We start from the raw sequence: 143,078 nt of genomic DNA, 5'->3' as shown, positions 1-143,078 counted from the left end.
ATGTTGGCCTTCATAGCTAGGGGATTTGAGTATAGGAGCAGGGAGGTCTTACTGCAGTTGTACAGGGCCTTGGTGAGGCCTCACCTGCAATAGTGTGTTCAGTTTTGGTCTCCTAATCTAAGGAAGGAGGTTCTTGCTATTGAGGGAGTGCAGCGAAGGTTCACCAGACTGATTCCAGGGATGGCAGGACTGACATATGAGGAGAGACTGGATCAACTGAGTCTTTATACATTGGAGTTTGGAAGGATGAGAGGAGATCTCATAGAAACATATAAGATTCTGACGGGACGGGACAGGTTAGATGTGGGAAGAATGTTCCCGATGTTGGGGAAGTCCAGAACCAGGGCTTACAGTCTTAGGATAAGGGGTAGGCCATTTAGGACTGACATGAGGAGAAACTTCGTCACTTAGAGAGTTGTTAACCTGTGGAATTCCCTGCCGCAGAGTTGTTGATGCCAGTTCATTGGATATATTCAAGAGGGAGTTAGATATGGCCCTTACGGCTAAGGGGATCAAGGGGTATGGAGAGAAAGCAGGAAAGGGATACTGAGGGAATGATCAGCCATGATCTTATTGAATGGCGGTGCAGGCTCGAAGGGCCGAATGGCCTACTCCTGCACCTATTTTCTATGTTTCTTTGAATTTTTTGAGAAGGGAACAAGGAGGTTGATGAGGGTAGTGTGTTTGATGTAGTGTATATGGATTTTAGCAAGGCCTTTGATTAGGTCTTTGATAATGATGACGACATAGCAGACTGGTCACAAAAGTAAAAGCCCATGGGATCCAGGGCAAGTTGGATCCAAAATTGGCTCAGAGGCAGGAAGCAAAGGGTAATGGTTGATGGATGTTTTCGTGAGGTTCCGCAGAGCTCAGTGCTGGGTCCCTTGCTTTTTGTGGTACCTGTATATATCAATGATTTAGACTTGAATGTAGGGGGTACGATTAAGAAGTTTACAGATGATACTAAAATCGGCTGTGTGGTTGATAATGAAGAAGAAAGCTGCGGACTGCAGGAATATAATCAATGAACTGGTCAGGTGAGCTGAACAGTGGGAAATGGAATTCAATCCGGAGAAGTATGAGATAATGCATTTGGGGAGGGCTAACAAGGCAAGGGAATGCATATTAAATGGTACAACACTGAGAAGTGTAGAGGATCAGAGGGACCTTGGATGCAGGTCCACAGATCCCTGAAGGTAGCAGGCCAGGTAGATAAGGTGGTTAAGGCGGCATACGAAATACTTGTCTTTATTAGTCGAGGCATAGAATACAAGAGCAGGGAGGTTATGCTTGAACAATATAAGACACTAGTTAGACCACAGCTAGAGTACTGCGTGCAGTTCTGGTCACCACATTACAGGAACAATGTGATTACACTAGTGAGGGTACAGAGGAGACTTACGAGGATGTTGCCTGGACTGGAGAATTTTAGCTAGGAGGAAAGATTGGATAGGCTGGGTTTGTTTTCTTTGGAACAGAGGGGGCTGAGAGGAGACCTTATTGAGGTGTATAAAATTATGAGGGGCAGAGTGACCCCTCTGCTAAGGGAAATAGTTCCTTATAAAGTGGATAGGAAGGAACTATTTCCCTTAGCAGAGGGGTCAACAAACAGGCGGCATAGATTTAAAGTAATTGGTAGGTTTAGAGGGGATTTGAGGGGAAATTTCTTCACCCAGAGGGTGATGGAGGTCTGGAACTCACTGCCTGAAAAGGTAGTAGAGGAAAAAACCCTCACCACATTTAAAAAGTATTTGGATGTGCACTTGAAGTGCCATAATGTACAGGGCTACGGACCAAGAGCTGGAAAGTGGGATTAGGCTGGGTAGCTCTTGGTCGGCCGGTGCAGAAACGATGGGCCGAAATGGCCTCCTTCCGTGCTGTAAATTTCTATGATTGAGTGGGATTTGGAGCACATAACTCCAACCTGATGGGCTGCTTGGCTCGCTCTGTGCTGTAACATCAAGCATTCGGTGATTCTAGGTCTGTCAGCATCAGGTACAGAAGATAAGTGAATGTGTCAGCTGTAAACCCTTCATCAAAAACAGAATAAACCCCCCCCACACCAATCACATATTCTGCATTCCCCCCCCCCAGCCCCGGCAAACAGGCTTTATAAAAAAAAAAAATTTGTTCATGGAATGTGGGAGTCACCGGCAAAGCCGGCATTTATTGTCCATCCCTAATTGCCTTCGGGAAGGTGGTGGTGAGCCGCCTTCTCGACAACTGAGTGACTCAACTGTCCTTTGAAATGGCCTAGTAAGAGTCAACGACGTTGCTGTGGGTCTGGAGTCATAAATAGGCCAGACTGGGCAAGACCGGCAGATTCCCTTCCCTAAAAGGACATTAGCGAACCAGATGGGTTTTTACGACAATCCGGTAGTTTCACGGTCACCATCACTGATACTAGCTTTTTATTACAGATTTTAATTTAATTAACCGAATTTAAATACCCCAGCTGCCGCGGTGGGAGTATTAACCCAGATATCTGGATTACGAGTCCAGTAACATATCGTATCCAGTAGCATTGTGGTTATGTTGCTGGACTTGTAATCCAGATGTAGCACCATTTAGACAGCAGGGCTTTAAGTTTAAACGAATGTTTGCAGCTTAGGAAACATGGGTGTAAGTAAAAAGTTTTAAAAGGTAAAGAATCTGATGGGGTCCCGTTAGTGTACGGGGCAGTCCGAGCACCTCTTACCTGTACACTACACCTTGGCACCAGACCACTTTCACCAGCTCTGAATTCAGACACGTTTCCAAGTCCAGCTTTCCCTGACCCAGCACGTCCCTGTATCGCCACCTGGGTGCAGAAAGCACGGTCAGTGTTGGGTAACTCCTCACCATCGGCACTCTAGGTCCGACGCGAGCAAAGGTGTGGCTCATCAATGAGTTGTATCAATACAATGGGCACGGAGAGCCAACCTGGGCAAATGCTGAGAAATGCCAGGACCATTGTACAGCAAACGTTTTGCCTAACTAATGAAGCTTTTATTTAATTGTGCAGTTTTGGTCTCCTTGTCTGAGGAATAATATACTTGCCTTTGAGGCGATGCAACGAAGGTTCAATAGATTGATTCCTGGGATGAGAGGGCTGGCCTATGAGATTGTGCAGAATGAGCCTCTACTCTTTGGAGTGTAGAAGAATGAGAGGTGATCTCATTGAAACATACAAGATTCTGAGGAGGATTGACAGGGTAGATGCTGAGAGGTTGTTCTCCCTGGCTGGAGAGTCTAGAACTAGGGGGCAGTCTCAGGATAAGGAGTAGGCCATTTAAGACCGAGACAAGGAGGAATTTCTTCAGTCAGAGGGTTGTGAATCTTCGTAATTCTCTAACCCAAAGGGTTGTAGATGCTGAATCGTTGAATATATTGAAGGCTGAGATCGATAGATTTTTGGACTCTCGGGGAATCGAGGGATGTGGGGATCGAGCAGGAAAGTGGAGTTGAGGTTGATGATCAGTCATGATCTTATTGAATGGCGGAGCAGGTTTGAGGGGTCATAGGGCCTACTCCTGCTCCTAATTCTTACGTAACTGTAGTCAGACTATATGCTGGTGCAGAGCGTGTGTGATACAGCACATCCCGCTGTTATAAAAGAATGCCAGTGCCTACCTGTGAAGGTGCGGGGCTGGGCAGTTAAGGGGCAGCGCCCTGGGAAGAGCAGTGGCCGTTCCTGGCATTGCAGCAAGCCCCGGTGCTGCAGGCTTGACGGCACTCCGTGGCCCGTTATCCATCCCATCGGGCCCCGGCGATGTCTCTTGCTCGCGGTTACGCTGAAGAGCCAGTCTCAGAGGACGACGCCACTCCGGTGGACATGAGGACACGGTGTGGTGCTGAACCACCCAGGTGTACTGGTACACGTACTTGGAACAGATGTCGGCCGAGCCACCGCCCCTCGGCTCCGGCACGCGGGGCTCCGCGGCCCCTCGCGCTTCGCTCTGCCGACTCCGGGCTCTTCCCCCAAAACCGTTCTGGCCAGCGCCAAATCCTGCAGGCTTAACCTTGTCCCGGCTCGGGAAGAGCGGCTGGTGGGGTCCGCCGCTCGGCACCCGGCCCGGCTTAAGGAGCGGCTTGCCGACGGCGGGCTGGCTGAGCCGTGCCTGGAACTCCGCGGTGAACTCCAGCCGAGACGGAGACAGGTAGAGGAAGGCGTGACCTTCCGAGGACGAGACCGTGACCCGTCCGTTGTCGGCGACCGTCGCTGCACCTTCCCCGTCAGCTTCAGGCCATGTCACTTCGGAGACGTCGAGGAACAGGTTCTGGAGGGGCGGGGGAAACAGGCACAGATTTAAACAGACATACTGCACAATTCTGAAAAAGGAAATGGCGTGCATTTATACAGCGCCTTTCACAACTACAGGACGTCCCAAAGCGCCTTACAGCCAATGAAGTACTTTTGAAGTGCAGTTAATGTTGTAATGTAGGAAACTCAGCAACCAATTTGCACACAGCAAGCTCCCACAAACAGTAATGTGATAATGACCAGACCATCTGTTTTTAGTGATGTGGGTTGAGGGATAAAAATTGTCCAGGACACCATGGAGAACTCCTCTGTTCTTCTTCGAAAATAGTGGCCGTGGGATCTTGCACATCCACCTGAGAGCAAACGGGGCCTCGGTTTAACGTCTCATCCAAAAGATGGCACCTCTGACAGTGCAGCACTCCCTCAGTACCTCACTGGAAATGTCAGCCTGGATTATGGTGGTCAAGCCTCACTCTCTTGAACCCACGACCTTCTGACTCCAAGGCGGGAAAAGCACGGGAAGAAGTGATTTAATGGTGAATACCACAAGCGACGCAGGCTTGATGTTCTCCACTCTGCCTTGCCAAGTTCCCAATTTCGGGAGAGGAAGCAGCTTTACAGGCAACAATAGGGAAAGGGCACACAGCAGAGGGGGAATCATTGCTGTGTCACTATCACGGGTATCGGATAAAGAGCAGCATTAGCAGAGGTACAGGAAAGGGATTGCCAACCTGCCCTAAAGGTCACACAGCTGGAAGACCCACGGGACAGATGAGTCAGCCTGCCTCACAGTGTAAGGGGAGGTCCCGCAGGTTTAACGTGCGCATGTTAATTCAGCTCCCTTGCAGCCAACGTTCTGTCAAAGCTGCGTGACTGCCTGCCGGTCCCACATAGCCCGGGACCGGCTTTTGTGTGAAATCTTGCGGCACTTGTGAAACTTTGAATGGGACTTTTAAAGGGACTGCACACCCAAATTTAAAATGAGGGGGAACATTGCTTGCAGCCAACTCAAAGCAACAGGAGTAGGTCATTCAGCCCCACGAGCCTGTTCCGCCATTCAATTAGATCATGGCTGATCTGTACCGTAACTCCATCTAGCCGTCTCGATTCCGTCACTTTTAATATCCTTGTCTAACAAAAAATCTTGCCCGAATTAATTTCCCTCACTCAGTGGGAGGGACAGGGCGGAGGGAAATCAATGTTTAACATACATATATACGTCCACAGTTTTAAAGTTAAAAGACAGAGATAACTCAGACTGACGTTGATTTAATGAGAATCGCTCATTCGAGATCGTTCATTCGTAACTTGGCCAATTTGTGTTGGATGTGGCAATATGATACCTGGGTCGGGCGAGTCTGCGGTGGGTAAATATGGCTCACTGATGGGACCGGGAAGGTTAGACCAGTCACCAAGGGAGCTGCTTTGCTGCAGGACTGGGTTAGGACTCACCGTCAGCTTGTCCGCGCCGATCAAATCTGCTGGGAGGTAGGGCCGAGAGGCAAACCGGTTCCTGAACCCCAGTGCACGCAGTAACTGCTCCTGCAAGAGAAATACAGTCAGTACAGAACACTCACACAGTAACTATAATGGGCTTTCACCGTCAGACATCTCAATGCACCTTATACTAGAATCATACAGCACAGAAAGAGGGCATTCGGCCCACTCTGTGAAAGAGCGATCCCATTCGTCCCACCCCCCCCTGCTGTTTTCCCATAGCCCCGCAAATGTTTCCTTTTCAAGTATTTATCCAATTCCCTTTTGCAAGTCATTATTGAATCTGCTTTCACTGCCCAATCAGGCAGCGCATTCCAGATCATAACCCGCTGCGTAAAAAAACCGAGTACACTAATTCTATGATTCTCTGATACACGGGCGCACATTCTTTCTCAGTCTTGATGCTGATGGTGAGACATTGAAACCAGGAAAATAATTTACAGCAGATTTGTGATCAGGTAGCGTAGTGGTTATGTTACTGCACTAATAATAGAGAGAACGCGAGTTGCAATGCCCACTGTGGCAGTTTGAGAATTTGAAATCAGTATTTTTTTTAAATCTGGAAATAAAAATAGCTGTCATCAGTAAAAGTGACCATAAAGCTAACAAATTGTCGTTAAAAAAAAACAACTGGTTTTATATTTTAGGGAAGGAAACCTGCCACCCTTACCCAGTCAGGGTTTTTTAAAAAATTCGTTCCGGGATGTGGGCGAGGCTGGCAAGGCCAGCATTTAATGCCCATCCCTAATTGCTCTCGAGAAGGTGGTGGTGAGCCGCCTTCTTGAACTGCTGCAGTCCTTGTTGTGAAGGTACTCGACCAGCTCTGCTGGGCGGGCCACATCGTCCGCATGCCCGACACGAGACTCCCAAAGCAAGAGCTCTACGCGGAGCTTCGACACGGCAAGCGAGCCCCAGGTGGGCAGAGCAAACGTTTCAAGGACACCCTCAAGGCCTCCTTGATAAAGTGTAACATCCCCACTGGCACCTGGGAGTCCCTGGCCCAAGACCGCCCAAAATATAGGAAGAGCTTCCGGGAGGGCGCTGAGCACCTCAAGTCTGGTCGCCCAGAGCATGCTGAAACCAAGCGCACAAAGCAGGAGTGTGCGGCAAACCAGGCTCCCCACCCACCCTTTCCTTCAACCACTGTCTGTCCCACCTGTGACAGAGACTGTAATTCGCACATTGGACTGTACAGCCACCTGAGAACACACTTCTCGAGTGGAAGCAAGTCGAGGGACTGCCTATGATGATGATGAAAGCACTCCCACAATGCTGTTAAGGAGGGAGTGCCAGGATTTTGAGCCAGCGATGATGAAGGAACGGTCGATATATTTCCAAGTATGATTGTGTGTGGCTTGGAAGGGAACATGCAGGTGGTGGTGTTCCCATGCACCTGCTGCCCTTGTCCTTCTAGGTGGTAGAGATCGTGGGTTTGGGAGGTGCTGCCGAAGAAGCCTTGGCGAGTTGCTGCAGTGCATCTTGTAGATGGTACACACTGCAGCCACGGTGCGCCGGTGGTGGAGGGAGTGAATGTTGAAGGTGGTGGATGGGGGGCCAATCAAGCGGCTGCTTTGTCCTGGATGGTGTCGAGCTTCTTGGTGTTGCTGGAGCTGCACTCATCCAGGCAAGTGGCGAGTGTTCCATCACACTCCTGACTTGTGCCTTGTAGATGGTGGAAAGGCTTTGGGGAGTCAGGAGGTGAGACACTTGCCACAGAATACCCAGCCTCTGACCCGCTCTTGTTGCCACGGTGTTTATGTGGCTGGTCCAGTAAAGTTTCTGATCAATGGTGACCTCCCCCAGGATAGTGGGGACTCCAGTCCACTCCAACGTGGTTGACTCAAACCCTCCTCTGAAGCGGCCCAGCGAGGTCATATCAAAACCGTAGGCAACTGGGATGGGCAATAAATGCTGGCCCTGCCATCGGCACCAAATTCCTGAAAGATGGGGAGGAAAGGGAAAGCTATTCTAAACCATGAGCATTTTAATGAGGTGGGAGGGTACAGTACATGGCAGTTCCTGCAATGCCAGGACCTTCCAGCACCTCATCACAAATACTGCTTTTTGCAATTAAATCAATATTTTGTATTCACAGGGAAAAATTCTGAACTACATTGATTAAAGTGAGGGAGTACTTTTCATTCGAAGTGCTCCTTACTACAATGAAAAAAAGCTTTACACCATCATTCGTATTAATATGGAGATGCTCCCCCCCCCCCCCCCCCCCCCCGCAGGTGGCTCTGGTGAGATCAACTAAAAGGCGGTGTCCTTGGACATTAACAGTGTGGCTCCATGTTAATCAGCGGGAACGCAACTACACACCCACCCAGGGGTCACTCTGGAGCCGCGAGAGTTCAGGAAAGTGTGCTACCAACAACATCTCGCTTTACGTAGCGCCTTTAACGCAGATAAACATCCCAAGGTGATTCATAGGAGCGTAATCAGACAAAAATCGACACCGAGCCACGTGGAGGGATATTCGGTGTGGCTAGAAGCTTGGTCAAAGAGGTGGGTTTTAAGGACGGTCTTCAAGGTGGAGAGGTTTAGGGAGGGAATTCCAGAGCGTGAGGCTTAAAACAGTCTAGGACTTCAGCACATTAAACTCGGCTGGCTGCAGTGCTGAGGGAGTAGTGCATTGTTAGAGGTGCGGTCTCTCACTGGGACATCAAACCGAAGCCCTGTCCACCGATTTCTGGTGAATGTTGATAGAGAGAAACTATTGGGGATTCTAGGACTAGGGGCATAATCTAAAAATTAGAGCCAGACCGTTCAGGAGTGAAGTTACTCTACACACAGAGGGCGCTAGAAGTTTGGAACTCTCTTCCTCAAACAGCAATTGATGCGAGATCAATTGTTAATTTTAAATCTGAGATTGATCGCTTTTTGTTAACCAAATGTCTTGAGGGATATGAACCAAGGACTTAGGTCACAGATCAGCCACGATCTCATTGAATGGTGGAACAGGCTCAAGGGGCTCAATGTCCTACTCCTGTTCCTATGTTGTAAAGAACATAAGAAATAGGAGCAGGAGTAGGCCATACGGCCCCTTGAGTCTGCTCCACCATTTAATACGATCATGGCTGATCTGATCATGTACACAGGTCCACTTCCCTGCCCACTCCCCATAACCCCTTATTCCCTTATCGTTTAAGAAACTGTCTATTTCTGTCTTAAATTTATTCAATGTCCCAGCTTCCACAGCTCTCTGAGGCAGCGGATTCCACAGATTTACAACCCTCCGAGAAGAAATTTCTCATCTCAGTTTTAAATGGGCGGCCCCTTATTCTAAGATTATACCCTCTAGTTCTAGTCTCCCCCATCAGTGGAAACATCCTCTCTGCATCCATCTTGTCAAACCCCCTCATAATCTTATACGTTTTGATAAGATCACTTCTCATTCTTCTGAATTCCAATGAGTAGCGGCCCAACCTACTCAACTTTTCCTCATAAGTCATCCCTCTCATCCCCGGAATCAACCTAGAGAACCTTCTCTGAGCTGCCTCCAAAGCAAGTATATCATTTCATAAATACGGAAACCAAAACTGCACGCAGTATTCCAGGTGTGGCCTCATCAATACCCTGTATAACTGTAGCAAGACTTCCCTGCTTTTATACTCCATCCCCTTCCATTGGCCTTCCTGAAGAATGGTAGGGAGTTCTTTCAGTGTCTCAGCCAATATCCCACCTTCAACTGCTATCACCACCAAAATCAGATTAACCAGTCATCTGTGTAATTGCTGTTTGTGGGCAAAATGGCTGCTGCAGTTTCCGATGCAACAACAATTCAAAAAGTAGTACATGAAGCATCTGTAGATGTTTCAGAGACTTAATAAGGAGACGTATAAATAGAAATATAGAAAAATAGGTGCAGGAGTAGGCCATTCTAGCCTGCACTGCCATTCAATGAGTTCATGGCTGAACATGCAACTTCAGTACCCCATTCCTGCTTTCTCGCCATACCCCTTGATCCCCCGAGTAGTAAGGACTTCATCTAACTCCTTTTTGAATATATTTAGTGAATTGGCCTCAACAACTTTCTGCGGGAGAGAATTCCACAGGTTCACCACTCTCTGGGTGAAGAGGTTTGTCCTCATCTCGGTCCTAAATGGCTTACCCCTTATCCTTAGACTGTGACCCCTGGTTCTGGACTTTCCCAACATTGGGAACATTCTTCCTGCATCTAATCTGTCTGAACCCATCAGAATTTTAAACGTTTCTATGAGGTCCCCTCTCATTCTTCTGAACTCCAGTGAATACAAGCCCAGTTGATCCAGTCTTTCTTGATATGTCAGTCCCGCCATCCCGGGAATCATTCTGGTGAACCTTCGCTGCACTCCCTCAATAGCAAGAATGTCCTTCCTCAAGTTAGGAGACCAAAACTGTACACAATACTCCAGGTGTGGCCTCACCAAGGCCCTGTACAACTGTAGCAATACCTCCCTGCCCCTGTACTCAAATCCCCTTGCTATGAAGGCCAACATGCCATTTGCTTTCTTAACCACCCTCTGTACCTGCATGCCAACCTTCAATGACTGATGTACTATGACACCCAGGTCTCGTTGCGCCTCCCCTTTCCCTAGTCTGTCACCATTCAGATAATAGTCTGTCTCTCTGTTTTTACCACCAAAGTGGATAACCTCACATTTATCCACATTATACTTTATCTGCCATGCATTTGCCCACTCACCTAACCTATCCAAGTCACTCTGCAGCCTCATAGCATCCTCCTCGCAGCTCACACTGCCACCCAACTTAGTGTCATCCGTAAATTTGGAGATACTACATTTAATCCCCTCGTCTAAATCATTAATGTACAATGTAAACAGCTGGGGCCCCAGCACAGAACCTTGCGGTACCCCACTAGTCACTGCCTGCCATTCTGAAAAGTACCCATTTACTCCTACTCTTTGCTTCCTGTCTGACAACCAGTTCTCAATCCATGTCAGCACACTACCCCCAATCCCATGTGCTTTAACTTTGCACATTAACCTCTTGTGTGGGACCTTGTCGAAAGCCTTCTGAAAGTCCAAATACACCACATCAACTGGTTCTCCCTTGTCCACTCTACTGGAAACATCCTCAAAAAATTCCAGAAGATTTGTCAAGCATGATTTTCCTTTCACAAATCCATGCTGACTTGGACCTATCATGTCACCATTTTCCAAATGCGCTGCTATGACATCCTTAATAATTGATTCCATCATTTTACCCACGACTGAGGTCAGGCTGACTGGTCTATAATTCCCTGTTTTCTCTCTCCCTTCTTTTTTAAAAATGCCAGTCTTTCTTTCTATACTAGGGCACACACTTTAAAAAAAAAAGTAGTAAATGGTTCGGAATAAGAAGAGGAAATCATGCAAAAATGTTTTCACCCAAATATGGAACATCTTTCTGGGCAAGACCATCGACACCCATCTGCAATAGAAATGAAGCAGCACGTGTGCCTTCAGAAACTGGTGCCCTTCCTCTGGAGGCCCGTGCTGTAGACATCAACTCCACCTCTTACACTGGCAACGAGTCAGGCCAACAGCGTGTCTTTCACCATGGCCAAGGCCAGGAGGGGGGGGGAGAAAGGCAACTCATATTCATGACTTTAGAGCAAATGTACCGCGCCCAATCAGCTATTCCCTGGCCCCACCCACCCACCGGGGATCTGGATGACACTGGCAAGGCCACATTCATTGCCAATTCCAAGTTGCCTTGACAACTGAGTGGCTTGCACGGCCACATCAGAGGGCATTAAGAATCAACCAATCAACCGGAAGCTCACTGGGCTTTAATGACTGCCAGTAGCATCAGCCCACCAATGACCAGATTTATTGAATTCAACTTGCCGTGGAGAGATTTGAACTCACAACCTCTGGGGTGCTAATCTAGTACTATAATCACTACAGTACAGCATCTCATGTGTCTGAATATAAAAACATAAGAATTAGGAAGAGGAATAAGGCCATCGAGTCCAAAAATCTATCGATCTCAGCCTTGAATATACTCAATGACTGAGCAACCACAGCCCTCTGGGGTAGAAAATTCCAAAGATTTACCACCCTGAGTGAAGAAATTCCTCCTCATTTCAGTCCTAAATGGCCCTCCCCTAATCCTGAGACTGTGACCCTGAGTTCTTGACTCTCCAACCAGGGGAAACACCCTCTCAGTATCTACCCTGTCAAGCCCGCTAAGAATGTTATATGTTTCAATGAGATCACCTCTCATGCTTCCAAACTCCAGAGAGTATAGGCCCAATCTCTCCTCATAGGACAACCCGGCACAGGCTCGACGGGCTGTATGGCCTCCGTCTGTGCTGTAACCATTCTATGATTCTATGAACCTTCTCATCCCAGGAATCAATCGAGTGAGCCTTTGTTGCACCACCTGAAAAGCAAGTCTGCAACTGTTCCAGTCTGGCTGTCGGTTTCTGAATCTTCCCTGGCAACATGAATGTGATAAAAGTGGAATACAGGGAGTCACATTGCGTTGAAGAACCGTTGCCAGTGGAAACACTAATAAATGGGATATAGAATGAAAAGATTTAAGGAGCAGTTCAATACATGTCTAGAGGAAAGATGTAAAGGGAGATTAACAGAGGGTGTTAAAAAAACAAGCCTAAAGGCTTTGTGTCTTAATGCAAGGAGTATCCGCAATAAGGTGGATGAATTAACTGTGCAAATAGATGTTAACAAATATGATGTGATTGGGATTACGGAGACGTGGCTCCAGGATGAGCAGGGCTGGGAACTCAACATCCAGGGGTATTCAACATTCAGGAAGGATAGAATAAAAGGAAAAGGAGGTGGGGTAGCATTGCTGGTTAAGGAGGAGATTAAGGCAATAGTTAGGAAGGACATTAGCTTGGATGATGTGGAATCTATATGGGTAGAGCTGCAGAACACCAAAGGGCAAAAAACGTTAGTGGGAATTGTGTACAGACCTCCAAACAGTAGTAGTGATGTTGGGGAGGGCATCAAACAGGAAATTAGTGGTGCGTGCAATAAAGGTGCAGCAGTTATAATGGGTGACTTTAATATGCACATAGATTGGGCTAACCAAACTGGAAGCAATACGGTGGAGGAGGATTTTCTGGAGTGCATAAGGGATGGTTTTTTAGACCAATATGTCGAGGAACCAACTAGGGGGGAGGCCATCTTAGACTGGGTGTTATGTAATGAGAAAGGATTAATTAGCAATCTCGTTGTGCGAGGCCCCTTGGGGAAGAGTGACCATAATATGGTGGAATTCTGCATTAGGATGGAGAATGAAACAGTTAATTCAGAGACCATGGTCCAGAACTTAAAGAAGGCTAACTTTGAAGGTATGAGGCGTGAATTGGCTGAGATGGATTGGCGAATGATACTTAAGGGGTTGACTGTGGATGGGCAATGGCAGACATTTAGAGACCGCATGGATGAACTACAACAATTGTACATTCCTGTCTGGCATAGAAATAAAAAAGGGAAGGTGGCTCAACCGTGGCTATCAAGGGAAATCAGGGATAGTATTAAAGCCAAGGAAGTGGCATACAAATTGGCCAGAAATAGCAGCGAACCTGGGGACTGGGAGAAATTTAGAACTCAGCAGAGGAGGACAAAGGGTTTGATTAGGGCAGGGAAAATGGAGTATGAGAAGAAGCTTGCAGGGAACATTAAGACGGATTGCAAAAGTTTCTATAGATATGTAAAGAGAAAAAGGTTAGTAAAGACAAACGTAGGTCCCCTGCAGTCAGAATCAGGGGAAGTCATAACGGGGAACAAAGAAATGGCGGACCAATTGAACAAGTACTTTGGTTCGGTATTCACGAAGGAGGACACGAACAACCTTCCGGTTATAAAAGGGGTCGGGGGGTCTAGTAAGGAGGAGGAACTGAGGGAAATCCTTATTAGCCGGGAAATTGTGTTGGGGAAATTGATGGGATTGAAGGCCGATAAATCCCCAGGGCATGATGGACTGCATCCCAGAGTACTTAAGGAGGTGGCCTTGGAAATAGTGGATGCGTTGACAGTCATTTTCCAACATTCCATTGACTCTGGATCAGTTCCTATGGAGTGGAGGGTAGCCAATGTAACCCCACTTTTTAAAAAAGGAGGGAGAGAGAAAACAGGGAATTATAGACCGGTCAGCCTGACATCGGTAGTGGGTAAAATTATGGAATCAATTATTAAGGATGTCATAGCAGTGCATTTGGAAAGAGGTGACATGATAGGTCCAAGTCAGCATGGATTTGTGAAAGGGAAATCATGCTTGACAAATCTTCTGGAATTTTTTGAGGATGTTTCCAGTAGAGTGGATAAGGGAGAACCAGTTGATGTGGTATATTTGGACTTTCAGAAGGCGTTCGACAAGGTCCCACACAAGAGATTGATGTGCAAAGTTAGAGCACATGGGATTGGGGGTAGTGTACTGACATGGATTGAGAACTGGTTGTCAGACAGGAAGCAAAGAGTAGGAGTAAATGGGTACTTTTCAGAATGGCAGGCAGTGACTAGTGGGGTACCGCAAGGTTCTGTGCTGGGGCCCCAGCTGTTTACACTGTACATTAATGATTTAGATGAGGGGATTAAATGTAGTATCTCCAAATTTGCGGATGACACTAAGTTGGGTGGCAGTGTGAGCTGCGAGGAGGATGCTGTGAGGCTGCAGAGCGACTTGGATAGGTTAGGTGAGTGGGCAAATGCATGGCAGATGAAGTATAATGTGGATAAATGTGAGGTTATCCACTTTGGTGGTAAAAACAGAGAGACAGACTATTATCTGAATGGTGACAGATTAGGAAAAGGGGAGGTGCAAAGAGACCTGGGTGTCATGGTACATCAGTCATTGAAGGTTGGCATGCAGGTGCAGCAGGCGGTTAAGAAAGCAAATGGCATGTTGGCCTTCATAGCAAGGGGATTTGAGTACAGGGGCAGGGAGGTGTTGCTACAGTTGTACAGGGCATTGGTGAGGCCACACCTGGAGTATTGTGTACAGTTTTGGTCTCCTAACCTGAGGAAGGACATTCTTGCTATTGAGGGAGTGCAGCGAAGGTTCACCAGACTGATTCCCGGGATGGCGGGACTGACCTATCAAGAAAGACTGGATCAACTGGGCTTGTATTCACTGGAGTTCAGAAGAATGAGAGGGGACCTCATAGAAACATATAAAATTCTGACGGGGTTAGACAGGTTAGATGCAGGAAGAATGTTCCCAATGTTGGGGAAGTCCAGAACCAGGGGTCACAGTCTAAGGATAAGGGGTAAGCCATTTAGGACCGAGATGCGGAGGAACTTCTTCACCCAGAGAGTGGTGAACCTGTGGAATTCTCTACCACAGAAAGTTGTTGAGGCCAATTCACTAAATATATTCAAAAAGGAGTTAGATGAGGTCCTTACTGCTAGGGGGATCTAGGGGTATGGCGAGAAAGCAGGAATGGGGTACTGAAGTTGAATGTTCAGCCATGAACTCATTGAATGGCGGTGCAGGCTAGAAGGGCCGAATGGCCTACTCCTGCACCTATTTTCTATGTTTCTATGTTTCTATAACAGGTGTCAGCTGTGGCTCAGTGGGTAGCACCCTTGTCTCCATAAAGAAAGTTGAAGTCCCACTCCACAAACTGGAGCACAAATTCAGGCTGACGCTCCAGTGCAGTACTCAGGGAGCTCTGCACTGTTGGAGGTGCCGCCTTTCGGATTAGGCCGAGGCCCTGTCTGCCCTCTCAGCTGGATGAAAAAGATCCCATGGCACTATTCGAAGAGCAGCAGGGGAGCTTTCCCCAGTGTCCTGATCAATATTTAAAACAACAGATTATGGGTCATTATTACATTTTTGTTTGTAGGAGCCTGCTGTGCGCAAATTAGCTGCTGCGTTTCCTGCATTACAACACTTCAAAAGTATTTCACTGGCTGTGAAGCACTTTGGGATGTCCTGAGGTTGTGAAAGGTGCTATAGAAATGCAGGTCTTTGGAAAAAATAATAAGCTGGTTTCTACAAGCTGTAGGCTCTAAGTCGGGCTTGCCCACCTTATAGCTGCTGACGACAAATGGGGTTCGCTGGCGGACCCGGCAGGAGCCCTGCAAGGGGTGCAGAGATGGTGCAGGGGCCTTCTCGAACAGGAACTCCGATCCGCAGGGGGAGAGCTGGAGACTGGAGCTATCCATAAAGTGCACTTCCACAGAATCATCCTCGTAGAGGACCATCAGGCTCACCAAGGCCATGGTAGCCAACTCCGTCAAGCGCACTGCGCCAGTGAAGTCTGTTGAAGAATCAAACACAAGATACAAACACGAAGAATCAAACAGACTGAACAACCTGGGTCCCCGGAGTAAAAGTAAACAGAGTGTTTCAAATTAGGGCTATTCACATGGTTTAAGAGAAAAGAAAACATTCTTTGCATTTATATAGCGCCTTTCACAACTTCAGGCCATTCTAAAGTGCTTCACAGCCACTGAAATACTTTTGAAGTGTAGTCACTGTGGTAATGCATGATACGTACATACAATTTGCGCACAGCAAGATGCCACAAACAGCAATGAGGTAATGATCAGATTATCGGTTTAAGTGACATTGGTTAAGGGTTAATGGATAGAACACAGGGGAGAACTCCCATGCTCTTCTTTCACATCTGACAGATGGCATCTCCGACAGTGCAGCACGCTCTCAGTACTGCATTGCACCTCGCCAGAGGAATAATTGTCGCACTCTGAACCCTGACCTCTTTTGTAACCAACTCGAACAAACACTGTACTGGAAAAAAAACGTCAATTGATATATCGGAGTTAACATAAGAATTTAAGAAATAGGAAATGGAGTAGGCCATACGGCCCCTCGAGCCTCTCCGCTATTTAATACGATCATGGCTGATCCGATCATGGACTCAGGTCCACTTTCCTGCCCCTTATTGGTTAAGAAACTGTCTTAAATTTATTCAATGTCCCAGCTTCCACAGCTCTGAGGCAGCGAATTCCACAGATTTACAACCCTCAGAGAAACTCCTCCTCATCTCAATTTTAAATGGGCGGCTCCTTATTCTAAGATTATGCCCCCTAGCTCTCCCCCATCAGTGGAAACATACTCTCTGTATCCGCCTTGTCAAGCCCCCTCATAATCTTATACGATTCGATAAGATCACCTCTCATTCTTCCGAATTCCAATGAGTAGAGGCCCAACCTACTCAACCTTTCCTCACAAGTCAACCCCCCTCATCTACAGAATCAACCTGGTGAACCTTCTCTGAACTGCCTCCAAAGTATATACTTTCGTAAATATGGAAACCAAAACTGTATGCAGTATTCCAGATGTGGCCTCACCAATACCCTATATGACTGTAGCAAGACGTCCCTGCTTTTATACTCCATCCCCTTTGCAATAAAGGCCAAGATTCCATCGGCCTTCCTGATCACTTGCTGTACCTGAATACTAACCTTTTGTGCTTCATGCACAAGTACCCCCAGGTCCCGCTGTACTGCAGCACTTTGCAATTTTTCTTCATTTAAATAATAACTTGCTCTTCCATTTTTTCTGCTAAAGTGCATAACCTCACACTTACCAACATTATACTTCATCTGCCAAATTTTTGCCACTCACTTATTTCTACATCCTTTTCCAGGTTTTTTGTGTCCTCCTCACACACTGATAAATCTACTGGCATCATTAAGAGAATTCACCTATCGAACCTTGCATATTTACATCACAGAAAGCCATCTGGTCCATTGTGTCTGTGCTCGACCAATCCAAAACTAGTCACACTGCCCTTCACTCTAACTATAGCACCTGTATCGCCCCGTTTCAAATATTAATCCAGCATTCCCTTCAAAGATGCAGTGATCTCTATCTCAACCACTACCTGTGGCAAATCATTCCTTGTTCCAACAACCCTCGGTGTGAAGACATTTCTCACTCCAGAGACTGAGCACAAAAATCTAGGCTGACCCTCCAGTGCAGTGCTGAGGGAGTGCTGCACTGTCGGAGGGTCAGTACTGAGGGAGTGTTGCACTGTCGGAGGTGCTGTCTTTCGGATGAGACGCTGAACCGAAGCCCCGTCTGCTCTCTCAGGTGCATGTAAAAGATCCTTCGGCCACTATTTCGGAGAAGAGCAGGTGAGCTATCACCGGTGTCCTGGACAATATTTATCCCTCAATCAACATCACTAAAAAAAGATTATCTGGTCATTATCATATTGCAGTTTGTGGGAGCTTACTGCCGCACTTCCAATATTACAACAGTGACGACACTTGGAAAAGTACTTCATTGGCTGTGAAGTGTTTGGAAGGTCCGGTGGTCATGAAAGGCGCTATAGAAAGGCAAGTCTTTCTTTCTAGTGACAATTTTAAATTGTTGACCCTTCATCACTGACTCCCCAACCAGAAGAAATAAACTTTCCCAACTCACTATCAAAACTCATGATCACAGCCCATACCCTCTCTATATATTTAGATAGTGTCCATATTATCATAGAAATTTATGATACAGAAGCAGGCCAATCGTGTCATGGCCGAAAAAGAGCTATACCGCCGAATCCCACTTTCCAGCTCTTGGTTGGTAGCCCTGTAGAATACGGCACTTCAAGTGCATATCCAAGTACTTTTTAAATGCAATGAGTATTTCAGCCTCTACTACCCTTTCAGGCAGTGACTTCCAGAACCCCACCACCCTCTGGGTGAAAAAAGCTCTCAACTGCCCTATAATCCTACCACCAATTAATTTAAATCTATGCCCCCTGGTTATTGACCTCTCTGCCAGGGGAAATAGGTCCTTCCTATCCACTCTATAGTGCAGACACAATCCATGCCCTGTCTATATATATTTATAGTGTCCACATTATAGTGCAGATACAAAAGATGAGGTGCTGTTCCACGAGCTTGCTTTAAGTTTCATTGGAACAATGTAAAAGGCTAAGGACGGAGAGATCAGAGTGGAGTGGAGAATTAAAGTGACTGGAAGTTCGGGGTCACACTTATGGACTGAACAGAGTTGTTCAGCAAAGCGGTCACCTAATCTGCGTTTGGTCTCCCCAATGTAATCCCCTCTTACACTGTTCCAATGAAGCTCAACGCAAGCTCGAAAAACAGCAGTCATCTTTTGCTTAGGCAATTTACAACCTTCTGGACTCAACATCGAGTTCAACTATTTCAAACCGTAACCTCTGCCCCTATTTTTTTTTCTCTTTCCCACGGCAGCTACTGATGATCCTGCCATCTCCGTTTACACCCTATCTTGACCCATCTTTTGCTTCTTAACTTGTCCCATTACCATCTCCTTTTGCCTTGCACCATCATCCCTTTTGTCTCTTACTCCCTCCTGCCTTCCACCCAATCACATACCTTCCCTTTTGTTCTTTCCTCCATCCCGCCCCTTTCCTTACCCCTACACTTGCTTAAAAACCTGTTACATCACTAACTTATTCCAGTTCTGACGGAGGGTTACCGACCCGAAACGTTAACTCTGTTTCTCTCGCCACAGATGCTGCCTGACCCGCTGAGTGTTTCCAGCATTTTCTGTTTTTAGTAAAACCTGTACCCTGCCTATATATTTATATCATCATTATAGGCAGTCCCTCAAAGCGAGGATGACTTGCTTCCACGCCATAAAAGGAATGAGTTCACAGGTGTTTCAATGAAGGACTTAATATTCCAGATCCCAAACTAAATCCTGAAGGGTGGAAGATACCTGTGCGTGGATTTTTTAATGTACGGTGGCCATTGCACACCAGCCACCACACGGGCTTGACAGAGCTAGGTCTTGGTCCAGTGGCAAGGATTACCCAAGACGACTGGAGACCTGCTCTGCTGCACGGACCTGGCGCGCACACATCGCAGTGTGGGCTGGGCCGTGTCGCCCAGGGCCCTCGCCTCTTCTGGGCCCCAAACTCACACTTCTTCTGGGCCCTGGTCACTTAACAGCCCATAGTACAGTGCAGACACACCCTGTATATTTATATACTGTGCACATATTGTACCCAGTGTACACCCAACCCTTCCTTCTCTCTACATTCGGTACACACAGAGCCTGCAGCCCTCCCTGCCCTTGTATACAATGCACACCGCGCACCCTGTCTCTCTGTGTCCACCTCAGACCCCTGCCCCGCTCTGCCGCTCCCCAGGGCCCGGGTATCCCCGGTGTTGTGCGAGGCCGGGGTACCGCTCCACAGGGCTCGGGGCGGGCGTGTGGGCCCGGGTATCCCCGGTGGTGTCCGAGGCCGGGGTACCGCTCCACAGGGCTCGGGGCGGGTGTGTGGGCCCGGGTATCCCCGGTGGTATCCGAGGCCGGGGTACCGCTCCACAGGGCTCGGGGCGGGTGTGTAGGCCCGGGTATCCCCGGTGGTGTCCGGCGCCGACTCCGAACCGAAATCAAATTACCCGCCGCTCCCCTCGCTGCACCTGGCCGTAAGCTGGCGCGCCATTGGTCCCGGATTAAAGCCGCCTGCCATTGGCTGCGGGGGGAGGCCGGTTGCTGGGGCGACGGCCTGAGGCCTGGTCCTGAGCGCCCCTCCCTCCCCTTCCCCTTCCCCTCCATGGCCATTGTGCCCCTTAGTGGGTGGAATGCGCATTGCGATTCTGGGAGATCTTCAGCCACTGGGAGAAGGCGATTGAGGAGTTGTGAGAACGAAATTGTGATGTAAATAATTCTGTATTTACATTATTGTATTGGAACTTGAGACGCTAGGGTCTCTTCAGACTAGTATTAGAGTAACTGGATAGATACTTAGAATTTGCACTATGACAATCATATATGACCTTGTTTCCAGGCTAGCTAGCTGCTGTTTTTGTGCTAGGAAGGCTGCTAACTATCTTTAATTTGACCAACTAAGACCCAACGCCTGTATTTCTTCTATTACTGCTAATAACCATATTTAAATGCTAAGTTAGGATTTTGACTTTGTTTAACAAAACTGCTTTAAAATGCTAAGTTAACCAGTTTATGAGAATAGAATAGAAGGTATCTTTGGAAATTTTATGATTCATTCCATGGTGCAATGGAAGCCCAGGAATGCCTTGCTTCGGTTTGCAGTAGAAGTGCCTGGTATGCCTAGGGCCACTCCCTGTACCTGACTCAACCAGACCAAACTAGCATTAAGGGTGACTGACTCATAAAAATTGACCCTCACCTTGGCAGTAAAATGTGATGCTTTTTAAAATGCTTTAAAGAAATTTACGGTGAGTCTAGACTAGAATTTACTTCCTATTCGGTTTAATTTCAGACTTGACACAAGATACCACTCCTGACAGCAAGCGCTAGGAAGCACGTGAAAGTTTTCTGGTGCAGATTTACACCCATCCAGCAATTTCTAAAATGTAATCTAGATGCCAAAAGTTTATAAATACAGAGCAACGATGTTGAATTAGCCAAGGGTAAAGTTGAGAGAGAGCAAGACCCCTTAGTATACTCAATCCAGAGCAGAAATCAACATTATCAATGGAATGAACTACATGGCCAAAACAGAAGGACATCAGTTAGAGAAGGCATTGCTCAAACTGAAGTGTTCTGCTCAGACCACATCTCGAGCATTGCGTCTGGTTCTGATTGATGAGACACAAGGGAGACTGGTAGCAGACGGTGCAATACTGAGTTGCATAGACCAGGGAAGGTCATATCCAATCCTATCTCCCATCGTGTTTTCACCTCTTCCAATTCTACTACTTAGCATCCTTTGGATGTTAACGGGGCCTTTAGTCACAAGATACCTGTGAATGAGGAAGGCTATTCAGCCCATCTTGATTCACCCATCTAAACAGATCCTGCACGTCCCACCCAATTAATGCATCCAAATTGTATTATAAATGATTCCAGGGTTTCTGTCACTCCAGAGCAGGAATCAACATTGTCATCAACAGTCTTGTGTCGGGCATGCGGACGATGTGGCTCGCCCAGCCTGCAAATCCATTCTATGCATTGATCACTCGTTGTGCGATGAGCAATCCGCCCTAAATTTGCTATTAAATATTATGATCCGCAATTTCCTCCAGTTAAACATCAGGAAGATAGGATGTTGCACTGGTCTTCGGACCCTGCCACACTCTGTACCCTCGCCGCCAATTCTATCCCCCTCCTCAGCCAGTGTCAGGTTGACGCTAACGGTTGACATCGGCGTGCTATTTGACCCAGAGCTAAGCTTCCAATTCCATATCCAACTCATCGCAAAGGCTGCCTACCTCCACTTCCGTATCATCCATCGCCCTCACCCTCCCTGTCTCAGCCCATCTGCGGCTGAAACCCTCTGGGTCACCAAAGGACTTGGCGATTCCATCATAGGCAGTCCCTCAAAATTGAGGAAGACTTGCTTCCACTCTAAAAGTGAGTTCTCAGGTGACTGAACAGTCCAATAAGGGAATTAGTCTCTGGGTGGGACAGTTGTTGGAAGAAAAGATGGGTGGGGAGTCTTGTTTGCCACACACTCCTTCCACTTGTTTTCTGCATGCTCTCAGCGCCGAGACTCGAGGTGCTCAGCGCCCTCCCTGATGCTCTTCCTCCACTTAGGGCGTCTTTAGCCAGGTGTCAGTGAGGATGTTGCACTTTATCAAGGAGGCTTTGAGGGGGTCCTTGAAATGTTTCCTCTGCCCACCTGGGGCTTGCTTGCTGTGAAGGAGTTCCGAGTAGAGTGCTTTCTTTGGGAGTCTTGCGTTGGGCATGCGGACAATGTGGCCTGCCCAGCGGAGCTGGTTGAGTGTGGTCAGTGCTTTGATACTGGGGATGTTGGCCTGATCGAGAACACTAACGTTGGTACGTCTATCCTCCCAGGAGATTTGCAGGATCTTGCGGAGACATAGTTGGTGGTATCCCATCGTTGACTATTCCATTGCTTTCCTGGCTGGCCTCCCATCCTCCACAAACTTCAGCTCATCCATAACGTGCACGTTGGAGCCACAGATATGCAAATGCGACATTTCCAATCCATTTGAACTGCAGTTCCTTGCAGCCAGCTGGCCCATTAAATATAAATATACTTTAAATATCTCTCCACACAACATGAAAACACAAACCAAGGATTACAAACACATCAAAATTTATTTGCCAGGAATAGGGGGAAGGAAAAAAAAGACCACAAGGTTGTCTCATGCATTGTTATATACAATTTAACAGTGTAAACATCTACAATTCAAGTAAATAAGACTGAAAAACGAAGGCACTGCTCAGATGCTGGGACTGGTGAACAAAGGTGCTGTTTGGTGGCTACGCTTTTATTGTAGTGAAGGATGCAACCCGGCCTGGAACTTGTGCCCAGCGCAGGTGCGGTTTGGGCGCTGGATTTTGACTAACAAGCAGGGACAACTCTTCGGAGGCGAGCCTCCAGTTGTAGCGAAGCTGCCCATTCTCCCCCAGGCAGGGACGGTTTACCGGTGGAAGGTGCTGTCCAGAGACTAGGTATTGCTCCTCGCTGTGAGGGAGCCGGAAATACTTTTGGTCTGAGATATGGGGGGTAATTTATATGGGGTACGCAAGTCAGTGGAGCAGTTCATTCGCCACTGGCTTTGACCATGGGGTGAAAAGGAGCTTTGCTGCTCTTCACGCTCAAGGTGCCGATTTGAGACAAATTAAAACATTTAATCTTTATTTACAAGCAGGTTTTGTTCTAATTAAAACAGAAAGTACACACATACACAAGCCAGATACCGCATAAGCAAATTCCTGAGAAACAGAGAAAGAGGGACGACTGAGGCAGAGTGTGAATTGAAAATTCCTGCGCTTCCAACCAGAATTTAAGAGCTGATATACACGAGTCCTGAAATAATAAGGAACCCTCGCCGAATCTGAAACAACCCGGTTACTCTATATAATACACACATGCTTCTTTCCTTCTTCCTTCCTCCACCCCCACCCACCACTTCTCAAATCAAGCACTCATGAAAATTAGCAGCACTACATTCTGGTGAGGTGTTTACTTGGGTAAGGATTTGAAAGTCCTGCCCTGACCGCTATTTTCCTATGGGCTCACCTTGAAGCAACAGGTGCCTGGCAGTGCCAGGCTGTGGCAAGTAATCTGCAGGTTTTGGAGCGGTGGGATTTTCAGGCAAGTGGCAGCTAAAATACAATTTTTTCCGTGAATATCTCATGCATATTAAGCATTTACTTACTGGTTCCCAATTTGTTAACAATTTTGCATGGGGTCATTAAAGTGCACGTTTAATTGTTGGCAAATCTCCAGCCAATCTGTATACATGTCCTTTGACAACTGACGTGTGTATGTGTATATACGTATTTCCCCCCTCCCCATCCCAAATTATCGTACTTGTATGCTGCAATTCTCATTTCCACTCTCGACCTGTAACTATTAGCATGTGCGCGCGCTTGCATACATCTCCCTCCCTCTTGCCGTCCGAATTGTGTGTGTGGGGCATACATCTCTCTTTCTCTCTCTCTCGCCCTGTTGACGTATATAACTTCTCGGTCTGTGTGCCTCTCATTTTTTTAAGTTACATATTGGTTAGGCGAGTAGAAATCTTTAGTAGTGCTTCACGAAGCAATGCAGCCCATTACAAAGAATCCTTTTATTTTAGTTTTGAACTTGAAACTTTTACATAAAAATAAAACTATAACAAACTATATTACAAAAGAGTCTCATTAAAAGTACAGCACGTATTAATCGGCAGATTCTGCGTGGGCATTTTTGTGGTGCATTCGCCATCAACAGTTTTAGGTGGACTCCAACAGAATTTTTCCTGCAATGCTTTCAATGGCACAAGAAAATGAAAATGTTTCTTCGTTTGTCTTTAAATTACTTGCACGTCTTTTGAAATTCAAAAGTTTTTTTTTGTCCTTTTTTTTCAAATAAACACTCAAAACGCAAAAAAAATTTTTTTTTTGTCTTTTTTGATTTCAAACGAATCTCTCACTCGCCCCTCTGCACTATTTCCTCTTTTTCTCTGTTTCGGCGCAGAACTTTTCAAAAGCTTCCTCCATCTCTGGATCCATCTCGTTTTCTGAGTCATCCAGGTAGCTGTTGGGAGAATCGTATGGGAGGATGTTATGTAACTGTACAAAATGCACTTTTTCTCCTCCTTTTCCCTGCCCCCCACCCTCGCCCCCAAAATCTTCTCATGCACAAGAAGATGGTTTCTGTTATCTGGGGCCTCTCATCATAGCCCCAGGACACGGCTGCAGGAATTGCTCATGTTAGCCTCCTTGGCTAAACCATCTTTAGCTGCTGTGTTTCGTACGTCACAATGTCAAGAGTGGGGCTGTTCACTGAGGAGACCACAATGTTCTGGTCCATTCACCACTCCTCCGATAATGCACCAGTCTACAGCAGGACCTGGACAATATCCGGCCTTGGGCTGACAAGCGGCCGGTAACATTCGCAGTACAAGTGCCAGGTGACGAGCATCCTCCAACAGGAAAAGACTCAACCGCCCCTTCCAACAGCTTTCCACAGCATCACCATTAAAGTCTCCCACCAACTACTCAGAACTCTTACACGGCAAGCGAGCCCCCAGGCGGGCAGAGCAAACGTTTCAAGGGCACCCTCAAAGCATCCTTGATAAAGTGCAACATCCCCACCGACACCTGGGAATCCCTGGCCAAAGACCACACACTAAGTGGAGGGGAAGAACATCCGGGAGGGCGCTGAGCACGTCAAGTCCCGTCGCCGAGAGCATGCAGAAAGAAATCGCAGGCAGCGGAAGGAGCATGCGGCAAACCAGACTCCCCCCACCCACCCTTTCCTTCAACCACTGTGCCCCACCTGTGACAGAAACTGTAATTCCTGTATTGGACTGTTCAGTCACCTGAGAACTCACTTTTAGAGTGGAAGCAAGTCTTCCTCGATTGAGGGACTGCCTAGGATGATGGAGAGGTCGCCCAACGATTGAGCAGCTCAACTGCACACTAGTCATAGCAATACCGTGGCTGCAAGGGCTGTGACAAGACTGGGTACTCTGCAATGAGTGGCTCACTGACCTCCCTCAAAGTCCTGCCTACATCGCCAAGGCTCAAAGTCAGCAGTGCGATGGAATAGTCACCACTCATTCTGGGTAGGTCCAGCTGAAATAACTCGCAGGAAACTCAGTATCACCCAGGACAAAACAGTCTGCTTGATTGGTACCAAACTCCATATTCAATCATGAGAGATGTAATAGGTACCATCTACAGGAAGCACTGCAGCAACTTCACTAGATTACTTACCAGACAGTGCTTCCCAGCTCTACAACTAATGAGCACAAGAGCTGCAATGTATTTGAACACCATCCCTTCCAAGTCATTCACCATCCTGACTTTCCATAGGATTACATAGAACATACAGCACAAACAGGCCATTCGGCCCAGTATGTGCTGGGGTTTATACTCCACACGAGTCTCCTCCCATTCCACCTGCCTCATCTCAGCCTTTCAGCCCATCTTTCTCTTCCCTTCTCTCTTATGTACTCCTCCAGTTTCCTTTTGAAAGCATCCAAGCTATTTACCTCAATCACTTCCTGTGATACTGAGTTCCACATTCTAACCACTGAGTAAAGTAATTTCTCTTTATTTCCCTACTGGATTTATTAGCGACTATCTTGAATTTATGGTCCCTAGTTTTGGATTCTCCCACAAATGGAAACATTTCTCCACATCTATCCTGCCCAACCCATTCATAGTTTTAAACACTTCCATCAGCTCACCACTAAGTCATTTTTATAGCAGAGACCAGAACTGTGCACAAGTGCAACCCGACCAGGGTCCTATAAAAGTTTATCACTTAAATTCTATTGAATTCTATACCCCTAGAAATAAATCCAAGTGTGCTGTTAGCATTTTTAATTGCTATTCTGACCTGCGATGCTGCTCCTAACGATTTGTTCACCTGTATCCCTAGATCCCTTTGCTCTTCTACCCGCTTCAGATTCTTATTTTCTAAGATGTAGGTGATGTTTCTGTGGACCTTTGTTCCTTCAACGTCACTGGATCAATATCCTACCTGACACCATCACTAGGACTGCAGCAGTTTTAAGGCGGCCCACCACTACCACATTAGGGATGGGCAATAAATGCACCCTAGATGGAAAAAGACCACGGTCCATCTCGTTCACTTACTATCCTGATGGGACATCCAAGAACAAAAAAAATATATATTTTTTTTTTTTTAAACTTGTTGAATTTCTTCTAAATCACTGAAGATAAAGAGCTGCAACAGAAATAGTTTAAAAAGAAATACATGCCCATTAAAAATTATTCTGCAGTTTCATCACAAACTACAGACTGAATATTGCATCCAGTTGGAAACTTAAAAATAGATACAAGTGATTGAATTAATAAACATCTTTAGGCATCTGTCCACTAAGACCATCCTATCTGGATGGAGTGGACAGCTTTTGTATTGTAAAAGGAAGCCAAGCTCAAATCTTACCTTCTCAACTAGCACAATAACTTGCAATTATATAGCACCTTTAATGTAGGCCACTTCACAGGAGCGTTATTAAAACATCGAGCTACACAAGGAGATATTAGGACAGGGTCACAGAGGTAGGTTTTAAGGAGGAATGAGATATAGACAGAGGTTTAGGGAGAGAATTCCAGAGCTTAAGGTCTTAGCAGCTGAAGGCACTGCCGCCAATGGCGGAGCGATGGAAATCAGGGATGTGCAAGAAGCTAGAAATTGGAGATCCCGGAGAGATGTGGGAGTTTATAGAGATAGAGAGAGGCAAGGCCTTGGAGGGATTTGAAAACAAGGATGAGATTTTCAAAATCGAAGCACTGCCAGACCAGGCAGTGGCGAGCTCAGAAAATGCTGAGGCGTGTTTACGTTCAGTACATTGCAGCAACAGTTACAGAATTCCTCGTGACAATGAGAGAATGTGTAAGCTGCACGTCCCGTAGCAAGTGGATCCTTCCTTGTGCGATTGAAAGGAACTGGAGTAGGGGAGGGAGTGAAGGATGTAGAGTTGCTGGGGAATGGAATGACAAGACACCAAATGTCAGCATCAAGTACTCCCAGGGCAGGAATAGCACAGATGAAGCTTAAAACTCCCTCTACACTGCATCAATCCCCAACAGTGTGTATTTTCCATTTCCCGTACAGTCATCCTTGTGGCCCGAAAGGGACTGCTGGTTTAGGGGAGTACTGAGGTACCGCATCTCTAGTACCATTCTAGTAAATCTCCTCTGCACCCTCTCCACGGCCTTGATATCCTTCCTAAAGAGCAGTACCCAGATTTGAATATAATACTCCAGCTGAGGCCCAACCAGTGATTCCACCAGAGGTAGAACAGAGCATTTTAACAAAACAAAAATAATTAAAAACCCAGGCAGAATGAAAGAAAGCAGCAACATAAAGGCGATTGGGCAGAGATGAACCAAACTCAATGCAGCCAGCAGAGTGGAGCGATTGGTTCCATCAGTGCTAGCGGGATTCAAATTCAGATTGCAAAATTAGATAACATAACAAATTGGAGGAGTAGGCCATACGGCCCCTCGAGCCTGCTCCGCCATTTAATAAGATGGCTGATCTGATCTTGGCCTCAACTCCACTTTCCTGCCTGTTCCCCATAACGCTCAACTCCCCTGTAGTTCAAAAATCTATCTATCTCAGCCTTGAATATATTCAATGACCCAGCCTCCACAGCTCTCTGTGATAGAGAATTCCAAAAATTCATGCCCGTCTGAAGAAATTCCTTATCTCAGTCTTAAATGGGCGACCCCTTATTCTGAAACTATGCCCCCTAGTTCTAGAGTCCCCACCAGGGGAAACATCCTCTCAGCATCTACCCTCTCAAGACCCCTCAAAATCTTATATATTTCAATAAGATCACCTCTCATTATACTAAGTACAGGCCCAATCTTTCCTTATAAGACAACCCTTCATCCCAGGAATCAATCTAGTGAACCTTCTCTGAACTGCCTCCAATGCAACTATATCCCTCCTTAAATAAGGAGGCCAAAACTGTATGTTAGGTGTGGTCTCACCCTGTACAGTTGTAGCAAGACTTTCCTACTTGTATACTCCATCCCCCTTGCAATAAAGGCCAACATTCCATTTGCCTTCCTAATTACTTGCTGTACCTGCATACTAACTTTGTGTTTCATGTACGAGGTCACCCAGATCCCTCTGTACCGCAGCATTCTGCAGTCTCTCTCCATTTAAATAATATTTTGCTTTTCTATTCTTCCTACCAAAGTGGATAACCTCACATTTTCCCACATTATACTCCATTTGTCAAATTTCTGCCAACTCACTTAGCCTGTCTATATCGTTTTTCAGACTGTGTCCTCCTCACAACTTGCTTTCCCACCTATCTTTGTATAATCAGCAAATTTGGCTACAATACACTCGGTCCTTTCATCCAAGTCATTAATATAGATTGTAAATCGTTGAAGCCCCAGCACTGATCCCCTGTGGCACCCCACTAGTTAGTTTGCCAACCTGAAAATGACCCATTTATCCCAACACTGTTTTCTGTTAGTTAGCCAATCCTCTACCCATACTGATATTACTCCCAAGACCGAGCTTTTATCTTGTGTAGTAACCTTTTATGTGGTACCTTATTGAATTCCTTTAGAAAATCCAAATACACATCTACTGGTTCCCCTTTATCCATCCTGCTCATTACATCCTCAAAGAACTCCAGCAAATTTGTCAAACACGTCATACATAGACCACAGATCGAAAACAAACTTGCTCTTCCAATTCCTTTGTCACTTTTTTGCTTATTTGTTCACTGCCTCCATTTGTCCATTTTTGGGTTTCTTTTGGTCCCATTTTTCCTTTCCCTCGCTTCTCCCAGATCCACCCATGGCTGCTTCCAGGACTCTGCCCAAAACAATCAGCCATGGGGAGAACAGCGCCAAATTGGCTCACCAACTCACCATTCAGTACCCACCTGCCCCAGAGATATACTGGACCGCTGCTCAGAGCTGCCCACCTCTCTCCTTCCCCCATCCAATGACACCACACAGAAGAAAGAGAAAACCCCAAGGGAGAAACTCCAAGCACCAACCCCATGCTCCACCCATCAGTGGACATCACATTGACTCACCAACAGGCTGCACTGCCGACACATCCTTTAATGTTTCACTATTCCAATGATAACTTGCTTCCCCATTCATTTTATTTCTTTTTAACTCTCCAAGTTTTTTTCCACAATTTTCTGTTCCATTAAACAAGGTACCTGTTCCTTTAGGTCACTCCTTCTCTCATTCTGCCTGTCTCTTTAATGACTTTTGTTCTGCCACCTCTGGTGGAATCACTGATTAGGTTCCAGCCCGAACACCGTATCCAATTCTGGGCACCACACCTTAGGGAGGATGTCAAGATCTTGGACCAGGTGCAGAGGAGATTTACAAAAATGTTACAAGAGACGCGAGACTTCAGTTATGTGGCGGTGACTGGAGAAGCCAGGGTTGTTCTCCTTAAAGCAGAGAAGGTTAGGAGATTTAAGAGAGGTTTTCAAAATGATGAAGGATTTTGATACAGTAAATAAAGAGAAATAAAGAGAAACAAAGAGAAACAGTTTCCAGTTGAAGGAGGGTCATTATCCAGAGGACACAGATAATTGGCACCAAAAGATGCAGAGAGGAGATATGGAAATTTTTTTTTTTTAACCGTAGCAAGTTGTTCCTACATTATAACAGTGACCACACTTCAAAAAATACTTCATTGGTTGTAAAGCGCTTTGGGACGTCCGGTGGTTGTAAAAGGCGCTATATAAATGCAAGCTTTCGTTTCTTTATCTGGAGTGCAGTGCCTGAAAGGGCAGTGGAAGCAGATTCAATGGTAACTTTCAAAAGGAAATTGGATAAAAACTTGAAGGGGCAAAATTTGCAAGGGAAAGATAGTTCTTTCAAAAAGCTGGCACAGGCACGATGGGCCGAATGGCTTCGTTCTGTGCTGTATCATTCTCCGATTCCATGGCCCTTTCATTTCCTCCCTGCCCCAGGCACTGGTTCACTTCACTCCTTCCTCTTTACTCCCCCGGCCTCTAGATTTCTCAATGTCTCCAGCTCCATTGCAGCAGTCAGGGGCAACGAGACACTATGGGAACTGCAGCTTATCCATTCTCGGTGTCACAGACACAGTTCTGTCACAGATGCAACAATGATTGTAACGAGAGTTAAATATCTTCTGCACGTACGAACCTCACCGTTAAATGAAAATTTCAGCACAGGTGGTGGGCATTCAGCCCATCGGGTCAGTGCCGGTGCAAATTCCATATCAGAGCTGTCTACTCTAAACCTATTTTGCACACCCCTTTCCCGTACCCTCTTTAAAAAAAAATGTATTCAAGTTTTCATCCAATTCTCTATTTCTACAAATAACAAAGACTTGAACCCTACTCGCTATCCTGTCGCCAGAAACTACCTGGGGGATTCACAATATGAATCGGAGCCTCACGGCTTTGTTTTTAATAATGCATAATCCTCAACACAAGGTCACAATCACGAAGTTTGGATGAAAAGGCCTTTCAGCCCATTCTCCAGATCCTCCCCCGTCCTCCTATTACAGCGCCCAGCCTTTCCTCAAGACACCAGTGGCCTGGCCTGAGCCACTGTTCCTGTGAAACTGTTCCAGCTGCTGATCATCCTTTGTACAATGAAATACTTTGGTGTCTCTATTCAACTTACAACCCTGAGCACACTGTCCTCAACAGTGAAATACCCATAAAAGCCAGTTAGTCAAACCAAGTCAAAGCCAAGAGTAACTCAACCTACTTTACAAGCTTAACTCCCACCAAAAATAAGGACTTGGAGTTCATGCGATTGTAATTTACTCCAAATTCAGAACTGAACTCCCGTAACAGAAGATTTGATAGAGGTGTTCAAAATCACTCAGCCCCTCAAGCCTGCTCTGCCCTTCAATTAGATCATGGCTGATCTGTATCTCAACGCCAATTTCCCACCTTTGTTCTATATCCCTCGATACCCTTACTCAAGAAAAATCCATCTATCCCAGTCTCAAAAGCTCAGAGAACAGCAAAGAGAATAGACGGAGAAAAAAAAAATCAAACTTACGCATCTCCATCTTCATCAGAATAACCCTGAAACAGCTCCTCTCGATCAATCATCTCCTGGTACTTTTCCAGGTAATCTGAAACCCAAGCAGAGAACCTAACTGTGAAACTGTTCCAAAGGGAGCGTGTCGTGCACACTCCTACAGGAAACTTCCAGTGTGCATTCTCTGCCTTGTGTTCAATAGTTTTGTAATAATCGGTGAGGCCAGGCCCCTGTGAAAAGTGTAAAAGTCTGTTTACTGTGAAGGTACAGTATCAATAACTTTTTGGGATGCAGTATCAGAGTAATTTGAGACGCAACATGCGAGGAGTGTAGCGAGCTCGGGAGGAAGTGGTGACTTTGGATCTGTGGTTCCCCAAGCTCTCCCCCACTGGGGGTTTTCCTCACCTCATGTCTGGCTCCGTTGTAGACTCACTGATAGAGAATAATCGCTGTGATTAGTCAACAACTCCATTATCGTTGTATCATGTGACTCCCAGGATGGTAGGTGAACTAGATGGATTTTACCATCTAGCAATTCCTATATTCCGCACATATGTGCAACAGCAGCAAGCATTCTAGCGTCTACATTTTCATAAAACATGTTCGCTAGCACCTACCCTTTCAAATTCACCACACTAAAATTCACATCTTTTTAGCATCGCTAAATTAATCGGTCAAATATGATGCCTAAACTACCAATGGTTTACAAAACATGAATACAAAATTATTTTGAGTTATTTAGTATTAACAGACAGATTTTTGAACGATAAGGGAGTCAAAGAGGAGTGGGCAGCAAAGTGGATTGAGGCCAAGATCAGATCAGCCATGATCTTATTGAATGGTGGAGCAAGCTCGTGGGGCCAAATGGCCTGCTCCTGCTTCTGTTTCTTATGTTCTATACTTTGACAGGATCACTGGCCAATTTTCCTCCTCTCAAGGTCTAAGATGGTGTAGTGCATTTCTCCACTCCCAACCACCGTTAAGGCACCTTCAAGTCGGTGAAGCTAAAGAGTGGTTGAACCAAACGTCGAGAATTAAGTGATCAAACTTTTCAGGGAGCAGATTACATATATGCTTCTGTGTGGCCTTTCAGTTAGAGATAATGCAGGCAAACAGGACAAATGAAAGCCACAGGCAAGCGAAGGAGTTGCGTGAGATACCAGAGAAGAGATGAAGCAGTAGCTTCTAACCCTGTAAATAATCAGATCGATAATTCTGTTCGTGTCTGTGAGATGTTTATAGCAGTACAGGGTACCTTTACACTAAGTCGTTGCAATATATTTATCTTCCTTTTAGCAGCGTCACAAAATAATGTTCAACTTACAACTCTTAGCACATTTAACGACTGCCATCATCCATCACCATCACACGCACCTCCGTGTGGCCTTTCAATTTAGAGAGAACAGTTAAATAGAGCAAGTAAAAAGCACTTTACTGATTTGCGAGCATTTCTCATCTTCCCCTGGCCTTCCTCTCCAGATAACAATGACTGGTGTTGATGTTCATTCGCACAGGCGTTGGCAGCTCTCTTGTTTCTCATGAATGTGTGCCTGGCATCACAGCCAAGCCAAATCTCACTGAATGGCCACACAAATGTTCTAGCACCAAGGACCACCAGGCAGTGATCAGGACTGGGGACCCTGGACAATTCCTGCCTCTCCTTCCTGGCTCAATTGTCCAACTCCCACTGCCATCCCAGCTGGGACTGGCCAACAGCACAAGACCAAGCATCAAACAGGGTCCATTCCTGACCCAGACAATTATCATTCAACTTATATTTGTACAAGTGGCTCTGTCGGAAATTCAAGCACTTTTACTAAATTGAAAAACACAGCCTGCACGATGTTTTCATTGACTTCATATATTAAGATCTGACCAGCTTCCTAAAAAGGCTTCAGGCTTTAAGTAAAGTGTATAGATTTTATTTATAACACCTTTTTAGACTTAAAGTATTTTAATTACTATTTTTTAATTTTTAAATGACTTCTAAATTTCAAAAGCAAAATACTGCGGATGCTGGAAATCTGAAATAGAAACAGGAAATGCTGGAAATACTCAGCGGGTCAGGCAGCATCTGTGGAGAGAGAAACAGAGTTAACGTTTCAGCTCGATGACCTTTCATCAGAACTGGAAAACGGAGAGTTGAAACAGGTTTTAAGCAAGTGCAAGGAAAGGGCAGAAAAGTCATCGACCTGAAATGTTACCGGTTTCTCTCTTCACAGATGCTGCCTGACCTGAGTATTTCCAGCATTTTGTTTTTGTTCTAAATGTCAAAATGCTGAATACGAAGTTCCCTCCAAACAATAATATATTATCTATCTTCTGCAAAGTTTAATTATGAATTTTTGGATTTCTATTTTAAATGACTAACCAGGGCCGAGGGCACACGTTTGTTTGTTTTCCTGAAGCAGACTTTGAGGCCTTTGCAATGGAAAGAGCAGAATGGAAGGGGCAGGTTAGAATTTAAACCTCAAAACTCCGAGGAACAGGAGCTGGCCGTTCAACCCATCAGGCTTGCTCCATTTGTTAACCGCAGAACCTTAATATATAGATAGGGTAGAGAGAAACTCCTTCCGCTGTAACACGATGGGGGGGGGGTGGTCGAGGACAAGGGGACATGACCTTAAAATGAGACACTATAATTTGAAGAGAAAATTTTAATCAGGCCATTCAGCAGAGAAGTTATGAAACACCCCTTCACACAAAGGGTGGTAAGAAGTGTGGAACTCTACAACAAAAAGCAGTAGATACTAGCTCAATTAATAATTTTAAATCTCAGAGCAATAGATTTTTGCCAGACAAGGGTATAAAGGATAGGGAGCCAAGGCAGGTGGATGGTGTTAAGGTACCGATCAGCAATGATCTCAGTGAATGGTGGAACAGGCTCGAGGGGCTAAATGGGCTACTCCTGTTCCTACGTTAATTCCAATTCCCCTTTCCCCAAATGTCTTAAAATCCTTACTTCCACAGAATTAATCAGCTCTTTTTTAAACAGCTCGGTTAACTTTACAGTGCATAACTTTACAATCCTTTCTGCAAAGCGGTTTATGTATATTTGCTTTTAACCAGCACTATTATCGCCCCATGCTCCAGATTCCCCTACTAGAGGGAAGAGCTAATCTTATTCTTTCCACCAATTCCTTTCATTGCTTTAAACTCCTGTCACCTTTTCTGTTCAAATCAAAGAACCTTCACAGTGTTCGGTCGGACCCAGCAAAATTCAGCAATAGCCGTCTGGTGCCCTGTAGCATTGTCTCAACTATTTACAATCTATATTAATGCCTTGGATGACGAGACCAAGTTTGCTGATGACACAAAAATGGGTGGGAAAGTAAATTGTGAGGAGGACACAAAAGATCTGCAAAGGGATAAAGACAGGCTAAGTGAGTGGGCAAAAATTTGGGAGATGGAGTATAAGGTGGGAAAATGTGAGGTTATCCACTTTGGCAGAAAAAAATAGAAAAACAGATTTTAAATTTAAATGGAGAAAAATTGCAAAGTGCTGCAGTACATAGAAAATAGGTGCAGGAGTAGGCCATTCGGCCCTTCGAGCCTGCACCGCCATTCAATGAGTTCATGGCTGAACATGCAACTTCAGTACCTCATTCCTGCTTTCTCACCATACCCCTTGATCCCCCTAGTAGTAAGGACTATATCTAACTCCTTTTTGAATATATTTCGTGAATCGGCCTCAACAACTTTCTGTGGTAGAGAATTCCACAGGTTCACCACTCTCTGGGTGAAGAAGTTTCTCCTCATCTCGGTCCTAAATGGCTACCCCTTATCCTTAGATTGTTACCTCTGGTTCTGGACTTGCCCAACATTGGGAACATTCTTCCTGCATCTAACCTGTCTAAACCCGTCAGAATTTTAAAAGTTTCTATGAGATCCCCTCTCATTCTTCTGAACTCCAGTGAATACAAGCCCAGTTGATCCAGTTTTTATTGATATGTCAGTCCCGCCATCCCGGGAATCAGTCTGGTCAACCTTCGCTACACTCCCTCAATAGCAAGAATGTCCTTCCTCAAGTTAGGAGACCAAAACTGTACACAATACTCCAGGTGTGGCCTCACCAAGGTCCTGTACAACTGTAGTAACACCTCCCTGCCCCTCTACTCAAACCCCCTCGTTATGAAGGCCAAAATGCAATTTGCTTTCGTAACCGTCTGCTGTATCTGCATGCCAACCTTCAATGACTGATGTACCATGACACCCAGGTCTCGTTGCACCTCCCCTTTTCCTAATCTGTCACCATTCAGATAATAGCCTGTCTCTCTGTTTTTACCACCAAAGTGGATAACCTCACATTTATCCACCTTATACTTCATCTGCCATGCATTTGCCCACTCACCTAACCTATCCAAGTCACTCTGCAGCCTCATAGCATCCTCCTCGCAGCTCACACTGCCACCCAACTTAGTGTCCGCAAATTTGGAGATACTACATTTAATCCCCTCGTCTAAATCATTAATGTACAATGTAAACAGCTGGGGCCCCAGCACAGAACCTTGCGGTACCCCACTAGTCACTGCCTGCCATTCTGAAAAGTAACCAGTTCTCAATCCATGTCAGCACACTACCCCCAATCTCATGTGCTTTAACTTTGCACATCAATCTCTTGTGTGGGACCTTGTCGAAAGCCTGCTGAAAGTCCAAATACACCACATCAACTGGTTCTCCCTTGTCCACTCTACTGGAAACATCCTCAAAAAATTCCAGAAGATTTATCAAGCATGATTTCCCTTTCACAAATCCATGCTGACTTGGACCTATCATGTCACCTCTTTCCAAATGCGCTGCTATGACATCCTTAATAATTGATTCCATCATTTTACCCACTATCGATGTCAGGCTGACCGGTCTGTAATTCCCTGTTTTCTCTCTCCCTCCTTTTTTAAAAAGTGGGGTTACATTGGCTACCCTCCACTCCATAGGAACTGATCTCGAGTCAATGGAATGTTGGAAAATGACTGTCAATGCATCCGCTATTTCCAAGGCCACCTCCTTAAGTACTCTGGGATGCAGACCATCAGGCCCTGGGGATTTATCGGCCTTCAATACCATCAATCTCCCCAACACAATTTCCCGACTAATAAGGATTTCCCTCAGTTCCTCCTTCTTACTAGACCCTCTGACCCCTTTTATATCCGGACGGTTGTTTGTGTCTTCCTTAGTGAATACCGAACCAAAGTACTTGTTCAATTGGTCTGCCATTTCTTTGTTCCCAGTTATGACTTCCCCTGACTGCAGGGGACCTACGTTTGTCTTTACGAACCTTTTTCTCTTTACATATCTATAGAAGCTTTTGCAGTCCATTTTAATGTTCCCTGCAAGCTTCCTCTCGTACTTTATTTTCCCTGCCCTAATCAAACCCTTTGTCCTCCTCTGCCGAGTTCTAAATTTCTCCCAATCCCCGGGTTCGCTGCTATTTCTGGCCAATTTGTATGCCACTTCCTTGGCTTTAATACTATCCCTGATTTCCCTTGATAGCCATGGTTGAGCCACCTTCCCTTTTTTATTTTTACGTACAGAGGGACCTGGGGGCCCTTGTGCAAGAAACACAAAAAGTTAGTATGCAGGTACAGCAAGTAATCAGAAAAGGCAAATAGAATGTTGGCCTTTATTGCAAGGGGGATGGAGTATAAAAGCAGAGAAGTCCTGCTACAACTGTACAGAGTAATGGTGAGGCCACACCTGGAGTTGTGTGTGCAGTTTTGGTCTCCGTATTTGAGAAACAATATACTTGCATTGGAGGCTGTTCAGAGAAGGTTCACTAGGTTGATTCTGGAGATGAGGGGGTTGACTTATGAAGATAAGGTTGTCTATACTCATTGGAGTTCAGAAGAATGAGTGGTGATCTTATCGAAACATAGCATGGTTGAATTTCAAATGGAGGGCGAGAAAGTTGGATCTCTAACTAGCGTACTCAGCTTAAATAAAGGAGACTATGAAAGTATGAGGGCAGAGTTGGCTAAAGTGGACTGGGAAAATAGATTAAAGTGTAGCACGGTTGATGAACAATGGCGTACATTTAAGGAGATATTTCACAACTCTCAAGAAAAATATATTCTATTGAGGAGAAAAGGGTGTAAAAGAAGAGAGCCATCTGTGGCTAACTAAAGAAATAAAGGACGGTATCCAATTAAAAACAAAGCCATACAAAGTGGTCAAAACTAGTGGGAGGACAGAAGATTGGGAAACTTTTAAAAGCCAGCAAAGAATGACTAAAAAAATGATTAAGAAAGGGAAGATAAGACTATGAAAGTAACTAGCACAAAATATAAAAACAGTTGCAAAGTTTCTATAGGTATATAAAAAGGAAAAGAGTGGCTAAAGTAAATGTTGGTCCCTTGGAGGATGAGACCGGGGAATTAGTAATGGGGAACATGGAGATGGCAGAAACTCTGAACAAATATTTTGTATCAGTCTTTACGGTAGAGGATACAAACAATATCCCAACAGTGGATAGTCAAGGGTCTATGGGGGGGGGGGGGGGAGGAACTTAACACAATCACAATCACTAAGGAGGTGGTACTCAGTAAGATAATGGGACTAATGGCAGATAAATCCCCTGGACCTGACGGCTTGCATCCTAGGGTCTTAAGAGAAGTAGCAGCACGGATAGCGGATGCATTGGTTGTAATTTACCAAAATTCCATGGATTCCGGGGAGGTCCCAGCAGATTGGAAAACTGCAAATGTAACAGCTCTATTTAAAAAGGAGGCAGACAAAAAGCAGGAAACTATAGACCTATAGCCTAACATCTGTGGTTGGGAAAATGTTGGAGTCCATTATTAAAGCAGTAGCAGGACATTTGGAAAAGCATAATTCGGTCAGGCAGAGTCAGCATGGATTTATGAAGGGGAAGTCATGTTTGACAAATTTTCTGGAATTCTTCGAGGATGTAACAAACAGGGTGGATAAAGGGGAACCAGTGGATGTGGTGTATTCGGACTTCCAGAAGGCATTTGACAAGGTGCCACATAAAAGGTTACTGCACAAGATAAAAGTTCACTGGGTTGGGGTGATATATTAAGCATGGATAGAGGGTTGGCTAACGAACAGAAAACAGAGATAAATGGGTCATTCTCTGGTTGGCAATCAGTAACTAGTGGGATGCCGCAGGGATCAGTGCAGGGACCCCAACTATTTGCAATCTATATTAACGACTTGGAAGAAAGGACTGAGTGTAACGTAGCCAAGTTTTCTGATGATACAAAGATGGGAGTAAAAGCAATGTGTGAGGACACAAAAAATCTGAAAAAAGGACAGACAGGCTAAGTGAATGGGCAAAAATTTGGCAGCTGGAGTATAATGTTGAAAAGTGTGAGGTCATGTACTTCAGCAGAAAAAAAAATCAAAGAGCAAGTTATTATTTAACTGGAGAAAAATTGCAAAGTGCTGCAGTACAGCAGGTCCTGGTGCATGAAACACAAAAGGTTAGTATCCAGGTACAGCAAGTGATAAGGAAGGCCAATGGAATCTTGGCCTTTAGTGCAAAGGGGATGGAGTATAAAAGCAGGGACATCTTGCTACAGTCATATAGGGTATTGGTGAGGCCACATCTGGAATACTGCATACAGTTTTGGTTTCATATTTCCGAAAGGATATACTTGCTTTGGAGGCAGTTCAGAAAAGGTTCACTAGGTTGATTCTGGAGATGAGGGGGTTGACTTATGAGGAAAGGTTGAGTAAGTTGGGCCTCTACTCATTGGAATTCAGAAGAATGAGAAATTATCTTATCGAAACGTACAAGATTGAGGGGGCAGAGAGGATGTTTCCATTGATAGGGGAGACTGGAACTAGGGGGCATAATTTTAGAATAAGGGGCTGCCCATTTAAAACTGAGATGAAGAGAAATTTCTTCTCTCAGAGGGTTGTAAATCTGTGGAATTCGCTGCCTCAGAGAACTGTGGAAGCCGGGACATTGAATAAATTTGAGATCGACAGTTCTTAACCGATAAGGGTGTAAAGGGTTATGGGGAGAGGGCAGGGAAGTGGAGCTGAATCCATGATCAGATCAGCCATGATCTTATTAAATGGTGGAGCAGGCTCGAGGGGTCAAATGGCCGACTCCTCCTCCTATTTCTTGTGTTCTTGTGTCTGGTCTGGCCAGAGAGTGCGGGAAAGCGTTGCTCAAGCCCTATTCCATTTGGGTCATTTGAAGAAGAGGGAACGGATCAGGTGGTGAGAAATAACACTCACTTTTGCACTAAAGGACTAACCTGGGTCTGCTGGGGTGAGAGGGATACCCTCTGCTGAATAAAATACAGGCTCATTCTGAAAATTAAAACAAAGTAAATGTTACACATTGCTCCTGTAGTACACATGATTTACACTAATTCAGCAATAGCTCCTTTAGCAGTTAACCAAGTGGAATATATTTGTTCTTGTGGTTGAAAGCAAATACGTGATTGTGCTGGATTATCAATATACGACACCGCCCTCGTTTATTCCAGCAATCCCTCAATCAGCAAATGATAGCTACGTCTGCACTTAAACTTCTGTATACAATGGGGTAGAAATCTAGGGGGCTACACCCTCCAAGAAGAAACTTTTATATTAGTGCGGGGTGCAGTCGGCAGGAGTCATGCTGAATAGTAACCGTCCCCTCCCCAAAACCGCACTGTCCTAGGAGCATTAAGGGGGAAGAAAGTCAACTGTTGATACTGCTCCGAGCTCATGCCACTAAGAGCCAGTGAGAGAAGACTTGCATCCATTCCATCAGTGAAATGATGATGTTTTTAACCTATTTAACTGCCATGCTATCAAAATTGGTTTACAAAGATGGTTCTGCAATTCTTTCATTTTCGAAGTTTGCCGAGTATGAAATCCTTCTTCAATTAGAAAAAAATAGACAGACTTACACTTATATATAGCGCCTTTCATAACCACTGGACATCCCAAATAGCTTTATAACCAATGAAGTACTTTTGAATATAGCCATTGTTGTAATGTAGGAAGCGTGGCCACCAATTTGCACACAGCAAGCTTCCACAAACAGCAATGTGGTAATGACCAGATAATCTGCTTTTTAAAAAAAAAAGAAGTGATGTTGATTGAGGGATAAATACTGGCCAGGACACCGGGGATAAATTCCCCTGCTCTTCAAAATAATGCTGCGAGATCTTTTATGTCTACCTGGCTGCTGCGTTTCCTACATTACAGCAACGACTGCGCTTCCAAAGTACTTCATTGGCTGTGAAGTGCATAGCTACGTCCCGAGGTCATGAAAGGCACGATATAAATGCAAGTCTTTCTTACTTTGGACTCCCAGAATAACAGGTGACTTGTTTGAGGAGAGATGCTCCAGAGACCTTCACTGTAGACAATACGCAGCGCGCACATACACACATCCTTACCATATAATAGTTGGGATCATTTTCAGGCGTAGCTTCGTTATACGTTGCCGCTGTGTGAACGCGACCCCAGTTACTGGACCGTAGCTCGACCAGCTTCAACAACATCTGCTTTACATCCCTGAGAACAGTTCAGATCAGAAAGCAATCAGTGGCCCAAGGCTCGTGAAATGGGCTTCACTGGTTCCTGGAGACAGAAGGCCTCTTAGATCTGCTCAGAAGCGACTGTTTGATTGCACTTCAACTTAAATATAAAATATTATACCTGTACACTCACATTTGTAAAACAGATGAATCACTGAGCCAGTGTGAAATTAATGAGTTTCATTTACTCCAAAATTTACTCGGGGCTGGGGGCCAACCTGCGACGGGGTTCAGAAGAATTCACATGGTCCATTTCTGTCTGTGTGCTGAATTACTAGAGTACTGCATACAGTTCTGGTCAACATACTACCGAAAAGATGTGATTGCATCAGAGAGGGAACCGAGGATGTAGCTATGAGGAAAGATTGGATAGGTCGGGGTTGTTTTCATTGGAACAGAGGAGGCTGAGGGGAGATTTAATTGAGGTGTATAGATTTATGAGGGGCCTAGTTAGAGTGGATAGGAAGGACATATTTCCCTTAGCAGAGGGGTCAATAACCAGGGCATAGATTTAAAGTCATTGGTAGAAGGATGAGGGGGGATTTGAGGGGAAATTTTTTCACCCAGAGGGTGGTGGAGGTCTGGAAGTTCAAGGTCTACAGGGCTGTAGTGATACCTGCTCTCCTGTATGGTTCAGAGACGTGGACCATATACAGTGGACACCTCAAATCGCTGGAGAAATACCACCAACGATGTCTCCGCAAGATCCTGCAAATCCCCTGGGAGGTCAGACGCACCAACATTTGCGTCCTCGATCAGGCCAACATCCCCAGCATTGAAGCACTGACCAAACTCGACCAGCTCTGCTGGGCGAGCCACATTTGATTCAGGCATGCGAACAGACTCCCAAAGCAAGCGTACTACTCGGAACTCCTACACGGCAAGCGAGCCCAAGGTGAGCAGAGGAAACGTTCCAAGGACACCGTCAAAGCCTCCTTGATAAAATGCAACATCCCCACCGACACGTGGGAGTCTCTGGCCAAAAACTGCCCAACGTGGAGGAAGTGCATCCCGGGAGGGCGCTGAGCACCTTGAGTCTCATCACCGAGAGCATGCAGAAAGCAAGCGCAGGCAGCAGAAGTAGTGTGCGGCAAAACAGTCCCACCTACCCTTTCCTCCAAAGACTATCTGTCCCATCTGTAATTCCCGTATTGGACTGTTCAGTCACCTAAGAACTCATTTTTAAGAGTGGAAGCAAGTCTTCCTCGATTTCGAGGGACTGCCTATGATGATGGTGGGGGTCTGGAACTCACTGACTGAAAGGGTGGTAGAGGCAGAAACCCTCATCGCATTTTAAAAAGTACTTGGATATGCACTTAAAGTGTCGTAATCTACAAGGCTACGGACCTAGAGGTGGAACATGGGATTAGGCTGGAGAGCTCTTCGTCAGCCGGCATGGACACAATAAGTCGAATGGCCTCCTTCTGTGCCGTAAATTTCTATAACTTACCAGTGTGTTCTTTCTCTTGTTGTGTGGGGAACTGATTGTAGGCCAGGAAGGGTCCAGGTTCAATTCCCTGCCTGTGCTGAGCTAACGGGTCTCGGGCAATTGGCCCTTGGGACCATGGGTGAGGCAGGGGTGAAAATCTGTCTCAGGCACTATTCCAGTGACCACTGCTGTAGCACGAGCGAGTGGGGACATAAACTGGGGTAGGATCGGTGATTGTCACCCACTGCCGGTAAGCTCACTGTGAAGGTTCACACGTAAAGGATGACCACTTAGGTGGGGACAGGGAGGCTGCAAGCATCAGTGGATGCTTGTCCCAACAGAAATCAGTGCTTTCGGAAGAGAGGATAAAAGAGCAGGGTTTGGAGAAGAAAAGAAATAAAAAGCCTCATCAAGTGGGATCAGTCTTCCTGAGTGCTACCTTCTGCTAAACAGTGGAACGAGTCATCCTGCACTCGGGTTGGGCTTAAACTTGGGTCAGGGGCCAGGACAATAAGACAGTCACTAATAAATCTAATGAGGATTTTAGGAGAAAGTTCTTTTAGAGAGTGATTAGAATGTGGAACCCACTATGGTATGGAGTGGTTGAGACATAGATGCATTTAAGGGGATTCTAGATAAATACATAAAGAAATAGGAGGATATGTTGATAGCGTGAGATGAAGTAGGATGGGAGGAGGCCCGTGTGGAGCATAAACACCGGCACGAACCTGTTGGTCCGAATGGCCTGTTTGTGCTGTAAATTCTATGTAATTCAGCAACATCCATTCTCCTGCAGATCATCGAAGCATCGACATGTCAGTATAGGCAGTCCTTCGAAATCGAGGAAGACTTGCTTCCACTCTAAAAGTAAGTTCAGGTGACTGTACAGTCCAATATGGGAAATTACAGTCTCTGTCACAGGTGGGACAGACAGTGGTTGAAGGAAAGGGTGGGTGGGGAGTCTGGTTTGCCGCACGCTCCTTCCGCTGCCTGCAACCAGAGGAAGAATGCTGTCTCCATGGAGTTGGTTTTGCCATCAAGAACGAGCTGGTTGACCGCCTGAGAGACTCCCCCTGCGGGATTAGCGAACGTCTCATGACTCTCCAGCTCACCCTCTCCCCGGAACCAGTGCGTCAGTTATCGGTGCGTACGCCCCAACACTCGACGTAACAGATGAGGCCAAAGTGGTATTCTACTCCAGCCTCGAACAATCCCTGTCCCGCGTCCCGATGGACAACAAACTGCTCCTCCTCGGCGACTTCAACGCCAGAGTCGGTAAGGACATGGACCTCTGGGGAGGCGTGATCGGCAGAGAGGGGGTAGGGAAAACTAACTCCAGCGGTACCCTGCTCCTGACAAAATGCCTAGAACACGACCAAGTCATCACCAACACCTTGTTCCGCCAGAGGGACAAGTACAAGGCATCGTGGCAATGCCCTCGCTCCAAACACAGGCACCTGAGGCTATAACCATGCAACCTTCCACTGCAGAGTGGGAGGAGGGGGAAACTTGGCCTGGAGCATTCACTACTCGAGCTCAGCTCCTGCATTGCAGCCACACAGACAGGAATCTTTAGAGCAATCTCACCTGCATTATCCTGTCAATAACTTTTTGGCAATGTCACGGCCCAGCAATCTGCTAAAAACAACGCTCTAGATTACAGACCCCACAAACACTCACCTGCTACAGTTAGAATCTAGAACAACATTCTGAATTCGCTGAATGATTTCTTGCATGTCTGACTTCCCTTGTGTCTTCCAGGCATCTTCTAATATTGATCCCGTCAGCTAAGAATAAAGAAGGGAGAGTTGAGAGAGCATGAGCGTGGGAGAGCAAGAATGAGACCGACCTCTGAACATAAACTGTTGGGTGCACCAGCCAATACTGTAGGTGGGGCAGAAGCTTGTTCACATGCAAATGTCAGCACATGCACACCCAACAGTTCTGGACACTGATGCAGAGCACCCTCAATTCTCAATGCAGAGCACGCGGGATAAGGATAGTGTACACGAGACAGGGAGGAAACACAAAGGTTCACTCGATTGATCCCTGGGATGAGTGTGTTATCCTATGAGGGATTGAGCAGACTGGGCCTATACCCTCTGGAGTTTAGAAGAATGAGGGGTGATTTCATTGAAACATGTAAGATGCTGAGGCGGATTGACAGGGTAGATGCTGAGAGATTGTTTCCTCTGGCTGGAGTGTCTAGAACTCAGGGTCACAATCTCAGGATAAAGGGTTGGCCATTTAAGGCTGAGGTGAAGAGAAATTTCTTGACTCAGGGGGTTGTGAATCTTTGGAATTCTCTGCCCGAGGGCTGCGGATGCTGAGATCAATAGATTTTGAGACTCCAGGGGGAAATCGAGGGACATGGGGATCAGGCAGGTAAGTGGAGTCGAGGTCGAAGATCAGCCATGATCTTACTGAATGGCGGAACAGGCTCGATGGCCGTATTGCCTACTCCTGTTTCTAATTCTTATGTTATGTTCTTAAGCATGCAAGGCAAAAGAGGAAAGCTTGAAAGCATGACTGAGACCATACCTTAAGTAATTTTACAGCACAGGTGAGATTATCATCTACGGGTTGAGAAAACAGTGCATTCAGTAATTCACAAAGTCCGGTCTGCAAAATCTCAGCTCGTGTTACTGCTCCATTTCCACCTTTGACCTGCCAATCCACAGCAAAAAAAAAATCAAAGAAAAATCCTGGATTAATTTCGCCTGCCACAATTAAATATGCTCTTAATGTCATCATCATCACAGGCAGTCGCTCTAAACGAGGATGACTTGCTTCCACGCCAAAAAAGGATGAATTCACAGGTGTTTCAATGAAGGACCTAATATTCCAGATCCCGAACTACATCCTGAAGGGTGGAAGATGCCCGTCGTGGATTTTTTAAAAAAAACGTGTGGTGGCTGTTGCACACAGGCTTGACAGAGCTAGGTCTTAGTCAAGTGGCAAGGAATAAGCAAGATGACTGGAGACCAGCTCTGCTGCACGGACCTAGTGCGCACACATATCACAGTGTGGGCTGGCCCGTGCTGCCCCAAGGCCCCTATCACGTCCCTCTACAATCTCTCGCCCCTCCTTCGCCCCAATCTCGCCGCTCCAGCTGTACCTGCCCATGCTGCAATCGCCAACCTAGACCTTGATGACATCACTCTTCGCTGCCGTCACCCTCCTGCACCAGTCCACACCAGCAATTGTGTCTTTGTTTGAGGTCCCTCGATTGCCCAGCTCCAACTTTCCCGCCGGTCAGCCTTTTGCAGGTTATGGGGGATTTTTGCCATTTGCCGACTTGCCCTCCCGCTCCAGAACTGTCGGCTTGTCAGGCTGAGCCAGAGCTTTCTTCTTGTTTGAAGTCTCTCTCTGTCTGACGCAACCTGCTCCTTATCTTTGCTCTTCAAACCTCTCTCACTCACAGCTGACCTCTTTGCCAGTGCCTTGGGTTCCTGCGGAGCTTCCTCCGGGTTGGGTCCTTTGGCACTCTCTCATCAGGGGCAGTCTCTATCGGTTTGCTGGCTTCACACTGCCGCTTGGCCCACAGCCAGCAGCTTTCCCAGCATTTAACGCAGCAGTCGCTGCCGCGATCTTTCCTTCGTCTTCATCAGTCTCGTAGTCCTCCTTCTCCCACTTGGATCGAGGGACTTGAACAATGACAATCTCATCTTCAGCCGGGGGTCTGCTATCACTGTTGTATCCTCCATGGTCTTCATCACCGTCTTCTTTGCGTCCAATTTCTCTTCAACTTTCCTAATGGGGCTCCTTCCAGCACAACTGGTACTGTAATCTACCTAATGTAGCCTTAGTGTGACACAACCCAAATTAATGTATGGTCTTGCTCTTAACGAGCTGGTTACTTTGTTTCTGGTTACTCAGCACTCTCGCCAGTTTGGCTCAGTTGGGATCACTCTCGCCTCGGAGTCAGGAGGTTGTGGGTTCAAGGCCCACTCCAGAGACTGGAGCACATAATCCAAGCTAACACGAGGGAGCGAGCGCTGCATTGTTGTAGGTGCTGTCGTTTAGATTATAAATTCATAGAATCTTGCAGCACAGAAGCCGCCATTGAGCCTGTCGGCTCTCCCTGGTCTTTCCCCATGCAAATGTTAACCCTTCAAGTATTTATCCAATTCCCTTTTGAAAGTTACTATTGAAACTGAGACATTAAACTGAGGCCTTGTCCACCTGTTTCGAAATTCCTCCATGGCCTTGCACTTCCTCATCACTAATCTCCTCCAGCCCTATAATCCCCCTAAACCTCTGCACACCACCTTTTGAAGTGCTCGATTTTAATCGCTCCACCATTGGCGGCCGTGCCTTCAGCTGCCATGGTCCTCAGCTCTGGAATTCCCTTCCTAAACCTCTCTGCCTCTCGTTCCTCTAAGATGCTGCTTGAAACCTACCTCTTCGACCAGTCTTTTGGTCATCTAACCTAACATTTCCTTATATGGCTCAGTGTCAATTTCTTTTTAAGGTAACACACCTGTGAAGCGTCTTGGGACGTTTTGTTACATTATCTATATAAATACAAGTTGTTGTTGCTAGGGTCCTGAACTTAAGGAAAGGTAACTTCGATGGTTTGAGGCATGAATTGGCTAGAATAGACTGGCAAACTATACTTAAAGGGTTGATGGTGGATCAGCAATGGCAAACATTTAAAGATCACATGGATGAACTTCAGCAATTGTACATCCCTGTCTGGAGTAAAAATAAAACGGGGAAGGTGGCTCAACCGTGGCTAACAAGGGAAATTAAGGATAGTGTTAAATCCAAGGAAGAGGCATATAAATTGGCCAGAAAAAGCAATAAATCTGAGGACTGGGAGAAATTTAGAATTCAGCAGAGGAGGCCAAAGGGTTTAATTAAGAGGGGGAAAATAGAGTACGAGAAGAAGCTTGCCGGGAACATAAAAACTGACTGCAAAAGCTTCTATAGATATGTGAAGAGAAAAAGATTAGTGAAGACAAACGTAGGATTCAGGTGAATTTATAATGGGGAACAAAGAAATGGCAGACCAACTGAACAAATACTTTGGTTCTGTCTCCACGAAGGAAGACACAAATAACCTTCCAGAAATACTAGGGGACCGAGGGTCTAGTGAGAAGGAGGAGTTGAAGGATATCCTTATTAGGTGGGAAATTGTGTTAGGGAAATTGATGGGATTGAAGGCCGATAAATCCCCGGGGCCTGATAGTCTGCATCCCAGAGTATTTAAGGAAGTGGCCCTAGAAATAGTGGATGCATTGGTGATCATTTTCCAACAGTCTATCGACTCTGGATCAGTTCCTATGGACTGGAGGGTAGCTAATGTAACACCACTTTTTAAAAAGGGAGGGAGAGAGAAAGCAGGTAATTATAGACCGGTTAGCCTGACATCAGTGGTGGGGAAAATGTTGGAATCAATCATTAAGGATGAAAAAGCAGCACATTTGGAAAGCAGCGACAGGATCGGTCCAAGTCAGCATAGATTTGTGAAGGGGAAATCATGCTTGACAAATCTTCTGGAATTTTTTGAGGATGTAACTAGTAGAGTAGACAAGGGAGAACCAGTGGATGTGGTGTATTTGGACTTTCAAAAGGATTTTGACAAGGTCCCACACAAGAGATTGGTGTGCAAAATCAAAGCGCATGATATTGGGGATAATATACTGACATGGATAGAGAACTGGTTGGATAGGAAGCAGAGTCGGGATAAACGGGTCCTTATCAGAATGGCAGGCAGTGACTAGTGGAGTGCCGCAGGGCTCAGTGCTGGGACCCCAGCTCTTTACAATATACATCAATGATTTGGATTAAGAAATTGAGTGTAATATCTCCAAGTTTGCAGATGACACTAAACTGGGTGGCGGTGAGAGCTGTGAGGGGGACGCTAAGAGTATGCAGGGTGATTTGGACAGGTTATGTGAGTGGGCAAATGCATGGCAGATGCAGTATAATGTGGATAAATGTGAGGTTATCCACTTTGAGGGCAAAAACACGAAGGCAGAATATTATCTGAATGGCGGCAGATTAGGAAAAGGGGAGGTGCAACGAGACCTGGGTGTCATGGTTCATCAGTCATTGAAAGTTGGCATACAGGTACAGCAGGCGGTGAAGGCGGCAAATGGTATGTTGGCCTTCATAGCTAGGGGATTTGAGTATAGGAGCAGGGAGGTCTTACGGCAGTTGTACAGGGCCTCGGTGAGACCTCACCTGGAATATTATGTTCAGTTTTGGTCTCCTAATCTGAGGAAGGACGTTCTTGTATTGAGGGAGTGCAGCGAAGGTTCACCAGACTGATTCCCGGGATGGCAGGACTGACATATGAGGAGAGACTCGATCAACTGGGCCCTTTATACATTGTAGTTTAGAAGGATGAGAGGGGATCTCAAAGAAACATATAAGATTCTCACGGGACGGGACAAGTTAGATGTGGGTAGAATGTTCCCGATGTTGGGGAAGTCCAGAATCAGGGGACACAGTCTTAGGATAAGGGGTAGGCCATTTAGGACTGAGATGAGGAGAAACTTCTTACCTCGGAGAGAGTTGTTGATGCTAGTTCATTGGATATATTCAAGAGGGAGTTAGATATGGCCCTTACGACTAAGGGGATCAAGGGGTATGGAGAGAAAGCAGGAAAGGGGTACTGAGGGAATGATTAGCCATGATGTTATTGAATGGTGGTGCAGGCTCAAAGGGCCGACTAGCCTACTCCTGCACCTATTTTCTATGGGCCCAAGTTTTGGGCCGCGCTGACCTGGACGCCCGTTTTTCGCGCCACAAAGTGCGCCTAAAAAAAACTTAGATTCTCCGGCTCCCTGCTGGTCCTCTGGAGTCGGGCGCGGCGCAGCACGAGCTGTAGGGGGCAGAGCCAGGTCCCTGCGCTGAAAACAGTGCCGGAACCCGAGTCGGGCGCGGCGCAGCACGAGCTGTAGGGGGCGGAGCCAGGTCCCTGCGCTGAAAACAGTGCCGGGACCCGAGTCGGGCGCGGCGCAGCACGAGCTGTAGGGGGTGGAGCCAGGTCCCTGCGCTGAAAACAGTGCCGGGACCTCAGCACATGCGCGCTACAGTGGGCACGCATGTGCAGTAGTTCCAGGAGCCCAAAACTGTGGGGGAGGGGCCCGAAGCACGCAGCGCCAACCCTGGCCGAATGGACTCACTGGGGCTGCGTGCATAAGGCTGCCTCCCACCCCCCGGACCCGACCCGACTCCCGCTCCGCTCCCCCCCCCCCCACCCACCCCGTCGGACCAGACCCGCGCTCCCCCTCACCCGACCCTCCCCCCCCGCCCCGACCCTCCATCCCGCCCCACACCCCCCCGACCCTCCCTCCCTCTTCCCCCCCCCCCCCTCCCGACACGAACCGACCTCCCTCTGCTCTGCCCCGCCACCCCCCCCCCCCGCTACCCGACCTCCCGCCTCCCCCCCCCCCCCCCCCCCAACCGACCTTCCTCCGCCCCCCCCAACCCAACACCACCTACCTGTAAATCTGGTGCTGGGGTCGGGCCCTGCCCGAAGTCTTGGGGACGGGCCCGGCCCATTCAGCCTCCTTCCCCCTTCTCCTTCCCCCCCCCACTTCTCCTTTCCTTTCCCCCCTTCTCCTCCCCCCCCCTCGCTTTTCTCTTCTCCTCCCCCCTGCCTGCCTGCCTCCCTCCCTCCCCTCCCCCTGCCCCCCCTCCTCGCTGTCAGAAACACAGACACTAACAGACAGAGATAGAGACACTGACAGAGATACACTGGGGGGCATCCCAGCACGCTGTTGGAGGGCTCCCGGTGCTGCAGTCGGTAAGTAGAAAATGTTTTATTTATTGATTAAAAAAAAAAAATTATTTATTATTTTTTTTTGGATTGATTTATTGATGTTTTTATCATTTATTATTGATGATGGCTCTTTGCGCCCAAGTTTCCACACGCGCCTCGAACGGCGCAGTCCCGACCTGGACGCCCGTTTCTCGCGCCACAAAGTGCGCCTAAAAAAATCCTCGGTATTCTCCACCTACTTGCAGGTCCTCTGGCCCTCGGCGCAGCCAGCACGAGCTGTGGGGGGCGGAGCCAGGTCCCTGCGCTGAAAACAGTGCCGGGACCTCTGCACATGCGTGCTACAGTGGGCACGCAAGTGCAGTAGCTCCAGGCGCTGAACTGTGTGGGAGGGGCCTGAAGCACGCAGCACCTAGCCCTGGCTGAATGGCCTCACTGGGGCTGCGTGAATAAGGCTCCTCCCACGGCCAGCTCCTGCTCCCCCCACCCCCCTGCCTCCGGACCAGACCCTACACTCGCTCCCCGCCTCCCCCTGCCTCCGGACCAGACCCGACACCCGCTCCCCGCCCCCGGACCGGACCCGACACCCGCACCAGACCCGACACCCGCTCCCCGCACCCCCCTGCCTTCGGACCGGACCCGACACCCGGACCAGACCCGACACCCCGACACGCGCTCCTGTTCACGCTCCCCACCTGGACCCGACCCGACCCGCGCTCCTGTTCCCGCTCCCCGCCTCCGCAACTCGACCCGCGCTCCTGTTCCCGCTCCCCGCCCCCCTCGACTGGACCCAACCTGACTCCCGCTCCCGGACTGGATCCGACCTCCCCTCCCTCTCTCTCCCTTCCCCCCCCCTCTCTCCCTTCTCCCTCCCCCTTCTCCTCCTCCTCCCTGCCCCCTCCCCCTCCCCCCTTCTACCCCTCCTCCCTCCCTTTCCCCTCCCCCTTCCCCCCTCCCTCCCTTTCCCCTCCCCCACCTACCTGTAAATCTGGTGCTGGGGACGGGCCCGGCAGCCTTCGGTCCCGAAAGGTCTGCCTGAAGCACTTTCACACAGGTCGGAAGATGGTTTATTTAATCTTTTCTTTACTTATAAATGTTTATTCAGGTTGGATTTATTTGTATAATATTTGTATAAGTATAAATAAGGATTTATTATAGAATTTAATGACTTCCCTTCCCCCCCCCCACCTCGTTCTGGACGCCTAATTTGTAACCTGCGCCTGATTTTTTAATGTGTAGAACAGGTTTTTTCAGTTCTACAAAAATCTTCACTTGCTCCATTCTACTTTAGTTTGGAGTACGTTTTCACTGTGGAAACTTTCAAATCAGCCGTCAGTAGCCGGACACGCCCCCTTTTGAAGAAAAAATTCTGTTCCAAAGTAGAACTGTTCTACCTGACTAGAACTGCAGAAAAAAAATGTGGAGAATTGCGATTTCTAAGATAGTCCGTTCTCCACCAGTTGCTCCTAAAAATCAGGCGCAAATCATGTGGAAACGTGGGCCCTTTATTTGTAAAACTGAAGTGTTTAATGTTTGTAAACTTCCCTTTAAATCCCCCCCCCTCATTCCCTACGCCTGATTTGTAACCTACACCTGATTTTCTTAAGTGTAGACAAGGTTTTTCCAGCGTACAAAAATCTTCACTTACTCCATTCTAAGTTAGTTTGGAGTAAGTTTTCACTGCCGAAACTTTGAAAACAGGCGTAAGTGGCCGGACACGACCCCTTTTGAAAAAAAAATTCTGTTCCGAAGTGAAACTGTTCTAACTGACTAGAATTGGAGCAAACTAAATGCCGAGAATTTGAATTTCTAAGATACTCCGTTCTACACCAGTTACTCCAAAAAATCAGGAGCAACTGAGGCCGAAACTGTCGTCGGGTGACTGAAGAGCCGGGGAGTTCCCCTTGTGTCCCTGGCTAATATTCATCCCTCAGCCAACGCCACCACGAATACATGTTTACTGGCCATTTATCATTGAGATATCTTGCTCTAAAAATTGTCTGCTACATTTTGCTGCAGAACATTGTTGACCGCACTTCATTGGCTGTGAAACGCTTTGGGATGCCGCGAGGATGTAAAAGGTGCTGAGAGTTATTTCTTTCTTCATGACTCCACTGATCAGCAGCCTGTGATTTTCTTCCTCTTTAGGCCACTTGACCAGGTGCCATCCTCCCTGGTCATGCTGACGGACTTATCTAATCAGACAGGAGCTTGCAGGGCCGGAAAAGACTCACCCGACCAGTCCAAAAGCTGAGAGAAATACCTTTCACCAACAAAAAAACACGTTGCGGCTGAATTTACTGTCGCGACCCATAGATATTAAGTGGCGGCTGATTCCCCTCGCAAAATACAAGAAATGAATAGGAATAATGCTCTTTTGCACCAAATTACTTTCCATTCAGCTTCACAAAGTATCTAGCAAATAACGGTGGGGAAAACGACAGGTTAAAGCATTTCACCGCGTCGGTCCTCGACCCCTCACCTCCAGGTTGAGATACAGCTCGCCTAGGAACAGCACAAATGAGTGGAACTTCTTTCTGGCCTTCTCGTCGCCTTTCACCGCCTCGTCTCTCTTCACGTATTCCGTCTGACACCTGCGGAAAAAGGACGGAGCCGCGACAGTCAGCGACGGATAGTTGCAGACGTCGTGCTGCTGCCCGCTTTCTGGAGCCGGGGTGCGAACCCGCGGGTGTCGGCCGAGGCTCAGTGGGTAGCGCTCTCGCCTCTGAGTCAGGTGGCCATGGGTTCAAGTCCCACTCCAGGGGCTGGAGCGCACAATCCAGGCCGACACTCCAGTGCAGTGCTGAGGAGGTGCTGCACTGTCGGAGGTGGTGTCTTTCGGATGAGATGCAATCGAGGCCCCATCTTCCCTCTCACGTGGATGTAAAAGATCCCACGGCACTATTTCGAAGAAAAGCAGAGGAATTCTCCCTGGTATCCTGGGCCAATATTTATCCCTGAACCAGCATCACTAAAAACAGATTAGCAGCTCACAGGAAGTCAAGGGTTAGGGGGAGTGGGCAGGGAAGTGGAGTTGAGGCCTAGATCAGATAGGCCATGATCTTATTGAATGGCAGAGCAGGAGCAGGCTCAAGGGGCCAAATGGCCTACTCTTGCTCCTATTTCTTATGTTATCACCTTGCTGTTTGTGGGAGGTTGCCGTGCGCAAATTGGCTGCCACGTTTCCTACGTTACAACAGTGACTACACTTTAAAAGGACTTCATTGGCTGTAAAGCGCTTTGGGACGTCCCGAGGTTGTGAAAGGTGCTGGATAAATGCAAGTCAGTCTTTCTTTTAACCTTGCTGCTCTGTTGTACAAATAGTGGAACACATTTTTAATCAGAGGAGTAGGGGGAAAGAGAATCAGACAATATTGCCAACGGTAAAATAGCTTACAACTTCATGGGAGTGAATGATCCAGCGCCTACCTTTGTAACAGGAGTTGCCGAAAGTTGCTGTTTCTGGGGTTGCTGGTTAGGTTCTGCGACAGGTAGTTACACAGTCGAGCTCCCGTGTACGTGAAGTTGGGCACCGTAGTCGCCTAAGGGAAGGGAAAGAAAGCGGACTGAAGCAGTATTCTCGCAGAAGAGGTAGCACTGAAAAATGCAGCAAGCAAGAGCAATGTAGCTTTATCTATGATGGCGCTCAGATGGGGCAAATACAAGTATCAAAAAAAGTTGTGTCTTTCGTCAATAAACTGTGGCCAGATCACATGTACTGTTTGGTTAGAATGTGGAACTCACTACCACGAGGAGTGGTTAAGGCGAATAGTATAGATGCAATTAAAGGGAGGCTAGATAAGCATAGGGGAACAAGAAATAGAAGGATATGCTGATAGGGCTGAGATGAAAAGGGGTGGGAGGAGATTCGTGCGGAGCATAGATGCCGGCATGGACGAGTTGAGCCAATTGGCCCGTATCTGTTGATTCACTGTAATTCACAACAGAAGTGGGATCCGGAGGATACACGCAGTGGGAATGAAGCACAAAATCAAAGTTTAACATTAGCAGGAGCTGACGGGTAACATTCGTCGCATTTCCTCCCTCGCGATAATTTGCACGAACTGCCCATGTGCGATGCAAGCGATGGAAAAAAACCCTTACGCCGACGCAGTCACGGGGAGAAGACAGCGTGCTCCTTACTCTTAACTGGGGGGGGAGGGGGGGCGGTGGCGCAATTTGCGGTCGGCTGGCACAGACAGTTCAGGGACTCGGCGTGTTTAATAATGCAATCGGTCACTTATTTATCACGGGAGTAAACGCAGCGTCCCGGGAGACAATCCGGCTCGGGTCTGGCACTGTTTTCACCATCACTGAGCGATGGGAGCTCGCTTGGCCACCTTTGGGAGTCAGGGAATTTTCCTTCCGAAATGTTATTATTTTTTCACCTTTCCCAGCAATTAGCATTCGTAGAGGGTGGAAGGAGCCAAGGGAGGTGGCCAAGGTTCAACAATCGAGCGGACGGGTCGTGCAGCGATGAGCCCGTATTTTCTCACCTTTCTTGCGTCTGAATTACTACTGCTCTGTAATTCTACTTTAGAAGGCTACTTATGAATCAAACTAAATGCCTTGCCTATTGTTAACTTGGTACACTTTCAGAGAGATCGAGTACATGGCCATGAGACAGAGATCCATCCACACCAGAAGGGAGTTCCAGCAAGGAGGTTCTGTGACCCGATACAGGCCAATGGGTTCGCAAAAAGCACTCAACTCGACCGATTTTTAAAATGTATTCACAAGATGCAGGCCAGCATTTATTGCCCATCCCCAATTGCTCTAGAGAATTTGGTGGTGAGCCACCTTCTTGAATATGACTAAGTGGCACAGGGTAGTTAAGAGTCAACCACATTGCTGTGGATCTGGAGTCACATATACGGACGGCAGCTTTTCTTCCCTAAAGGACATTTGTGAACCAGATGGATTTTTTTGACACCCATTCTCCTGGTCACCATTAATACGTTATGAGTGGCGCTTTTGGAATTGACTAGTTAAGAAAGCGTACGGGATCCTTTATTAAGAGAGGAAGAGAGCATAAAAGCAAGGAAGTTATGCTAAACCTTCAAACAACACTGCTTAGGCCTCAGCTGGAGTACTGTGTCCAATTCTGGGCACCGCGCTGTAGGAAGGATGTCAAGGCCCTGGAGAGGGTGCGGAGATGTACTAGAATGGTGCCAGGGATGCAGGACTTCAGTTATGTGGAGACTGGAGAAGCTGGGGTTGTTCACCTTAGGGCCGAGAAGGTTAAGAGGAGATTTGATAGAGGTGTTCAAAATCATGAAAGGTTTAGATAGAGTAAATAAGGAGAAAGTGTTTCCAGTGGTAGAAGGGTCGGGAACCGGAGGACACCGATTTAAGGTGATTGGCAAAAGAACCAGAGGTGTCATGAGGAAACATTTTTGTACGCAGCGATGTGTGATCTGGAATACACTGCCTGAAAGGATGGTGAAAGCAGATTCAAAGGCAAAAAATTGCATGGCTATGGGGATAGAGCAGAGGAGTGGGATTATCTAGAGAAATCTTTGAAACTGGCAGAATGGGCCGAATGGCCTTCTGTGCTGTATCATTCTACGATTCAATGACTCCTGTGGCAATGGCAAACAGTTAGTGCTATTTACTCGATATAGGTGGCTGCACGGATGGTATAAGTGGTGGGGACTGTATCTGGACCAACACCAGTTTGTTCTTATTCCTTCTCAGGGTGTGCGTCAGGTAGGAGTTGTGAATGGAGCTGAACACTGGAAGCATCAGCGAGCAATGACCACTGAATGAGAGAAGAACATTCAGTGAAGCAGCAGCTGAAGGTGGTTACGGTGAGGACAATACCCTGAGGAAGACCTGCAGTGATGTCCTGGGACTGTGATGATTGGCCTCCAACAACCACAACCATCTTAACCGAGGCCGATTACTACTTCTAAAAAGGAATTTAAATATGATGCATTCTCACCCATGATCCTCCACATGCCTATTCGCAATTTCACTCATGACAGAAGAGAAAGAGAAACTGGGCTGAAAATTCCGGCCTTGCCGGGTCGGTACAAAGTGCGCACGGACTTGGCGAGGCCTCGCAAAAGCCGGTTTTTGGGACGAGATGCGCACGCACCGAAAACCAGCTTTTCCGATCTGTCAAGATTTCTCAACAGATCCTCTGCATCCCCGTATTTGCCTAACTTGTGCCCAGCAACTGTCCTTCAAACTTTTATGCCTGGTAAAAAGCAGGCGCATAGCTTACTTAAGAATTTTAAAACATATACAAATGAAATGTAATCATTCATTTTTATGTTAAAAACCCTGTCCATTAAGGCAAGTTTATTTTTAACCCTATTAAAACAAAAAAGTTTAACTTTTTTTTTTCTGAAACATTTAATTTCAATTAATTTTAAATATGCGAGGTGTTTTTTTTTTATTTATTATGCTGTGTTTCTTGTTTTAGGGGGGTTTTCTCATTGATAGTCATGGGAACTCGTAAAAACTGAGCTCCCATTATCAATGAGAATACTACATAGTGATTGGTGGTCCAGGCCCACATGACTCCAGCGTGTCCCTACGTACAGGTAAGTCATCTCCCCGTATGCTGCGCATCGGATGAAGGCCTCCGACCGGAATCAAAGGTGACCACTAGGTATTTTCATACAATTTTTTTCGGGTCGAAGGCGTTCATCCGAACGAAGCCTCCGACCGCAATTCCCCCCCCCCCCCATAGTGCTTATATAGCATCATGTCAGAAATGCCTCACTTGCAACAAATTACTTTGAATCATAGAATCACACACACATCTCACCTGCTGGTAGATTATTTCCACCACTTCTTGTAGTGCTTCGTCAGTGTTGACCCAGCTGTTCATCATCTCCGTGAACTGCACAATCTCCAGCTCAAAGCTACCAGGGTGAGAGGTCAGGAGACTCAGAAAATCCTGGAGATAGTCGGCAAGCGTGAGGTCAGGGGGTATTTCGAAATCCACATAGGCCTCATCCGGCACCACTTTCTGTGGAGAGACCAAGGGCGGGGACACATCAGACAATGCAAGGCGAGGGGAAGTTAAACGACAAGCTGAGGCACTTTGGATGCTGCTTTCTGAGGAAACGATGAGTGTAAGGATTTACAGTATTTTTTTCTAAACAGTCGGTAAAAGCAATCGGGCTTGAGGGTTCTCCCCAAGTGTAAACAGGGAGCTGATCGCCTGGCAAAACCCAGATGTGGGGCTCTGTGCGCCTGTTATTCAATGAATCCTTGCCACTCCGTCCAGCAAAGCAAATATGGAGGGGGTGCAAGGGTGGAGGCTCTCTGGGTCTCCGGACTGCATAGCGTGCCTTGGGAGGTCAGGGTCGGAAAGGAGCAAAACAGAGCACAGGGGTCAATCTATCAAAACAGGAACAAGGTGTCAGCCGTGGCTCAGTAAGTAGCATCCTCACCCTCGAGCCAGAAGGTCATGGGTTCAAGCCCCACTCCAGAGACTTGAGCAAATAATTCTGGCTGATATGCCCTCAGCACTGCACTGTCGGAAGTGCCGTCTTTCGGATGAGACGTTAAACCGAGGCCCCGTCTGCTCCCTCAGGGGGACGTAAAAGATCCCATGTCGCTATTCCGAAGATGAGCCGGAGAGTTCTCTCCAGTGCCCTGGCCAATATTTATCCCTCAATCAACATCACCAAAACAGATTATGTGGGAGCTTGCTGTGCACAAATTGGCTGTCACGTTTCCTACATTACAACAGTGACTACACTCCAAAAGTTCTTCATTGGCTGTAAAGTGCTTTGGGACATCCTGAGGTCACAAAAGGTGCTGTATAAATCCCAAGTTTTTTTTCTTTCACGAAGCACACAGCAATGAGGAATAAAAGGGGCTGGGAGCACAAAATGAAAACAGACAGCAACAGATTAATCAACCTGCGCCATTCTATAAGATAATAATTATAGAACATTCCTGCGGCCCTTTAAAATGTAGAACTGCCAAGTTAAATTGTTGTAGGTGGCATTCAGGGATTGATGATTTTTGTCGAGGCCTGAAGTATTAATGCTTGAATGGCGGAGCAGGCTCGAGGGGTCAAATGGACTACTCCTGTTCCTATTTCTTATGTTCTTATTAAAAGGACCAGCAGTCCGGTTCCAGGCTTGCTCTGCAACCACCGATGGTTCACATCGAATGCCAGTGTGGCTCAGTTGTTAGCACACTCGCCTCTGGGTCAGGTCGAGGACTCAATCCCCACTGTGGCACTTGCGCTCAATGTCTCTGTGAGGGAGCGCTGCACAGGGCTTCTCTATCCACTAAAGATCCCAATGATACTATTTCATGGCCAATGTCCCACCTTCAACCAACAGCCCCGAAGCTGGTTAAGAACATAAACAGGAACAGGTGTGGGCCACATGGCCCCTCGAGCCCGCTCTGCTATTTAACACGATCATGGCTGATCCGATCATGGACTCGAGTCCACTTCCCTGCTCACTACCCACAACACCTTAAGCGGCCCTTTTTCACACTGCTGCCTGTGCGACGATGCAGCTGCAGAGTAGCTGCTGCTTTTACCTGCACTACGGTCGTTCCAAAAAACTGGGAAGCTCTCAGACACAGGAACAGGAGGAAGCCATTCAGCCCCTCGAGCCTGTTGTGTCAGTTAATAAGAGTATGGCTGGTCTGTATCGCAACTTCATTTACCCAGCTTGGTTCCATAACCCCCGATATAACCTTACCGAACAAAAAGCTATCAATCTCAGTTTTGACATTTTCAATTGAACCGCAGTCTCAACAGCTTTCTGGGGGGGGGGGGGGGGGAGGGGAAAGAGTGTGTTTTCCAGATTTCCACTATCCTTTGTGTGAAGAAGTGCTTCCTGATATCACCCCAAAACTGCCTGGCTCTAATTTTAGTTATTCCCCTTGTTCTGGACTCTCCCCACCAGAGGAAATAAGTTTCTCTCTCTCTACCCTATCAAATCCTTTAATCATTGTAAACACCTCAATTAGATCACCCCTTAATTTTCTATACTCAAGGGAATACAAGCCTAGTCTGTGTGACCTGTCCAAATAATTTAACCCTTTTTAGCCTCTTATCAATCTGGTGAATCTGCGCTGCACTTCCTCCAGGGCCAATATATCCTTCCTGAGGTGCAGTGCCCAAACTGAATGCACTACTCCAGATGGGGTCAGGCCAGAGTTTTATACGTGTAACATTCTGATAATAGATGCAAAAGAGCCTTTTTATCCTTTCAAAAATATAATTAACAAGCTGAGTCTCTCAGCATCAGATCAGCCAGCAGCAGGGCACGAACTCCAGAAGCCATGCAAAGCAGGGTAAGGAGAAGCTAATTCACCCCACGGCAAAACCACTCCAGCAACACCAACATCGAATTAGAAATGTCTGCATTTCCTCAAGAACCGAGCAATGCTGAGGAGATCTGACTGGGGGGGGTTACTGAGAGACAGTGAGGGAAATGAATTATCAGTAGAGATACAGTCAGTAACACAGGGCGCTAAGGGATTACTGAGTGACAGTGAGGGAGAGCTGGATTATCAGTAGAGATGCAGTCAGTAACACAGGGTGTTGGAAGAGAGGGGTTACTGAGTGACAGCGTGAGGGAGCTGGATTAACATCAGTAGAGATACAGTCAGTGACACTGGGGGAGAGGGGTTACTGAGTGGCAGTGTGAGGGAGCTGGATTATCAGTACAGAGACAGTCAGTAACAGGGCGCTGGGGGAGAGGGGTTACTGAGTGACAGTGTGAGGGAGCTGGATTAACATCAGTAGAGATAGAGTCAGTAACACAAGGTGCTGTGGAGTGGTTGCAGAGCAACAGTGTGAGGGAGCTGGATTATCATGAGCTTTGCGACTAACTTAGGGTGCTTCAACAATCATGCAATTTCTACTGTGTACTACTTAAAGGATCCTCATTAGTTTTAGGCCAGCTCAGTAATCACACCAGTTTATACCTCTGATTTTTTTTATACTCGACGAAGTGAAAGACTTTAGTACTCCAAACACCCAGTGTCAGTATGAAACACTCCCAGGACAGGTAAAGCACGGGGTTAGATACAGAGTAAAGCTCCCTCTACACTGTCCCATCAATCACTCCCAGGGCAGGTATAGCATGGGGTTAGATACAGAGTAAAGTTCCTCTACACTGTCCCATCAAACACTCGCAGGGCAGGTACAGCACGGGTTAGATACAGGATAAGGTTCAGAGCTTATTTCACAGCGGACCTTCACAGCCATCAGACTAGACTCAATTCAAACATGGGTCCTCAGGAGATCCAAGGCCTGGGCAAATCGTTCACCTCTCCACACCATCACTTTTGACATTTCAATAAAATAAAACCCAAATAATGTTAAAATGAATGCTAATTCTTCATAACGAAGGCGAGATAACATGGTCAGGCCAGGCTGACCCCATTAGATGCTGCAAACTTGGGCAACCCCTCCCTGATTCCCAACAAAATAACGACCGGGGTGACAAAAAGAACCATGTGGCCAATTGCAGTAAACACTCTGGAAACTGCTCCGCATCCTGAGAAGGTGGGTATCTGTCCAAGGTTCAAATTCTTTGTCAGCTAAGGAAGTACATACCATGGAGCCTCAGGAGCCTTGTACATAACATTTAAGAACGTGCATTTCTAAAGCACCTTCAACAACCGCAGCACATCCCAAGGCACCTTTCTGCCAATGAAGTGTAGTCACTGTTGTAATGTTGGAAACGCGGCAACTAATTTGCACACAGCAAACTCCCACCGAACAGCAATGTGATAATTTACCAGTCAATTTTTTTTTTAGTGATGTTGGTTGAGGGATAAATATTAACCAGGACACCGGGTAGAACTCTTCTGTTTTTCTTCAAAATGGTGCCGTGGGATCTTTAAAGTCCACCCGAGAGAGCAGATGGGGCCACGGTTTAACATCTCATGTAAAAACGGCACCTCAGACGGTGCAACGCTCCCTCTCTATTGCACTGCAGTGTCAGCTTGCATTTTTGTGCTTAGGTCTCTGGTGTGGGACTTGAACACACAACCTTCCCACTCAAAGGCGGGAGTGCTGCCCACTGAGCCAAGGCTGTCACGCTCCCATTAATCTGCACATATTGAAAGTCGATGATACCAACAGATCCTGTGTGCTGATTCAGTCACCAATGCAGCTTCCGTGCGAAGAACAGCTCTTTCCAAACCTTCAAGCCCACAGAATTCAAACAGGACAAACCATGAATAAGAACATAAGAATTAGGAGCAGGAGTAGGATTAGGCCATTCGGCCCTTTGAGTCTGCTCCGCCATTCAATGAGATCATGGCTGATCTTCGACCTCAACTTCACTTTCCTGCACTGTCCCCATATCCTTTGATTGCCTTAATATCCAAAAATCTATCGATCTCAGCCTTGAATATACTCAACGACTGAGCATCCACAGCCCTCTGGGGTAGAGAATTCCAAAGATTCACCACCCCCAGTGAAAAAGTTTCTCCTCATCTCAGTCCTTATTCTGAGACTGTGACCCCTGGTTCTAGATTCCCCAGCCAGGGGAAACATCCTCCCTGCATCTACCCTGTCAAGCTCTAAGAATGTTGTATGTTTCAATGAGATCACACTTCATTCTTCTAAACTCTCGAGAATATAGGCCTAGTCTACTCAATCTCTCCTCATAGGACAATCCCCCCATCCCAACAATCAGTCTGGTGAACCTTCATTGCACTCCCTCTATGGCAAGTATATCCTTCCTTAGGTTAGGAGACCAAAACTGTACACAATACTCCAGATGCCGTCTCACCAAGGACCAATATAATTGCATAATTGAAGAAGAAAAGTAATAGCCTCCTTCTGTGCGGAATAATTCTATGACCCTGGGGTCTGGATTGAGGGCTTGGAAAGAGCACCTAAGCTATCCCTGCCTCAGGACAACAGACCTTGGCTGTCCATGCCACGTCACTAGGTGAATTTAACTAACCAACACTCCAGCCTAGAACCAACCAGCAACGCCAAATAAAATAAGTTAGAAACGTCAGGGGACTATTTAATCTTGTACTGTACAGCAGTGATCGGTACCTTCCCGCCATACTCACCGACGGTATCGCCATGAAGCCTGGTGGGTAGAACTCCGGCGCGCTGGCCGATAGTTTCGACTGGATGGTGAATGCTTCTACCCTCTGTGGTTTAACCATGGCGGTGTTTGCGCTGTGACACATAAACTGGTCATGAGATCCCAATGTCGTTTGCCCTCGGATGCTGCTATCTGGAAAAAAAACAAGAAAAATTGTCTTGACATTTTTCTGCACCTTCCTTCTTCCCCACTCCACCTCCAGTGCCCCTAAAATAATTAATTCCTCATGGAAGCTTATCGTTTCCACTCCAAGCAAGGGTCCAGTTCATGTCCGTCTGATCTTTTTGCCTTCGTGGGCACAATGGAGACTCGGGGGACATCTCAAAAGTTTGAATCTATGTACCTGTTGGCCTGCAAATATCTCAACTTGCTGATACGAACAGATCCCAGTGTTCTGATTCAGGATTTCTGGTGTTCTGAGAAGGATCCTTCTGAAACCCGCAAAATTCGAACTGGACAGAGCAGTCAATGATAAAAGAAAGCGCAAATAGGCTTTGCGGGACTGATTGCCTGCCGAAGCCAGAAATAGTCCACAAGCACTCCAGGCACGCTTGCGTAACTCCGCCTAGTGACATCAGCGATAACTGAACCCCTCACATCTGGAAGGTTTTAAATGACATGACAGCCCCAGGGTGACGGAACGTACAAGCATCTGACTGCCCTTTAGCCAGGTTTCACAGCCGGAGTGGGTAACCATTTCGTGTTACAAGGGTTGTCGACATGATCCTAGCCGAGTATAGGAAGGAAGCTAGGAATTGCTGGACAGAAAGAGACCACGGTCTATCCAGTTCACCTCCTACCATCCCGGTAGTCACACGACGCAACGATAATCGAGTTGTTGACTGATCACAGCAATCAATCGCTATTGATGAGCCTACAACAGACCCAGACATGAGGTGAGGGAAACCCCCAGTGGTGGAGAGCTTGAGACCGTATGTCCATTTAATGAAAATGGTCAGATATGGTCACAGACAGCTAAACTTTAACCCCCGGTAGGAAGGTATGTAAATTACTCCAGATTAATTCACCTATTCTGGGACAGTTATCCCCTCGCTAATAAACCTGGCATACTTCCGGAGGAAATGTTTGTTGTTTTCCCCCCCCGCTCTTGTTCTGATCTTGGACCACGTACCTTCGGAGGCTGAAGAGTTGAGCTGCCCTCATCTCTCTGCCAATGCAACCCTCCTGTCAAGTTACTTTGGTGGGTGGGGTTGGGGGGAGGTTGGTGAAGGGAGTTAGCAGCTGGTGGCAACGTTCCCCCCAACCCGAGGGAATCTGCCTGGCTTCCAACTCAGTACCTCCTTAACCTGTGAATGCAGAGCGACAAGGACAGAGCAGGTCCCACCCGCATTCTTCCCCAAGAGGAAGCCCCCACATTGCTGCCCTCTTTCTGTCTGCCCGGTGGATATTAAACATCACACCACAGCCCTCTTGTATGGCTGAGACACGGACCATGTACCACTGAGTTGACACCTTGTCATTGGAGAAATACCACCAACGATGTCTCCGCAAGATCCTGCAAATCCCCTGGGAGGACAGACGCACCAACATTAGCGTCCTCGATCAGGCCACCATCTCCAGCATTGAAGCACTGACCACACTTGATCAGCTCCGCTGGGTGGGCCTCACTGTTCGCATGCCAGACACGAGACTCTCAAAGCAAGCGCTCTACTCAGAACTCCTTCACGGCAAACGAGCCAAAGGTGGGAGAGGAAACGTTACAAGGACACCCTCAAAGCCTCCCTGATAAAATGCAACATCCCCACCGACACCTGGGAGTCCCTGGCCAAAGACCGCCCTAAGTGAAGGAAGTGCATCCGGGAGGGCGTTGAGCACCTCGAGTCTCATCGCTGAGAGCATGCAGAAAGCAAGCAAAGGCAGTGGAAAGAGCGTACAACAAACCAGTCCCACCCACTCTTTCCCACACGACTATCTGTCCCTCCTGTGACAGGGACTGCGGCTCTCGTATTGGACTGTTCAGCCACCTAAGAACTCATTTTGAGAGTGGAAGCAAGTCTTCCTCGATTCCAAGGGACTGCCTATGATGATAATGATCTCGGGTTGGCAATCAGTAACTAGTGGTATGCTGCAGGGATCAGTACTGGGACCCCAACTATTAATCTATATTAACGACTTGGAAGAAGGAACCGAATGTAACGTAGCTAAGTTTGCTGACGATACAAAGATGGAAGAAAAAGCAATGTATGGGGAGGACACAAAAAATCTGCAAAAGGACACAGACAGGCTAAGTGGGCAAAAATTTGGCAGATGGAGTATAATGTTAGAAAGTGTGAGGTCATGCACTTTGGCAGAGAAATCAAAGAGCAAGTTATTATTTAAATGGAGAGATTGCAAAGTACTGCAGTACAGCAGGACCTGGTGGTACTTGTGCATGAAACACAAAAGGATGGTATACAGGTATAGCAAGTGATCAGGAGGGCCAATAGAATCTTGGCCTTTATCGCAAAGGGGATGGAGTATAAAAGCAGGGAGTCTTGCTACAGCTATACAGGGTATTGGTGAGGCCACACCTGGAATAGCGTGTGCAGTTTTGGTTTCCATATTTACAAAAGGATATACTTTGCTTTGGAGGCTGTTCAGAGAAGGTTCACTAGGTTGATTCCAGAGATGAGGGGGCTGTCTTATGAGGAAAGGTTGAGTAGGTTGGGCCTCTAGTCATTGGAATTCAGAAGAATGAGGTGTAATCTTATCGAAACATATAAGATTATGAGGGGGCTTGACAAGGTGGATGCAGAGAGGATGTTTCCACTGATGGGGGAAGACTAGAACTAGAGGGCAAAATCTTAGAATAAGGGGCCGCCCATTTAAAACTGCGATGAGGAGAAATTTCTTTTCTGAGGGTTGTGGATCTGTGGAACTCACTGCCTCAGAGAGCTGTGGAAGCTGGGACATTGAATAAATTTAAGACAGAAATAGACAGTTTCTTAAATGATAAGGGAATAAGGGGTTATGGGGAGCGGGCGGGGAAGTGCACCTGAGTCCATGATTGGATCAGCCATGATTGTATTGAATGGCCTGCTCCTGCTCCTAGTTCTTATGTTCTTATGATGATGATAGTCGAAGAGCAGGGAATTCGATGAATGCCCAAGCCAGCATTCCTCACTCAGCCAACACCAGCAAAGCAACAGATTGACTATCCGTTCGAGTCATTGGCATATGTTGAACGCTGCTCACACAGAATGGCTGCCTACCCTTCCTACACATCAGCTGGACTCCAAACACCCAATTCTTTGCATAAGAAGTGCTTCAACATGCGTTAAGGAGCTGTCGAAACACGAGCATTTCTCCATTTTGTATTTATTCCCGGTCGTGTTTGAGGCCAGACAAGAACAGTGTTGCATTCTGTCGCTCAAATCTCGGTTCCGGGTGCCTTCCTTACCCGTTCCGTTCCATTTTGCAGAACAATGGGGTAGTCTGGGGGAGCGAGGGTTAGCAGTGTAAACGGGAGTTATGCCGCACTTCCAGTGAAGCGGCGGTAGAGGAGCCCCATTCCGTTTGTGGAGAGAGAGCAGGATGGACAGGCTGCTGAGGGGGTAGACAAAGCAAAGTAATGGTGTCTCATTAGTTGGCCTTTAAATTAAAAGCAGTAAATACTGCAGCCCTCACCCACCAGGTGGGGCAGCAATCTCCGCACTCGGCTGGCAATCATTTTTTAAACGTTCATTTCGGGGCGTGAGTCGTCGCTGGCAAGACCAGCATTTAGTGTCCATCCCAAACAACCAAGTGGCTTCCTCTGCAAAAGGACATTAAGTCAACCAGTTGGATTTTTACGACAATCTTGATAACTATTTTTTTCTACTGATAACAGGTTTTACAAACAGAATGTAAATTCCCAAACGGCCATGGCGGGATGTGAACTCGCGTGCTCGCTGGATTACTAATCCAGTACCATAACCAGTACGCTATGTGCTGCACTGGGCTGTTCCTGCAGCTGAACAATGAATGGTCGTGCATTACCCTGCAGCATTCTGTGACCTCAGCGGTGCCCGTCTCTGTTCGACAGGATGTTCCTTTAACACCACACTGACCATTCCATTGCTATTCACTGCAATTCCCTCTACCATCCGTCTTTAACACCCTAGTGTGCGTACTGTCCACAAATATACTTCTTCCCACCTCACAGGTTGCCAGGGATGATTGCAGATTACAAATATTTCCACTCCATCACCCACCCCCACAGGGTGTCATTAATTTAAAGGCACATGGGGAAGGAGGGTAGGGGTTGCAGATACCCCACTGAACCCTATTTTCAGTGTCCATTTCCCACTCCTGCTGTGGGTGACTGCTCAATTACCAATAACCTTTTGCTGTGTACTTTAAATATTACAGTCGCCGTGACTTACTTCGCCTGCTCTCATGTCAGCAGCTGATTATATCGGGCAACTGGGACGTATTGATGACCATGGGCATCAATAACAATGACGCCACTTAACCCGCAATAAGCTCGCCTATTATTCTGTGTTATTCAACTAGCTGTTCGCACTTCTAAGTGCGATTTCTCTCATCATCATCATCACCATCAGAGGCAGTCCCTTGAACGAGGATGACTTGCTTCCACAAGAGTTCACAGATGTTTCAATGAAGGACCCAATGTTCCGGTTCTGAACTCCAATTGAGAGGGTGGAAGATGCCTGCGCGTGGATTTTTTTTAACGTGGGGTGACCGTTGCACACCAGCCACCACACGGGCTTGACAGGGCTAGGTCTTTGTGCAGTGGCAAGGGTTAACCAGGACCTGCTCTGCTGCACGGACCTAGCGCACACACATATCAGTGTGGGCTGGCCCACGCTCCCCTGGGACCTCGTCTCTTCTGAGCCCCGTACCCTTATTCGCCCACGATGTTCCAGGGCCCGGCACTCCAGCTCTAGTTATAGCCCCGACCTGCAATGGTGTTCTCGCACAGGTCGGGGTGGCCCTCGATGTCATGCTTTGCCGGTGACAACATTCTCTGCACGCAAACACACAATATTTCTTCAGACTGAGAAAGGAATGAAAATTCGACCCTTTTTATGATGCAGCGCAGCTCCAACCCGAAAAACAACGTTGTTCGTAATAGACCTTTAAGTGAAATATATCCATTTATCTGGGGGCCGAAAGGAAAGTTTGTTACAACCCCAGTTATTCCCCATCACAAATTCCAGGCTCAATCAGGTTGACAACAAATAAGGGTCACTTAAGTTGTGCAAGTCCCAACCTTCCGGGTCCCGGCGCAGACATTAGAATTGTGTAATTCCCTTCATAGCGCAGCACTGGCTTCAAAGAAAAAAACGGTCTCACACTGTCCGTGTGATGGGACACGGACCGAGATGAGTCAAGGTTACTGTCTCTCTGGTTCAGGCACACTCCACAGGGTAGATACAGAGATATGGTTGACTTTGGGCAATCACTAATTTATCTTCTGCGTATTGCAAGCCGTCTCCTCGCTAAGCTGAAGAGAGACAAGTGCCCTGACCACAACTGTAAATGTGGACCCAGGCAGTTGTATACTGCAGTATCATCAGATTGCACTGATCACTGCGTATCACGGGCAAATTGTGTCGACACCTCTATAAGCAGTGGGGACTGCACTGGTTACAATCAGCAGCAAGTGAGCTCTTCCAGGAACATTGATCAGCTCTTTTTGAGGCTCTGTGCCCAACATTAGAGGTTATGGGGATCTTTGTTCTGGGGGAGCTGAGGTTCGCAGACTTGTGGAGGAAGGGGCCTAAGGAAATGGGAATCCGAGCTGCCCATTGTCCCCTCCCTTAAACCACGACCCTCCCTTCCCAACCCTCGATGGGGTTTCTGCCCATCAGCCACCTCCCCAAACCCGTCCTGAAACCCTTCAGTCAGGTTCCCACCCTACTGCTTGCACCATTAGTCAACCAGTTCTGGTCTGGCAGGGTATTCCAACACATAACCCTGACCCGTACCACGAGCACAATCCGTAGCAGCAGGGAGGTGGAAAATGGAACCTTTTAGTGCACGGTTAGAGAGTCTATCAACTTGTGTAATTGTTAACATATATTTACATTTACAAAAATTCTCAAATTACCTAGAATATCATTTGCAAAGTTTCCACATTTTGATATAAAACTTCCTTAAGCCCCCTCCCAAATGGTACAAAATAGATTGTAAAATAGTAATAAATAGGCAAGACCAAAATGAACCACTCAACAGGCAACCGTTTGAGCCGGGAATTTCCTTGGAGCTGTTCCAGTTATATTGGCATATAACATAAGAAATAGGAGCTGGCCATTCGGCCCCTCGAGCCTGCTCCGCCATGCAATGAGATCACAGCCGATCTTCTATCTCAACACCACCTTCCTGCACTATCCCTTGATTCCATTATCTAAAAATTGATCTATCTCTCTCCAATATATTCAACGACTCAGCATCCACAACCTCCTGGGGTAGAGAATTCCAAAGATTCACAATGCTTTGAGTGATGAAGTTTCTCCTCATCTCAGTCCTAGCTTTGTCAGAATTGCAGCAGAGCTCCAACACATGATGGTTTCTGTCTTCCCAGTGTTTAGAAGAACATAAGAGCATAAGAAATAGGAGCAGGGGCATGCCAATTGGCCCCTCGAGCCTACTCCACCATTCAATCAGATCATAGCTGATCTAATCGTGGGCTGAGCTCCACTTCCCTGCCAGCTCCCCATAACCCTTTACTCCCTTATCGCTCAAAAATCTGTATCTCCACCTAAAATTTATTCAATGACCCAGCCTCCATAGCTCTCTGGGGCAGTGAATTCCATAGATTTACAACCCTCCAAGAAGAACTTTCGCCTCATCTCAGTTTTAAATGGGCGGCCCCTTATTCTGAGACTGGACTCAATTTTGGCCAGGAGTTGCTCCGTTTTTTTTTGGAGTAACCTGCTTTTTCTGGCATAACTTTTTCTGGTTCGTTTTTTTTCTCAAAAGGGGGCATTACCAGCCACCTACGCCAGTTTTGCCCATTTAGGCAACTTCAACCAGCTAATAATTATTCCATTTCGACTTAGGCCAGCATATGTGGCCACTTCAGAAAACCCTTGTGAAGAGTTAAAGAAATCGGCGCAGATAGGTATAATCGGAGGCCATTCGGCCTGGGATAGGGGTGGGAAGCGGAGAGGACATGCACCTAAACCAACCAAGCCTTACCCTGAGCAATGTTTGCAAACCAAACCTAACAATTCTATGAGAAATAAAAAATTAAAGTCCAACCTTCATCTTCAAACTTGGTCTTGGAAGGTAGCGGGCCGGTGCGGGAGGCCACTCGGCCTGGGCTGGGGCGGGAGCAATTGAACTGGCCGGCATCAGGATTCAACGGAGAGGCTGCAGCAAGCAAATCAACGGAGAGGCTGGGGCGCGGGCCCAGAGGAGAGGAAGAGGCTGTAATTCAACAGAGAAGCTGGGTCGGGGGGGGGTGGGGGGAAGAGGAGGAGAGAGGTTACAAGATTCGGGGGGGAAAGAGAAGGAGGAGAGGACAAAAGACCTTTGGGTGTGGTCCATCCATACAGACTTTTTTTTGGGGGGGGGGGCGGGGGAGGGAGGGAGGAGAGAGAACTGCGAATCTGTTCTGCCTGCTTTCCTACATTTTTGACCTTCTTTGAAAGTTTAACTTTTTAGTATGGGGGCAATACTGATAATGCCATGCCTTTTGCAAGCGTTCTGCATCATTGTGCTAGTAGGAGACAATTGATTGGAGCTCATCACATCAGGAACATCAGAGCCCGTAGGCTGCTAGGCAAGAGGCTTTACCCACCTCGGCAATTTCGAGTCAGGCGTTCGTACCTGCACCCAAGTGATGCAGAATATGTCAGAAGGCTGCTTTTCCACAGAGAAGTTATCCGTGAGATCTGAGAGTTGCTGAGACCAGACCTACAGCCGAGAAGTGGAAGGTGGACTGCTTTGTCAGTTGAAGTGAAGGTTACAGCTGCACTTTCATTTTATGCATCTGGATCAGGCCACAACTGGGGATGTATGCGCCATCTCTCAACATGCAATACATGCTCCGTCACTGCTGCACTGCATGTGCGGAGGAATGACTTCATCAAGTTCCCAATGACCGCCCAAGCAATCCATGACAGCACAGTGGGGTTCTCAAGGATTGCTGACTTCCCAAAGGTACAGGGCTGCATTGATTGTACCCACATCGCCTTGTGAGCACCTTTGGAGGATGCCGAGCTGTTCAGGAATAGAAAAGGTTTCCACTCTATTAATGTGCAGCTCGTGTGTGACAACATGCATCGCATCACGTCAGTCGATGCAAGATACCCTGGCAGCACCCACGATGCGTTCACACTACGCGATTGTTATATCTGCCATGTTTGAGCAGCAGCCAGAAGGGCAGAGCTGGCTACTGGGAGACAAAGGGTACGGCCTCGCCACCTGGCTCATGACGTGCTTACGCGAAATCTGGGCGGAAGGTGACCATCAATACAACATGTCACACATTATGACGCGCAGCATCATAGAGAGGACCATTGACATCTCGAAACAGCGTTTCCGATGCCTTGACCATTCCGGAGGCTACTTGCAATATTCGAGATTGTCGGTTAGCTCACTGTTGTGTACTGCATGCTGCATAAATTAGCCATCATGAGGCAGCAGCAGCTGGTAGTGGAAGAAGACCCACCTGTAGTGAGAGTGGCTAATGATAATGATTTGGAAGATGCAGGTGACGAGCAGGAGGAGGTGGAGGAGGATGATGACGAGGATAAGGAAACCATGCAAGTGCCCGAGGCCGGAGCACGACGGTGGAGGAGGGCGGGTGTGGAAGAGAGAAACTATGAACACCTGGCTTAATTTAGAGGGAAGGGTTAAATTCTGATTTTTGCTATGCTTAAAGAAATAATAAGACTAGAAAAATAGCCACGCTTTTTAGCCTTGAAACTTAGAGATGCAATTAAATGACCATCTGGTATTAAAAGGGAGTCTCCTTTTGATTCTGCTTATTAGACTGTGAACAGAGAAAAACTATGCAAGGACAGATAGAGTGTGCACCTCCCGAGACGACCTTTGTACTCGCGGGACGAATGAATAAGATTCTTTTTCTATTTCTGTATTCAATTTCTGTATAAAGATAAGTGCAATTTGCTTGTACGACAGAGTTCTGCCTTGGTACGGTCCAAGCAGGCTCTCCGAGATATATCTTGCTTTTTAAAATAAATTCTCTCGAAGTACAGTTCTGAAAGTCTCCGCCTGAGTTAATTTAAGCTAAATATTTCCTCGACAGCGGGCCATCGTGCTCCTTTAACGATTGCTCGAGCCTTGCGCCAACAGCTCATCCGTGAACGCTTTACTGATGCCCTAGGGCTCAGCGACAACTATTCCGCATGGACATGTTTATTTTTTGGAGCTGTTCCATAATGTTGTGTTGTGTTAATGGAACATGATTCAGTTTTAATGTAAAATATATTTTAGTCAGAAGTTTATAATGTACTTAACTTTACTGTAATAAAATTATTCTTGTTTCAAACTTTACTTTAATATGACTCTTTAAGATCACTTAAAAACTTTAAGATCACATAAAGTTGTAAATTTACATAACTTACAAAAAACTTTCAATGTGAAAACAGTTACAACAGTATCAACAACAACAGCAGCAAAGAAAGGCTGCACCCATCCCCCTTAGTCGAACAACACCCGCTGCACTTGGTCTTGGGACTCTCCACCACCTCTGTCCGCAGGCGGTGGCGCAGTCATTTTGGGCTTGGTACCAAGCTTATTCCTTTTAACATCTCGTTTAATGTGTACTTCTTGATGTGTGGTGTGGGGGGGGGGGGGGGGGGGTGTTAATGTGGAGGGTCCGGCTTGGGTCTCTTCAGAGGCTGGTGTGGGGATTGCAGTGGGAGTGGCAGTTGATTCTGTCAATGGGCGCATGGCCTGGGTGTGTTCCCTTATTGCAGCAGCTAACTCACACATGCCCTCCCTCATGCACCCAGAGCGTCTCAGCGGACTGAAACTTTCCTTCCCTCATGGCCTGTGTCATTGCCCTTGTCGTCCTATCCACGACCTGACATTCCCTCCCTCATGGACACTATTCCCTCACTGATATTCCCACACATCGTTCCCATTTCCTGTGCCATTGCTGTTACTTCTCCCGACAATCCCGCTAGCTCATCACTCACCCCACTGGTAGTGTCCAGATGTGATCGGGTAAGGTCGATGCTCTCCGCACTCAATGCCATGATTTGAACCACATCTGTTGCATTCTGCATCTCAGGAGAGTGTGGTCGATTTCTCCTTCCCCTCACCGCATCCCAGTGGGAGGCACAGGCTCGGATGGTGGGGCCCTGGGTGTGCCTCACGGCATCCCAGTGGCATCTGCATCCTCGGACAGTGGGGTCCTGTGTGTTAATTGCTGCATCCCACTACCTAGGCCCGCAACCTCGGATTGTGAGAAACCAAGGAATGTCACACCAGAACTCAAATCACTAATCATGGAAGGGGTTGGCAACTCCAAAAACTGCACATGCTCGAAATTCAGTATATAAGTGGTAGCTTCATCCAGCTGACCCAACTCGCCCTCACTCCCATGTTGGTCTGGAGGGTTGGCTGGGAAGATGTTCTCGTCCTCAGGCTCGTCCGCGTCTGAATCTTCTTCTGCATCTTCAGGATTGGCATCAGATTCTGCAAAATATAACAGAACAGTCAAATGGTTGTCAGCAGAGGAGGGGGCAGGATGGGTGGCATGAGTAGGATCACACATAGCAAGCCAGACAGCAGGTTGATTTGAAGGGCCACGATGAATTTTCAGGACTTACCGTCTCCCTCGATTTTGGGCCCAGCTTGTGCAGTACTGATTGTTATTCTCCAGGCAGAATCCATCAAAGCAGCGAGCCCGTCTTCCAAGGGTGTCAGTGTGTGCAGATTTGGCAGGCCTCCTCCTGTTCCGAGTCTTTCCCTTTTGTTGTGGGACAATTTCTTCTGCAAAGATCAAAATGCAACTTTTTAAGAGGGTGTCTTTCTGCTGGGTGGGATATATACAGCTGGTCACATTTACAATTGCATTGAATAAATGAAAATATTACTTACACTAACTACTTGACCAAGGTCCTGCCAGGACTTGGTGTTCACCAATGCGCAGAAATCTTCTGCAACTTGGTTCCAGCGTTTCTTCATTTCTTTGGGTGGCACTTTTGCACGGCCTCTGCTCGTATCCGGCTCCTCTATCTGTTCTGAATGACTTTAACTAGTGTCTCCACTTCTTCCAGCAAGAATTTTTTTGTTCTTGGTCCACGTTGCTCATTGCTGTATTGCTGCAGTTGCTCGGAGACACTCTCAGCACCTTTCCAATGCTCTTAGATACACAGTACTGATTTTGCATGCAGCAGTGATTTTTCCAAACACACAGTACTGCTTTTTCCAAATATAGCACTCCTGCCAGCTTGCATGCAGTAGTGATTTTTATAAATACAGCACTTCGTCTGGCACTTCTGCTAGCATGCAGCACTGATTTTACTAAACAGAGCACTGCTTCTTGAATTCAGCAGCGATTTTCCTACCACAGCACTCCTGGCACCAAAACACAAGCAGCTAACTAGCTCTTTAAAAATGGCCAATTGCCAACTCTCAGCGCTACTGCTCATGCGCGGACATCACCAGCGGACTCCACTGTGCATGTGCAGACGTCCAGGCACATTTTCCAGCGCAGAACGCATGCTCCACCCCCCGACTTGACTGGCCACGCTGCATGACTGCAGTGAAGACGCCGGACAGCGGCCAAAGTTGCAACATTTTTTTCGGCGCACCTTGGAACGAAGATAAGCGGCGCAACTCCAGTAAGTGCGTCGAAAAACGGGCTCGGCCAAAATTGAGGCCTATGTCCCCTAGTTTTAGTTTCCCCTATGAGTGGAAATATCCTCTCTGCATCTACCTTGTCGAGCCCTGTCATTGGGCCCAAGTTTCGAGCCGCGCCAAGAATGGCGCAGTCCCGACCTGGACGCCAGTTTTTCGCGCCACAAAGTGCGCCTAAAAACAACCTCCAGATTCTCCACCTCCCTGCAGGTCCTCTGGCCCTCGGCGCAGCACAGCAGGAGCTGTAGGGGGCGGAGCCAGGTCCGTGCGCTGAAAACAGTGCCGGGACCTCTGCACATGCGCGCTACAGTGGGCGCACATGTTCAGTAGCTCCAAGCGCCCAAAACTTTGTGGGAGGGGCAGAAGCACGCAGCCCCTAGCCCTGGCTGAATGGCCTCACTGGGGCTGCGTGAATAAGGCTCCTCCCACGGGCAGCTCATGCTTTCTCCCGACCCGACACCTACTCCTACTCACGCTTCCCCCACCCCGCCCCCGGACCTGCCCCGACTCCCGCTCCTCCCCCCCCCGGGCCCTGGACCGGACCCGACACCGACCTGACTCCCGCTTCCCCCCCCGGACCCGACTCCCGCTCCCCCCCCCCCGGACACCGACTCCCGCTTCCCCCCCCCCGCCCCAGACATCGACCTGACTCCCGCCCGCCCCCGGACTGGATCCGATCTGACCTCCCTACCTTCCCCCCCCACCCGAACCGAACCGACCTCCCTCCCACCAATTCCTCCGACCCGACCCAACGCCACCTACCTGCAAATCTGGTGCTGGGGACGGGCCCTGCCCGAAGTCTCGGGCCCGGCCCGTTCAGCCTCCCCCCCCCCGCAATCTCCTTCCCCCCCCCGCCCCCAACCTCCTTCCCTCCCGCCCCAACTCCTTTCTCCCCCTTTCCCCCCTCCTCCCCATCCCTCCCCCTGCTCCCCCCCCGCTGTCAGAAACACAGACACTGACAGAGAATGAGACACACACACAGACAGACAGAGAATGAGATACACACACAGACAGACAGAGAGATAGAGACACTGAGACACACACTGGGGGGGGGGGGGGGGGGTGTTGGAGGGCTCCTGGTGCTGCAGTCAGTAAGTAGAAAATGTTTTATTTATTAATTTTTTTTGATTGATTTATTGGTTGATTTATTGATGTATTTATCATTTATTATTGATGATGGCTCTTTGGCCCCAAGTTTCCACACGCGGCGAAAACGGCGCCCCTCAGAGCTGGGCGCCTGTTTTTCGCGCCGAAAACGGCGCCTGAAAAAAAACGCGGTATTCTCAAGCTCCTTGCAGCTCGATGTCTGCTTGGCGCGGCGCACAGGGGGCGGAGCCTACCACTCGCGCCTATTTTGTAAGTAGGAGGGGGCGGGTATAATTTAAATGAGTTTTTTTGGTGCCGGCAACCCTGCGCGTTGGAGCGTTCGTGCACGCGCAGTCTGAAGTAAACATTGGCACTCGGCCATTTTTAAAAGTGCTGCAGAAAAAGTGAAAATTTGTTTATTGAACCCTTGCAAAGACTTGCATTTTAATTTTCTTGATATTTCTGTGTGTGAGGGAGTGCTTTTAGCAGTCAGTCCCCCTCACAGCTCGAAGACTGCTGCTGCTCCCGACCAGCCACTGACGCCGCTGCAATCCCATGGCCGAATGGCCTCAAGTCCGTCCGGGTGCTGCATCTTCGCGGGGAATGAAGGCCTGCCTCAAGCACCAAGGCTATTTGCTGCCTGCCCCTGCCCCCTAGACCGACGCCACACCGCTGCCTGAAGCGCTGCTTGCTGCCTGGCCCAGAGACCGACGCCACACCGCTGCCTGAAAGGCCTGCCTGAAGCACTTTCACACAGGTAGGAACATGGTTTATTTAATCTTTTCCTTGCTTATAAATTTTTATTCAGGTTGGATTTATTTGTATAATATTTGTATAAGTATAACTAAGGATTGATTGTAGAATTTAATGACTTCTCTTCCCCCCCCACCTCGTTCCCGATGCCTAATTTGTAACCTGCGCCTGATTTTTTGAAGTGTAGACAAGGTTTTTTCAAGCGTACAAAAATCTTCACTTGCTCCATTCTAAGTTAGTTTGGAGTACGTTTTCACTGTGGAAACTTTCAAATCAGGCGTCAGTGGCCGGACACGCCCCCTTTTGAAAAAAAAATTCAGTTCCAAAGTGAAACTGTTCTACCTGACTAGAACTGCAGAAAACTAAATGTGGAGAATTCAGATTTCTAAGATACTCCGTTCTACACCAGTTGCTCCTAAAATTCAGGAGCAAATCATGTGGAAACTTGGGGCCTATGTGTAAAACTGATGTGTTTAATGTTTGTACACTTCCCTTTAAACCCCCCCACCATTCCCTACGCCTGATTTGTAACCTACGCCTGATTTTCTAAAGTGTAGACAAGGTTTTTTCGAGCGTACAAAAATCTTCCCTTACTCCATTCTAAGTTAGTTTGGAGTAAGTTTTCACTCACGAAACTTTGAAATCAGGCGTAAGTGGCCGGACACGCCCCCTTTTGAAAAAAAAATTCTGTTCCAAAGTGAAACTGTTCTAACTGACTAGAACTGGAGCAAACTAAATGACGAGAATTCCGATTTCTAAGATACTCCGTTCTACACCAGTTGCTCCTAAAAATCAGGAGCAAATCATGTGGAAACTTGTGGCCATAATCTTAGAAGTTTCAGTAATATCTCATTCTTCTGAACTCCAGTGAGTAGAGGCCCAACCTACTCAGCCTATCTTCATAAGTCAATCCCCTCATCTCCGGAATCAACCAAGTGAACCTTCTCTGAACAGCCTCCAATGTAAGCATATCCTTCCTTAAATACAAATAGCCATAGAAGAAATTACAGCTCAGCCAACACTGACTGATAAACGAGAATTATGCCGCACTTCCAGTGAAGCAGCGGTAGAGGAGTAGCTTTTGCGGAAATTCCCAGCCGTGGTTTTCTTTTCTAATTGCCAAAGAATGAAATAACGGGTGCTGCTAATCCACGTAGATCACAGCATTTACTGATAGCAAACTTAGGCTGACTGGAACTGCCTTCACTTGGTTCCACTATCTGTTCGTAGCCAGAACATCTCAAATAATTGGAACATAGGAAGTAAGCCATTCAGCCCCTTGAGCTTGTTCCGCCATTCAATGAGATCATGGCTGTCTCTATCTTAACTCCATATTCCTTTTATACCATTGACTGGTAAAAATCTTTCCATCCCAGATTTAAAATTATGAATTGAGCTAGCATCCACTGCTTTTTGCAGGAGCGTTGCACACTTCTACCACTTTTTTGGGTGAAGAAATGTTTCCTAACTTCTCTCCTGAATGGCCCGACTCTGATTTTAAGGTCATGTCCCCTTGTCCTAGACTCTCCCGCCAGTACAAAAGGTTTCTTTCTCTACCCTATCAATTAGTTTCAAAATGCTAAAAACCTCAATCAAAACACCCCTTAAGCTTCTATATTCCAGGGTATACAATCCTAGTTTATGTCATTGCTCCTTGGAGCCCTGGTAACATTCTGGTGAATTTGCACTGAACTCCTTCCAATCCCAATATATCCTTCCTAAGGGTTGGTGCCCAGAACTGTACACAGTACTCCAGGTGTGGTCCAACAAGGGCTTTGTATAGCCGTGGCAAAAATTCTTCCCCCTAAAATTCTAGCCCTCCAGTTATAAAGGCTAACATTCCATTGGACTTCTAATTTTTTTTGGTATCCGACCACTACGTTTCAACGATCTGTATATATGAACCTCTAAATCTCTTTAGACCGCCACTGTCCCTAGCTTTTCACGATTTAAATAATATTCAGATCATAAAGTCACAGAACACAGCCCACTATGCTGGTGCCGATTCCCTAAAGAGCCATAAGTCACCCACTTCCTGTCTGGGGGAGTGCAATTATCCCAACACAATCCGTTCCTGGAGCAGAGAGGTTGCAAGTTTACCCTTTTCGGTGCACTAGTCAGCTTACAAACTTATGCAGCCGTTAACATAGATTTACACAATCTAAAATTACCTCAGCAAATACTCCAGCAATGCTCCTCACCCCTGCACCACAAGCTCCACAGATAGCGGAGACTCTGAAGTAAACACTTTAATGAAAGCATTAAAAGATACAAAGGACCATTCGATGCACAAATTTATTCATGTTGAGAAATATATTATATTTTTATTTTTTAAAACGTTATTGCGGACTTAGAAATTTCAGTTAATGAGCAAAAATGGCAAGACAAAATGTGTTTTTCCAAAAAGCTTCTTGAGCAATTTGTTTCCTTCATCAAAAACTGGTGGCAAATGTCTCCATCCAATTTATATCAATATTATGAAATGTTTGCATTCCTACTACAAATGTTGACATCGAGGCTCCATATGTAGAAAGTGCACACCATCCACAAGGTTTCTAATGATGCACACAGGGATTTATTATATTTATCTGAACGCTAAGCCGCGGGCTGGAGTCTTCTGTCTCCACGCACTTCCTGTCAACTTTTTCCATCATGAATTCTTGTGTCCACATTTATAATGGAACTTGCCAATGTCGACCGTTCCTGTGTAACCGTGTGCTGAAGATACAGCAGCACCCCCAGTGGGAGGATGGTGTGTTTCGTTACATGGCAAGCGTACATAGGCAGCTCCCACTGTCAATATGGACACAGCAATTAGTATAATGGAAATAGAGTACTGAATGGACGCATTCTCTGGTCCAAATATCCCCCAGTCTCTAACACTGCTTCACCTGAACAGTGCACAACAGTGTCAGCCGTGGCTCGATGGATAGCACTCTCGCCTTTGATTTCTAAGATCGTGGGCTCAAGTCCCACTGCAGAGAACCGAGCACAAATTCTCAGCTGAAACTCCCATCATCTTTCGGAGGAGTCGTTTAGTATTTTCAATGCTATGATTGATAGATGTATGAACTCGCGGAATCAAGGGATGTGGGCAGGAAAGCCATAATCTTATTGTATAGCGGAGCAGGCTCTAGGAGCAGTGTGGCCTACTCCTGCTCCTAATTCTTATGTTCAATGTTCTTAAACAGTAGCCCCGTCTGTCCTCTCTGGTGGACGTAAAAGATCCCACAGCACTATGTCCCAGAAGAGCAGGAGAGTTCTCCCCGGTGCCCTGGCCAACTTTAATCCCTCAACCCTCAAACAGATTATCTGCTCACAGGGTGATATTTCCTCTGGGGTGTGCAGCCAGAGCCAAGTCCACGGCACCATGGGTGGCTGAGCTGCACCGGGGGGGGGGGGGGGGGGGAGGAAGAAGAGTGGAAGAGCAATAGTGGTAGGGGATTCGATAGGGAGCGGACAAGCGTTTCTGCGGCCGCAGACATGACTCCAGGATGATATGCTGCCTCCCTGCTGCCAGGGTCAAGGATGTCAATGAACCGCTGCAGGACATTGAGGGTGGAGGGTGAACAGCCAGAGGTTGTGGTCCATGTTGATACCAATGACATAGGTAGAAAGAGGGACATGGTCCTGCAGGGAGATTTTATGGAGCTAGGAAAGAGATTAATAGGATCATAAGACATAGGAGCAGGAGTAGGCCATACGGCCCCTTGAGCTTGCTCCATCATTTAATATCATGGCTGATCTGATCATGGACTCAGGTCCACTTCCCTGCCCGCTCCCCATAACCGCTTATTCCCTTATCGCTCAAAAATCTGTCTATCTCCGCCTTAAATATATTCAAAGACCAAGCCTCCATAGCTCTCTGAGGCAGCGAATTCCACAGAACCCTCAAGAAACTCCTCCTCATCTCAGTTTTAAATAGGCAGCCCCTTATTCTAAGACTATGCCCCCTAGTTTACCCCACGAGTGGAAATATATTCTATAGCTACTACTGAGACATGGCTGAAAGTGCAGGAATGGTAGCTCAACATGCCTGGTTGCAGGATTTCAGACGAGATAGCAATGTGTGAGGACACAAAAAATCTGCAAAAGGACACAGACAGGCTAAGTGAGTGAGCAGATGGAGTATAATGTTGGAAAGTTTGAGGTCATGCACTTTGGTAGAAAAAAAATCAAAGAGCAAGTTATTATTTAAATGGAGAAAGATTGCAAAGTGCTGCAGTACAGCGGGATCTGGGGGTACTTGTGCGTGAAACACAAAAGGATAGTATGCAGGTACAGCAAGTGATCAGGAAGACCAATGGAATCTTGGTCTTTATTGCTAAGGGGATGGAGTATAAAAGCAGGGAAGTCTTGCTACAGCTATGCAGGGTATTGGTGAGGCCACACCTGGAATACTGCGTGCAGTTTTGGTTTCCATATTTACAAAAGGATATACTTGCTTTGGAGGCTGTTCAGAGAAGGTTCACTGGTTGATTCCGGAGATGAGGGGGTTGACTTATGAGGAAAGGTTGAGTAGGTTGGGCCTCTACTAATTGGAATTCAGAAGAATGAGACACGATCTTATCGAAACGTATAGGATTATGAGGGGGCTTGGCAAGGTGGATGCAGAGAGGATGTTTCCACTGGTGGGGGAGACTAGAACTAGAAGGCACAATCTTAGATTAAGGGGCCGCCCATTTAAAACTGAGATGAGGAGAAATTTCTTCTGAGGGTTATGAATCTGTGGAATTTGCTGCCTCAGAGAGCTGTGGAAGCTGGATCATTGAATAAATTTAAGACAGAAATAGACAGTTTCTTAAACGATAAGGGAATAAGGGGTTATGGAGACCGGGCTGGGAAGTGGACCCGAGTCCATGATCAGATCAGCCATGATCTTATTAAATGGCGGAGCAGGCTCGAGGGGCCATATGGCTTACTCCTGCTCCTATTTCTTATGTTCTTATGGAGAGAGGGGTAAAAAAAAGGAGTGGGGGGTCGCAGTATTGATTAAAAAAACAATTACAGCTGTGCGGAAGGACGATATGTCAGAAGGATCATCAAATGAAGCCATGTGGATTTAACTGAAGAACAGAAAAGGGGCGATCACACTGCTGGGCATGTACTATAGACCCTCAAACAGTCAAAGGGAGATGGAACAACAAATATGTCGGCAAATTTCTGAGAAGTGCAAAACAAAAGGGCAGTAATAGTCGGGAATTTCAACGACCCCAATATTAACTGGGATAAAATTAGTGTGAAAGGTATCGAGGGAGCAGAATTCTTGCTACGCATTCAGGAGAACTTTTTTAGCCAGTACGTAGCAAGCCCAACAAGAGGGGGGATGGTTCTGGACTTAGCTTTAAGAAATGAAGCTGGGCAGTTGGGAAGGGGCATCAGTGGGAGAGCATTTTGGTGCCAGTAATCATAATTTAGTTAGATTTAGAATATTTATGGAAAAGGACAAAGATAGACCAGGAATAAAAGTTCTCAACTGGGGAAAAGCCAATTTTACTAAGCTGAATGTGATTTAGCCAAAGTGGACTGGAAACAGCTACTTGAAGGTAAATCAGTGTCAGAGCAGTGGGGCGCATTCAAGGAGGAGATTGTGAGGGTTCAAAGTATGCTCCCTTAAAGAAAAAGGATGTGACTAACAAATCCAGAGCGCCTTGGATGTCAAGAGGCATACAGGGTAGGATATCGAAAAAAAAGGGAAGCTTATGACAGATACCGAGGGCTAAATACTGCAGAAACCCTAGAGAAGTATAGGAAGTGCAGGGCTGAAATTAAAAAGGAAATTAGAAAAGCAAAGAGAGAGCATGAAAAAATATTGGCAAGTAAAATCAAGGAAAACCCAAATATGTTTTATAAATACATTACGAGCAAGAGGATAACTAGAGTAGGGCCTATTGGAGACCATAAAGGTAATCTGTGTGTGGAGGCAGAAGATGTGGGTATGGTTCTTACAAAAGAGAGGTACGATGCAGAGTTTGCGATCGGGGAGGAGGAGAGTGAAATATGAGGTCAAATAAACAGAGAGGGAGCATTAATGAGTTTAGCATCTTTGAAAGTGGATAAATCCCCAGGCCCGGATGAAATGTATCCCAGGCTGCTGAGAGAAGCAAGGGAGGAAATAGCAGAGACTCTGACCATCATTTTCCAATCCGCTCTGACTACAGGTGTGGTGCCGGAGGATTAGAAGACCACTAAGGTGGTACCGTTGTTTAAAAAGGGAGAAAGGGATAGATCGAGTAATTACAGGCCAGTCAGCCTAACCTCGGTGGTGGGAAAATTATTGAAAAAACTCCTGAGGAACAGGAAAAATTTTAATTTAGAAAGACACAGATTAATCAAGGACAGTCAGCATGGATTTGTTAAGGGAAGGTCGTGTCCAACTTGATTAATTTTTTGAGGAGGTAGCAAGGAGGGTCAATGCGGGTAGTGCATTTGATGTCGTCTATATGGATATTAGCAAGACTTTTGATAAAGTTCCACATGGCGGATGAGCCACAAAAGTAAAAGACCATGGGATCCAGGGCAAAGTGGCAAGTGGGATCCAAAATTGGCTCAGCGGCAGGAAGCAAAGGGTAATGGTTGATGTGTGTTTTTGTGACTGGAAGGCTGTTTCTAGTCAGATTCCACAGAGCTCAGTACTAGTTCCCTTGCTTTTTGAGGTATATATCAATGATTTGAACTTGAATGTTGGGGGCACGATAAAGAAGTTTGCAGATGATACATAAATTGGCTGTGTGGTTGATGATGAGGAAGAAAGCTGTAGACTGCAGGAAGATATCGATGAACTGGTCAGCTGGGCAGAACAGTGGTAAATGGAATTCAATTTGGAGAAGTGTAAGATAATGCATTTGGGGAGGGCTAACAAGGCAAGGGAATACACATTAAATGGTAGGGTACCTAGATGTGTAGAGGAACAGAGGGATCTTGGAGCACATGTCCACAGATCCCTGAAGGTAGCAGGACAGGTAAATAAGGTGGTTAAGAAGGCATACGAGATACTTGTATTCTATGCCTCGGCTAATAAAGGCAAGAGCGGGGGAGGTTATGCTTGAACTGTATAAAACACTAATTAGGCCACAGCTAGAGTACTGCATGCAGTTCTGGTCACCACATTACAGGAAAGATATGATTGCACTAGAGAAGGTACAGAGGGGATTTACGAGGATGTTGCCTGGGCTGGAGAATTTTGGCTATGAGAAAAGATTGGATAGGCTGGGGTTGTTTTCTTTGGAGCAGAGGAGAAACCTAATTGAGGTGTATGAAATTATGAGTGTCCTAGATAAAGTGGATAGGAAGGACCTATTCCCCTTAGCAGAGGGGTCAACAAACAGGGGGTATACATTTAAAGTAATTGGTAGGATGTTTGGAGGGAATATGAGGAGAATCTTTTTCACCCAGAGGTGGTGGGGGTTTTGAACTGAGCCTGTAAGGGTGGTAGTGGCAGAAACCCTCGTTGCATTTGAAAAGTACTTGGATGGGCACTTGAAGTGCCGTAACCGACAAGGCTACAGACAAAGAGCTGGAAAATGGGATTAGGCTGGATAGCTCTTTGTTGGCCGGCACGGACACAATATGCTGAATGGCCTCCTTCTGTGTTGTAAATTTCTATAATTCTGTGATCACACTGTTATTTGTGGGAGCTTGCTATGTGCAAATTCAAAACGTACTTCACTAGCTGTAAAGCGCTTTGGGACGTCCTGAAGTTGTGAATGGCACTATAGAAATGCAAATTCTCTCTTCTTTCCTACGCTTTGTTTTGACTCTGCCTCCATGTGTAATACCCCATAACATCAAAGAGTATTTATACTAATCTACTGAATACCCTGCAGTGAAATACTACATCCATCACTTAGATACACTTACATCGCTATTAAATATCTTGAGTTGGCACGCACTTCCTGCCAGCACCAATTGACTTCCTGTTGGCTCGTTTGTCACAACAATTCACCCTTCTAAGTTCCACATTTTGTATGGAAAACGGCCAGTCACTGATTGTACAATCTGGTCTGGTTCACGAATGTCCTTTAGGGAAGGAAATCTGTCGCCCTCACTCCAAGACCCACAGCAATTGCTCACAAGTCGCTCAGTTGTGTCAAAACCGCTACAAAAAACTCTCAAGTCCTACATAACAGCACTGTGGGAGTACCTTCACCACACGGATTGCAACGGTTCAAGGCAGTGGCTCACCACCACCTTCTCAAGGGGCAATTAGGGATGGGTAATAAATGCTGACCTTGCCAGTGATGCCCACATCCCATGAATGACTAAAAAAAAAACAGTGCCAACCTGCCATTTTGTTCCACTGCCATTTTCCCCCGTTGTAACTAAATTGTCAAAAATTAAGCATATAACCAAAATTTTAAAAAGAACAAAATTTACATTTCGAAATAATGATTGTATTCATCCATTTAACCGTGTTTGCGCCTTTAATGCCTTTGTTGATGTTTTTACTTGAAGACTGCAACCTCTCCCAAAAGCCCGGGCTGGGAGTGAATATTCTTGCCCAGCAAAGCATCAGTAAGCAGTTACGTCAGCTATGCTGAAGAAGATTTTTTTCATTAGCGGCCGAGCAGTTTCTGCTCAAAGATTTTTCCACTTATTTGAAGAAAAACTCTTAAAAGCTTTATTAAAAGTCAAAGTGTTTTAAGAAAAAAGGTTCTACTTGCCCCAGAGAAAGAAACCGATTGTTATGGTTACATGTTTGTTGCAGCCTTTGTTTTGTGTTTATAAACTGCAGAGTACATGCGAGAAGATCGTGATTTATTCATGGCATGTTAATTCGGTGACTATTGATAACACCGTGACCTGTATTGCGCCCTTATATACAGTACCTGTGGATATTTACAATAATTGGCCTGAATACTCTGCTTCGGGTAGCCTATTCCTACATTTTATATACATTACCTGCACACATTTACATCAATTTATCTTAATACCCTACAACGGCTGGTATTGTCAGCCGAACATCAGTGGTGGGTCAATTTTCAGACAATAATCTGGGGCAAAATAACAGTCACTTAAGAAATCCGTGCTAGATGTCATTTATTAAAGGCAAATCGTGTCTTGGCAACTTGATTGAGTTCTTCGATTAAGTAACAGAGATGGTGGATGAGGGTTATGCGTTTATGTTGTGTATATGGACTTTCAAAAAACTTTTGGTAAAGTACCACATAATAGACTTGCGAGCAAAATTGAAGACCATGGGATTAAAGGGACAGTGGTAGTGTGGATACAAAAATGGCTAGGGACAAAAAAGCAGAGTTGCGGTGAACTATGAAGTGAGTGTTAGAAGATCAGGCCCTCAAATCTGGCACCAAGCTTATGGTCGACAGGGCTGTAGTGATACCCACCCTCCTGTATGGATCTGAGACTTGGGCCATATACAGTAGACAACTCAAATCGCTGGAGAAATACCACCAACAATGGTTCCGCAAGATCCTGCAAATCCCCTAGGAGGACAGATGCATAAACATCAGTGTTCTCGATCATAGAAACAGAAATTAGGTGTAGGAACAGGCCATTCGGCCCTTCGAGCCTGCATCGCCATTCAATAAGATCATGGCTGATCATTCAACCTCAGTACCTCATCCCTGCTTTCTCTCCATACCCCTTGATCCCTTTGGCTGTAAGGGCCATATCTAATTCCCTTTTGAATATATCTAACAAACTGGAAACAACTTTCTGTGGTAGAGAATTCCACAGGTTAGCCACTCTCTGAGTGAAGAAGTTTCTCCTCATCTCGGTCCTAAATGGCTTACCCCTTATTCTTAGACTGTGACCCCTGGTTCTGGAACTACCCAGCTACGGGAACATTCTTCCTGCCTCTAACCTGTCCAAACCAGTCAGAATTTTATATGTTTCTATGAGATCCCCTCTCATTCTTCTAAACTCCAGTGGATAAAAGCCCAGTTGATCCAGTCTCTCCTCATATGTCAGTGCTGCCACCCCAGGAAGCAATCTGATGAACCTTCGCTGTACTTGCTATTGAGGGAGAACGTCCTTCCTCAGATTAGGAGACCAAAAGTTAGATATGGCCCTTACGGCTAAGGGGATCAAGGAGTATGGAGAGAAAGCAGGAAAGGGGTACTGAGGGAATGAAAAGTCATGATCTTATTGAATGGTGGTGCAGGCTCGAAGGGCCGGATGGCCTACTCTGCACCTATTTTCTATGTTTCAAAAACTGAACACAATATTCCAGGTGTGGCCTCACCAAGGCTCTGTACAACTGCAGTAAGACCTCCCCGCTCCTATACTCAAATCCTCTAGCTATGAAGGCCAACATGCCATTTGCCTTCTTCACCGCCTGCAGTACCTGCATGCCAAACTTCAATGACTGATGTACCATGACACCCAGGTCTCGTTGCACCTCCCCTTTTCCTAATCTGCCACCATTCAGATAATATTCTGTCTTCGTGTTTTTGCCACCAAAGTGGATAACCTCACATTTATTCACATTATACTGCATCTGCCATGCATTTGCCCACTCACCTAACCTGTCCAAGTCACCCTGCAGCCTCTTAGCAACCTCCTCACAGCTCACACCGCCACCCAGCTTAGTGTCATCTGCAAACTTGGAGATACTACATTCAATTCCTTCGTCTAAATCATTGAGGTATATTGTAAAGAGCTGGGGTCCCAGCACTGAACCCTGCAGCACCCCACTGGTCACTGCCTGCATTCTGAAAAGGACCCGTTTATTCTGACTCTCTGCTTCCTGTCTGCCAACTAGCTCTCTATCCACGTCAATACATTACCCCCAATGCCATGTGCTTTAATTTTGCAGACTAATCTCATGTGTGGGACCTTGTCAAAAGCCTTCTGAAAGTCCAAATACACCACATCCCCTAGTCCACTCTACTAGTTACATCCTCAAAAAATTCTAGAAGATTTGGCAAGCATGATTTCCCTTTCAGAGATCCTGTCACTGCTTTCCAAATGCGCTATGTCAACTTTAATAATTGATTACAACATTTTCCCCACCACCGATGTCAGGCTAACCGGTCTATAATTCCCTGTTTTCTCTCTCCCTCCCTCCTTGTTTAAAAAGTGGTGTTACATTAGCTACCCTCCAGTCCATAGGAACTGATCCAGAGTCAATAGAATGTTAGAAAATGATCAGGCCAACATCCCCAGCATCGAAGCACTGACCACACTCTGTTGGGCAGGCCACATTGTTCACATGCCCGACACAAGACTCCCAAAGCAAGCACTCTACTCGGAACTCCTGCACGGCAAGCGAGTACCAGGTGGGCAGAGGAAACATTTCAAGGACACCTTCAAAGCCTCCCTGATAAAGTGCAACATTCCCGACACCTGGGAGTCCCTGGCCAAAGACCGCCCTAAGTGGAAGAAGAGCATACGGGAGGGTGCTGAGCACCTCGAGTCTCGTCGCCAAGAGCGTGCAGAAAGCAAGCGCAGGCAGCGGAAGGAGCGTGCGGCAAACCAGTCTCCGCACCCACCCTTTCCTCCAAGCATTGTCTGTCCCACCTGTGACAGAGACTGTAATTCCCGTATTGAACTGTTCAGTCACCTGAGAACTCACTTTTAGAGTGGAAGCAAGTCTTCCTCGATTTCAAGGGAAAGCCTATGATGATGAGGTTGTTTTTCAGACTTGTGAAGTATACAGTGATGTTCCCCAGGGGTCAGTATTAAGAAGATAATTAGGAGCAGGCCATTCGGCCCCTCGAGCCTGCTCCGCCATTCAATGAAATCATGGCTGATCTTCTACCTCAACTCTACTTTTCTGCACTATTCCCATATCCCTTGATTCCCTTAATATCCAAAGGTCTATCGATCTTGGTCTTGAATATACTCAAGACTGAGCACCCACAGCCCTCTGGGGTAGAAAATTCCAAAGATTCACCACCCTCATCTCAATCCTAAATGGCCGACCCCTTATCCGGAGACTGTGACTTCTGGTTCGAGACTCTCCAGCCAGAGGAAACATCCTCCCTTCATCTACCCTATCAAGCCCTGTAAGTTTCAATGAGATTATCTCTCATTCTTCGAAACTCTTAGAGAATATAGGCCTAGTCTACTCAATCTCTCCTCATAGGACAGTTCCCCCCCATCCCAGGAATCAGTCTGGTGAACCTATGTTGCACTACCTTAATGGCAAGTATATCCTTCCTGAGGTACGGAGACCAAAATGATACACAATACTCCAAGTGTAGTCTCACCAGGGCCCTATATAATTGCATTAAGATGTCTTTACTCTTATACTCAAATCATCTCGTAATAAAGGTCAACATACCATTTGCTTTCCTAATTGCTTGCTGTACCTGCATGTTAACTTTCCGTGATTCGTGTACAAGGATACCCAGGTCCTTCTGAACACTATTTCCCAATCTCTGTTTAAAAAATACTCTGCTTTTCTATTTTTCCTACCAAAATGGATAACTTTAAATTTCTCCACATTATATTCCATTTGCCATGTACCTGCCCACTCACTTGGCCTGTCTATATCCCCTTGTTGCTCACAACCCCACCTAGCTTTGTATCAGCAACAAACCTGGATATATTACATTACATAAGAACATGAGAAATAGGAGGAGTAGGCCATAAGGCCCCTCGGGCCTGTTCGGGCATTCAATATCATGGCTGATCTGATCATGGACTCGCTCCACTTCCCTGCCCGCTCCCCATAACCCCTCATCCCCCCCCATCGCTCAAGAAACTATTTATTTTGGTCTTAAATTTATTTAATGTCCCAGCTTCCACAGCTCTCTGAGGCAGCGAATTCCACAGATTCACAACCCTCAGAAGAAATTTCTCCTCATCTCAGTTCTAAATGGGCAGCCTCCTTTTCTAAGATCATGCCCTCTAGTTCTAGTCTCTCCCACCAGTGAAAACATCCTCTCTGCATCCACCTTGTCAAGCCCCCTCATAATCTTATACAATTCGATAAGATCACCTCTCATTCTTCTGAATTCCAATCAGTAGAGGCCCAACCTACTCAACCTTTCCTCATAAGTCAACCCTCTCATCTCTGGGATCAACCTAGTGAACCTTCTCTGAACTGCCTCCAAAGCAAGTATATCCTTTCGTAAATATGGAAACCAAAACTACACACAGTATTCCAGGTGTGACCTCACCAATACCCTGTATAACTGTAGCAAGACTTCCCTGCTTTTATGCTCCATCTCCTTTGCAATAAAGGCCAAGATACCATTGGCCTTCCTGATCACTTGCTGTACCTGCATACTAACCTTTTGTGTTTCATGCACAAGTATCCCCAAGTCCCGCTGTACTGCGGCACTTTGTAATCTTTCTCCATTTAAATAATAACTTGCTCTTTGATTTTTTTCTGCCATTTGGTCCCCTCATCCAAATCATTAATGTTTTGATGTATATTAATGAACTGAACTTAGGTATACAGGACAAAATATCAAAGTTTGTAGGGGATACGAAACTCGGAAATGTAGTAAACAGTGAGGAGGATAGTAACAGACATCAGGAGGACGTAGACAGACTGGTGAAATGGGCAGACACGTGGCAGATGCAACTTAACACTGAGGAGTGTGAAGTGATACATTTTGGTAAGAAGAATGAGGCATAATATGAACTAAATGGTACAATTTTAAAGGGGCGCAGGAAGAGAGAGACCGGGGTGTACGCATACAAATCTTTGAAGGTGGCAGGACAAGTTGAGAAGGCATACAGGATCCTGGCCTTTATAAATAGAGGCATAATCGCTCAACTATTGGTGGCTGTGCCTTCTGTTGCCTAGGCCCTAAGCTCTGGAACTCCCTGCCTAAACCTTTCCGCCTCTTTCCTTCTTCAAGACACTTCTTAAAACTTACCTCTGAGCTTTTGGCCACCTGCCCTAATTTCTCCTAATGTGGCTCGGTGTCAATTTTTTTGTCTCATATACTCCGTTAAAGGCACTATATAAATACAAGTTGTTGTAAATTGCCTCTGCACCCACATTTAGTTCATAGTAAGGAAGTTATGCTAAACCTTTATAAATTACCAGTTAGGCCTCAACTGGAGTGGTGTGTCCAATTCTGGGCATCACACTTTAGAAAGGATGCTAAGGCCTTAGAGAGGGTGCAGAGGGATGATGGACTTCAGTTATGTGGAGAGACTGGAGAAGCTGGGGTGTCCTCCTTAGAGCAGAGAAGTTTGAGATTTGATCGGTGTTCTAAATCATGAAGGGTTATGATGAGTAAATAAGGAGAAATTCTTTCCACTGGCAGGAGAGTTGGTAACCAGAGGACAAAGATTTAAGATAATTGGCGAGAGAGGGGTGATGAGAATTTGGCTTTACTCTGTTATCATGATCTGTGTGCTGCCTGAAAGGGCCGTGGTAGTAGATACAATTCTAACTTTCAAAAGGGAATTGGATAAATACTGTCAACCGTTAGGGTCGATGGAGCGTCCTCCTCTGTTTCGGATGCCCCCAAAAATTTGTCAACATCCTTCACCTGCTTCATGATGACCTGCAGGCCGTGATCCTTACCAACGGATCCATTACCCAATCCACGTCCGGACCGAGGTCAAACAGGGTTGCGTTATCGCTCCAACCCTTTTCTCAATCTTCCTCGCCGCCATGCTCCACCTCACAATCAACAAGCTCCCCGCTGGAGTGGAACTAAACTACAGACCAGTGGGAAGCTGTTTAACCTACGCCACCTCAAGGCCAGATCGAAGATCACCCCGACCTTTGTTGTTGAGCTGCAGTATGCGGACGATGCCTGCGTCTGTGCACATTCAGAGGCTGAACTCCAGAATATAGTCAATGTATTCACTGAGCCATATGAAAGCATGGGCCTTATGCTTAACATCCGTAAGACAAAGATCCTCCACCAGCCTGTCACCGCCGCACAGCACTGCCCTCCAATCATCAAGACGCGGCTCTGGACAACGTGGACCATTTTCCATATCTTGGGAGCCTCTTATCAACAAAGGCAGACATTGATGCGGAGATTCAGCATCGCCTCCAGTGTGCCAGTGCAGCCTTCGGCCGTCTGAGGAAAAGAGTGTTTGAAGACCAGGCCCTCAAATCTACCACCAAACTCATGGTCTACAGGGCTGTATTAATACCGCCCTCCTGTATGGATGTGAGGCATGGACAATATATAGAAGGCACCTCAAGTCGCTGGAGATATATCACCAACGATGTCTCCGCAAGATCCTGCAAATCCCCTGGGAGGTCAGGCGCACCACCATCAGTGCCCTCGTCCAGGCTAACATCCCTAGTATTGAAGCACTGACCACACTCGATCATAGAAACATAGAAAATGGGTACAGGGGTAGGCCATTTGGCCCTTCGAGCCTGCACCACCATTCAATAAGATCATGGCTGATCATTCCCTCAGTACCCCTTTCCTGCTTTCTCTCCATACCCCGAATCCCCTTAGCCGTAAGGGCCATATCTAACTCCCTCTTGAATATATCCAATGAACTGGCATCAACAACTCTCTGCGGCAGGGAATTCCACAGGTTAACAACTCTCTGAGTGAAGAAGTTTCCCCTCATCTCAGTCCTAAATGGCCTACCCCTTATCCAAAGACTGTGTCCCCTGATTCTGGACTTCCCCAACATCGGGAACATTCTTCCCGCATCTAACCTGTCCAGTCCCGCTAGAAGCTTATGTGTTTCTATGAGATCCCCTCTCATCCTTCTAAACTCCAGTGTATAAAGGCCCATTGATCCAGTCTCTCCTCATGTCAATCCAGCCATCCCTGGAATCAGTCTGGTGAACCTTCGCTGCACTCCCTCAATGGCAAGAACGTCCTTCCTCAGATTAGGAGACCAAAACTGAACACAATATTCCAGGTGAGGCCTCACCAAGGGTTAGGGTTAGGGTTGCTCTGTGCAACTGCAGTAAGACCTCCCTGCTCCTATACTCAAATGACCAAGCTATGAAGGCCAACATGCCATTTGCCTTCTTCACCGCCTGCTGTACCTGCATGCCAACTTTCAATGACCGATGAACCATGACACCTAGGTCTCGTTGCATCTCCCCTTTTCCTAATCTGCCGCCATTCAGATAATATTCTGTCTTCGTGTTTTTGCCCCCAAAGTGGATAACCTCACATTTATCCACATTATACTGCATCTACCATGCATTTGCCCACCCACCTAACCTATCCAAATCACCCTGCAGCCTCTTAGCGTCCTCCTCACAGCTCACACCGCCACCCAGTTTAGTGTCATCTGCAACCGTGGAGATATTACACTTAATTCCTTAATCTAAATCACTAATGTATATTGTAAAGAGTTGGGGTCCCAGCACTGAGCCCTGCGGCACTCCAATAGTCACTGCCTCCCATTCCGAAAAGGACCCGTTTATTCCAACTCTTTGCTTCCTGTCTGCCAACCAATTCTCTATCCACGCCAGTACATTACCCCCAATACCATGTGCTTTGATTTTGCAAACCAATCTCATGTGTGGGACCTTGTCAAAAGCCTTTTGAAAGTCCAAATACACGACATCCATTGGTTCTCCCTTGTCCACTCTGCTAGTTACAGCCTCAAAAAATTCTAGAAGATTCGTCAAGCATTATTTCCCTTTCATAAATCCATGGACTGACTTGGACTGATCCTGTCACTGCTTTCCAAATGTGCTGCTATTTCATCCTTAATTTCCAACATTTCCCCCACTACTGATGTTAGGCTAACCGATCTATAATTACCTGCTTTCTCTCTCCCTCCTTTTTTAAAAAGTGGTGTTACATTAGCTACCCTCCAATCCATAGGAACTGATCCAGAGTTGATAGACTGTTGGAAAATGATCACCAATGCATTCACTATTCCTAGGGCCACTTCCTTAAGTACTCTGGGATGCAGACCATCAGGACCGGGGATTTATCCGCCTTCAATCCCATCAATTTCCCCAACACAATTTCCCGCCTAATAAGGATATCCTTCAGTTCCTCCTCCTCACTAGACCCTCGGTCCCCTAGTATTTCCAGGTGGTTATTTGCGTTTTCCTTCGTGAAGTCAGAACCAAAGTATTTGTTCAATTGATCTGCCATTTCTTTGTTCCCCATTATAAATTCACCTGAGTCCGGCTGCAAGGGACCTACGTTTGTCTTCACATATCTAAAGAAGCCATTGCAGTCAGTTTTTATGTTCCCAGCAAGCTTCCTCTCATACTCTATTTTTCCCCTCCTAATTAAACCCTTTGTCCTCCTCTGCTGTATTCTAAATTTCTCCCAGTCCTCAGGTTTGCTGCTTTTTCTGGCCAATTTATATGCCTCTTCCTTGGATCGAACACTATCCTTAATTTCCCTTGTTAGCCACAGTTGAGCCACCTTTCCTGTTTTATTTTTACTCCAGACAGGGATGTACAATTGTTGAAGTTCATCCATGTGATTTATAAATGTTTTCCATTGCCGATCCACCATCAACCCTTTAAATATCCTTTGCCAGTCTATTCTAGCTAATTCACGCCTCATACCGTCAAAGTTAGCTTTCCTTAAGTTCAGGACCCTAGTCTCTGAATTAACTGTGTCACTCTCCATCTTAATAAAGAATTCTACCATATTATGGTCACTCTTCCCAAAGGTGCCTCGCACAACAAGATTGCTAATTAGTCTCTTCTCATTACACATCACCCAGTCTAGGATGGCCAGTTCTCCAGTTGGTTCCTCGACATATTGGTCAAGAAAACCATCCCTAATACACTCCAGGAAATCTTCCTCCACCGCATTGCTACCAGTCTGGTTAGCCCAATCTATATGTAAATTAAAGTAGCCCATGATAATTGCAGTACCTTTATTGCACACATCCCTTATTTCTAGTTTGATGCTGTCCCCAACCTCATTACTACTGTTTGGTAGCCTGTACACAACTCCCAGCAGTGTTTTCTGCCCTTTGGTATTCCGTAGCTCCACCCATACCGATTCTACACCATCCAAGCCAATGTCCCTCCTTACTATGGCATTAATTTCCTCTAACCAGCAACGCCACCCCGCCTCCTTTTCCTTTCTGTCTATCCTTCCTAAATGTTGAATACCCCTGGATGTCGAGTTCCCAGCCTTGGTCACCCTGGAGCCATGTCTCTGTGATGCTAATTACATCTTATTCATTAACTGCTATCTGCGCAGTTCGTTCGTCCACCTTATTCAGAATACTCCTCACATTGAGCCTTCAGGCTTGTCTTTTTAACACACTTTGCCCCTTTAGACTTTTGCTGTAATGTGGCCCTTTTTGTTTTTTGTCTTGGGTTTCTCTGCCCTCCACATTTACTAGTTCTCCTTTCTATCTTTTGCCTCTGTCTCCCTTTTATTACCCTCTGTCTCCCTGCATAGGTTCCCATCCCCCTGCCATATTAGTTTAACTCCTCCCCAACAGCACGAGCAAACACTCCCCCAGGACATTGGTTCTGGTCCTGCCCAGGTGCAGACCGTCCGGTTTGTACTGGTCCCACCTCCCCCAGAACCGGTTCCAATGCCCCAGGAATTTGAATCCCCCCCTTCAGCTTCGCTGGGCAGGCCACATAGTACGCATGCCAGATACTGGACTCCCTAGGCAGATGCTTTATGTGAAGCTCCTTCATGGTAAACGAGCCAAAGGAGGACAGCGGAAACGCGACAAGGACACCCTCAAAGCATCGCTGGTAAAGTGCGACATCACCACTGACACCTGGGGGACCCTGGCCACAGACCACCCGAGGTGGAGAAAATCCAGGAGGGCGTTGAGCTCTTCGAGTCTCAACACAAAGAGCATGGAGGCCAAGCGCAGGCAGTGGAAGGACCTCGCGGTAAACCAGCCCCACCGACTCCTTCCCTTGACGAATGTCTGTCCCACCTCTAACAGGGTCTGTGGCTTTCGTATCGGACTGTTCAGCCATCAAAGAACTCACTTTGGGAGTGGAAGCAAATCCTCCTCGATTCTGAGGGACTGCCTATGATGATGATGATGATGGAAGATACAATTCTAATTTTCAAAAAGGAATTGGATAAATATTTGAGGAAGAAAATTTGCAGGGCTATAGGGAAAGAGCAGAGGCTGTGGGACTAATTGGATAGCTCTTTCAAAGACCGCCACTCCTGGGCCACAACCCCATCACTCCAAACACTCGCCTCACCCAGGCCCCGATCTTTCGCCACTCCTCTGCTGCTCGCTGCCTCTCGTCCCGCACCTGGGTCACGACCCCGCTCACGCTCCAATCGACGTCCTGGATTCTGATGATGTCAAGCCAGTCGCCTTCCTCGAATGGCTCGCGCTGCTCCCTATAGGGGCTAGCTCCAGCTCTTATAGCCCTGACCTGAGAATGGTGTTCTCTCCCGGGTCCGGGGGGGGGGGGGGGTGGGGGTGGGCGGTGGGGGTGCAGTGATGTTTCCCGGGTCGCGGCCCAGGAGCAGTGGGATCGAGGAGTGGTGGGGTCATGGCTCAGGAGCGGCGGGGTCGAGGGGTGGCGGGGTCGGGGCCCAGGAGCGGCGAGGTTGAAGTCAAGGAGTGGTGAAGTCGAAGGGTCATGGACCAGGAGCGGCGGAGTCGAAGAGCGGCAAGGTCAGAGTCGAGGAACCCAGAACGAGGCAGCATATAACAGTGGGCAATACATGACCACCGGACGTCTGAAAGCACTTTACAGCCAATGAAGCACTTTTGGAGGGCAGTCAATGCTGTAATGTGGGAAATGCGGCAGCCAACGTGCGCACAGCAAGCTCCCAAAGACAACAATGCGATAATGAGCAGATAACCTGTTGGTTTATGATGTTATCTTGATGGAGAGATAATTATTGTCCAGTACACCAGGGATAACTCCCCTGCTCTTCTTCGAAATAGTGCCATGGGATCTTTTACATCCACCCGAGAACACCGACGGGGCCTCGATTACCGTCTCATCCGAAAGACGGCACTTCCGACAGTCCAGCACTGCCCTGGAGTGTCAGCCTAGGTTTGTTCCTGGTGTGGGACTTGAACCAACAACCTTCGGATTCAGACGAGTGTGCTACTCACTGAGCCACAGCTGGCAATACATTTTATTTTAACCTTTCAGGTCTGTTTCTCTCTCCACAGATGCTGCCAGACCTGCTGAGCATTTTCAGAATTTTCTACATTGCTGGTAATGTGACTCCTGTATTTTATATATATTGTCTGTACTCTCTAACTCTCACTCCTCCCTTAAGACACTCCTTAAAACATACCCCTAATATCTCATGTTGCGCGGTGTCAAATTTTTTGTTTGATAACGCACCTGTGAAGCGCCTTGGTACATTTTACTAAGTTGTTGATGTATATATTTGCATCAATTTTCCTGAACACTGCAATGGGAAACCTATTAATACATTTGTATAATTTATCGGTGTTCAGTTATATTCAGTTATCTGGGCACCCCTGGAATAGCACATCTATTCCTACATGTTATATACATTATCTGCATACATTGAAAGCAATGCAACTTCTACATTTCATATACCCTGCCTGTATATATCATTGCCTGCATATATTTACATGAACCCTTGCAATGGGAGGCTTCTTTGTGATGAGAAGCCTGTCCCTTCACTTTCTATACATTACCAGTATATTATATTTTATATATTGTATGCACATTAATTTACCTGACCCCGTCCCCATAGATGCTATACATTACCTGTGTCTATATGAGCAGCCTGTGACCACACTTTATAAACATTACCAGTATGTGCATATAGAACAGGGGTCACAGTCTCAGATTAAGGGGTTGGCCATTTAGGACTGCGATGAGGAGAAATTTCTTCAAAGGGTTGTGAATCTTTGGAATTCTCTATCCCAGAGGGTTGTGGATGCTCAGTCGTTGAGTATATGCAAGGCTGAGATCGATAGATTTTTGAATATTAAGTGAATCAAGGGAAATGGGGATAGTGCCAGAAAGTGGAGTTGAGGTAGAAAATCAGCCATGATCTCATTTATTGGCTAATCCTGCTCCTAATTCTGATGTTCTTTTTTATATTTTATATATACACACACACAAATTAATGTTCCCTTCTCCATAGATTCGAAGCATTACCTACGTCTATGGGATGAGAAGCCTGTCCCTACACTTCATATACATCAGTATATTAGATGTATATTAATGTCCCCCTGTCCCTATAGATTATGTACATTACAGCCAATGATTAACAGCACATTCCTACACTTTACATACATGAACATTACATTGTTATACACATTAATGTTCCCCTGCCCCTATAGATCCTGTCAATGATTAGCAGCATGTCTCTACACTTTGTTACATTAACAGATATACCTATAGATTATATACATTACCTGTGTCAACCAACGATTAGCAGCATGCCCCTACACTATTTACATTAACAGTACATTATATGCCTTGACGGAGCTGTGCCTATCGATTATATACATTACCTGTCAGCCAACGACCTAGCAGCATGTCCCTCCACCTTATATACATTAACAGTACATTGTTATACGCATTAATGTCTCCCTGCCCCTATAGATTCTGTACATTACAGCCAATGATTAGCAGCACATCCCTACACTTTACATACATGAACAGTACATTGTTATACACATTAATGTCCCCCTGTCCCTATAGAATCTGTCAGTGATTAGCAGTATGTCCCCACACTTTATCTACATTAACAGTACAGGATATGCATTAATAGATTATGTACATTAGCCGTATCAATGAGCAGCCTGTCCCCACAACCATCAGTACCTGCCCATCGCAATACTGGGACTGTTCCGGCGGGCGCCCTTTACCTGAGTACTCGGCGGCGGGCGGGCTGCTCCGCGGCTGCCTCAGCGGCTCCTGTTGCTGGATGGCGCTCTTGACGTGGACGCCGTTGCCCTGCACGATGGCGGCCCCGCTGGCCGAGCCGGGGCCGGCCGAGCCGCCGGCCGCGGGCCCCAGGCCGTTCTCCTGCGCGCCGTCGCCGTGTCCCCGGGCTCGCGGGCCGGCCGACAGAGGGGCGGGGGCCGGCGCCGGCGCGGAGACTCCCTGCGGGGGCTGCGGCGGGGCTGGCGGGCCCGGCACCGCGGCGGCGGCAGCAGCGGCGCCCAATCCCCGGCCTCGGCCGCGCCCGGCTCCCGGCGCCCGGTCGAAAGCGGCGGCGGCGGGTTTGCCGCCCTCCATCGTCCGCGACCGTTTGCCTGTCCGTCCCCCGCACTTCCGGCGGAAGCCGCTCGCTCGCCCCACAGCCCCGCCCTTGCTCTCGGGCCCCGCCCTCCCTGTCGTACACCGCCCGTCGGCTTCAGGCCACGCCCACTGCTCTCCCGCCACCCCGCCCTCCGGGCTCAGGCCCCGCCCACGGCCCGGCTCAAGACACGTCCCCGATCACGCCCCGCCCCTCTGCTTCAAGCCACGCCCACTGATCTGCGGTCACGCCCCACCCCCCCCCCCGTCCTGGATTCAGGCTCCGCCCTCTGACCAAGTCACGCCCTCTCACGGATCCACACGCGCCTCTCCACGGGCACCGCCCCCCACTTCTCGCTCACCATTCCACCCAAACCCCGCCGCCCCCCCCCCCACCCCTCCTCCACGAGCGCCGCCCAGGCAACACGCCGCGCCCCCTTCAGGCCCACAGTCCCTCAACAAGCCCCGCCCCCCCCTTAGGTCCCCGCCCCTCCTCCACGGGCGCCGCCCAGGCAACACGCCCACGCCCCCTCAGCAGACCCCGCCCCGGCTCAAAACAAAACAAGCTGCGCCACAAATCGGCGCAACTGCCGCCGATGGGTGCGCGCGGGGAACGGGGCAAGATGTGACGCGCGCGCGCCAGAAAGTCGGACGGACCTCCCGCTGCGAGCGCCGCCGCTGGGCTGGTGCCGCAATGACAGAGTCAGACAGACAGACAGTCAAGCCTACGCGCGCTTGGATGGTGAGACTGCGGCCTCGGGATGGCGCTGGGCCCGTGCTGCAGTAAGCGGCTCCCCGCGGGCGGATGGTGAGACTGCAGCCTACTACCCCCCCCTCACTACACACACACACACACAGAACGACTATTTCTGTATTGCGACCGCTTTTTTTCCCTCATGGCGGAACGAAAAAAGTAAATTTTTTTGAGGAGCGAGAGGAGGGCGGGGGGAGGCGGTTGGCGCGAAAAACAAGTGGCACAACATTCAACGGGCGTCTGGAGAAAGGTTCGGGGCGGGAAAGGCTGCGTTTGCCTTTTGTGAATTTATAGTTCGCTTCTTTTCAGGACCTTTAAAAGAATGGGGTTTGTACATTCTCTGCCGATGGTGGTGACTGCCTTTGCTATTCAGGAGGCCGAGGAACGGAAGCCCGCCGATGAGCATTCGGAGCGTAATCGAAGAGCCCGCAGACGTCGGGGGAGGAGGCCGTACTCCCAGCGGGTTTACAGGGAACATCGCTCGTACCTGCAGCTGTCCGAGGCGCAGTGCCTTCGAAGGCTGCGCTTCCGAAAAGAGGTGGTGACCGAGATATGCCAGCTCCTGCAGGCGGACTTGCAGCCCACCAGCAGCATCAGGACTGCGCTGCCCGTCGAGGTCAAGGTGACTGCGGCGCTGGCCTTCTACGCCTCCGGCTCCTTCCAGGCATCGGCCGGGCAGATCTGCTCCATCTCGCAGCACGCCGCGCATTGCTGCATTCGCCAGGTGACCGCTGCACTGTACGCGCGCAGGCTGGACTTCATAAACTTCCCGATGACCAAGAAGGCCCAGAATGAGCGGGCTGTGGGTTTTGCACAGATTGCTGGCTTCCCCAAGGTACAGGCTGCCATTGACTGTACGCACATCGCCCTGCGAGCACCTTTAGAGGAGCCAGAGGTCTTCCGAAACCGAAAGGGGTTCCACTCCCTGAACGTACAAATCATCTGCGACCACACTCAGCACATCATGGCAGTCAATGCCCAATATCCAGGGAGCATCCATGATGCTTTCATCTTGTTTGAGAGCAGTGTCTCCTACCTGTTTGAGCGTCAGCCACAAGGCCAGGGCTGGGTGCTAGGGGACAAAAGTTATAGCCTGGCCACCTGGCTCATGACCCCCCTCCGGAACCCTCAGACAGAAGCCGAGTATCGCTATAATGACAGTCATGTAGCCACACACAACATCGTCAAAAAGACAATTGGAATCCTCAAGCAGCGCTTCCGATGCTTGGACCGCTCTGGAGGCTGCCTGCAATACTCCCCTCAGCAGGTCGCTGAGTTCACTGTGGTGTGCTGCATGCTACACAACTTAGCCATCATGAGGGGACAGGATTTGCCACTTGGGACTGAAGGACCACGGGGGGAGGAGGACGAGGAAGAGGAGGACGAGGAAGAGGAGGACGAGGAAGAGGAAGATTACGACGAGGACGACTACGACGAGGAGGTGGACGAGCAGCCTGGCGATGATCCCATGCTCCCACCACCATCACAGGGGAAGCCTCATGGAGCTTTCGCCACTGCAAAAGCCTTACGTCAGCAGCTCATAATTCAGTGCTTTGCTTGAACAGTGAACTGTTGCTGCCCACTCTATCTCACACCGTTGACTATTACCCCTCTGATTCTGCAAATGAGAGACTGCACAAGAATGGTTAAGGTGAACAAAAGAATTTATAAAACATTTGTCAACTTTAATTTTGAATCTTAAATAAAATTTTAACTTGAACACAATTTGTAAATTTTTAAAATAACCAAAACACAAGAACAACCCCTGCACTGAACTTCTTTTAACTGTGGCCATCTTTCTTTCCCGCCCCGCCTTGCTTCTTGTCCCTATCTGCGTTGGGACCAGGATGGTGTGCAGCAAGGCACGCAGAGCGCTGCTATCGTTGGGGGAGAGACACTGGAGACGCCATTGGAACTTTGGAGAAGCTCGGGGTATGGAAGGCCCAGCTTCTGACTGGCAAGGTTCTTGCTCGGCCTCACCACTCACAGGTGGTGAGGCCTGGGTGGTATGACACTCGGGACTGCAGTGCCAAAGTTGAGACCATCATTGACAGCCTCTGTGTTCTCCCGCATTGCAGCTACAACCTCCGACATGCCCTCCCTCATATCCGCGGATAGTGCCGCAATGTTACCGGAAATGCCACCCAGGAGCTGTCGGCTGAGCTCGATGCGCTCCCTTGACAGTCCCGCCATATCTAGATGTGCGCCTGCCTGTCTTTCAGCCAAACGGCTTTGCCAACTCTCCCTCCGAAGAGACGGCATACGGGGTTCAACCCTGGGGGTGCATTGCTGCACACGACTTGGACCCGGTGCCTCGGATGGGACAAAGCCCGAGAAATTTTCCTCCTCCGAAGAACTTGTGGCCGCAGCAAAAAGAGGTGGTGACTGCATCGGCCTCATCCCCACCCCCCCGCCCCCCCCCGCAATAGTTAGATCAGCTTCTTCCTCCCATGGAGGATCCTCATCCGCCTCCTCCAACCCCACATGATGTACTGAGGTGGAGGCTTCCATTACAGGATGTGGCGCCTCAGAATCCTCAGCAGGGGAGGGGGCAGGGTGACATGAGATCGGTCACATAGCGCAGGCTTATTTGAAGGACCACCACTGCTGCATTATATGTCGTTGAGTGACATTGCCCAAACCCTAGTCCACAGACACTGCATCACATTGCCCCAACCCTAGTCCACAGACACTGCATCACATTGCCCCAGCCCAGGGATTTTGCAGGACTTACCCTCTCTTTCAAACAGCATCCGCACAGGAAGTTGGCCACCTGAGGCACCAATGAGACCAGCCACTCGCTCCTCCAGGTCCGTCAATGGCATGGCTTGGGGCGGTCGTCGTTGCTCCCAGCGGTTGTGCGACAACTTTTCCTGCAAAGATTACAATGGGAATGGTTACTAGATGGCCCTTCTGATCTTGTGGCATACGGAGATAGCTATCAAAGCATTTGTACCATACTGTGTGCATTTAATACAATCCTTTGTTTACTGGCCCTGGTAGTTGCACATGGTTCATAAGGAAGATATCGAAGTGCAGAAACATCTTTTAAGATGTCAATAAAGCAGTCTTAATAATATGTAACAATCATTTATGGCAAATAAGGTGCAACACTAAGCCTACCGATACCAACATGCATCAGATTTACAATTTAAGTAATCCAAGGAATGTATCAATAAAAAATATGTCCCTGACGACTATGTGTGCAGGAGGTGTATCCAGCTGCAGCTCCTGTTAGTCCGCATGACGGCACTGGAGCTGCGGATGGATTCACTCTGGAGCATGCGCGATGCTGAGGATGTCGTGGATAGCACGTTCAGCGAGTTGGTCACACCGCAGGTAAAGGTTACAAAGGCAGATAGGGGATGGGTGACCATTAGGCAGAAAAAGAGTAGGAAGGTAGTGCAGGAGTCCCCTGCGGTCATCTCCCTCCAAAACAGATATACTGCTTTAGATATTGTTGGGAGGGATAGCTCACCAGGGGAAGGCAGCAGCAGCCAAGTTCATGGCACCATGGCACAGGAGGGCAGGAAAAAGAGTGGAAGAGCTATAGTGATAAGGGGGATAGATAGACGTTTCTACGGTCGCAACCGAGACTCCAGGATGGTCTGTTGCCTCCCTGGTGCAAGGGTCAAGGATGTCTCAGAGCGGCTGCAGGGCATTCTGAAGGGGGAGGGCGAACAGCCAGTTGTTGTGGTGCATATAGGTACCAACGATGTAGGTAAAAAGTGGGATGAGGTCCTACAAGCTGAATTTAGACAGCTAGGAGTTAAATTAAAAAGTAGGACCTCAAAGGTAGTAATCTCAGGATTGCTACCAGTGCCAAGTGCTAGTCAGAGTAGGAATCGCAGGATAGCTCAGATGAATACGTGGCTTGAGGAGTGGTGCAAGAGGGAGGGATTCAAATTCCTGGGACATTGGAACCGGTTCTAGGGGAGGTGGGACCAGTACAATCCGGACGGTCTGCACCTGGGCAGGACCAGAAGCAATGTCCTAGGGGGAGTGTTTGCTAGTGCTGTTGGTGAGGGGTTAAACTAATATGGCAGGGGGATGGGAACCTATGCAGGGAGACAGAGGGAAATAAAATGGAGGCAGAAGCACGACTGACATATGAGGAGAGGCTGGGCTTGTATCCACTGGAGTTTAGAAGAATGAGAGGGAATCTCATAGAAACATATAAAATTCTGACGGGATTGGACAGGTTAGAGGCAGGAAGAATGTTCCCGTTGCTGGGAAGTTCCAGAACCAGGGATTACAGTCTAAGAATAAGGGGTAAGCCATTTAGGACCGAGATGAGGAGAAACTTCTTCACTCAGCGAGTGGTTAACCTGTAGAATTCTCTACCGCAGAAAGTTGTTGAGGCCAGTTCGTTAGATATATTCAAAAGGGAGTTAGATATAGCCCTTACGGCTAAAGGGATATGGAGGGAAAGCAGGAAAAGGGGTACAGAGGTTGAATGATCAGCCATGATATTGAATGGAGGTGCAGGCTCGAAGGGCCGAATGGCCTGCTCCTGCACCTGATTTCTATGTTTCTATTATTCTCTCAACCCTGCTATGGTCATTCCACCTTTTGCGACATTGTTTATGGGTCCCTGTTAATGTCGTCCACTGAGGAAACCTCCTCAGCAACACTGGTCCACAGACACCTTATAACGGCTGGAGAGGGGTTTACTTCGGCCCCCCGCATTAGAATGCCCACATCTACTTTCAATAGCTGTTATGAGGGCCTCGTTTGCATCAGAACTGAAATTCTTCGCTCTGCTTGTTATAGTCTCACTACATGTTGGCTGCTCTGTTGAAAAATAGCTGATTCAGCCCTGGGTGTAGTGCGCATGTGCGGGCACACCCTGACAGCTGACCAAAATCGCGGGAAAGAAAAATCGGAAGAAAAAAATCGTGGGGGGGAGGAAAAAAATTACGCAAACACAGAAGGGCCTTTTTTTTTCAGATTGGAAAATTCGGCCACGGCGCACTAATTCATTTGTGCAATGCCGGATTTATCGCTATCGCTGGTCACCGTTTGGCGAATTTTGCGACGTCCAGCGATAGCAATATCCCGGCGCTAAAAAAAAAACCGCGATTAGCGCTAAAAAAAAAACAGTGATAGCACTAATTCACGAAGCTCTAGCCCTATATTTCTATCTTCATACAGCACCTTTCACCACCTCAGGACAGGATGTCCTAAAGTGCTTCACAGCCAATTAAGTACTTTTTGAAGTGTAGTGGAATTCTTTGCCCCAGAGAGCTGTGGAGGCTGGGTCATTGAATATGTTTAAGGCGGAGATAGACAGGTTTTTGAACGATAAGGGAGTAAAGGGTTATGGGGAGCGGGCAGCAAAGTGGAGCTGAGTCCATGATCAGATCAGCCATGATCTTACTAAATGGCGGAGTAGGCTTGAGAGGCCAAATAGCCTACTCCTGCTCCTAATTCATGTGTTCTTATGTCACTGTTGGAATGAAGGAAAATCGCAGCCAACTTGTGCACAGCAAGATCCCACAAACAGCGCTGTGACAATGTCCAGATAATCTGTTTTAGTGATGTTGATTGAGGGATAAATATTGCGCAGGGCACTGGGGATAACTCCCCTGCTCTTCTTCGAAATAGTGCCATGGGATCTTTTACATCCGCCGGAGAGAGCAGATGGGGCCGCGGTTTAATGTCTCATCTGAAAGACTGCTCCTCCGACAGTGCGGCGCTCTCTCAGTACTGCCCCTCCGACAGTGCAGCGCTCCCTCAGTGCTGCCCCTCCCACAGTGCAGCGCTCCCTCAGTGCTGCCCCTCCGACAGTGCAGCACTCCCTTAGTAGTGCAGAACTCCCTCAGTACTGCCCCTCCGACAGTGCAGCACTCCCTCAGTACTGCCCCTCCGACAGTGCAGCACTCCCTCAGTACCGCCTCTCCGACAGTGCAGCACTCCCTCTGACCCTCAGAAGCTGCAATTTGTGGGCGTCATCAAATGATAGAGCACAGAAGGAGGCCCTTTGGCCCATCGTGCCTATGCCCATCTTTGAACAAGCTATCCGATTAGTCCCCCTCCCGCTGCTCTTTCCCCGAAGCCCTGCAATTGTTTCCCTTCAATTATATATCCAATTGCTTTTTGAAAGTTACTATTGAATCTGCCTCCACCACCCTTTTAGGCAGTGTGTTCCAGATCCTAACCACTTGTCACCTCTGGTTCTTTTGTCAGTCACCTTAAATCTGTGCCCTCTGGTTACTGACCCTTCTGCTTATTTACTCTCATCAAACCCTTCATGATTTTGAACACCTCTATCAAATCTCCTCTTAACTTTCTCTGCTCCAATAGAACAACCTCAACTTCCCCAGTCTCTTCATATAACTCAAACCCTCATCCCTGGGATCATTCCAGTAAGTATCTGCACCCTCTCCAAGGCCTTGACATCCTTCCTAAAGTGCAGTATCCAGAATTGGACACAATACTCCAGCTGGTGGTCTAACCAGTGTTTTATAAAGATTCATCATAATTTCCTTGCTTTGTACTCTATGCCTCTATTAATGAATTTGGATTTTATCTAGAATATGTACTCCAGATCCAGGTAAGAGTGGCATAGAGATTTACTGAAAATGTTCTGCTCTAAAAGGCAGTGAGATAGTAAAGTAGACAGAACACCTTCCATATGAAAGAAAGACTTGCATTTCTATTACAAAAGCAAAATACTGCGGATGCTGGAATCTGAAATAAAAACAGAAAATGCTGGAAATCTCAGCGGGTCAGGCAGCATCTGGAGAGAGAAACATTTTAGGTCGAGAACCCTTGATCAGAACTGGCAAATGTTCGAAATGAACAGATGTTAAGGAGCACTGAAAGAGGGAGGGGAGGAAAGAACAAAAGGGAAGGTCTGTGATAGGTTGGAAGGCAGGAGAGATGAGAGAGACAAAGGGGATGATGGGCCGACTTGAGATGGTAACAACAGAAGTTTAAAAAAAAGGATAGTCCAGATAGGGTGTGAATGGCGGAATAATTACCAGCTGCCATTGGAGACGGAAAAAGATTACATAAATGGGGGGGGGGGGGGGGTTAAAAAAAAAAGAAGGAAAGGGAGCAACATATGATATGGAGGTTATGGTCTGAAATTGTTGAACTCGATGGGACTCGATTCCTGGTTACAGGATTTTCAGACAGGATAGAGGGGGGGTAAATAGGGAGGGGGGTCGCGATATTGATAAAACAGAAAATAGGTGCAGGAGTAGGCCATTCGGCCCTTCGAGTCTGCACCGCCATTCAATGATTTCATGGCTGAACATGAAACCTCAGTACCCCATTCCTGCTTTCTCGCCATACCCCCCGATCCCCCCAGTAGCAAGGACCACATCTAACTCCCCCACCCGAACACATCCAGTGAATTGGCCTCAACAACTTTCTGCGGCAGAGAATTCCACAGGTTCACCACTCTCTGGGTGAAGAAACTTCTCCTCATCTCCCAAATAGCCCACCCCCCATCCTCAGACTGTGACCCCTGGTTCTCGACCTCCCCAACATTAATAAGAACAGAAGAACATAAGAATTAGGAACAGGAGTAGGCCATCTAGCCCCTCGAGCCTGCACCGCCACCCAACAAGATCATGGCTGATCTGGCCGTGGACTCAGCTCCACTTACCCGCCCGCTCCCCATAACCCTTAATTCCCTTATAGGTTAAAAATCTATCTGTGATTTGAATATATTCAATGAGCTAGCCTCAACTGCTTCCTTGGGCAGAGACTTGCACAGATTCACAACCCTCTGGGAGAAGAAATTCCTTCTCAACTCGGTTTTAAATTGGCTCCCCCGTATTTTGAGGCTGTGCCCCCTAGTTCCAGTCTCCCCGACCAGTGGAAACAACCTCTCTGCCTCTATCCTGTCTATCCCCTTCATTATTTTAAATGTTTCTATAAGATCACCCCTCATCCTTCTGAATTCCAACAAGTAAAGAGCCAGTCTACTCAATCTATCATCATAAGGTAACCCCCTCATCTCCGGAATCAGCCCAGTGAATCGTCTCTGTACCCCTTCCAAAGCTAGTATATCCTTCCTTAAGTAAGGTGACCAAAACTGCACGCAGTACTCCAGGTGCGGCCTCACCAATACCCTGTACAGTTGCAGCAGGACCTCCCTGCTTTTGTACTCCATCCCTCTCGCAATGAAGGCCAACATTCCATTCGCCTTCCTGATTACCTGCTGCACCTGCAAACTAACTTTTTGGGATTCATGCACAAGGAGAGCCCAGTGGGGACTCCTCTGCCGACGATCCTGGGGGTGGGATCAGGGCAGTGCCAGGGCCGGTTGGAGCGGCCGGTTCATTTGCCGTACCTTGTGCGGTCGATGGGCTGGCTGCTGGCGGCCACCTCCCGGAGGAGGACGGGGACTCGGTGGGGGACGCGGGTGAAGACCTAGAGACCACCGCCAGCGAGGCGGTGGATCTGCTCGCGGCCGCCGCCGAGACCATCCTCATTCCTGCAAAGGAACTCCGGGACTTTTTGGCCCAGAGCCGGGGTCGCTGCAACCAAGCCCGACTGGCCCTGGAAAAATGGTCCGAGCCAGAGCTGATCAAGGCGTCCGTCCGCGCCGCCGTCAAAACCTTGGCCGCGGGCGGGCCCCTGACAAAGGCGCAACACCTTGAGCTGCGTGAGCTCGAGGGACTCCTCGCTGGGCTGCGGAGGGAGCGGAGTTCAACAAAAGACTCCGCTCCCTCCCCCACAATAGGTTAAGGTAGAGGTTGCACTATGCTTTTGCCATGAAGATAACCATAGCCAGCCTCAACATCAACGGCGGCAGAGGGGCACGCCGTAGATTTGACAATTTTTCGCTCCTGCGGGAGGGGAAATATGCGGTGTGCTTCCTGCAAGAAACCCACACCGTTCCGGGAGACGAAGCCACGTGGCTCCTGGAATGGCAAGGAGAGGTCCGCATGAGCCACCTCACCGCCATTTCTAGTGGGGTGGCCATCTTGCTGGGCCCGCATTTTCAGCCGGAGATCTTGGGGGTCGAGGAGCCCGTGCCAGGCCGCTTGCTGCACGTAACGGTTCGCCTGGGGGACGTGCCGCTCCATCTCGTGAACGTGTACGCCCCTCATCCCGGCCCGCAGCAGACGCGCTTCTTTGAAGAGGTGTCCGCTCTTCTTGGCTCCGTCGACGTCGGCGACTGCATTGTCCTCGGGGGGGATTTTAACTGCACCCTCGAGGCGAGGGACCGCTCCGGTGCCCCGCAGTGCATGACGGCGATGGAGAAGTTGAGGGACCTGGTCGGGTCCTTCGACTTGGTGGACGTCTGGCGAAATCTCCACCCCGACTCCAGCGCCTTTACTTGGGTGAGGCCTGGAGTTGGATGGTCTAGAGTCGACCGCCTTTACGTGTCTCGGGCGTACGTTTCCTGCGTCCCGGCGGCCTCCATGCGGCCGGTGCCGTGTTCGGACCACCACCTGGTGTGGGCGGAGCTCGCTTCGCTCCTCGCGAGGACGGGGTCCGCGTACTGGCACTTTAACAACCGGCTGCTGGAGGACGTGCGGTTCCAGGACTCGTTCCGTCGATTCTGGTCCGACTGGAGAAGGAAACAGGGGGGCTTCCCCTCCTTGAGGCTATGGTGGGACGTGGGCAAGGCTCACGTCCGCGTCTTCTGTCAAGAGTACGCGAGGGGGTCGACCAAGAGGCGGGCGGCCAGAGTCGGGCGCCTAGAAAAAGAGGTGCTCGACCTGGAAGCCCGTCTCGGTCAAGTCGTCCAGGACCCGGCCCTGCGGACGGTGTACGAAGCGAAGAAGGCCGCGCTGAAGGACCTGCAGCTCGTCGGGTCCCGAGGCGCGTACGTGAGGTCGCGGATCCGGTTCCTGCAGGATCTGGACCGCGGCTCCCCCTTCTTCTACTCGCTGGAAAAAAGGCAGAGTGTCCGTAAGCAGCTCTTGACGCTGCTGGCCGACGACGGCTCTCTCGTCTCGGATCCGGAGGGCGTCAACAACAGGGTCCGTGAATATTACGGGGCTCTGTTCTCTCCGGATCCGTCCAGCGAGGAAGCGCGTAGAGTTTTGTGGGAGGACCTGCCGAAGGTCGGCCCGGAGGGCGCCGAAAATCTGGAAGCTCCGCTAAGCCTGGCGGAGCTGACCGGTGCCCTCGCCCGGCTCTCGAGGGGAAAATCCCCGGGGCTGGACGGGCTGACTGTGGAGTTCCACAGGGCGTTCTGGGACGTCCTGGGGAGCGACTACGCGCGGGTCCTGGGGGAAAGTCTGGCGACCGGGGAGATGCCCCTCTCTTGGCGCAGGGCAGTCATCGTCCTGCTGCCTAAGAAGGGCGATCTCCGCCTCCTTAAGAACTGGCGCCCGGTCTCCCTCCTCAGCACGGACTACAAAATCTTCGCCAGGGCGATGTCTGCTCGCCTTGGTGCCGTGCTGGACCACATGATCCACCCCGACCAGTCATACACGGTCCCGGGCCGGACAATCCACGATAACATCCATCTGGTCCGGGACCTCATCCATTGTTCCCAGGAGGCTGGTCTGTCGGTCGCCTTCCTATCCCTCGACCAAGAGAAGGCTGGATCACGACTACCTGCTCGGAACTCTGCGCGCTTTCGGGTTCGGGACGCATTTCGTCGCCCGGATCCGACTTTTGTACGCCGCCGCGGAGTGTCTGATTAAGGTTAACGGGTCCTTGACGGCGCCCCTTCGCTTTAGGAGAGGGGTGCGCCAGGGATGCCCCATGTCCGGCCAGTTATACGCCGTTTGCGTGGAGCCTTTCCTGCGCCTCTTGCGGACGAGGTTGACGGGACTGGCTCTGCAAGGGCCGGGCGTGGAGGTCGTCCTCTCGGCTTACGCCGATGACGTGCTCCTCGCGATAGAGGATCCCGCTGACCTGCGGAGGATGCGTGAGTGCCAGGAGATTTACTCGGCCGCGTCCTCCGCCAGGATCAACTGGGAGAAATGTTCCGGACTCCTGGTGGGTCAGTGGCGGGTGGACTCCCTGCCGGAGGAGCTCAGGCCTTTTGCCTGGAGCACGACCCATCTCCTCTATCTGGGAGTCTACCTTAGCCCCGACGAGGGAGCCTGGCCGGCGAACTGGCAGGAGCTGGAGGCCAAGGTCGCCGCTCGCCTAGGGCGCTGGACAGGACTGCTCCGAGTGCTGTCCTACAGGGGTCGAGCGCTAGTTATAAACCAGCTGGTGGCCGCAATGCTGTGGTACCGGCTGGTCACTTTGACCCCTCCCCCTGCGTTTGTCGCCAAGATACAGAAGAAGCTGGTGGACTTCTTCTGGAACAACAGGAAGCACTGGGTCTCTGCCGCGGTCTTGAGTCTCCCGCTTGAGGAGGGCGGTCAGTCGTTGGTGTGCGTCAGCGCCCAGCTCGCGACTTTCCGTCTTCAGACCCTGCAGAGATACCTTTACGTCGAGCCCCCTTCTAGGTGGTGTGCTCTGGCGAGGTATTTCTTCCGCCAGCAGCTCGACCTCAATTATGACACGCAGCTCCTGTTTGTGAACTTGGGGGGTGCCAGGACCGCCCTCCGGGAGCTGCCTGTCTTTTACAGGGAACTCATCAGGGTCTGGAACAAAGTCTCCACCAAGCGCAGCTCTCCGCCGGCTGGAGTGGCGGCCGTCCTGCAGGAGCCGCTGCTCGGGAATCCGTACCTCCACGGCCGAGGCTTTATGTGGCGGTCGGAAGAGAGGGCTGTGGCTGGTGAGGTGACCAGGGTCAGGGACCTGCTCGATGGCGGAGGAGCGGGCTGGATGGCGCCAGACACGCTGGCGCGGCGCCTAAATTCTGCCAACGTCCGCCACGCGGCCGATGCCATCGAGTCGCTAAAAACAGCTCTGGGCCCTGACTCCGTTAGGTGCATCGAGGAGGCTCAAGCACGTGGGGAGATCCCGTCCGAACTGACCCCCGTCCGGACGGAATTCCTCATCGGCGCCAAACCCCGGAACCTCCCTCGGGGGCCGGCGCCTCACAACTTGAGCCGCCTCGGGGAAATCCCCTCCGTGCCTTTCAGTTCCGCGCGGAGGGGTTTCCTGTACGGGCTGCTCCTGCACACCCTCAACTTTGCCATCCTCGCCGGCCGTCCGGACACGCCATGGCGTACCATCTTGCCGTCCGGAGGAGGCGGGGGTCCCCGATGGAGGGCACTCTACGCAGGGGTCCTCCCACTATTCATCGGGGACTTGGCCTGGAGGGTGGTGCACGGAGCAGTGCCGTGCAATAAATTTTTAAGCCGGTTCACGGACTCCCGGGCCGCCTGCAATTTCTGCGGTCTGGAGGAGTCCGTGTTCCATGTTTTTATTGAATGCACGAGGTTGCAGCCCCTGTTCCACTATTTGAAGGGGCTGCTCCTGAAATTCTGGCTGCACTTCAGTCCCACTCTCCTGATCTTTGGGCACCCTGTGCGGAGGGGAGCGGGTAGGTCCGAAGGCCTCCTCGTAGGACTGCTCCTGGGCACGGCCAAGGGTGCCATCAGCCGGTCCAGGCAGCGGGCGGTCGAGGGGGTCGTTCAACCTGACTGCCTGCCTCTCTTCCGCTCTTACATCCGGTCCAGGGTGTCCTTGGAGATGGAGCACGCGGTGTCCACCGGTACGCTCGCGGCCTTCCGCGAGAGGTGGGCACCGGAGGGACTGGAGTGCATCATCACGCCCGGCAACCAAATTTTAATTTGATTTTACGTTTTAAAGTTAATTTGTTTTAATTGCCGGTGCTTTTAGTGTCCCCTTCCCTTTTATAGGGGGCACTGGGGAAAAATTGTGATTTTAGTGCCCAAAAAAAAAACAAAAAAAAAAGAAAAAACACAAAAAAAAAACACAAAAAAGGGGGAAAAAAAAAAAGGGCCTTGTAAATGTCTGGAGTGTCACCCAGGTCGGGTGGCACCGTTTAATGTTTTATGTTTTCACAGATAAACTCAAAAGAGTTTCATGCACAAGGAGAGCCCAGTGGGGACTCCTCTGCCGACGATCCTGGGGGTGGGATCAGGGCAGTGCCAGGGCCGGTTGGAGCGGCCGGTTCATTTGCCGTACCTTGTGCGGTCGATGGGCTGGCTGCTGGCGGCCACCTCCCGGAGGAGGACGGGGACTCGGTGGGGGACGCGGGTGAAGACCTAGAGACCACCGCCAGCGAGGCGGTGGATCTGCTCGCGGCCGCCGCCGAGACCATCCTCATTCCTGCAAAGGAACTCCGGGACTTTTTGGCCCAGAGCCGGGGTCGCTGCAACCAAGCCCGACTGGCCCTGGAAAAATGGTCCGAGCCAGAGCTGATCAAGGCGTCCGTCCGCGCCGCCGTCAAAACCTTGGCCGCGGGCGGGCCCCTGACAAAGGCGCAACACCTTGAGCTGCGTGAGCTCGAGGGACTCCTCGCTGGGCTGCGGAGGGAGCGGAGTTCAACAAAAGACTCCGCTCCCTCCCCCACAATAGGTTAAGGTAGAGGTTGCACTATGCTTTTGCCATGAAGATAACCATAGCCAGCCTCAACATCAACGGCGGCAGAGGGGCACGCCGTAGATTTGACAATTTTTCGCTCCTGCGGGAGGGGAAATATGCGGTGTGCTTCCTGCAAGAAACCCACACCGTTCCGGGAGACGAAGCCACGTGGCTCCTGGAATGGCAAGGAGAGGTCCGCATGAGCCACCTCACCGCCATTTCTAGTGGGGTGGCCATCTTGCTGGGCCCGCATTTTCAGCCGGAGATCTTGGGGGTCGAGGAGCCCGTGCCAGGCCGCTTGCTGCACGTAACGGTTCGCCTGGGGGACGTGCCGCTCCATCTCGTGAACGTGTACGCCCCTCATCCCGGCCCGCAGCAGACGCGCTTCTTTGAAGAGGTGTCCGCTCTTCTTGGCTCCGTCGACGTCGGCGACTGCATTGTCCTCGGGGGGGATTTTAACTGCACCCTCGAGGCGAGGGACCGCTCCGGTGCCCCGCAGTGCATGACGGCGATGGAGAAGTTGAGGGACCTGGTCGGGTCCTTCGACTTGGTGGACGTCTGGCGAAATCTCCACCCCGACTCCAGCGCCTTTACTTGGGTGAGGCCTGGAGTTGGATGGTCTAGAGTCGACCGCCTTTACGTGTCTCGGGCGTACGTTTCCTGCGTCCCGGCGGCCTCCATGCGGCCGGTGCCGTGTTCGGACCACCACCTGGTGTGGGCGGAGCTCGCTTCGCTCCTCGCGAGGACGGGGTCCGCGTACTGGCACTTTAACAACCGGCTGCTGGAGGACGTGCGGTTCCAGGACTCATTCCGTCGATTCTGGTCCGACTGGAGAAGGAAACAGGGGGGCTTCCCCTCCTTGAGGCTATGGTGGGACGTGGGCAAGGCTCACGTCCGCGTCTTCTGTCAAGAGTACGCGAGGGGGTCGACCAAGAGGCGGGCGGCCAGAGTCGGGCGCCTAGAAAAAGAGGTGCTCGACCTGGAAGCCCGTCTCGGTCAAGTCGTCCAGGACCCGGCCCTGCGGACGGTGTACGAAGCGAAGAAGGCCGCGCTGAAGGACCTGCAGCTCGTCGGGTCCCGAGGCGCGTACGTGAGGTCGCGGATCCGGTTCCTGCAGGATCTGGACCGCGGCTCCCCCTTCTTCTACTCGCTGGAAAAAAGGCAGAGTGTCCGTAAGCAGCTCTTGACGCTGCTGGCCGACGACGGCTCTCTCGTCTCGGATCCGGAGGGCGTCAACAACAGGGTCCGTGAATATTACGGGGCTCTGTTCTCTCCGGATCCGTCCAGCGAGGAAGCGCGTAGAGTTTTGTGGGAGGACCTGCCGAAGGTCGGCCCGGAGGGCGCCGAAAATCTGGAAGCTCCGCTAAGCCTGGCGGAGCTGACCGGTGCCCTCGCCCGGCTCTCGAGGGGAAAATCCCCGGGGCTGGACGGGCTGACTGTGGAGTTCCACAGGGCGTTCTGGGACGTCCTGGGGAGCGACTACGCGCGGGTCCTGGGGGAAAGTCTGGCGACCGGGGAGATGCCCCTCTCTTGGCGCAGGGCAGTCATCGTCCTGCTGCCTAAGAAGGGCGATCTCCGCCTCCTTAAGAACTGGCGCCCGGTCTCCCTCCTCAGCACGGACTACAAAATCTTCGCCAGGGCGATGTCTGCTCGCCTTGGTGCCGTGCTGGACCACATGATCCACCCCGACCAGTCATACACGGTCCCGGGCCGGACAATCCACGATAACATCCATCTGGTCCGGGACCTCATCCATTGTTCCCAGGAGGCTGGTCTGTCGGTCGCCTTCCTATCCCTCGACCAAGAGAAGGCTGGATCACGACTACCTGCTCGGAACTCTGCGCGCTTTCGGGTTCGGGACGCATTTCGTCGCCCGGATCCGACTTTTGTACGCCGCCGCGGAGTGTCTGATTAAGGTTAACGGGTCCTTGACGGCGCCCCTTCGCTTTAGGAGAGGGGTGCGCCAGGGATGCCCCATGTCCGGCCAGTTATACGCCGTTTGCGTGGAGCCTTTCCTGCGCCTCTTGCGGACGAGGTTGACGGGACTGGCTCTGCAAGGGCCGGGCGTGGAGGTCGTCCTCTCGGCTTACGCCGATGACGTGCTCCTCGCGATAGAGGATCCCGCTGACCTGCGGAGGATGCGTGAGTGCCAGGAGATTTACTCGGCCGCGTCCTCCGCCAGGATCAACTGGGAGAAATGTTCCGGACTCCTGGTGGGTCAGTGGCGGGTGGACTCCCTGCCGGAGGAGCTCAGGCCTTTTGCCTGGAGCACGACCCATCTCCTCTATCTGGGAGTCTACCTTAGCCCCGACGAGGGAGCCTGGCCGGCGAACTGGCAGGAGCTGGAGGCCAAGGTCGCCGCTCGCCTAGGGCGCTGGACAGGACTGCTCCGAGTGCTGTCCTACAGGGGTCGAGCGCTAGTTATAAACCAGCTGGTGGCCGCAATGCTGTGGTACCGGCTGGTCACTTTGACCCCTCCCCCTGCGTTTGTCGCCAAGATACAGAAGAAGCTGGTGGACTTCTTCTGGAACAACAGGAAGCACTGGGTCTCTGCCGCGGTCTTGAGTCTCCCGCTTGAGGAGGGCGGTCAGTCGTTGGTGTGCGTCAGCGCCCAGCTCGCGACTTTCCGTCTTCAGACCCTGCAGAGATACCTTTACGTCGAGCCCCCTTCTAGGTGGTGTGCTCTGGCGAGGTATTTCTTCCGCCAGCAGCTCGACCTCAATTATGACACGCAGCTCCTGTTTGTGAACTTGGGGGGTGCCAGGACCGCCCTCCGGGAGCTGCCTGTCTTTTACAGGGAACTCATCAGGGTCTGGAACAAAGTCTCCACCAAGCGCAGCTCTCCGCCGGCTGGAGTGGCGGCCGTCCTGCAGGAGCCGCTGCTCGGGAATCCGTACCTCCACGGCCGAGGCTTTATGTGGCGGTCGGAAGAGAGGGCTGTGGCTGGTGAGGTGACCAGGGTCAGGGACCTGCTCGATGGCGGAGGAGCGGGCTGGATGGCGCCAGACACGCTGGCGCGGCGCCTAAATTCTGCCAACGTCCGCCACGCGGCCGATGCCATCGAGTCGCTAAAAACAGCTCTGGGCCCTGACTCCGTTAGGTGCATCGAGGAGGCTCAAGCACGTGGGGAGATCCCGTCCGAACTGACCCCCGTCCGGACGGAATTCCTCATCGGCGCCAAACCCCGGAACCTCCCTCGGGGGCCGGCGCCTCACAACTTGAGCCGCCTCCGGGAAATCCCCTCCGTGCCTTTCAGTTCCGCGCGGAGGGGTTTCCTGTACGGGCTGCTCCTGCACACCCTCAACTTTGCCATCCTCGCCGGCCGTCCGGACACGCCATGGCGTACCATCTTGCCGTCCGGAGGAGGCGGGGGTCCCCGATGGAGGGCACTCTACGCAGGGGTCCTCCCACTATTCATCGGGGACTTGGCCTGGAGGGTGGTGCACGGAGCAGTGCCGTGCAACAAATTTTTAAGCCGGTTCACGGACTCCCAGGCCGCCTGCAATTTCTGCGGTCTGGAGGAGTCCGTGTTCCATGTTTTTATTGAATGCACGAGGTTGCAGCCCCTGTTCCACTATTTGAAGGGGCTGCTCCTGAAATTCTGGCTGCACTTCAGTCCCACTCTCCTGATCTTTGGGCACCCTGTGCGGAGGGGAGCGGGTAGGTCCGAAGGCCTCCTCGTAGGACTGCTCCTGGGCACGGCCAAGGGTGCCATCAGCCGGTCCAGGCAGCGGGCGGTCGAGGGGGTCGTTCAACCTGACTGCCTGCCTCTCTTCCGCTCTTACATCCGGTCCAGGGTGTCCTTGGAGATGGAGCACGCGGTGTCCACCGGTACGCTCGCGGCCTTCCGCGAGAGGTGGGCACCGGAGGGACTGGAGTGCATCATCACGCCCGGCAACCAAATTTTAATTTGATTTTACGTTTTAAAGTTTAATTTGTTTTAATTGCCGGTGCTTTTAGTGTCCCCTTCCCTTTTATAGGGGGCACCGGAGAAATTGTGATTTTAGTGCCCAAAAAAAAACCCAAAAAAAAAAACACAAAAAAAAACCAAAAAAAGGAAAAAGGGCCTTGTAAATGTCTGGTGTGTCACCCAGGTCGGGTGGCACAGTTTAATGTTTATGTTTTTCAGGTAGACTCTAAAAGAGTTTCATGCACAAGGACCAATGGTAGAGCAGTGAAGGCGTGTCCTGCACAGTTGGAGCTGTGAGCAGTGAGGAGAGCAGCTAGCAACTTGAGCTCCTGCCTGGAGAGCCCTGAGACCAGCCCAGGAGGAGAAGGAAGGAAGGGGCTTCACTACAACTTTACCCAGAGGGAGAGGAGGAGAAAGCAGAAAACTTTCAACATCTTTATCATTTCTGCAAAGAGTTGGAGAGAGGGGGAAAAACCACAACAACATCCAGTGTGGAAGGAGGGAGACTCTACATTTCAACAGGTGGGTGTGGGTGCATTTCCCAAAAAGACTTTGTTGTATCGGTGGGGGGAGGAAAGAAGACCACTGAGGGCCGGAACATCGCGGGGGGTGTGTGTGTGTGTGGAAGTGTGCGTGGGGGCCGTGCTTACAACTAGGCCCCCCCCACAATTGGAACCCCCCCCACCCCCCCACATTTGCCTAGCCTGGGATAGCTGGAGCTACCAGGCTGAAGATTGTTGTTTTTCTCAATCACCCAATTAAAGATCGTTGGGAGTGCCTGGTGGCTCCAGCTACCCCAGGTGAAGACATCTTCTCCCCCCACCTGAAGACCACCCCAAAGACTTTTGTGTTTTGCCATCTGGGGAGTGCACCCACCCACAGCTGCGAGGGGAGACCTGCCCTCGCAGCCCCCCCCCCCCCTTCCCACCCCCCCCTTCCCACCCCCCTCTCTCTTTTCTCTGCTACTCTGTTTCTCCCCTCTCTCTCTGAGAACCCTTTCCTTCCAAATTTAAAAAAAAACAATTAAGACAACTGAGCAGAGGGAGCAAGGCCTCTCCCCAATTGTCAACGAGGGGAGAGGTGCCTCGTTAAGGGCTCCTCTGCTCAGTTAAATACATGAGGCCATTAAAGACCATTAAGGCCTGTGACTTTGGGGTGGGTGTAGCCCTTAAAGGGACCCCGTGATGGCGACCCCATCCACGCCGGTGGCAGGGCCAGCGAAGACGTATGCGCAGGTGGCAACCGCTTCCACAGCACCTCCTGCGCCACCCGCTGCCCTGCCACCATTTACACTTATAACAAAAAAACACGGGGTCAAGAGCTACACTCACCCCACAATGAGCATTGAGGAGTGCGTGCGGGCGATGGCTGGGGTAGTCGGCCCCTCGGCCATTGTCGCAGCCTCCAAGATGTCTGGGAAGGCCGTGTTCTTCCTGGGGTCGGAGCGGGCGGTGTCCCTGGCCCTCGAAAGGGGGCTCACGGTGGGCGGGACGTTCCTGCCGGTGGATCCCCTCGAGGCCACCGCGCAGAGGGTCATCGTGTCGAACGTCCCGCCCTTTGTTCCCGCTGGGCTCCTCCTCCCTCACCTACAACAACTGGGGGAGGTAAGGTCGGGGATCAACCCCATACCGCTCGGCCTCAGGGAGAGCAGCCTGCGCCACGTGTTCTCCTTCCGCCGCCAGCTCTTTGTCCGGCTGGCGCGGGAGGAGACGACGGAGGGCTATTTTAATGTGGTGCACGAGGGGACTGCCTACCGCGTCTTCTGGACGTCGGACGGCGTGCGGTGCCATGCCTGCAGGGAGGTGGGGCACGTTCGCAAGAACTGCCCCGCCTCCAAGGCCGCCAAACCACCGAAGGCGGCCAAGGCTGGCGCCGCCGCCACCCCTCCCCCTAGTTGCGTCCGCGTGCCGGGAGCCATGGGTGCGCGGGCATCGTCGGAGGCCTTTGTTTTCAGGGCCTCCGGCGGGGGGGAGGGAGAGCGTCCGACCGGAAAGAAGGCGCGGAAGAAGACAAAACATCAAGAGGCGGGTCCCCTCGGTGCGCCGGATAATTTGACCACCGCGCTCAGCCCAACCCCGTCACCGGCGAGCGCGGGGTGCCCCGAGCCCGTGCCCGAGCCCTTGAACAACACCACAGAGGGGCCCGGGCGCGGGCAAGAAAAGGAAAAGGGGGGGGCGGAGCGGGAGGCCTCGGCAGACATGGAGGTCTCCCTGACTCCGCGCGCCCCCAGGAACAAAAAGAGGCACCGCCCCAATGAGGCGGAGGGGGAACAACATCCCTCCGCGGAGGAGTCGGTGCCCGCCGCGTGTCCCGCGTCCCCCACCAGCGCCCCCAAATTGCGCTGCAGGCGCGAGGAGTCTTTCCCCGGGGAGGGTGAGACAGTTGAGGCTGCCCAGCCTCTGCCTCCCGGGGATGGAGTGGAAGATCTGCCTGTCGTGGGGGGCGTGGGGACCGCGGAGGAATGCGTAGCCGCCGGGCCGGGCGTCCCGGGGACTGAGGCGGGCGAGGCCGAAAAGGCCGAACCTGAGCCCGCCCAGCTATTACCCAACTTCCCCCGGGAGTTGCTCGACCCGGCAGAAACAAAATATATTGATTTTAATGAAACTGTAGATGCTGGGCCGGGGGGTGGCAGCGGGGAGGGGGAGGAACACCCACCCTCGCCCCTTACTTTGGAGCTGGAGCGCTTGGAGGGCCTGGGGATTTTCTATGGCCGGGTCTCTCCTTGTTCTCCGGTTCCTGGGGCGGAGGGGGAACCCCTTCCGCTGTCATTTCCCGACCCAGCACCATTTTTAAAAGAGCCCAGTGGGGACTCCTCTGCCGACGATCCTGGGGGTGGGATCGGGGCAGTGCCAGGGCCGGTTGGAGCGGCCGGTTCATTTGCCGTACCTTGTGCGGTCGATGGGCTGGCTGCTGGCGGCCACCTCCCGGAGGAGGACGGGGACTCGGTGGGGGACGCGGGTGAAGACCTAGAGACCACCGCCAGTGAGGCGGTGGATCTGCTCGCGGCCGCCGCTGAGGCCCTCCTCGTTCCTGCAAAGGAACTCCGGGACTTTTTGGCCCAGAGCCGGGGTCGCCGCGACCAAGCCCGACTGGCCCTGGAAAAATGGTCCGAGCCGGAGCTGATCAAGGGGTCCGTCCGCGCCGCCGTTAAAACCTTGGCCGCGGGCGGGCCCTTGACAAAGGAGCAGCACCTTGAGCTGCGCGAGCTCGAGGGACTCCTCGCTGGGCTGCGGAGGGAGCGGAGTTCAACAAAAGACTCCGCTCCCTCCCCCACAATAGGTTAAGGTAGAGGTTGCACTATGCTTTTGCCATGAAGATAACCATAGCCAGCCTCAACATCAACGGCGGCAGAGGGGCACGCCGTAGATTTGACAATTTTTCGCTCCTGCGGGAGGGGAAATATGCGGTGTGCTTCCTGCAAGAAACCCACACCGTTCCGGGAGACGAAGCCACGTGGCTCCTGGAATGGCAAGGAGAGGTCCGCATGAGCCACCTCACCGCCATTTCTAGTGGGGTGGCCATCTTGCTGGGCCCGCATTTTCAGCCGGAGATCTTGGGGGTCGAGGAGCCCGTGCCAGGCCGCTTGCTGCACGTAACGGTTCGCCTGGGGGACGTGCCGCTCCATCTCGTGAACGTGTACGCCCCTCATCCCGGCCCGCAGCAGACGCGCTTCTTTGAAGAGGTGTCCGCTCTTCTTGGCTCCGTCGACGTCGGCGACTGCATTGTCCTCGGGGGGGATTTTAACTGCACCCTCGAGGCGAGGGACCGCTCCGGTGCCCCGCAGTGCATGACGGCGATGGAGAAGTTGAGGGACCTGGTCGGGTCCTTCGACTTGGTGGACGTCTGGCGAAATCTCCACCCCGACTCCAGCGCCTTTACTTGGGTGAGGCCTGGAGTTGGATGGTCTAGAGTCGACCGCCTTTACGTGTCTCGGGCGTACGTTTCCTGCGTCCCGGCGGCCTCCATGCGGCCGGTGCCGTGTTCGGACCACCACCTGGTGTGGGCGGAGCTCGCTTCGCTCCGCGCGAGGACGGGGTCCGCGTACTGGCACTTTAACAACCGGCTGCTGGAGGACGTGCGGTTCCAGGACTCGTTCCGTCGATTCTGGTCCGACTGGAGAAGGAAGCAGGGGGGCTTCCCCTCCTTGAGGCTATGGTGGGACGTGGGCAAGGCTCACGTCCGCGTCTTCTGTCAAGAGTACGCGAGGGGGTCGACCAAGAGGCGGGCGGCCAGAGTCGGGCGCCTAGAAAAAGAGGTGCTCGACCTGGAAGCCCGTCTCGGTCAAGTCGTCCAGGACCCGGCCCTGCGGACGGTGTACGAAGCGAAGAAGGCCGCGCTGAAGGACCTGCAGCTCGTCGGGTCCCGAGGCGCGTTCGTGAGGTCGCGGATCCGGTTCCTGCGGGATCTGGACCGCGGCTCCCCCTTCTTCTACTCGCTGGAAAAAAGGCAGAGTGTCCGTAAGCAGCTCTTGACGCTGCTGGCCGACGACGGCTCTCTCGTCTCGGATCCGGAGGGCGTCAACAACAGGGTCCGTGAATATTACGGGGCTCTGTTCTCTCCGGATCCGTCCAGCGAGGAAGCGCGTAGAGTTTTGTGGTAGGACCTGCCGAAGGTCGGCCCGGAGGGCGCCGAAAATCTGGAAGCTCCGCTAAGCCTGGCGGAGCTGACCGGTGCCCTCGCCCGGCTCTCGAGGGGAAAATCCCCGGGGCTGGACGGGCTGACCGTGGAGTTCCACAGGGCGTTCTGGGACGTCCTGGGGGGCGACTACGCGCGGGTCCTGGGGGAAAGTCTGGCGACCGGGGAGATGCCCCTCTCTTGGCGCAGGGCAGTCATCGTCCTGCTGCCTAAGAAGGGCGATCTCCGCCTCCTTAAGAACTGGCGCCCGGTCTCCCTCCTCAGCACGGACTACAAAATCTTCGCCAGGGCGATGTCTGCTCGCCTTGGTGCCGTGCTGGACCACATGATCCACCCCGACCAGTCCTACACGGTCCCGGGCCGGACAATCCACGATAACATCCATCTGGTCCGGGACCTCATCCATTGTTCCCAGGAGGCTGGTCTGTCGGTCGCCTTCCTATCCCTCGACCAAGAGAAGGCGTTCGACAGGGTGGATCACGACTATCTGCTCGGAACTCTGCGCGCTTTCGGGTTCGGGACGCATTTCGTCGCCCGGATCCGACTTTTGTACGCCGCCGCGGAGTGTCTGATTAAGGTTAACGGGTCCTTGACGGCGCCCCTTCGCTTTAGGAGAGGGGTGCGCCAGGGATGCCCCATGTCCGGCCAGTTATACGCCGTTTGCGTGGAGCCTTTCCTGCGCCTCTTGCGGACGAGGTTGACGGGACTGGCTCTGCAAGGGCCGGGCGTGGAGGTCGTCCTCTCGGCTTACGCCGATGACGTGCTCCTCGCGATAGAGGATCCCGCTGACCTGCGGAGGATGCGTGAGTGCCAGGAGATTTACTCGGCCGCGTCCTCCGCCAGGATCAACTGGGAGAAATGTTCCGGACTCCTGGTGGGTCAGTGGCGGGTGGACTCCCTGCCGGAGGAGCTCAGGCCTTTTGCCTGGAGCACGACCCATCTCCTCTATCTGGGAGTCTACCTTAGCCCCGACGAGGGAGCCTGGCCGGCGAACTGGCAGGAGCTGGAGGCCAAGGTCGCCGCTCGCCTAGGACGCTGGACAGGACTGCTCCGAGTGCTGTCCTACAGGGGTCGAGCGCTAGTCATAAACCAGCTGGTGGCCGCAATGCTGTGGTACCGGCTGGTCACTTTGACCCCTCCCCCTGCGTTTGTCGCCAAGATACAGAAGAAGCTGGTGGACTTCTTCTGGAACAACAGGAAGCACTGGGTCTCTGCCGCGGTTTTGAGTCTCCCGCTTGAGGAGGGCGGTCAGTCGTTGGTGTGCGTCAGCGCCCAGCTCGCGACTTTCCGTCTTCAGACCCTGCAGAGATACCTTTACGTCGAGCCCCCTCCTAGGTGGTGCGCTCTGGCGAGGTATTTCTTCCGCCAGCAGCTCGACCTCAATTATGACACGCAGCTCCTGTTTGTGAACTTGGGGGGTGCCAGGACCGCCCTCCGGGAGCTGCCTGTCTTTTACAGGGAACTCATCAGGGTCTGGAACAAAGTCTCCACCAAGCGCAGCTCTCCACCGGCTGGAGTGGCGGCCGTCCTGCAGGAGCCGCTGCTCGGGAATCCGTACCTCCACGGCCGAGGCTTCATGTGGCGGTCGGAAGAGAGGGCTGTGGCTGGTGAGGTGACCAGGGTCAGGGACCTGCTCGATGGCGGAGGAGCGGGCTGGATGGCGCCAGTCACGCTGGCGCGGCGCCTAAATTCTGCCAACGTCCGCCACGCGGCCGATGCCATCGAGTCGCTAAAAACAGCTCTGGGCCCTGACTCCGTTAGGTGTATCGAGGAGGCTCAAGCACGTGGGGAGATCCCGTCCGAACTGACCCCCGTCCGGACGGAATTCCTCATCGGCGCCAAACCCCGGAACCTCCCTCGGGGGCCGGCGCCTCACAACTTGAGCCGCCTCCGGGAAATCCCCTCCGTGCCTTTCAGTTCCGCGCGGAGGGGTTTCCTGTACGGGCTGCTCCTGCACACCCTCAACTTTGCCATCCTCGCCGGCCGTCCGGACACGCCATGGCGTACCATTTTGCCGTCCGGAGGAGGCGGGGGTCCCCGATGGAGGGCACTCTACGCAGGGGTCCTCCCACTATTCATCGGGGACTTGGCCTGGAGGGTGGTGCACGGAGCAGTGCCGTGCAATAAATATTTAAGCCGGTTCACGGACTCCCAGGCCGCCTGCAATTTCTGCGGTCTGGAGGAGTCCGTGTTCCATGTTTTTATTGAGTGTACGAGGTTGCAGCCCCTGTTCCATTATTTGAAGGGGCTGCTCCTGAAATTCTGGCTGCACTTCAGTCCCACACTCCTGATCTTTGGGCACCCTGAGCGGAGGGGAGCGGGTAGGTCCGAGGGCCTCCTCGTAGGACTGCTCCTGGGCACGGCCAAGGGTGCCATCAGCCGGTCCAGGCAGCGGGCGGTCGAGGGGGTCGTTCAACCTGACTGCCTGCCTCTCTTCCGCTCTTACATCCGGTCCAGGGTGTCCTTGGAGATGGAGCACGCGGTGTCCACCGGTACGCTCGCGGCCTTCCGCGAGAGGTGGGCACCGGAGGGACTGGAGTGCATCATCACGCCCGGCAACCAAATTTTAATTTGATTTTACGTTTTAAAGTTTAATTTGTTTTAATTGCCGGTGCTTTTAGTGTCCCCCTCTCCTTTTATAGGGGGCACTGGAAAAAGGAAAAATTTGATTTTAGTGCCCCAAAAAAAAAAAAACCACAAAAAAAATAAATAAAAAAGGGGCCTTGTAAATGTCTTGTGTGTGTCATCCAGGTCGGGTGGCACGGATACATGTTTTATGTTTTTGCAGTTTAACTCAAAAGAGTTTCATGCACAAGGACCAATGGTAGAGCAGTGAAGGCGTGTCCTGCACAGTTGGAGCTGTGAGCAGTGAGGAGAGCAGCTAGCAACTTGAGCTCCTGCCTGGAGAGCCCTGAGACCAGCCCAGGAGGAGAAGGAAGGAAGGGGCTTCACTACAACTTTACCCAGAGGGAGAGGAGGAGAAAGCAGAAAACTTTCAACATCTTTATCATTTCTGCAAAGAGTTGGAGAGAGGGGGAAAAACCACAACAACATCCAGTGTGGAAGGAGGGAGACTCTACATTTCAACAGGTGGGTGTGGGTGCATTTCCCAAAAAGACTTTGTTGTATCGGTGGGGGGAGGAAAGAAGACCACTGAGGGCCGGAACATCGCGGGGGGTGTGTGTGTGTGTGGAAGTGTGCGTGGGGGCCGTGCTTACAACTAGGCCCCCCCCACAATTGGAACCCCCCCCACCCCCCCACATTTGCCTAGCCTGGGATAGCTGGAGCTACCAGGCTGAAGATTGTTGTTTTTCTCAATCACCCAATTAAAGATCGTTGGGAGTGCCTGGTGGCTCCAGCTACCCCAGGTGAAGACATCTTCTCCCCCCACCTGAAGACCACCCCAAAGACTTTTGTGTTTTGCCATCTGGGGAGTGCACCCACCCACAGCTGCGAGGGGAGACCTGCCCTCGCAGCCCCCCCCCCCCTTCCCACCCCCCCCTTCCCACCCCCCTCTCTCTTTTCTCTGCTACTCTGTTTCTCCCCTCTCTCTCTGAGAACCCTTTCCTTCCAAATTTAAAAAAAAAAAACAATTAAGACAACTGAGCAGAGGGAGCAAGGCCTCTCCCCAATTGTCAACGAGGGGAGAGGTGCCTCGTTAAGGGCTCCTCTGCTCAGTTAAATACACGAGGCCATTAAAGACCATTAAGGCCTGTGACTTTGGGGTGGGTGTAGCCCTTAAAGGGACCCCGTGATGGCGACCCCATCCACGCCGGTGGCAGGGCCAGCGAAGACGTATGCGCAGGTGGCAACCGCTTCCACAGCACCTCCTGCGCCACCCGCTGCCCTGCCACCATTTACACTTATAACAAAAAAACACGGGGTCAAGAGCTACACTCACCCCACAATGAGCATTGAGGAGTGCGTGCGGGCGATGGCTGGGGTAGTCGGCCCCTCGGCCATTGTCGCAGCCTCCAAGATGTCTGGGAAGGCCGTGTTCTTCCTGGGGTCGGAGCGGGCGGTGTCCCTGGCCCTCGAAAGGGGGCTCACGGTGGGCGGGACGTTCCTGCCGGTGGATCCCCTCGAGGCCACCGCGCAGAGGGTCATCGTGTCGAACGTCCCGCCCTTTGTTCCCGCTGGGCTCCTCCTCCCTCACCTACAACAACTGGGGGAGGTAAGGTCGGGGATCAACCCCATACCGCTCGGCCTCAGGGAGAGCAGCCTGCGCCACGTGTTCTCCTTCCGCCGCCAGCTCTTTGTCCGGCTGGCGCGGGAGGAGACGACGGAGGGCTATTTTAATGTGGTGCACGAGGGGACTGCCTACCGCGTCTTCTGGACGTCGGACGGCGTGCGGTGCCATGCCTGCAGGGAGGTGGGGCACGTTCGCAAGAACTGCCCCGCCTCCAAGGCCGCCAAACCACCGAAGGCGGCCAAGGCTGGCGCCGCCGCCACCCCTCCCCCTAGTTGCGTCCGCGTGCCGGGAGCCATGGGTGCGCGGGCATCGTCGGAGGCCTTTGTTTTCAGGGCCTCCGGCGGGGGGGAGGGAGAGCGTCCGACCGGAAAGAAGGCGCGGAAGAAGACAAAACATCAAGAGGCGGGTCCCCTCGGTGCGCCGGATAATTTGACCACCGCGCTCAGCCCAACCCCGTCACCGGCGAGCGCGGGGTGCCCCGAGCCCGTGCCCGAGCCCTTGAACAACACCACAGAGGGGCCCGGGCGCGGGCAAGAAAAGGAAAAGGGGGGGGCGGAGCGGGAGGCCTCGGCAGACATGGAGGTCTCCCTGACTCCGCGCGCCCCCAGGAACAAAAAGAGGCACCGCCCCAATGACGCGGAGGGGGAACAACATCCCTCCGCGGAGGAGTCGGTGCCCGCCGCGTGTCCCGCGTCCCCCACCAGCGCCCCCAAATTGCGCTGCAGGCGCGAGGAGTCTTTCCCCGGGGAGGGTGAGACAGTTGAGGCTGCCCAGCCTCTGCCTCCCGGGGATGGAGTGGAAGATCTGCCTGTCGTGGGGGGCGTGGGGACCGCGGAGGAATGCGTAGCCGCCGGGCCGGGCGTCCCGGGGACTGAGGCGGGCGAGGCCGAAAAGGCCGAACCTGAGCCCGACCAGCTATTACCCAACTTCCCCCGGGAGTTGCTCGACCCGGCAGAAACAAAATATATTGATTTTAATGAAACTGTAGATGCTGGGCCGGGGGGTGGCAGCGGGGAGGGGGAGGAACACCCACCCTCGCCCCTTACTTTGGAGCTGGAGCACTTGGAGGGCCTGGGGATTTCCTATGGCCGGGTCTCTCCTTGTTCTCCGGTTCCTGGGGCGGAGGGGGAACCCCTTCCGCTGTCATTTCCCGACCCAGCACCATTTTTAAAAGAGCCCAGTGGGGACTCCTCTGCCGACGATCCTGGGGGTGGGATCGGGGCAGTGCCAGGGCCGGTTGGAGCGGCCGGTTCATTTGCCGTACCTTGTGCGGTCGATGGGCCGGCTGCTGGCGGCCACCTCCCGGAGGAGGACGGGGACTCGGTGGGGGACGCGGGTGAAGACCTAGAGACCACCGCCAGGGAGGCGGTGGATCTGCTCGCGGCCGCCGCTGAGGCCCTCCTCGTTCCTGCAAAGGAACTCCGGGACTTTTTGGCCCAGAGCCGGGGTCGCCGCGACCAAGCCCGACTGGCCCTGGAAAAATGGTCCGAGCCGGAGCTGATCAAGGGGTCCGTCCGCGCCGCCGTTAAAACCTTGGCCGCGGGCGGGCCCTTGACAAAGGAGCAGCACCTTGAGCTGCGCGAGCTCGAGGGACTCCTCGCTGGGCTGCGGGGGGAGCGGAGTTCAACAAAAGACTCCGCTCCCTCCCCCACAATAGGTTAAGGTAGAGGTTGCACTATGCTTTTGCCATGAAGATAACCATAGCCAGCCTCAACATCAACGGCGGCAGAGGGGCACGCCGTAGATTTGACAATTTTTCGCTCCTGCGGGAGGGGAAATATGCGGTGTGCTTCCTGCAAGAAACCCACACCGTTCCGGGAGACGAAGCCACGTGGCTCCTGGAATGGCAAGGAGAGGTCCGCATGAGCCACCTCACCGCCATTTCTAGTGGGGTGGCCATCTTGCTGGGCCCGCATTTTCAGCCGGAGATCTTGGGGGTCGAGGAGCCCGTGCCAGGCCGCTTGCTGCACGTAACGGTTCGCCTGGGGGACGTGCCGCTCCATCTCGTGAACGTGTACGCCCCTCATCCCGGCCCGCAGCAAACGCGCTTCTTTGAAGAGGTGTCCGCTCTTCTTGGCTCCGTCGACGTCGGCGACTGCATTGTCCTCGGGGGGGATTTTAACTGCACCCTCGAGGCGAGGGACCGCTCCGGTGCCCCGCAGTGCATGACGGCGATGGAGAAGTTGAGGGACCTGGTCGGGTCCTTCGACTTGGTGGACGTCTGGCGAAATCTCCACCCCGACTCCAGCGCCTTTACTTGGGTGAGGCCTGGAGTTGGATGGTCTAGAGTCGACCGCCTTTACGTGTCTCGGGCGTACGTTTCCTGCGTCCCGGCGGCCTCCATGCGGCCGGTGCCGTGTTCGGACCACCACCTGGTGTGGGCGGAGCTCGCTTCGCTCCGCGCGAGGACGGGGTCCGCGTACTGGCACTTTAACAACCGGCTGCTGGAGGACGTGCGGTTCCAGGACTCGTTCCGTCGATTCTGGTCCGACTGGAGAAGGAAGCAGGGGGGCTTCCCCTCCTTGAGGCTATGGTGGGACGTGGGCAAGGCTCACGTCCGCGTCTTCTGTCAAGAGTACGCGAGGGGGTCGACCAAGAGGCGGGCGGCCAGAGTCGGGCGCCTAGAAAAACAGGTGCTCGACCTGGAAGCCCGTCTCGGTCAAGTCGTCCGGGACCCGGCCCTGCGGACGGTGTACGAAACGAAGAAGGCCGCGCTGAAGGACCTGCAGCTCGTCGGGTCCCGAGGCGCGTTCGTGAGGTCGCGGATCCGGTTCCTGCGGGATCTGGACCGCGGCTCCCCCTTCTTCTACTCGCTGGAAAAAAGGCAGAGTGTCCGTAAGCAGCTCTTGACGCTGCTGGCCGACGACGGCTCTCTCGTCTCGGATCCGGAGGGCGTCAACAACAGGGTCCGTGAATATTACGGGGCTCTGTTCTCTCCGGATCCGTCCAGCGAGGAAGCGCGTAGAGTTTTGTGGAAGGACCTGCCGAAGGTCGGCCCGGAGGGCGCCGAAAATCTGGAAGCTCCGCTAAGCCTGGCGGAGCTGACCGGTGCCCTCGCCCGGCTCTCGAGGGGAAAATCGCCGGGGCTGGACGGGCTGACCGTGGAGTTCCACAGGGCGTTCTGGGACGTCCTGGGGAGCGACTACGCGCGGGTCCTGGGGGAAAGTCTGGCGACCGGGGAGATGCCCCTCTCTTGGCGCAGGGCAGTCATCGTCCTGCTGCCTAAGAAGGGCGATCTCCGCCTCCTTAAGAACTGGCGCCCGGTCTCCCTCCTCAGCACGGACTACAAAATCTTCGCCAGGGCGATGTCTGCTCGCCTTGGTGCCGTGCTGGACCACATGATCCACCCCGACCAGTCATACACGGTCCCGGGCCGGACAATCCACGATAACATCCATCTGGTCCGGGACCTCATCCACTGTTCCCAGGAGGCTGGTCTGTCGGTCGCCTTCCTATCCCTCGACCAAGAGAAGGCGTTCGACAGGGTGGATCACGACTACCTGCTCGGAACTCTGCGCGCTTTCGGGTTCGGGACGCATTTCGTCGCCCGGATCCGACTTTTGTACGCCGCCGCGGAGTGTCTGATTAAGGTTAACGGGTCCTTGACGGCGCCCCTTCGCTTTAGGAGAGGGGTGCGCCAGGGATGCCCCATGTCCGGCCAGTTATACGCCGTTTGCGTGGAGCCTTTCCTGCGCCTCTTGCGGACGAGGTTGACGGGACTGGCTCTGCAAGGGCCGGGCGTGGAGGTCGTCCTCTCGGCTTACGCCGATGACGTGCTCCTCGCGATAGAGGATCCCGCTGACCTGCGGAGGATGCGTGAGTGCCAGGAGATTTACTCGGCCGCGTCCTCCGCCAGGATCAACTGGGAGAAATGTTCCGGACTCCTGGTGGGTCAGTGGCGGGTGAACTCCCTGCCGGAGGAGCTCAGGCCTTTTGCCTGGAGCACGACCCATCTCCTCTATCTGGGAGTCTACCTTAGCCCCGACGAGGGAGCCTGGCCGGCGAACTGGCAGGAGCTGGAGGCCAAGGTCGCCGCTCGCCTAGGGCGCTGGACAGGACTGCTCCGAGTGCTGTCCTACAGGGGTCGAGCGCTAGTCATAAACCAGCTGGTGGCCGCAATGCTGTGGTACCGGCTGGTCACTTTGACCCCTCCCCCTGCGTTTGTCGCCAAGATACAGAAGAAGCTGGTGGACTTCTTCTGGAACAACAGGAAGCACTGGGTCTCTGCCGCGGTCTTGAGTCTCCCGCTTGAGGAGGGCGGTCAGTCGTTGGTGTGCGTCAGCGCCCAGCTCGCGACTTTCCGTCTTCAGACCCTGCAGAGATACCTTTACGTCGAGCCCCCTCCTAGGTGGTGCGCTCTGGCGAGGTATTTCTTCCGCCAGCAGCTCGACCTCAATTATGACACGCAGCTCCTGTTTGTGAACTTGGGGGGTGCCAGGACCGCCCTCCGGGAGCTGCCTGTCTTTTACAGGGAACTCATCAGGGTCTGGAACAAAGTCTCCACCAAGCGCAGCTCTCCGCCGGCTGGAGTGGCGGCCGTCCTGCAGGAGCCGCTGCTCGGGAATCCGTACCTCCACGGCCGAGGCTTCATGTGGCGGTCGGAAGAGAGGGCTGTGGCTGGTGAGGTGACCAGGGTCAGGGACCTGCTCGATGGCGGAGGAGCGGGCTGGATGGCGCCAGTCACGCTGGCGCGGCGCCTAAATTCTGCCAACGTCCGCCACGCGGCCGATGCCATCGAGTCGCTAAAAACAGCTCTGGGCCCTGACTCCGTTAGGTGTATCGAGGAGGCTCAAGCACGTGGGGAGATCCCGTCCGAACTGACCCCCGTCCGGACGGAATTCCTCATTGGCGCCAAACCCCGGAACCTCCCTCGGGGGCCGGCGCCTCACAACTTGAGCCGCCTCGGGGAAATCCCCTCCGTGCCTTTCAGTTCCGCGCGGAGGGGTTTCCTGTACGGGCTGCTCCTGCACACCCTCAACTTTGCCATCCTCGCCGGCCGTCCGGACACGCCATGGCGCACCATCTTGCCGTCCGGAGGAGGCGGGGGTCCCCGATGGAGGGCACTCTACGCAGGGGTCCTCCCACTATTCATCGGGGACTTGGCCTGGAGGGTGGTGCACGGAGCAGTGCCGTGCAACAAATTTTTAAGCCGGTTCACGGACTCCCAGGCCGCCTGCAATTTCTGCGGTCTGGAGGAGTCCGTGTTCCATGTTTTTATTGAGTGCACAAGGTTGCAGCCCCTGTTCCATTATTTGAAGGGGCTGCTCCTGAAATTCTGGCTGCACTTCAGTCCCACTCTCCTGATCTTTGGGCACCCTGTGCGGAGGGGAGCGGGTAGGTCCGAAGGCCTCCTCGTAGGACTGCTCCTGGGCACGGCCAAGGGTGCCATCAGCCGGTCCAGGCAGCGGGCGGTCGAGGGGGTCGTTCAACCTGACTGCCTGCCTCTCTTCCGCTCTTACATCCGGTCCAGGGTGTCCTTGGAGATGGAGCACGCGGTGTCCACCGGTACGCTCGCGGCCTTCCGCGAGAGGTGGGCACCGGAGGGACTGGAGTGCATCATCACGCCCGGCAACCAAATTTTAATTTGATTTTACGTTTTAAAGTTAATTTGTTTTAATTGCCGGTGCTTTTAGTGTCCCCTTCCCTTTTATAGGGGGCACTGGGGAAAAATTGTGATTTTAGTGCCCAAAAAAAAAAAACACAAAAAAAAACACAAAAAAAAAACCAAAAAAAAAGGAAAAAAGGGCCTTGTAAATGTCTGGTGTGTCACCCAGGTCGGGTGGCACAGTTTAATGTTTATGTTTTGCAGGTAGACTCTAAAAGAGTTTCATGCACAAGGAGCCAATCGTGAAGCAGTAGAGGCGTGTCCTGCTCAGTAGGAACTGTGAGCAGTGAGGGAAGCTGCAAGCAACTTGAGCTCCTGCCTGGAGAGCCCTGAGACCAGCCCAGGAAGAGAAGGAAGAAAGGGGCTTCAACACCAACTTCTATCCAGAGGGAGAGGAGGAGAACAGAAAACTTTTAAACATCTTTATCATTTCTGCAAGGAGTTGGAGAGAGGGGGAAAAACCACAACAACATCCAGTGTGGAAGGAGGGAGACTCAACATTCTACAGGTGGGTGTGGGTGCATTTCCCCAAACAGACTTTGTTGTATCGGTGGGGGGAGGAAAGAAGACCACTGAGGGCCGGAACATCGCGGGGGGTGTGTGTGTGTGTGGTAGTGTGTGTGGGGGCCTTGCTTACAACTAGGCCCCCCCCCACAATTGGAACCCCCCCCACCCCCCCCCACATTTGCCTAGCCTGGGATAGCTGGAGCTACCAGGCTGAAGATTGTTGTTTTTCTCAATCACCCAATTAAAGATCGTTGGGAGTGCCTGGTGGCTCCAGCTACCCCAGGTGAAGACATCTTCTCCCCGCACCTGAAGACCACCCCAAAGACTTTTGTGTTTTGCCATCTGGGGAGTGCACCCACCCACAGCTGCGAGGGGAGACCTGCCCTCGCAGCCCCCCCCCTTCCCACCCCCCTCTCTCTTTCTCTGCTACTCTGTTTCTCCCCTCTCTCTCTGAGAACCCTTTCCTTCCAATTTTTTTTTTTTTTTTTTTTAAAACAATTAAGACAACTGAGCAGAGGGAGCAAGGCCTCTCCCCAATTGCCAACTAGGGGAGAGGTACCTCGTTAAGGGCTCCTCTGCTCAGTTAATTTACGAGGCCAATTAAGACCATTAAGGCCTGTGACTTTGGGGTGGGTGTAGCCCTTAAAGGGACCCCGTGATGGCGACCCCATCCACGCCGGTGGCAGGGCCAGCAAGGACGTATGCGCAGGTGGCAACCGCTTCCACGGCCCCTCCTGCGCCACCCGCTGCCCTGCCACCATTTAGATTAATTACTAGAAAACACGGGGTCAAGAGCTACACTCACCCCACAATGACCATCGAGGAGTGCGTGCGGGCGATGGCTGGGGTAGTCGGCCCCTCGGCCATTGTCGCAGCCTCCAAGATGTCTGGGAAGGCCGTGTTCTTCCTGGGGTCGGAGCGGGCGGTGTCCCTGGCCCTTGAAAAGGGGCTCACGGTGGGCGGGACGTTCCTGCCGGTGGACCCACTCGAGGCCACCGCGCAGAGGGTCATCGTGTCAAACGTCCCGCCCTTTGTTTCCGCTGAGCTCCTCCTCCCTCACCTACACCAACTGGGGGAGGTAAGGTCGGGGATCAACCCCATACCGCTCGGCCTCAGGGAGAACAGCCTGCGCCACGTGTTCTCCTTCCGCCGCCAGCTCTTTGTCCGGCTGGCGCGGGAGGACGTGACAGAAGGGCACTTCAATGTGGTGCACGAGGGGACTGCCTACCGCGTCTTCTGGACGTCGGACGGCGTGCGGTGCCATGCCTGCAGGGAGGTGGGGCACGTTCGCAAGAACTGCCCCGCCTCCAAGGCCGCCAAACCACCGAAGGCGGCCATAGCTGGCGCCGCCGCCACCCCTCCCCCTAGTTGCGTCCGCGTGCCGGGAGCCATGGGTGCGCGGGCATCGTCGGAGGCCTTTGTTTTCAGGGCCTCCGGCGGGGGGGGGGGAGAGCGTCCGAGCGGAAAGAAGGCGCGGAAGAAGGAGAAACATCTAGAGGCGGGTCCCCTCGGTGCGCCGGAAAGTCTGACCACCGCGCTCAGCCCAACCCAGTCACCGGCGAGCGCGGGGTGCCCCGAGCCCGTGCCCGGGCCCTTGAATAACACCACAGAGGGGCCCAGGCGCGGGCAAGAAAAGGAAAAGGGGGGGGCGGAGCGGGAGGCCTCGGCAGACATGGAGGTCTCCCTGACTCCGCACGCCCCCAGGAACAAAAAGAGGCACCGCCCCAATGAGGCGGAGGGGGAACAACATCCCTCCGCGGAGGAGGCGGTGCCCGCCGCGTGTCCCGCGTCCCCCACCAGCGCCCCCAAATTGCGCTGCAGGCGCGAGGAGTCTTTCCCCGGGGAGGGTGAGACAGTTGAGGCTGCCCAGCCTCTGCCTCCTGGGGAGGGCGTGGAAGATCTGCCTGTCGTGGGGGGCGTGGGGCCAGTGGAAGAATGCGTAGCCGCCGGGCCGGGCGTCCCGGGGACTGAGGCGGGCGAGGCCGAAAAGGCCGAACCTGAGCCCGCCCAGCTATTATCCAACTTCCCCCGGGAGTCGCTCGACCCGGCAGAAATACAAACAAATAATTATGACACTGTAGATGCTGGGCCGGGGGGTGGCAGCGGGGAGGGGGAGGAACACCCACCCTCGCCCCTTACTTTGGAGCTGGAGCACTTGGAGGGCCTGGGGATTTCCTATGGCCGGGTCTCTCCTTGTTCTCCGGTTCCTGGGGCGGAGGGGGAACCCCTTCCGCTGTCATTTCCCGACCCAGCACCATTTTTAAAAGAGCCCAGTGGGGACTCCTCTGCCGACGATCCTGGGGGTGGGATCGGGGCAGTGCCAGGGCCGGTTGGAGCGGCCAGTTCATTTGCCGTACCTTGTGCGGTCGATGGGCCGGCTGCTGGCGGCCACCTCCCGGAGGAGGACGGGGACTCGGTGGGGGACGCGGGTGAAGACCTAGAGACCACCGCCAGGGAGGCGGTGGATCTGCTCGCGGCCGCCGCCGAGACCATCCTCATTCCTGCAAAGGAACTCCGGGACTTTTTGGCCCAGAGCCGGGGTCGCCGCGACCAAGCCCGACTGGCCCTGGAAAAATGGTCCGAGCCGGAGCTGATCAAGGGGTCCGTCCGCGCCGCCGTTAAAACCTTGGCCGCGGGCGGGCCCTTGACAAAGGAGCAGCACCTTGAGCTGCGCGAGCTCGAGGGACTCCTCGCTGGGCTGCGGAGGGAGCGGAGTTCAACAAAAGACTCCGCTCCCTCCCCCACAATAGGTTAAGGTAGAGGTTGCACTATGCTTTTGCCATGAAGATAACCATAGCCAGCCTCAACATCAACGGCGGCAGAGGGGCACGCCGTAGATTTGACAATTTTTCGCTCCTGCGGGAGGGGAAATATGCGGTGTGCTTCCTGCAAGAAACCCACACCGTTCCGGGAGACGAAGCCACGTGGCTCCTGGAATGGCAAGGAGAGGTCCGCATGAGCCACCTCACCGCCATTTCTAGTGGGGTGGCCATCTTGCTGGGCCCGCATTTTCAGCCGGAGATCTTGGGGGTCGAGGAGCCCGTGCCAGGCCGCTTGCTGCACGTAACGGTTCGCCTGGGGGACGTGCCGCTCCATCTCGTGAACGTGTACGCCCCTCATCCCGGCCCGCAGCAAACGCGCTTCTTTGAAGAGGTGTCCGCTCTTCTTGGCTCCGTCGACGTCGGCGACTGCATTGTCCTCGGGGGGGATTTTAACTGCACCCTCGAGGCGAGGGACCGCTCCGGTGCCCCGCAGTGCATGACGGCGATGGAGAAGTTGAGGGACCTGGTCGGGTCCTTCGACTTGGTGGACGTCTGGCGAAATCTCCACCCCGACTCCAGCGCCTTTACTTGGGTGAGGCCTGGAGTTGGATGGTCTAGAGTCGACCGCCTTTACGTGTCTCGGGCGTACGTTTCCTGCGTCCCGGCGGCCTCCATGCGGCCGGTGCCGTGTTCGGACCACCACCTGGTGTGGGCGGAGCTCGCTTCGCTCCGCGCGAGGACGGGGTCCGCGTACTGGCACTTTAACAACCGGCTGCTGGAGGACGTGCGGTTCCAGGACTCGTTCCGTCGATTCTGGTCCGACTGGAGAAGGAAGCAGGGGGGCTTCCCCTCCTTGAGGCTATGGTGGGACGTGGGCAAGGCTCACGTCCGCGTCTTCTGTCAAGAGTACGCGAGGGGGTCGACCAAGAGGCGGGCGGCCAGAGTCGGGCGCCTAGAAAAAGAGGTGCTCGACCTGGAAGCCCGTCTCGGTCAAGTCGTCCAGGACCCGGCCCTGCGGACGGTGTACGAAGCGAAGAAGGCCGCGCTGAAGGACCTGCAGCTCGTCGGGTCCCGAGGCGCGTTCGTGAGATCGCGGATCCGGTTCCTGCGGGATCTGGACCGCGGCTCCCCCTTCTTCTACTCGCTGGAAAAAAGGCAGAGTGTCCGTAAGCAGCTCTTGACGCTGCTGGCCGACGACGGCTCTCTCGTCTCGGATCCGGAGGGCGTCAACAACAGGGTCCGTGAATATTACGGGGCTCTGTTCTCTCCGGATCCGTCCAGCGAGGAAGCGCGTAGAGTTTTGTGGGAGGACCTGCCGAAGGTCGGCCCGGAGGGCGCCGAAAATCTGGAAGCTCCGCTAAGCCTGGCGGAGCTGACCGGTGCCCTCGCCCGGCTCTCGAGGGGAAAATCCCCGGGGCTGGACGGGCTGACCGTGGAGTTCCACAGGGCGTTCTGGGACGTCCTGGGGAGCGACTACGCGCGGGTCCTGGGGGAAAGTCTGGCGACCGGGGAGATGCCCCTCTCTTGGCGCAGGGCAGTCATCGTCCTGCTGCCTAAGAAGGGCGATCTCCGCCTCCTTAAGAACTGGCGCCCGGTCTCCCTCCTCAGCACGGACTACAAAATCTTCGCCAGGGCGATGTCTGCTCGCCTTGGTGCCGTGCTGGACCACATGATCCACCCCGACCAGTCATACACGGTCCCGGGCCGGACGATCCACGACAACATCCATCTGGTCCGGGACCTCATCCATTGCTCCCAGGAGGCTGGTCTGTCGGTCGCCTTCCTATCCCTCGACCAAGAGAAGGCGTTCGACAGGGTGGATCACGACTATCTGCTCGGAACTCTGCGCGCTTTCGGGTTCGGGACGCATTTCGTCGCCCGGATCCGACTTTTGTACGCCGCCGCGGAGTGTCTGATTAAGGTTAACGGGTCCTTGACGGCGCCCCTTCGCTTTAGGAGAGGGGTGCGCCAGGGATGCCCCATGTCCGGCCAGTTATACGCCGTTTGCGTGGAGCCTTTCCTGCGCCTCTTGCGGACGAGGTTGACGGGACTGGCTCTGCAAGGGCCGGGCGTGGAGGTCGTCCTCTCGGCTTACGCCGATGACGTGCTCCTCGCGATAGAGGATCCCGCTGACCTGCGGAGGATGCGTGAGTGCCAGGAGATTTACTCGGCCGCGTCCTCCGCCAGGATCAACTGGGAGAAATGTTCCGGACTCCTGGTGGGTCAGTGGCGGGTGGACTCCCTGCCGGAGGAGCTCAGGCCTTTTGCCTGGAGCACGACCCATCTCCTCTATCTGGGAGTCTACCTTAGCCCCGACGAGGGAGCCTGGCCGGCGAACTGGCAGGAGCTGGAGGCCAAGGTCGCCGCTCGCCTAGGGCGCTGGACAGGACTGCTCCGAGTGCTGTCCTACAGGGGTCGAGCGCTAGTCATAAACCAGCTGGTGGCCGCAATGCTGTGGTACCGGCTGGTCACTTTGACCCCTCCCCCTGCGTTTGTCGCCAAGATACAGAAGAAGCTGGTGGACTTCTTCTGGAACAACAGGAAGCACTGGGTCTCTGCCGCGGTCTTGAGTCTCCCGCTTGAGGAGGGCGGTCAGTCGTTGGTGTGCGTCAGCGCCCAGCTCGCGACTTTCCGTCTTCAGACCCTGCAGAGATACCTTTACGTCGAGCCCCCTCCTAGGTGGTGCGCTCTGGCGAGGTATTTCTTCCGCCAGCAGCTCGACCTCAATTATGACACGCAGCTCCTGTTTGTGAACTTGGGGGGTGCCAGGACCGCCCTCCGGGAGCTGCCTGTCTTTTACAGGGAACTCATCAGGGTCTGGAACAAAGTCTCCACCAAGCGCAGCTCTCCGCCGGCTGGAGTGGCGGCCGTCCTGCAGGAGCCGCTGCTCGGGAATCCGTACCTCCACGGCCGAGGCTTCATGTGGCGGTCGGAAGAGAGGGCTGTGGCTGGTGAGGTGACCAGGGTCAGGGACCTGCTCGATGGCGGAGGAGCGGGCTGGATGGCGCCAGTCACGCTGGCGCGGCGCCTAAATTCTGCCAACGTCCGCCACGCGGCCGATGCCATCGAGTCGCTAAAAACAGCTCTGGGCCCTGACTCCGTTAGGTGTATCGAGGAGGCTCAAGCACGTGGGGAGATCCCGTCCGAACTGACCCCCGTCCGGACGGAATTCCTCATCGGCGCCAAACCCCGGAACCTCCCTCGGGGGCCGGCGCCTCACAACTTGAGCCGCCTCGGGGAAATCTCCTCCGTGCCTTTCAGTTCCGCGCGGAGGGGTTTCCTGTACGGGCTGCTCCTGCACACCCTCAACTTTGCCATCCTCGCCGGCCGTCTGGACACGCCATGGCGCACCATCTTGCCGTCCGGAGGAGGCGGGGGTCCCCGATGGAGGGCACTCTACGCAGGGGTCCTCCCACTATTCATCGGGGACTTGGCCTGGAGGGTGGTGCACGGAGCAGTGCCGTGCAACAAATTTTTAAGCCGGTTCACGGACTCCCAGGCCGCCTGCAATTTCTGCGGTCTGGAGGAGTCCGTGTTCCATGTTTTTATTGAGTGCACAAGGTTGCAGCCCCTGTTCCATTATTTGAAGGGGCTGCTCCTGAAATTCTGGCTGCACTTCAGTCCCACTCTCCTGATCTTTGGGCACCCTGTGCGGAGGGGAGCGGGTAGGTCCGAAGGCCTCCTTGTAGGACTGCTCCTGGGCACGGCCAAGGGTGCCATCAGCCGGTCCAGGCAGCGGGCGGTCGAGGGGGTCGTTCAACCTGACTGCCTGCCTCTCTTCCGCTCTTACATCCGGTCCAGGGTGTCCTTGGAGATGGAGCACGCGGTGTCCACCGGTACGCTCGCGGCCTTCCGCGAGAGGTGGGCACCGGAGGGACTGGAGTGCATCATCACGCCCGGCAACCAAATTTTAATTTGATTTTACGTTTTAAAGTTAATTTGTTTTAATTGCCGGTGCTTTTAGTGTCCCTTTCCCTTTTATAGGGGGCACTGGGGAAAAATTGTGATTTTAGTGCCCAAAAAAAAAACAAAAAAAAAAAGAAAAAACACAAAAAAAAACACAAAAAAGGGGGAAAAAAAAAAAAAATGGGCCTTGTAAATGTCTGGAGTGTCACCCAGGTCGGGTGGCACCGTTTAATGTTTTATGTTTTCACAGATAAACTCAAAAGAGTTTCATGCACAAGGAGCCAATCGTGAAGCAGTAGAGGCGTGTCCTGCTCAGTAGGAACTGTGAGCAGTGAGGGAAGCTGCAAGCAACTTGAGCTCCTGCCTGGAGAGCCCTGAGACCAGCCCAGGAGGAGAAGGAAGGAAGGGGCTTCAACACCAACTTCTATCCAGAGGGAGAGGAGGAGGAAGCAGAAAACTTTAAACATCTTTTTCACCATTCTGCAAAGAGTTGGAGAGAGGGGGAAAAACCACAACAACCATCCAGTGTGGAAGGAGGGAGACTCAACTACTCTACAGGTGGGTGTGGGTGCATTTCCCCAAACAGACTTTGTTGTATCGGTGGGGGGAGGAAAGAAGACCACTGAGGGCCGGAACATCGCGGGGGGTGTGTGTGTGTGTGGTAGTGTGTGTGGGGGCCTTGCTTACAACTAGGCCCCCCCCACAATTGGAGAACCCCCCCACCCCCCCCCACATTTGCCTAGCCTGGGATAGCTGGAGCTACCAGGCTGAAGATTGTTGTTTTTCTCAATCACCCAATTAAAGATCGTTAGGAGTGCCTGGTGGCTCCAGCTACCCCAGGTGAAGACATCTTCTCCCCGCACCTGAAGACCACCCCAAAGACTTTTGTGTTTTGCCATCTGGGGAGTGCACCCACCCACAGCTGCGAGGGGAGACCTGCCCTCGCAGCCCCCCCCCCTTCCCACCCCCCTCTCTCTTTCTCTGCTACTCTGTTTCTCCCCTCTCTCTCTGAGAACCCTTTCCTTCCAAATTTAAAAAAAAACAAAACAATTAAGACAACTGAGCAGAGGGAGCAAGGCCTCTCCCCAATTGTCAACGAGGGGAGAGGTGCCTCGTTAAGGGCTCCTCTGCTCAGTTAAATACACGAGGCCATTAAAGACCATTAAGGCCTGTGACTTTGGGGTGGGTGTAGCCCTTAAAGGGACCCCGTGATGGCGACCCCATCCACGCCGGTGGCAGGGCCAGCAAGGACGTATGCGCAGGTGGCAACCGCTTCCACAGCACCTCCTGCGCCACCCGCTGCCCTGCCACCATTTACACTTATAACAAAAAAACACGGGGTCAAGAGCTACACTCACCCCACAATGAGCATCGAGGAGTGCGTGCGGGCGATGGCTGGGGTAGTCGGCCCCTCGGCCATTGTCGCAGCCTCCAAGATGTCTGGGAAGGCTGTTTTCTTCCTGGGGTCGGAGCGGGCGGTGTCCCTGGCCCTCGAAAAGGGGCTCACGGTGGGCGGGACGTTCCTGCCGGTGGATCCTCTCGAGGCCACCGCGCAGAGGGTCATCGTGTCGAACGTCCCGCCCTTTGTTCCCGCTGGGCTCCTCCTCCCTCACCTACAACAACTGGGGGAGGTAAGGTCAGGGATCAACCCCATACCGCTCAGCCTCAGGGAGAACAGCCTGCGCCACGTGTTCTCCTTCCGCCGCCAGCTCTTTGTCCGGCTGGCGCGGGAGGACGTGACAGAAGGGCACTTTAATGTGGTGCACGAGGGGACTGCCTACCGCGTCTTCTGGACGTCGGACGGCGTGCGGTGCCATGCCTGCAGGGAGGTGGGGCATGTTCGTAAGAACTGCCCCGCCTCCAAGGCCGCCAAACCACCGAAGGCGGCCAAGGCTGGCGCTGCCGCCACCCCTCCCCCTAGTTGCGTCCGCGTGCCGGGAGCCATGGGTGCGCGGGCATCGTCGGAGGCCTTTGTTTTCAGGGCCTCCGGCGGGGGGGAGGGAGAGCGTCCGAGCGGAAAGAAGGCGCGGAAGAAGGAGAAACATCTAGAGGCGGGTCCCCTCGGTGCGCCGGAAAGTCTGACCACCGCGCTCAGCCCAACCCAGTCACCGGCGAGCGCGGGGTGCCCCGAGCCCGTGCCCGGGCCCTTGAATACCACCACAGAGGGGCCCAGGCGCGGGCAAGAAAAGGAAAAGGGGGGGGCGGAGCGGGAGGCCTCGGCAGACATGGAGGTCTCCCTGACTCCGCGCGCCCCCAGGAACAAAAAGAGGCACCGCCCCAATGAGGCGGAGGGGGAACAACATCCCTCCGCGGAGGAGGCGGTGCCCGCCGCGTGTCCCGCGTCCCCCACCAGCGCCCCCAAATTGCGCTGCAGGCGCGAGGAGTCTTTCCCCGGGGAGGGTGAGGCAGTCGAGGCTGCCCAGCCGCTGCCTCCTGGGGAGGGCGTGGAAGATCTGCCTGTCGTGGGGGGCGTGGGGCCAGTGGAAGAATGCGTAGCCGCCGGGTCGAGCGTCCCGGGGACCGAGGCGGGCGGGGCCGAAAAGGCCGAACCTGAGCCCGCCCAGCTATTATCCAACTTCCCCCGGGAGTCGCTCGACCCGGCAGAAATACAAACAAATAATTATGACACTGTAGATGCTGGGCCGGGGGGTGGCAGCGGGGAGGGGGAGGAACACCCACCCTCGCCCCTTACTTTGGAGCTGGAGCGCTTGGAGGGCCTGGGGATTTTCTATGGCCGGGTCTCTCCTTGTTCTCCGGTTCCTGGGGCGGAGGGGGAACCCCTTCCGCTGTCATTTCCCGACCCAGCACCATTTTTAAAAGAGCCCAGTGGGGACTCCTCTGCCGACGATCCTGGGGGTGGGATCGGGGCAGTGCCAGGGCTGGTTGGAGCGGCCGGTTCATTTGCCGTACCTTGTGCGGTCGATGGGCTGGCTGCTGGCGGCCACCTCCCGGAGGAGGACGGGGACTCGGTGGGGGACGCGGGTGAAGACCTAGAGACCACCGCCAGTGAGGCGGTGGATCTGCTCGCGGCCGCCGCTGAGGCCCTCCTCATTCCTGCAAAGGAACTCCGGGACTTTTTGGCCCAGAGCCGGGGTCGCCGCGACAAAGCCCGACTGGCCCTGGAAAAATGGTCCGAGCCGGAGCTGATCAAGGGGTCCGTCCGCGCCGCCGTTAAAACCTTGGCCGCGGGCGGGCCCTTGACAAAGGAGCAGCACCTTGAGCTGCGCGAGCTCGAGGGACTCCTCGCTGGGCTGCGGAGGGAGCGGAGTTCAACAAAAGACTCCGCTCCCTCCCCCACAATAGGTTAAGGTAGAGGTTGCACTATGCTTTTGCCATGAAGATAACCATAGCCAGCCTCAACATCAACGGCGGCAGAGGGGCACGCCGTAGATTTGACAATTTTTCGCTCCTGCGGGAGGGGAAATATGCGGTGTGCTTCCTGCAAGAAACCCACACCGTTCCGGGAGACGAAGCCACGTGGCTCCTGGAATGGCAAGGAGAGGTCCGCATGAGCCACCTCACCGCCATTTCTAGTGGGGTGGCCATCTTGCTGGGCCCGCATTTTCAGCCGGAGATCTTGGGGGTCGAGGAGCCCGTGCCAGGCCGCTTGCTGCACGTAACGGTTCGCCTGGGGGACGTGCCGCTCCATCTCGTGAACGTGTACGCCCCTCATCCCGGCCCGCAGCAGACGCGCTTCTTTGAAGAGGTGTCCGCTCTTCTTGGCTCCGTCGACGTCGGCGACTGCATTGTCCTCGGGGGGGATTTTAACTGCACCCTCGAGGCGAGGGACCGCTCCGGTGCCCCGCAGTGCATGACGGCGATGGAGAAGTTGAGGGACCTGGTCGGGTCCTTCGACTTGGTGGACGTCTGGCGAAATCTCCACCCCGACTCCAGCGCCTTTACTTGGGTGAGGCCTGGAGTTGGATGGTCTAGAGTCGACCGCCTTTACGTGTCTCGGGCGTACGTTTCCTGCGTCCCGGCGGCCTCCATGCGGCCGGTGCCGTGTTCGGACCACCACCTGGTGTGGGCGGAGCTCGCTTCGCTCCGCGCGAGGACGGGGTCCGCGTACTGGCACTTTAACAACCGGCTGCTGGAGGACGTGCGGTTCCAGGACTCGTTCCGTCGATTCTGGTCCGACTGGAGAAGGAAGCAGGGGGGCTTCCCCTCCTTGAGGCTATGGTGGGACGTGGGCAAGGCTCACGTCCGCGTCTTCTGTCAAGAGTACGCGAGGGGGTCGACCAAGAGGCGGGCGGCCAGAGTCGGGCGCCTAGAAAAAGAGGTGCTCGACCTGGAAGCCCGTCTCGGTCAAGTCGTCCGGGACCCGGCCCTGCGGACGGTGTACGAAGCGAAGAAGGCCGCGCTGAAGGACCTGCAGCTCGTCGGGTCCCGAGGCGCGTTCGTGAGGTCGCGGATCCGGTTCCTGCGGGATCTGGACCGCGGCTCCCCCTTCTTCTACTCGCTGGAAAAAAGGCAGAGTGTCCGTAAGCAGCTCTTGACGCTGCTGGCCGACGACGGCTCTCTCGTCTCGGATCCGGAGGGCGTCAACAACAGGGTCCGTGAATATTACGGGGCTCTGTTCTCTCCGGATCCGTCCAGCGAGGAAGCGCGTAGAGTTTTGTGGGAGGACCTGCCGAAGGTCAGCCCGGAGGGCGCCGAAAATCTGGAAGCTCCGCTAAGCCTGGCGGAGCTGACCGGTGCCCTCGCCCGGCTCTCGAGGGGAAAATCCCCGGGGCTGGACGGGCTGACCGTGGAGTTCCACAGGGCGTTCTGGGACGTCCTGGGGGGCGACTACGCGCGGGTCCTGGGGGAAAGTCTGGCGACCGGGGAGATGCCCCTCTCTTGGCGCAGGGCAGTCATCGTCCTGCTGCCTAAGAAGGGCGATCTCCGCCTCCTTAAGAACTGGCGCCCGGTCTCCCTCCTCAGCACGGACTACAAAATCTTCGCCAGGGCGATGTCTGCTCGCCTTGGTGCCGTGCTGGACCACATGATCCACCCCGACCAGTCATACACGGTCCCGGGCCGGACGATCCACGACAACATCCATCTGGTCCGGGACCTCATCCATTGTTCCCAGGAGGCTGGTCTGTCGGTCGCCTTCCTATCCCTCGACCAAGAGAAGGCGTTCGACAGGGTGGATCACGACTATCTGCTCGGAACTCTGCGCGCTTTCGGGTTCGGGACGCATTTCGTCGCCCGGATCCGACTTTTGTACGCCGCCGCGGAGTGTCTGATTAAGGTTAACGGGTCCTTGACGGCGCCCCTTCGCTTTAGGAGAGGGGTGCGCCAGGGATGCCCCATGTCCGGCCAGTTATACGCCGTTTGCGTGGAGCCTTTCCTGCGCCTCTTGCGGACGAGGTTGACGGGACTGGCTCTGCAAGGGCCGGGCGTGGAGGTCGTCCTCTCGGCTTACGCCGATGACGTGCTCCTCGCGGTAGA

At 51.0% G+C, this 143,078-nt stretch overlaps 3 protein-coding genes across 6 annotated transcripts in view; 1 reads left to right on the top strand and 2 right to left on the bottom strand.

Annotated features, from left to right (window-relative positions):
- c1h5orf34 (chromosome 1 C5orf34 homolog) overlaps positions 1–20,036 on the bottom strand; it is a 56,594-nt gene extending 36,558 nt beyond the window's left edge. Inside the window, exons 1-5 of the mRNA XM_070877084.1 lie at positions 19,757–20,036; positions 15,730–15,962; positions 5,696–5,785; positions 3,613–4,259; positions 2,699–2,800 (exon numbers count right to left, since the gene is read on the bottom strand). Coding sequence (XP_070733185.1) covers positions 2,699–2,800; positions 3,613–4,259; positions 5,696–5,785; positions 15,730–15,924 — 1,034 coding nt within the window. The 5' untranslated portion in view covers positions 15,925–15,962; positions 19,757–20,036. The remainder of the gene's footprint in view (positions 1–2,698; positions 2,801–3,612; positions 4,260–5,695; positions 5,786–15,729; positions 15,963–19,756) is intronic.
- Positions 20,037–22,692: 2,656 nt separating this feature from the next.
- paip1 (poly(A) binding protein interacting protein 1) lies at positions 22,693–98,035 on the bottom strand. The gene is made up of 11 exons (XM_070877382.1): positions 97,625–98,035; positions 62,304–62,473; positions 57,052–57,255; positions 53,703–53,815; positions 52,756–52,867; positions 45,080–45,205; positions 44,219–44,325; positions 40,969–41,086; positions 39,832–39,886; positions 31,625–31,700; positions 22,693–24,641 (listed from the first exon to the last, which is right to left on the bottom strand). The coding sequence occupies exons 1-11, from the start codon at positions 97,995–97,997 to the stop codon at positions 24,551–24,553; spliced, it is 1,545 nt and encodes a 514-aa protein (XP_070733483.1). The 5' UTR covers positions 97,998–98,035; the 3' UTR covers positions 22,693–24,550.
- A 517-nt stretch (positions 98,036–98,552) lies between these two features.
- LOC139275160 (putative nuclease HARBI1) lies at positions 98,553–100,470 on the top strand. 4 transcript variants are annotated; one of them, XM_070892462.1, is made up of 2 exons: positions 98,553–98,739; positions 99,125–100,470. In XM_070892462.1, exons 1-2 carry the CDS (start codon positions 98,692–98,694, stop codon positions 100,310–100,312), a joined length of 1,236 nt encoding a protein of 411 aa, XP_070748563.1. In that variant the 5' UTR covers positions 98,553–98,691; the 3' UTR covers positions 100,313–100,470. The 4 variants fall into 4 exon arrangements, with proteins under 4 accessions (XP_070748563.1, XP_070748471.1, XP_070748650.1 ...); XM_070892370.1 differs by having other exon boundaries at positions 99,061–100,470; XM_070892549.1 differs by having other exon boundaries at positions 98,553–98,805.
- The last annotated feature ends 42,608 nt before the right edge of the window (positions 100,471–143,078 follow it).

This window comes from Pristiophorus japonicus, chromosome 1 (assembly GCF_044704955.1).
Source record: "Pristiophorus japonicus isolate sPriJap1 chromosome 1, sPriJap1.hap1, whole genome shotgun sequence".
Lineage (NCBI taxonomy): Eukaryota > Metazoa > Chordata > Chondrichthyes > Pristiophoridae > Pristiophorus > Pristiophorus japonicus.
The sequence above is the reverse complement of the archived record's forward strand: the minus strand, read 5'-3'. Positions and strand labels throughout refer to the sequence as shown.

What these genes read in the sequence shown, in the direction of transcription:
- LOC139275160 (XM_070892285.1), top strand. Translation starts at nt 98,759, where the DNA reads ATGGCGCTGGGCCCGTGCTGCAGTAAGCGGCTCCCCGCGGGCGGATG. An exon ending in CGGCTCCCCGCGGGCGGATG is followed by an intron (nt 98,806 to 99,060) that starts GTGAGACTGCAG and finishes GCTTCTTTTCAG; the next exon opens with GACCTTTAAAAGAATGGGGT.
- paip1 (XM_070877382.1), bottom strand. Translation starts at nt 97,997, where the DNA reads ATGGAGGGCGGCAAACCCGCCGCCGCCGCTTTCGACCGGGCGCCGGGA. An exon ending in CGGCAACTCCTGTTACAAAG is followed by an intron (nt 52,868 to 53,702) that starts GTAGGCGCTGGA and finishes CTTTTTCCGCAG; the next exon opens with GTGTCAGACGGAATACGTGA. An exon ending in CTAGATTCTAACTGTAGCAG is followed by an intron (nt 41,087 to 44,218) that starts GTGAGTGTTTGT and finishes AACTGTTCTCAG; the next exon opens with GGATGTAAAGCAGATGTTGT.